General features: G+C 44.0%; 2 protein-coding genes across 3 annotated transcripts in view; both read right to left on the reverse strand.

The window, feature by feature from the left end:
* Positions 1-16,617: 16,617 nt before the first annotated feature.
* Positions 16,618-104,125, reverse strand: abhd3 (abhydrolase domain containing 3, phospholipase). Its single transcript, XM_041189278.1, has 9 exons — positions 103,964-104,125; positions 77,398-77,561; positions 76,568-76,750; positions 71,854-71,899; positions 67,834-67,946; positions 66,283-66,456; positions 57,040-57,088; positions 56,770-56,935; positions 16,618-16,796 (listed from the first exon to the last, which is right to left on the reverse strand). Exons 1-9 carry the CDS (start codon positions 104,123-104,125, stop codon positions 16,618-16,620), a joined length of 1,236 nt encoding a protein of 411 aa, XP_041045212.1.
* A 21,681-nt stretch (positions 104,126-125,806) lies between these two features.
* Positions 125,807-144,179, reverse strand: part of colec12 (collectin sub-family member 12) — a 239,021-nt gene continuing 220,648 nt past the window's right edge. For both annotated transcript variants that reach the window (XM_041190038.1, XM_041190037.1), the window contains 3 exons: positions 139,879-139,988; positions 133,218-133,360; positions 125,807-127,951 (listed from right to left, as the gene is read on the reverse strand). In XM_041190038.1, the coding sequence (XP_041045972.1) occupies positions 127,935-127,951; positions 133,218-133,360; positions 139,879-139,988 (270 nt within the window). In that variant the 3' untranslated portion in view covers positions 125,807-127,934. The remainder of the gene's footprint in view (positions 127,952-133,217; positions 133,361-139,878; positions 139,989-144,179) is intronic.

The raw sequence follows: 144,179 nt of genomic DNA on the forward strand, positions 1-144,179 counted from the left end.
TGGTATATCTGTTAGAGAGAGGGACGGCCACAGGGGACTGCTGCATTACTTGCCTTCCTCTACTCTGCCTGGTGGTCATCCATCCCCTTTCTATCTGTTCAGTCTTTACCTGTGGTGTGACCACCTCACTGAACATGCTGTCCACGGCAATCTCAGCATCATGGATGCTCCACAGTGAATACACCTGCAGCTCCAACTCCAAAATGTGGTTAGCCAGGAGATTCAGCTGGACACACTTCCTGCACACGTGGTCGTCAGGGGATGTTTTCTGCTTGGCTCTGACTCACACATTTTTAGTAAGTGCTGTCCTGTCTAGTAACTGTACTGCAAAATACTGTACCACTGTGGAATCCTGTAAATCACAGCAACCCACATGCGCATGGAGACTGCACATGCACAGTGAAGGGACTTTTGCAGTGCGCACTTTCTTCGAGGACAAGAGGACAAACAATGTTTTTTGCGGAATTTTATAAGATATAGTATGTTCTTTATTAACCTTTGTGCATGTGTGCTGTTTAAGTCCGGATTGTTACATTTCTAACCGTGGATGAGCGAGGCCTCGGGTGCAAACTGCGATTTGATACTCAAACAGTTTTCCGCGGTGTTATGATCCCAGCTGAGGTCACCACTGGACAAGCCGGCTCCCAGGGTGGAACCCTGTTTGATAGATCCTGACTTTTATTTGTTTGTTTAGATACCTGGAGAGTGGCTACTGACCAGAGTTAACCGAGTCAGCTGATGAGCTTTTAACAAAAGCATAAAACATTTATTGAACATGAAAACATTAACTATATTACATTGCTCCTTCACCCACAACTATACCTTTACAGAAAAATACAGATTTTTAAGGATAACACAAGTTATGAAAGTATCTGATACTCTAAAATTCACAGTAAGTACAGTCTATGTAAACAAATTGGCAATCTGTGGTCAGATACACCACACTCTGAAACCAAGTGACAGATGCCACCCCAGAGAGATGCTATGGATCTCTCCTCAACTCCCCCAGACGCTTGTTACACCGTGAGCCAACCAATCTCACTGAATTCTGTCTTTCACACAAGAGTTTCCAATCTCCACTCTCCAAGAACCCACCTTGAAATCTTCTCCCAAATTGACACTTTCTCCCAGACACATTCTACAAGGGTCCATCTGTGGGGTTTCAAACTCTCCTTCCAATGTTCCTCTCCTCTGAGTCACCACATGCATTCAAGCTGTCTTCCATGCACTCTCTCTCACTGACTCAGCTGTCAATAGTACACCACTGCTTCACATGCCCATAGCAAAGAGTTACAGACCTTCAGTTGCCTCTTTGGAACTTCTGACTTCTCACAAACCTTAATATCACTTTGACTCTGCTTTCCTGCAGCTTGGAAATTTAAACCTGAAGCTTGGAGCCTTTCTTTGTGCCCTTCACTCTTAACCTCACTTAACAGGAGCTTTTCCAGTTTCCTTTCCTTCCTTTGACTAGAAGGTTTGCTTGGGACTTTCTCCTTTAGCTTGGGACTGACTATCTGTGCCCTTTTCTCCAATCTTTCCCTAGCAGCTACTTTCAACCAACTTTAGGTTAGGACTGGCTACCTTCCCCTTCTAGGCTGCTTCTGCTTGGCAGCTGTCTTCAAAACTGAACTGGTGTTTCTAGTTTCTTCTCTGTGTGTCCGTAGGAGGGAACTGCCTCCCTGGACTCCTGTTGCTAGACAACAGTCCAATTTTTCTACTCTTGTGTTTGATTAACTTCTCTTACAGTCGTAAACTCTCATTAGAAATGCAGGCACCTTTTAAAGTGAAACTAAAACTCAACTTGACCTTTTCTTAACATGCAGATACAGAAATACAAATCATTAAAGCTAAAAGTCATTTCTAATACCCGCAAATACAAATATAATTTACTTAGACTATCTCTATTTCCTAACAGTGAGTAAATGAAATCGTGATGGGGGTTGTGAATGGTGGGAGTTTACTGTATAATACAAACAGAAAATGCTGGAAAAGTTCAGCAGGTCTGGCAGCATCTGTAGAGAGAAACCGAGTTAACGTTTCAAGTCTGATATGACTCTTCTCTGGAATTCCTGGGGCTTTCAATGGTGTCCAGAGCTTCCTTGGTGACAGTGTTCTCTATAGAGTACATCTCAAGGTCATGTTCCACCCACCCCTCCAACTGTAAATTGCAGTTGGTGATGACCTCCCTGGTACTACTAGAGAGGCTGGCTGTATTAATAAAGTTCTCATTCCCTTCTTAGCAGTATACTACAAATGAAATTGTCATGGAAACTGGCTAGAGAAGGTGAGAGAAACATTAAATTTCATTATTGAATAAAAAGGATAAGTGTACTCATGGATTGAAGTTTGTTCTTGCAGCAGGGAACCCACTGATGGTCCCAAACGTAGGGGGTGACCCCAATTTGGGGGCCTGTGGAGCCTACAGCTGCATTTTAAGAGCAGCAACCGGGACAGTTGTCACTATAAAGCATGACTGCCTGCCCCCAGGAGCTGCCAGCCAATCAGAGGGCCAGCAGCTCTGGAGTATCATTAGTGTCATTGGGAGTGGTGACCACTGTTCGGGCTACTGGCAGAAGAGGATGCCAGCGATGGCTAGTATCCTCCCAACCAGGGGCCTGGGGAAATGGGGCCAATCAGGCTGGCCCTTACAAGGGGGGAAATTTGGGGAGGACAGGTGAGGTCGGCGTGGGGGCCTGCCATTGCTGGCGGGCAGACCCCTCTGTGGACCAAAGAGTGCCCGAATTGGAGGGCTCCCTCCAAGCTTTCTGGGAGGCCACTGGCGTTTACCTGGCATTCTCCCCATGTGGTGCAGGACCCATCTGCCACTGGTAAAATGGTAGTGGCGGTGGGAAGATGTGGCAACTGAGTGGGAGGGCCGTCTGCCACCTTCCTCACTGTGGGCAAGATGTCATGGCAGCGGGACAATGATGGGCACTCTACCCAGGGCTAAACAAACTAGGCAGTTGCCTAAAGGAGCAAAATGTAGGGGTGGTGGGGGGCAGCAAAAAACTGAATGAACCATTGACAAAACTGCATAAGTAAACAAACAGACTTGAACAATGGGAATGAAAGGTCTAGACCTACTGATACAGATTTCCATGTATTTACATTGCAACCTTTCCCAAAATTTCATATTATATTCCTCATTCTGTTTATGTGGCAGTTTTACAAATTAGTATATCTATATGAGTATTCCAAAACTGAACCAGTAAATAAAACCAAAGAATGTGATTTAATCTAGCCCACTCCATCATAATGAATATTGATTGTGTAAATTGCACATGAAATCACCTAGTAACTGTTGCAGGAATGCTGTACGACATCATGTGAGCCATATTACACTTTAAATTGTGCATTTCTTCTAGTATATATCCTGTGAAAAATGTAAAACCATGTGGATGTACAATTAGTATTGTAATATTCTCTTCATATAAAATAAACCTGCAATCATAAGTGCAGAATTTTATTCATATTAATACAGAATATTCATTTTTGAAGATTAATTGTAAGCCTGAAGGTTCGTCCAGAGGACCTAACACTCTTGCACTGGCCCTGACTGCACCCCCCCCTCCCGCCCCACCTCCCCTTGCAATTTTACTACCCGCCTTCCCCCCTCATCCCCTGCCTCCCAGCCTGTCCCCAGAGGACTGGTAAAATTCAGCCCCGTGTATGTGAAATATATGTTAATATGAGGAAGTCATTTTCCAATTTTGTGCACCTGGTTGGGAGACCTGCTCACTGATAGTGTTGCACGTGATTTTCCAACCATTATTTGAAATGTCCATGCATAGCGCGTGCTGGATTTTCAATGTGTGTTCTTGGTAAGTAAGGATCCCACCAAGTCAAAAAATGATCCCTTTAATTCAACGATATTAAAAGTACTGCAGAATTAGGTGGAATGTATGCTTTTCTGAATAGGACAGTCACATGGATGGCTTATTTCTTTAGTCTCCCAGTCCCCTCACAAAACAAACTAGTTGTGTGACTGAGTTATGATTCACTCTAAGTTCCTACTTCTAAGATGTGATGACTGATGGACGAAAAAATGTGCTTTGAGGTCTCTGTAGCTGACACCCTTGAACAAGCCACTAGAAGGTGCACAACCATGAATGTCTCATCCGATGGCTCCCTCTTCTGTGTTTTGACTAAGGGTAGGAATTTGCCATGTATAACGTTGTCATATGCCCATTTTAAACTGCCTTCCATAGAGTCATAGAGGTCTACAGCACAGAAAAAGGCCCTTCAGCTCATCGAGTCTGCACCGATCAAACAAGCACCTAACTATTCTAATCCCATTTTCCAGTACTAGGCCCATAGCCTTGTATGCCATGGCATCGCAAGTGCACATCCAAATACTTCTTAAACGTTATGAGGATTTCTCCTCTACCACCCTTTCAGGCAGTGAGTTCCAGATCCCCACCACCCTTTGGGTGAAAAAATTCTTCCTCACATCCCCTCTAAACCTCCTGCCCCTTACCTTAAATCTATGCCCCCTGGTTATTTATCCCTCCACCAAGGGGAAAAGTTCCTTCCTGTCTACCCTATCTATGCCCCTCATAATTTTATACACCTCAATCATGTCCCCCCTCAATTTCCTCTGCTCCAGGGAAAATAGCCCCAGTCTCTCTCCTCATAACGAAAATCCTCCAGCCCAGGCAACACCCTGGTAAATTTCCTCTGCACTCTCTCTAGTGCATTCACATCCTTCCAGAACTGCACGCAATACTCTAGCTGTGGCCTAACCAGCATTTTATACAGTTCCAGCATAACTTCCCTGCTCTTATATTCTATGGGCTGAATTTTAACCCCGTCGGGAGGGTTGTGCGGGGGCCGGCGGGAGTGAATGCAAACCCGATTCAGGCCTGCCCAGTGTCCTGACGCTCATCTGGAAGCGCTGAGCCCTCCCTGTGCAGGCGGTGGGGGATTCCCTGAGTTGGGGTCTGTGCTCTTTCACGCATGTGCGTGAAAAAGTGCAGAAATCTCCCTGAGGCAACTCTGTCCCTCAGGGAGATTTGTTAAAGTTTTAAACATCAAAATAAAGAAATTAAAAACCTTTAAAACATGTCACCTCTTGTGACAGTGTCACATGAGCTGGGAACATGTCAATGACTTTTTTTGGGCAGGATTTGCCCCCGGCAGGGGCGAAGTTGAAGGGCGAGCATGCACATGCTTCCAATCGGCGCTCCTGATTGGGGCACGCACCATTTATTGTGGGCGGGCCAATTAAGGCCTGCCCAGCGTGACATCCGAACAGAAGCGCTATGTGCTCCCTGTGTGGTGGGGGGTCTCCCAAAATCGAGAGTGCGCTCTTTCGCGCATGTGCTTGAAAGAACGCATTCATCCCCCTGAGGCTAAGTGCAGCCTCAGGGAGATAGGCCCTAAATGTAAAAAAGTTAAAAATTGAATAATAAACTTTCCCTAACTTGTCCCTTCATGTGACACTGTCAAATGAGTTGGGACACGTCCATAAGTTTAGCAAAACTCTTCATTAAAATTTTTAAAAACCTACATGAAACCTCATCCCGCCCGTGGATAAGGTTTTGTGCTTTATCTAATTCCCGCCTGGGCTCCTGGCCTGCCCGTCAACCTTAAGGTTGGACGGGCAGGTCCACTGATTATTATCTATCAATGGCCTCAGCTGATTTTGCTGAGCCCCCGCCTACCAGAAAATTTAAATAGGGATCGGTGACATTGGGAGTTCTGCCCGACATCACCGCGCGTCATTTTACACGTTGGTGAGCAGGCCCTGCTCCCCACTCGCCGACGGGAAAACCCTGCCCTTTGAAACTGTTTATTGAATTTTTAAACACTTCATGAAACCTCATCCCACCCGTGGATGAGGTTTCATGAAAAATGCAAAGGCCTCCCGTTCATTTAACTATTTTAATTCGTTTTTAACAGGCCTTACTAGGCCTTTGACATTTCATTGGGCACACAGCTAAGTCGGCTGCGTGATGGCTGAACTGAAAATCTAAATGACGCGCAGTGACGTCAGGACACCTGCCCGATGTCACCGCGCGTAATTTTATGTGTCAGCGAGTGGGCCCCACCTCCGCTCGTCCACCAGAAAATTCTCCCCAATGCCTCGGCTAATAAAGGCAAGTATCCCATATACCTTCTTAACACCTTACCTACCTGTCCCGCTGCCTTAAGGGACCGGTGGACATGCACACCAAGTCCCTCTGATCCTTGGTACTTTTCAGGATCCTACTATTCATCATGCATTCCTGTGCCTTTTTTGTCTTGCCCAAGTGCATCACCTCGCCCTTATCTGGATTAAATTCCATTTGCCGCTGATCATCCCATCTGACCAGCCCGTCTATATCCTCCTGTAATCTAAGCCCCCTCACTATTTACCATCCCACCGATTTTCGTGTCATCCGCGAACTTACTGATCAACCCTCCTACATTTCAAGTCTAAAAACACAAACAGCAAGGGACCCAACGCTGATCCCTGTGGAATCCCACTGGACACTGGCCTCCAGTCACAAAAACACCCCTCGACTATCACCCTCTGCTTCCTGCACTCAGCCAATTCTGGATCCAATCTGCCAAATCGCCTTGGTTCCCATGGGCTCTTACCTTCGTTACCAGTCTCCCATGTGGGACCTTACCAAAAGCCTTGCTGAAGTTCAAGTAGACTATGTCAAATGCATTGCCCTCATCTACACACCTGGTCACCTCTTCAAAAAATTCAATCAAATTGGTCAGACATAAGCTGCCCTTAACAAAACCATGCTGCCTGTCCCTGATTAATCCCTGCCTCTCCAAGTGTAGATTAACTCTGTCCCTCAGAATTGCTTCCAATAGTTTCCCCACCACTGATGTTAGACTTACTGGCCTGTAGTTCCCTGGTTTATCCCTTCTTCCCTTCTTGATTAATGGTAGCACATTGGCTGTCTTCCAGTCCTCTGGTACCTCTCCTGTGGCCAGAGTGGTATTGAAAATTATCGCCAGCACCTTTGCTATCCCCTCCCTTGCCTCACTCAACAGCCTGGGATACATTTCATCTGCGCCTGGCGATTTATCTACTTTTAAGCCTGCCAGACCACTTAGAACCTCCTCCCTTTCTATGCTAATTTCTTTAATTATATCAGAGCCCTTCTGTGATTTCTATATCCAGGGAACCCTGGATGTTGAGGGATATACAGGATTGGATGAAGAGAAAAAGGGAGGCATATGGCAGATTCCGAGGGCTCAAAACAGCAGAAGCCCTAGAGGAGTATAGAATGTGTAGGGGGAACTTAAAAAGGAAATTTAAGTCCCTCTCACTTATGAACACCGACACAAAGTATTCATTTAGAACCTTACCTACATCTTCCGGCTCCACACACAAATTACCACTATAGTCCTTAATGGGCCCTACTCTTTCCCTAGCTATCCTCTTACTCTTAATGTACTTGTAAAATAACTTTGGATTTTCCTTTATTTTACCTGCCAATGTTTTTTCATGCCCCCTTTTTGCTTTCTTAATTTCCTTTTTAAGTTCCCCCTACACATTCTATACTCCTCTAGGGCTTCTGATGTTTTGAGCCCTCGGTATCTGCCTTGAGTCCCTTTTTCTCTTTATCCAATCCTGTATATCCCTCAACATTCAGGGTTCCCTGGATTTGTTGGTCCTACCCTTTATCCTTACTGGAATATGTTGACCCTGTACTCTCCCTATTTTCTTTCTCAATTTCCGATCCTTCTTTGTTGTGAAGGTATTGCTCACTGTTCAACATCTCCCTGAGGTGCTTTGGCTGAACTCGGGAATTCAGTGCATCGAGGACTCTGGATGCAAGTCTGCAACCTACCATGCTATAGCATAACATGTTGAGGTCCTGGTGCACTGTGCCAACTTGCTGCAGTCATTCTGATTACATTAGAGTGATAGAAATTTATAATAACAGAGGAAGATGAGGTGAATAATCATGGGGTTAAATTTTTGACCCTTAAGGCACTGTTAAAATCTGCCAGTTGAGGAAAATTTTGCTCACAGATTAAAACTACAAGAGGTCAATTGTTAAACTTCAAACATGAGACAAATGCAAATAACAGAGTTACATGAAGCCAAACACATGAATATGACCTATGAGCCATTACTGTTAGATTGGTTGGCTGCAGACATAACGGGTGATTCCATGTTCCTATGCTCGCAACAGAGAGCAGTGCTTGTAAGGATCACCAGTTGGTGAATCTGTGCTATTATGCTCTGGTTTCTCTCTGACCTACCTTCCCTGTACGTGTGACATATCCATTGGTGCAGGATCATGGAATGACCCCATAGTCTGCTATCAGAGGACTCATCTTCTGTTCTTGAAAATAAATCAATTATTTGAGCAAATAGCAAATTTAAGCTCATTTTCAGTCAAAATAATATCCCAGAGCAATGTTTATTTTGTGCAACATACATTTGTATGTGGAGGAGAGGAAGCAGAGGTCTTACAGTACACAAAATGTCTGTGAAATTTATAATGTATTATCCTGTTTATAATTACCTAATAAGACAGAAATACATATAACATTTGAAAAAATGTCAGAGCACCTCAGATGCTCTGTACCATCGTGAAAAGATAAATTTAATTTTTGATTTCTACAGTCAGTATGCTACCAATCTCAGCCATGTCATTCCAAGTAATTCCCTGTGGGGAGTGAGGATGAATTTCTTTTTACTCCTTCATTGCCACCACCCTGACAATGATATCATGCACACTTCCCAGTTCTGATAGTGCACCATAGCCAAAAGCCCAGGAGCTGTTGACCTATATGCCTGCCTTCATAGACAGGGATAACATGGGAAAAACAATGGTGAGAAGTTTTAAATAAAGGAACATATTTTATGTATTTTCCGATTCACCCTAACTTTGGCAATTTCGTTGCTTATTTTTCTGTTGATTATTCCGTTATGAGGCTCACGATAATTTTCCCCTTTAAAGCAGGATAAATCCAGTCTGACGAGGTGCAGCTTCATCAGTCTACTCTTAAACATCAGTTAAGTGATGGAAGGGTTTGTTGACAGTGTTATCAAGGAGCATTTACTTATCTATAACCTGTTCTCCAATGCTCAGTTTGAGTCCCATGAAGACCACTCAACTCCAAATCTCATTACAGCCTTAGCTCAAATATGAACCATGGAGCAGAATGCAAAAGGTGAAGTGAGAAAGACTGCCCTTAACATCAAGACAGCTTTTGACTGAGTGTAGCATCAAGGAGCGTTGATAATGTTGAAATCAATGGGAACTGATGGGGTGGGGGGTTGGGGGGAGCTCTTTACTGGTTGGACAAAAGATGGTTGTGGTTCTTGGAGTCTAGTCATCTCAGCCTAAGGAGTTCCTCAGGAAATGTCCTAGGCCGAACTATCTTCAGCTGTTTTATCAATGCCCTTCCCTCCATCATAAAGTCAGAAGTGGGGATGTTTGCTGACGATTGCACAGTGTTCAGTTCTCTGTGCAGCTCTTCAGAAAATGATGCAGTCCATGTCTGCATGCAGTAAGACACGAGCAGCATTCAGACTTAGACTTAAGCGGCAAGTAACATACATGCCACACAAGTGCCCGGCAATGATCATCTCCAAAAGGAGAGAATCTAGCCATCTCTCCTTGACATTCATTGGCATTAACATTGCCAACTCCCTATCAACATCCTGGAGGTCACCATTAATCATAAAATTAACTTGACCAGCCACATAAATACCGTGGCTACAAGAGCAAGGCAGAGGCTGGGAATTCTGCAGTAAGTAATTCACCTTCTGACTCCCAAAAGTTTGTCCATGATCTATAAGGCACAATTCAGGAGTATGATGGAATACCCCCACTGGACTAGATGAGTGAAATTTCAACAACACTCAAGAATTTCAACAACATCCAGGACAAAGCATCCCCCTTGATTGGCACACCATCCACCATATGAAACATTCACTCCCTCCATCATCAGTGCACAGTGGTTGCAGTGTGTACCACCTACAAAATGCACTGTAACAACTTGCCAAGAGTTCTTTCATAAATAGCATCTTCTGTGAATGGAAATATTTTACTTCAAACATATTTCTGCGATAAGGATGAGATGAACAATTAATTCATTAATGTCAAGAACTAGGTATTGGTAAAGTGTGGAGCCAAAAACACATCTTTAGCTTGGCATCCATATTGAAATCAGAACTTTGATTGCAAGCACTGCACTGCCAATGGACACAAACCTTTTTGTCATGTGTGATGGCATCAGGATCTGCAAACTCCTCATGAAAAGGGATTTAATTTCAGTACTTTATATTCAATCACTGCATAGGGAAATCTCCCATCAATTCAATCCACGATCATTTACAATGTCCATATTATTGGCAGTGACAAGTTTCTATTGGGCTGAACTCGAGTGGTTTATTACAGATTATTGCTCAAATGTATTACATTACTGTTCCAATATATTTCTGGTTTTCTATGTATCAATATTTCAGCCATTTTCCCTGTGTAAGCTGTTAGCAATCATCTCGTCCTTCAGAATGACTGGACCAGTGACATGCCCACAAGCTTCCCTGTGACTGCTATCAATCCCTTTTTGTGATCAGACAACCTGAGGTACAATTTGGCTAAAAATTGTTGGTTTCTTCATCATTTTATCAAGTAGTGTGAAATCCCAATTGAGCAGTGAAACCTCTGACTTTCTGGCCAGAAGGTAATTTTGGATATGACAGAAAGCACCTATTCAAAAGGGATGGGTTGCACTTCACAGTAGGACTGGGACCAACGTCTTCGCAGGAGAATATAATGAAGTCTAAATTAGGGTTAAAAACAAAAAAAAAAACTGTGGATGCTGGAAATCCAAAACAAAAACAGAATTACCTGGAAAAACTCAGCAGGTCTGGCAGCATCGGCGGAGAAGAAAAGAGTTGACGTTTCGAGTTCTCATGACCCTTCGACAGAACTTGCGTTCGAGTCCAAGAAAGCTTGGACTCGAACGCAAGTTCTGTCGAAGGGTCATGAGGACTCGAAACGTCAACTCTTTTCTAAATTAGGGTTATTGTGAATGTATGTAAATGCACAGAATGTGGAAAATGCACTTGGTGAGTTACAAACAGAAATTGTCATGTGGAAATATGTGTTGTGGCGATAACAGAAACCTAGCTCAAAGGGAAGGACTGACTATTAAATATTCCTGGATGCAAGGTGTTCAGGAAAGATAGGAAAGGAAGGAAAGGTGGAGGGGTAGCAGTTTTGATTAAGGATAACATTGCAGTGCTGGAGAGAGAGCATGTTTCATGAGCGGCCAAGGATATAATCTATTTGGTTAGAGCTAAGGGACAAAAAGTGTGCAATACATTGCTCAGTGTAGTCTACAGGCCATCAACTAATGAGAAAGATGTAGAAGAACAAATCTGCAAGTAAATTACAGAGAGGTGTCAAAATTATATTGTAGTTGTAATGGGGAAACATTAATTATGCAAATATGGACTGGGACAGTAGCAGTGTAAAGGACAGAGAGGGGAAAGAATTCCTAGGGTGTGTTCAGGAAAATCTTTTACAGCAGTATGTTTCCAGTCCAACAAGAAAGGAGGTACTGCCAGACCTGGTTCTTGGAAATGAGGTGGGCCAAATGGATCAAGTGTCAGTAGGACAACATTTAAGAGATAGGTTGACTATGGAAAAGGACAAAGAACAATCCAGAGTAAGAATAATTAATTGGGGGAAAGCCAATTTCAGTGGGGCGAGAATGGATATGGCCCAGATCGATTGGAGTTAAAAGTTGGCAGACAAAATGGTATCTAAACAATGGGTTGCCTACAAAGTGGAAAGGCAGGGCAAACAAATCCAGAGTTCCATGGACAACAAAAGAGATGGAGATTAAGACGAAGAAGAAAAATTGTCCTTATGACAGATGTCAGGTGGACAATACAACCGAAAACCAGACTGAATATAGAAGATTCAGAGGGGAAGTGAAAAGGTAGGTGAAAAGCAAAGAAAGAGTACGAAAAGAGACTAGCAGCCAAAATGAAAGGAAATCTTATAGTCATCTATCGGTATATAAATAGTAAAAGGATGATAAAAGGAAGAGTAGGGCTGATTAAGGACCAAAAAGGGGATTTATGCATAAAGGCTGGGGCATGGCTAAGTGTATTAAATGAATACTTTGCATGTCTTTTCCAAGGAAGAAGCTGCTGTGCACGTCATTATGAAAGAGGAGCTAATTCAGTCACCTGAAGGATTTAAAATTGATAAGGAGATATTGGCTAGGTTATCTGTAGTTAAAGTTGATAAGGCACCAGAGATGCATCCAAGGATACTGAGGAAAGTGTGAGTGGAAATTGCGGGGGCACTGGCCATAATTTTCCAGTCTTCTTTTGACTTAGGGGTGGTGCCAGAGGACTGGAGAGTTGCAAATGTTACACCCTTGTTCAAAAAAGGGTGCAATGATAAGTTCAATAACTACAGGCCAGTCAGTTTAACTTCGATGGTGGGGAAGCATCATAATTTGGGACAAAATTAATGGTCACTTGGATAAACATGGGTTAATTAAGGAAAGCCTGCATGGATTTATTAAGGTGAAATCGCATTTAACCAACTTGTCGGAATTTATGATGAGTTAACAGAGAAAGTTGATGAGGTTACTTTGATGTGGTGTACATGGTCTTCTAGAAGGAATTTAATAAAATGCTGCTCAACAGACTTATTGCCAAAGTTATAGCTCATGGAACAAAAGAGACAGTAGCACCACGTGCAGAATTTTTCCCTTGCCGTGTGGGCTCGGTAGGGGCGGTCGGGAAGCCAACCGCTGCCCGTGATCAGGCCCATAAGGCAATTTCAAGCCAATTAAGGCCCGCCCAGCGTGAAACATGAACGGCAGCGCTCAGCGCTGCCTGTGTGGGCAGTGGGGAGGAGGCAAACGGAGTGAGTGCGAACTTCGTGTATGCGTGTGAGTGTGGGCTACATGATCTCCCTGAGGCAGAGAGCTGCCTCAGAGATGAACTGATTTAAAAAAAATTAAAGATTTTAGAAATGTGATGAAACATGTCCCCTCATACGACTCTGTCACATGTTATTAATGAAAAAATAGTTTTTATTTGATTTTCATTTGTTTTTGTAAACCTCATCTCACCCGTGGATGAGGTTTCCAAAAATATGTAAAGGTCCATAAGGTTGGATGGGCAGTGAAAAATTTATTTAATTAACTTTTTAATGGCCTTAATAGTCCTTTTGTCAGTGGGCACGCAGCCAACTTGGCTTAACGCTCGGTCGGGTTGGGCGTGCGCCCACCGAGCTAAAAATTTTAACGTGGACGTGAATTGGCTGAGTGGCAGGAAACAGAGAGTAGTAGTTAATGGAATAAAAAGAGAAAATGCTGGTAAAACTCAGCAGGTATGGCAGCATCTGTGGAGAGAGAAACAGTTAAAATTTTGAGTCCGTATGACTCGATTAATGATTAATTGATGTATTTTGGACTGAAGGCTTGTAGTGGAGTTCCCCAGGACTCATTATTGGGGCCCTTATTCTTCGTGACTATTATTAATAACCTAAATCTTGATGTTCAGGATACAATTTCTAAGTTTGCGGATGATAGTGTAGAAATTCAAAAAGACACAGACAGGTTGATGGAAAGGCAGGACAAGTGTCAAATGAAATTTAATATAGAGAAGTGTGAAGTGATTCATTTTGGTCAGAAGAAAGCGGAGAAATAATATAAAGGGTATAATTCTAAATGGAGTGCAGGAGTAGAGGGACTTGGGGGTATATGTGCATAAATCATTGGAGATGGCAGGAGAGGTTGAGAGTGTGGTTAATAAAGCATACAATATCCTGGGCTTTATCAATAGGGGCATGGAGTATAAAAGCAAGGAAGTTATGTTCAACTTATATAGAGTACCAGTTTGGCCTCAACTAGAGTATTCCATCCATTTCTGGGTGCCACAGTTTAGGAATGTGAGGACATTGGAGCAGGTGCAGAAAAGATTCACGAGAATGGTCCTAGATATGAAAGCTTCAGTTATGTAGATAAATTGGAGAAGCTGGGAGTTTTCTTTGGAGAAGCTTAAGAGATTTGATAGAGGTATTAAAAATCATGAGGGGTCAGGACAGGATAGGTAGGGAGAAACTGTTCCCATTGGTGGAAGGATCAAGAACAAGAGGGCACAGATTTAAGGTAATTGACAAAATAAACAATAACATGGGGCAGGATCTTCCCCCCACTGGGGTTTTTTGCAGAAGCAGGTGTGAGCGGGCTGGTTCCTGAACGGTGCGTTGGGGGTGTGCTGCCATTTTACGTGGGCAGGCCAGTTAAGGCCTGCCCAGCGTGACGCCCGCCAGGAAGCGCTGTGTGCTCCCTGTGCGGATGGTGGGGGGGGTTGAAATTCCCTAAGTTGGGAGTGCGCTCTTCCACGCGATCAGCTCAGGTTTCAAACAGTTAATAAAGCTGAGAGAAAAAATTCCTGACGTGTCCCCTCATGGGCCATTGTCACATGAGCTGGGATGTCAATTTCTTTTATTTAAATATTTCATACACATTTTAATACCCTCATGAAACCTCATCCCACTGGTGGATGAGTTTTCATGTTCCTTCAGAAGCCCGCCTGGGCTCCCGGCCTGCCCACCAACTTTAAAGTTGGATGGGCAGGTCCATTGATTACTTTATTAATGGCCTTAAGTGGCCGTTGACAGGCCGGCGGGTGCGCAGCCCACTTGGCTCCATGTCCGCTGACCTGAAAATGTAAATGATGCGGGGTGACGTCGGGACGCCTGCCCGATGTCACCCTGCATCATTTTACAGGTCGGCAAGTGGGCCCCACCCACCCACTCGCCAAATGGAAGATGCAGCCAATGAGGAAAAACGTTTTTCACGCAGCGAGTGATTTGGACTGGAATGGGCTGCCTTAGAGTGTGGTGAAGTAGGTTTAACTGAGGTATTCAAGAGGGAATTGGATTGCTATTGGAAGAATGTGCAGAGCTATGTGGAAAAGGTGGGGGAGTGAGACTAGGTAAATTGCTCCTAAGGAGAGGCAGCATAGACATGATGGGCCAAATAGCCTCCTTCTGTACTGTAACAATCCTGTGATTCTGTGAGTATTGAATATATGGAAGACCTGCATTGGTTCTGCTATTGGTTAATTTATTATTTCACATTTGGCAATAATAATAGATACAATAAATTTTCAGACACTGGCATTAGGGAGATTGCCATGAGATTTCCATGAGGCAAGCACAGTGTCATCGCCATCTCATTGTTCAGGTCCTTCCACTTTTACTGCCAGCAGAGATTAATTGATATGAAAAGTAATTTCTGAAAGAACATTTGCTGAGCAGACATTGGTGTGACTTTCACTTGGATTCTTTTAAAAATTGGGCTGTATTCAAACTGCAAATCAAATGATAATTTCAAACAACCATAGGGAGTGAGAAAAAATACACACTTATGACATAGGTCACATTTCAATCTGCATATCTTGGCTGAAAGTTGGACAGCTGTATCATTGTAATCATTGGACCATTATCCAAAATATGAAATAGTTTATAAACTAAAAATTTATATTATTTGTATTAAATAAACAAACAATGTTCATTTTAGAAAATTTTATTTTTTTATATAGTAAATATCTTAAAATTTATCCCAGTTGTTTAAGAGTTTTCTCTGAACAAAATGTACTACATTTGTAACTCATATTGTCACATACAATCTGTTATTGTACTTGAAGTACTGGAAGATCCTAGTAAGTCCTGGACCCTCTGACAGGACAACTAAGTATGTTGAGTAACTCATGGCCAACTCAGTAGCACCGACTGTGTAAATACTATAGCCCAGGGTCAAACATATTGCATTCACAGTGACATCTCTTAAATACAGTTCAATTCAGAGTTAGTTGCTGTTAGTTTAAATGTGATATTGATTTTTATTGGTTTTCAAGCTTTTAAGGAATAGTCCTTGGCACAGTCAAGGTAGATTAATGGTTTGAAAAGAAATTAATCGAGCCCAAACTTAAAAGAAAATGCATCAGCAATACCTAGGCTTTGTTGCATTTCTTTTCAGTCATGAGTTTTTGTCCTAGCAGTATCTGTACTTCTTTATTAATTTATAATAGTTATTCATGTGTTATATCTTTACAGTAGCTTTAGTACAAGATGTAAAGCGCTACAAAGTATGTTATTTGGACAAATGTTAAACTGTGTACAAATGCATTCTCTTCTGAACAATTCAATCATGTTATGAATTCCAAATACATTGAAAAAGATTGAACCGGCCCTTAAGTTAAATAATAGCCCTGAGGATTTCAATCTACCATTGATAATGTATTGTACAGGTTCAGTGCCAACTGGGTATGCAAAAATGAACAACTGTGATAGAAGATGAAGTTAGAAAATGATATAAAACCATAACTTGAATATTTAAAATTAACAAAATAATAACCAATTCACATGAAAGAGAGAGACCCAAGTATAAATTGAGATTTAGTCTGAGTATAATAATCTTGACTCTTTGTCATTCACCCTATAATTAAATTCTGGACAAATCCAAGTTACAGCCAGCCCATTTTAAATTCACGATAGATACAAGTAAATATGTACTTTACAATGTGCCCAAATACCAATGTTGAGATTTTCAATAGTTTACTCAGTAAATTTAGGTTACCAAACAATTGGAATGGACGAATTTCAAGATTTATGTATTTTTCAGCTCATCTTTATGCTCAAAGACAGCTTGTGTAAATTGTTTGAAGACTCTGTCCATATAAGTGGCCCATCGAGGAAATATCCCTTCCAAGAAGCCGATGTGACCACCATGTGCAGTTAGTAGTAATGCAACCTTTGGGTTTTCTTTGGCAGACTGCAGAGGTATGGCTGAAAGAAATACAAATGTCAGAACAGTAATGCATGAATTTTTTGCAAGCCATTTAACAAATGAAAATTATTAACAGTAAAGTGCACTGTAAAGCAATGCTCATGGGATCAGCTTTAATTTAAGAAATAATTTCCACATACAATTCCACTTTAACTCACTGCACTGTAGTCTAGCATGAGTAAAATGGATCCCAAGATTAATATTTTCATTTACAAATTAAATACATAGTTGCAATTAAATTTGTTTCTCTTCTCAAAATAGCCTAGAACAAACCACTGAAATTCTGCAATGAGATAACAAGTATTTGGATGTTTGATACATTTTTAATCATTTTCCATCCTTGCTATTTGAGCTGGTGTTAACCTGTTTGAAATAAATGGGTGAACACTGCTGTTCTAAACAAAGAGACTTTGGAATTTCAGATGAATGTATTAACTGTTTCTGTAATAATACTTTTAAAGTGTAATTGCAGATCCTAATTAGCCCAAAGTCCATCTCCACAAGAACACAGCTGATGGCTGCTGGTCTGAACTCAATCTCCTATTGTCTTCCCCAGCAGAGAAAGGCAGCTTCTCTGTCAAAACAACTAGATTTTCCAAGGGCCTGACTGGTAAACTATACTTAGATGCCTGATTGGATTTCGTCGCTTGTCTGTTTTATGGTGACAGGGTCCAAAGAACAGTGACCTTCTGTCTGAAGTCTCCGAGCAGATGTTCAGGTGTACTCAATCATTTAGGGCCAATTTCCAGTACTATCCCAATATCACCCCTATCAGGAGGAACACACCTGCTCTACCTGGTTCCATAAAAGCATAAAAACCTTTAGTTACCTTTTCGTGATCCTAATTCTCATATTGAAGGGATCTAATTGCTGCCTCCTGGCCTAAGTGCCCTGAATAAATGGAAGGTGCTGGCTTTCAATCTGGCAGCCAATGCAGTTAATGGGGAAACATACACGAGATCAATTTCTGCTTTATCAACACTTCTGGAAAAGCAAAACATGTTTGCGATTGCTTTAATATTTAAACCAATGGAAGTGTTAAATGTTGGGTCAATTTTTAAAATGTTCCAACTGATGCAATTTTTTTGCGACATTGGGCAGGATTTTTCATCTGGCTGGCAGGCTCGGCGGGAGTGATGGGGGCGGGCACGGAGCTGATTGCTGCCCGCGATCTGCTCTGCGCTGCTATTTTACGCGGGCTGGCCAATTAAGGTCTGCCCAGCGTAATACAGGGCTGGTAGCGCTCAGCGTTACCTGTGCGGGCATTGGGAGGAGGGAGAGTCGGGGTCAAAGCTCTTTTGTGCTTGCATGGGGAAGTGTGCTTCAATCTCCCTGAGGCATGGAGCTGCCTCAGGGAGATTGAATCGATGTTCAAAAAATTAAATAAGAGGTTTATAAATTGATTTAAACATGTCCCCTCATGTGACTGTGTCACATGAGTTGGGACATGTCTTTACATTAATGAAATTTTTAAAGTTATTTAATAAAAGCTTTAGGAAACCTCATCCCACACATGGATGAGGTTTCCTAAAAAATGCAAAGGCCGCTTGGCCTTTTTGCCTGCCCGTTAACTGTAAGATTGGACGAGTAGCGTTTATATTAACCTTAATTAAATCCTTAATGGCCTTAATAGGCCATTTACATATCGGCGGGCGTGCAGCTGACCCGTCCGCTAACCAAAACATCGCTACTCAGCGCAATGAGTTGGGACGCACGTCCGACGTCATCGCGCATCATTTTACATGTCCACATGTCGGGCCCACCCCTGCACGACGACTGAAAAATTCTGCCCATTATTGAGGAAAATGTTCTGGCTCTGCACTCACGCACATTGGATTGTCTGGTGCAGAAAATAGCCAAAAAGCAAACCGGTTGGATCAAAGCAGTCAAACCTCTTTACAGGTATGTGCCCTTATGGCCCTCCTGATTTTCTGATATTTGCTGTAAAGTGTGGAAAGCAATAATAATTTGTCACCTTTTCTGTTTGAGGAGAACTTAATTCAAGGGTGAACCTTTTTCAATATTTAATTGTAGTCTACTTTTTTCTCTTCCTGCTCTGAGAGAATTATTCATTTTATTATAAGGGATAACACTGGTCTTTAGAGCCACAGCAGAGGCAGAGATGATTCTGTCAAACTATGTGGTAAATAGTCATGCCATATAATATTTACAGCACATAAACAGGGCATTTGGCCTAACACCTCAATGCTGCTGTTTGTACTCCAAATATGCCTCCTCCCACCTTACCTCATTTCACACTACCAGCATATCCATCAATTCCTTCCTCTATATCAGGTTTCTTCTTAAGTGCATTTATGTCATTCGCCTCAACTACTCAATGTGGTAACAAATTCCACCACTCCTAAATTCCTTTTATGACTACTAGGTTTAGATTCCCCTGGGAGACAAAAAGGCAATCACATGGCAGAAGAAGAAACCTAAGTTGTGAACCTGCTTGTTCGGAAGATAGCCTTGTGGGAGAACAAGCTGAGGGAAGAAGTCTACCTTGATTGGCTCCCTCTATCAACCTTGCCTAAAATAGTGTGTGGCTATCAATCTGTAGCCAGAGAGCCCTCATCTGAGTGTAACCTGTCTGCATTTGGCCCTGTAAAGCTGAGAGTTGGTGAGAACATCCAGGCATCCACCAAGACCCAGTCTTCAAATGAGAGAACTCCAGGTCGACAGCATTGAGACCCTGCAGACTTTATCCCTTATTTTATAACGTCCATCCTCCAAAGAGACACTATCTGTTTGTCCTTTGTTTGTGTGTTTGTGCTGGGGAATTCTTTAGGAAGAGATAGATAGTTATACTTCCCAATTACAATTGTGTGTTAACCAGCACTTGAAACTTGTTATAAGAAGTTTTGTTATAAAATAAATTAAGCATTCTGAGTTTTTGAAAGAAACCTGGTCAGAATCTCTTTTCTTCTGGGTACTAGAAGTATAGGTACACAATTGGCCATTTTGGTAAGAAAATTAAACAGTTAAATTAATGGTATGGCCTACAGAGTAGCGGGACTTGCTAATTCACGCACTCCTCCTATCACGGTTGTTAACAATATGTACAGGGGCAGCCTCGGTCATGTGGTTAGGAGTCAGCTGTTGTGTCTCTGTCAGAGGGGCCATAACCTGGAGGCACCTTAAGGGAATCACCCAATATCATCCCTTTCCACTCAGGGCTGATCTGGATCTCTTTGCTCACCAAGTGTGGATGAGCACTTGGCTGCATTTGAATGTAACATTCAGCCATCAAGGCAGCTATTTAACCAATCCTTTTAACAGTAGCTACCATTGTATGGAGGCTATTATTTTGTGCCTGCATCTACTGGTGGGTCAGCTGCATCTGACTCCATGTGAGGTTGGCTATTGTTTCAGTGGAGGTGGTCATGCACTCACATGCCAAAGACATTACAACACTCATGTCTGCGATTAATTCCTATCTTATCTGCAAGATACTACAATGCATTTGGGAATTCAGACAGATGATCACACATTTCCCTTTGCTTCCCTTCAAGTACCTGCTTAGTGTATGATCCCTGAGGTTCAGCATCTGTGTACAGCTGAGAATATTTTGATGCTTCCTCAGGCCTCCAATGGGGACTTTCTATAGCTGTCTTGGCCTCCAGCACCAGTTCCTCTTCATATGTGAAGTACTGCTCGCTTTGTACCACCCTTTCCATTTGTGTTGCTGGAGCCCCCAAGATAAATGTATCTGCACTGGTGGAAGGTGCACATATGTCATGTGATGGTGTATCCTCAGAGAGCTACTCCTCCTTTGAGGACTGAAATGCCTCCTCCCTCATCTCTCGCTGTGCCTGTGGCAATGTTCCTGCGGGAGAAGAAAGACAAGTGCCAGTCCTGCATGTAGGTGGCAGAGAGATCAAGTCCTTGCATTTTGCTGTGCATTACATTTTTCATATTGGCGAATAGGGTTTTACAAAAGCCACATGTCAGATCCAACTGCAAGGGCAGAATCTTCTGGCTGGTGTGTGGGTGGCAGAGCCCGCATGCCAGCGCTTAAAATGTCGCATGCTGACGTCACGCCAGCGTCCCGATGTCAGCGCGCGGCATCACAATATTTCGGTCTGCAGGTGCGCTACGCAGCAGGACACGTGCCCGCCATTAATTAAAGGCCTTGTTAAGGCCATTAACTCTCCAATCGACCAGGATTTTGAGGGGCCCGTGCGAACTTCGGATCGGCACAGGGGCCCAACGGGCAGACGGGTAAGTGATTTTTTTACAAACTTCATCCAGTGGCAGGATGAGGTTTGATATCAGGTTTAAAAACTTTCAATAAAGTGCTTGTGTTCTTCACTAACATGTCCCATCTCGTGTGACATTTTCACATGAGAGGGACATGTTAATGATTTTAAAATTTTTCTATTTTTGGACTTTCAGAGTTTCAGTGATCTTCCTGAGGAAGCACTTTGCCTCAGGGAGATGTGTGCTCTTATGCGCGAAAGAGTGCACTCTTGCAGTTGGGGAATTCCCCCCCGCCCGCACAGGAAGCGCATAGCGCTTTCCATCGGGCAACATGCTGGGCAGGCCTTAATTGGCCCACCAACTTAAAATGGCGGCGGGGCCCGTTTAGGCGGCAGCAATCGGCTGCCTACCCGCTGCTGAGTCAGTCGGCCCGCCCGCCCATCAAGGGCAAAATTCTGCCCCAAGTGTAATGGAATGTTTTCACCAAGCTGCTGTGGCACCTCCATCTCTCCATCGACGACAGCTTTCATTGAAGCCGATTTCTAGTCCATCCATCTCCTTTGAGGATGGCTAAGTATGCAACTCCAACCCGCTTCTGCACCTCTCCTGGGAGTTGTACGCTCTCATCTCTTGCAACGAGGAAACTTATGAGGCAGTCCTTGCTTAGGACATAAGGATGACATTTGAGGAAGATCATTGTGGGATGGGGAGCAGCAGGTCAGTACTTTGTGGGTTAGTATCATGCTTGTCTTGGAGAAGTTGGAGCCTGGGCTTGCTGACCTAGAAATTATCCCACCGCTCTAAAATCTAAGTCTGTAAGATTCCACCCTTTTTCCAAGGAGTAAGTGGCCTCCTTATTTCTCCTAATATAAGGTACCACCATGCATTTAATCCAAATTGAAATTAATTTTCCATTCAGACATCCATTGTGGAAGTTTGTTAATGTCTTCTTGTATTTTAGCACTCTATAAATTATATGACCCCATACCTCCCTCTCCCCACCCCCAATTTGGTGTCACCACAAATTTTGATACATTAAGTCCCTGTTTATCATTGTCCCATTTTACACTGTTTCACTTTAACATGAGTCAGTTAATGGGACTTGTATTTTTGTTTAGTGCTGCGAGTTTTGTTTTGAAGTTGTTTTAGGCCTGTCTGATGTGAGGCCGTGTGACCCAATTGGTGCCATTTTGGAGTGGCCTCTCCAGCTCCCTAACCCACCCTCTCACTGCCGACCCTCCAACGTGTGGCCGCTTCCAGCTCCCTAACTCACCCTTTCACCAATCTTTCAATTCACTAAACCTCCCGCTTCCCCCAAGCTGAAGCTGTTCCTCCTGCCTCTCAACTCTCATCTCCAAAGCCCTCACTCACAGCGAGGATTCAGGAATGGGAAGCTGTGAGCGAGCAAGTTGGGAGCAGGCGATTTGTTGAGAGGAAGGATGGGCGAGACAGTGAATTAGGGCACGGGAGAGGCCGCAAGTCAGAGGGTTGGGGAGAAGAAGGGTCTGCAGCAACCAGGAGGGTCGGAAAGCGGGATTTTGATGAGCGGGAGGTTTGGGAGGCAGGATCGGCTTTGAGCGGCAGATAAATACAAAATTACCATATTTCTTCTATATTTTTAAATTTATTTTATTTTAAAAGTTATTTCATTTACCAACATAGGAATTTAGCAATTTAAAGTATTTCAACTTACAGGGTATAATGTTTTAATGTTTTTTTCTGATGAAGATGCTCCTACTGAACCTAATTACAGCTTTTACATTGTTTTAAGGGAGAATGTGATTCGCTTAAAATCATTTCACAAACTCAGGATTTTCAGGAATGCAACTACAACTTGAAGTGAGGACTTACTGTGTTATGCTTCCTATATGTTTTCAGGTCCTAGCCAAAGAGCTTAGTCAAAATGTGAAAATGGCTTTTGTGGCTGCTTTGCAGATAACTGTTAATACAATATGCTTAAATTTACCCAGCAGGAGCCTTTACTTTCATGAAGATATTTCGGCATTCACAATAAGAACGACAGTTATATTCAGCTGATGAATTTACCAGCCTTTGCTTTTGAAACAACGCGCTGAATCTTCTGCGGAATCATCGCCGGATTGCCACTGCGCTCCTTTTTGCACTAAGCTGGAGCTCCGCATTTCTGACCTAAGCTTCCGAACCAGGTTCCTTCAGACGTACGGAGTGTACTTGTTCTCGGAGTCCTTCATCGTGGTGCACAATCGTCAGGGGAAGCCAAGCCACGCCCACTTTTACACTAGCTGCCGTATTTTGGTAAGTCTTCATTCACTTAAAAAATGAAAAGTTTTGGGGCATTTAAATAGCTTTTCACTGTGTTAGTGAAAAAGTGGGAGTGAGGTAATTGGGTAGGGTGGAAGGGTGGGTAGGATGACAAATTGGCAGGGTGTAAACGGTAGGGTGGGTGGTGTAGTGAGGTCGGTTTGGGGGGAGTGGGAGAGTCAGGGGGGTGTTGGAGGGTCACAGGGTCGGGGCGAGTCAGAGGGTTAGGGAGGTAGTTGGCGGGTTGGTGGGGTAATCAAAGGGTCAAGGGAGACTTGGGAGGTCACGTGGAGTTGGAGCGTCAGGAGAGTCGGAGTATCCTGGGGGTAGTCAGAGAGTTGGGGGTGGAGTCAGAAGGTCGGGGGAGAGCCCGAGGGTCAGGAGGGAATTGAGGAGTTGTCAGTTGTATAGTTACCCAGGAGTTAGACATGGTTTTCATCTGTCTAACATTCCCTGGGGAACTATTCAGGTAAGTGAGCCATAACCCTCCGACGTCTCCAATTCTAACTCAGAATTGGAGACATTTTCGGAGGGTGCAGGGGAGCAGGCGAATTGCCCATTGGAAGTTGAAACTTGCCAGGCAATTCCCATGGAGTCCTTGCATTGGGACTTCTGAGGGGTCCAGTAGCGCATCCAGTCTCCAATAATTTGGAGATGGGAAGACCTGGGCCAAGATTACTCAGTGCCCTGCTTTGCACAAAATACAAATGTTGTCTGGGTGTCCTGTAATGTAATTCTGACTATCAGGTAGCAGAGAACTCTGCACACATTTACTAACTAGAATCACCAATAGTTGACTTGTAGCAACACTGGAAATAGCAACATGGAGCTGAAGTCAAATAGAAAGATAAAGGGAGGGAAACGGAAAAAACAGAGGGGAGGCAAGCCAAGATACATTTAACTTTTACACATAAATAATACAAATTATCAGGTAACATCAAGTGCAGAATTTTGCCCTTGTTGGGCGAGCTTGGCGGGGGCAGAAGGGGGTTTGAGAAGCACAGAGCTGTCTCAGGGAGATGAACAGTTTTTAAAAATTAGAAATAAAAATTTTTAAAAATGTTGTAAAACATGTCCCCTCATGTGACTCTGTTGCATGAGTAGGGACATGTTATAAATGGTATTTTAAAAATTTTATTTCATTTTTATTTGATCTTGGAAACCTTATCCCACCTATGGATGAGGTTTGCAAAAGTCGCTTGACCTTTTTGCCTGCCCGCCAACCATAAGGTTGGATGGGCAGTGAAAAATTTGTTTCAATGACCTTGCTAATGGCGTAAATAGGCCTTTTGATTGTCGGTGGGTGAACTGCCGACTCCGGCATGCGTCCGCTGACCCAAATATTGCGCGACTGCACGTTGACGTTGGGATGCTTGCCCAACATCAACATGCGTCACTTTATGCTCGAGTGGGTTGGGCGCGTGCCCACCCGCTGAGGTAAAAATTCAGCCCCAAGCATTATTGAATCACTTAATTTTAAAGCACAGAAAAGGCCATTCAGCTCATTGCAATTATGGTGAATGTCTGGAAGAGTTGTCCACTTGGTAACTGTGTCCTTTTGCCACACACTTATAATGTTTTCTTTAAATATTTATACAATTACTTTTTAAAAGGGGTCAGATGGAAATTATTTCATTGATGCCATGCAAGAATCATCTGTGAAATGCAGCTGATTGGAGTTGAATAATATAATTGGAATATTAGACCTATATTTTGGAAATTTTGCCTAGTTAATTCAGGGGTGAGGGAGAAAATTTACAAGGATTTATTTTCTTAGAAATTCAGGAAGAAATTTTAACCCCCAAGAATGGCTGGGTTGGGGGCTGAAAGTAATTTAAAAATTCAAACCCACCCCAACCTACCCACTTCCGGTTTTAATGGAGACAGGTTGCTGGGTGGGACTGGAAGGGATCCAAACCCCTCTTAAAGGCAGGTCAGTCAGTAAAAGCTTTCAAGACAACTATGGCTTCCATTTTGAAGGATTTTAGTTTTTACCCATGGAGGGTGGGCTCAGGAAACCAAGCAGGTAAAGGGAGATAGGTAGACCCAGATCCATGAGGTTAGTGCTTGGTGTCCAAGAAGAGGAGGGCGAGCAGGAGTGTTTCCACAGGCCCAACAAGCTTAGTTCTTTACAGGCCCATGATTGGCCAATCCGCAATGATCTCCAACTCTCCCCATGATCGCCAACTCTCCCACCCTCCAATTCCCTTACCGACTTCCACAATCTACCCCCAATGATCTACCTCGCAATCTTCATCTGAAGAGCCTAATCTCAATTTCCTCACCCTCCCATGATCTTCACAAACTGCATCACGATCTTTCTCTCCTTCCCTCCTTCCTCTCTTTTCCCTGGCTGTGGTTTGGTGCTGCAGGTTTTCAATAACATCATCAACCAGGCTGGCAGTTGGGTGGGAAACCTACTGAAAGAAATGTAAGCACGACCTGCTATTAGCATCAGCAGTACATTCAGGAAACCCATGCTTCTAGGTTTCCCAACAGAAATATTCCCCCCCACTCTCTTCATGGCCAGAGGTAAATATCAGGAACTTAGATACCCAAGAGATGAGATACATTGGATGGAGTCTATGATAGGCCAAACTGAGTGGTTTGCAGAAAAAATGGATGAAACAATCTTGATCTAATTTTGATGCTATTATACAAATAGCTGTAATTTTGTTATTGTTCCAATCATCTGCAGTAGTAAGAGGTAAAATATAGTTAAATAAGAAAACTTTCTCCTGATAATGATAATATTGATAGTTAGGCCTTTTTAAGCCATTTTATTAAAGTAATGATTTATTCCAAACTATTTGTGAGCCCTTCTTATGGTGAACCATGGCATACCCCTGCCACTGGTTGTGCCATGTTTACAACTGCAGTGGCTGCCCAGTGCTACCCACTTTCTGACACTTTTTTTACTCACTCATGGAACGTGGTTGTTGCTGGCAAGACTAGCATTTATTGCCCATCCCTAATTGCCCTAGAGAAGATAGTGGTGAACAGCCTTCTTGAACCACTGAAGGGCAGGTTATGCAGGTGCACCAACAGTGCTATTAGGCAATGACCTCCAGGATTTTTATCCAGTGATGGTATTGGAATAGCGATATAATTCCAAGTCAGGATGGTGTGTGACTTGGAGGGGAACTTGGAGGTGATGTTGTTCCCATGTGCCTGCTGCTCATGTTCTTCTAGGTCATAGAGGTCATGGGTTTGAAAGTTCCTGTTGAAGGAGTCATGGTACTTGTGCTGCTGGTGTTCCTGTTGCTGCTTCTCTTGTTCCCCATCAGAGGTTCAAGGTTTAGCTGCATAAGTTGCTCCCATGATTATAGCATGCAAGTGCAGATCAAAATCAACAAAATCCAAGATATTTGAAATGATCTCCAAAATATTGGCAATCACCTGTACAGCCTTGGAATCTCGAAGGAGGTGTTTGTACGTGAGCTGGTAGAGGTCTGCATGAGTCATGTGATGGTGATTTCTCAAGAGCGCGTAGCCTTCTCTGAGGACTTCTACTGCTCCAGCTGCTTTGTCACGCTTGGGGAGGGAACAGGCGCAAGTGCGATTTGAAAATTGCGTTTGCTGCAGGAATGCAATCCGCAAATCGCGCTTGCACCCGTTCCCTCCCCACCAGCAATTGAAAATCCAGCCCCTGGTATTGTGCTTGCATGTATGTTTGGAACATCTAGTGTGTATGTGTTACGAGAGAAAATAAGGAACGGAATTTAATGGGTGGCAAGATTGCTCGCCCCGTCACTTGAACAGTGAGGAGCGCATCCCTGCCGATTACGGCAACCCCGCAGCCATTTAACACTCCTAGGTCTGATTAGGCTAATTTGTTGGGCCTCCATCACTCCCCATCCCTGAACTCCTCCCCCGGCCTCAAAATTGAAGCTGGGCGGGAAGATCAGCGTCAATTAAAGGGCCTCAATTTGGGTGAGGAAGGGCAGGCCACCGTAGGCCTTGCCCACCCCCCTAAAGTTGCAGAAATGTCAAGAAATCACCAGGAGGGCACTGGGAAGGCCACCTGGGTAATTTGATGGGCCCCTCCATCTGAAAACCTACCAGTGGGGGCCTGTAAAATTCTGCTCAAGAAAATGAGAAGGATAGTGCTAGGCAGGAGGTTAATGGAACAAATGCAGAAAATACTGGAAACAATTCAGCTCAATGGAGATTTCAAACTTTAAATTACTCCATTCCTGCCAATAATGCTTGGGATGGCCTCTTTGAAGGAACCCAGGGCTTAATGCTATGGGGGCCTGCCTGTCATGTGTGTCTGTTCCCATCTATGTTCCCACCTCTTTGTTTATAAACTGAGAAAAGGAGTTGAGAGTTTGAAACAGTCAAGATAACATTTACTAACACCCATTCGCCCATTCTGCAGACCATCATAACCGATTACGTGTACATACATTCATGTAATTTTATTTTAAAAGATTCTTTGGATGAAGAGTAATGGTTTGGCAAAAGTTATAGGTTTAAGTTGCAGCTTCGGAATGGGTGTGCATGGTAAGCATTCAAAGGACTGTAAGATAGTCTGAGTGGAAGGAAAGAATTTGTGACCAGCATATATTGTCCATCTCCTTTGTATATAATAATGGTGAGTAGTTTTACCTTGGTTGATTTGGTGCGATCTTTAAACATGTTATGAATTTGCTGCAGATCTATTGGATGTTATGCTGGAGTACCATTTATTTCGATATACCGTACGGTTCTCCTGTAGCAGAGTGCCCTAGAGAGTTAAATCAGGTAACCTTCCTCCAGCATATTCTGCTGTTGCATCTTCAAATCATTAGGCACATGCCTTAGATGCATTCTAACTATATCTCAATATGTCTTGAATTTGCTGACCTTAAAAACACAGCCCCCTTTAAGTTACTACTGCAGTTCTTTAAATCCCTGCATCAGCACTGAATAATCTGCTCCTAAAACAGCAAACTTCCTAATTACTGGTCTAATACATACCAGGAGCTCATTAAACATTGACAATGAGACCTGACCCTGGAAGATTAGGTGGGCTCAGACTCCACTGCATGAAAAACCCTCAGTGCAAGATTTCTGGTGTCTGCAGCTGATCAATGGAAAGTAGTCACTAAATTTCTTGCATTTTTTTTAATAACATGTACAAGTTGATGTACAATTTTAAACTACATAAATTATAAGGAAAGATCCTTTGACTTTTTGCACATTAATGTGTATGAGCAGATATTTGAAAAGCACAAGAAATACGTTAGCTCACTCCGTCATTTAACAGCTGGTCCAAAACAAAATCAATACAAAGCACTTTTCAAGGACAAAAGACAATAGACCAAGAGATCCACAATCTACTTGAACAAAGCTATTCCATTTGTTATGGAGTCAAGGCAAACAACTTAAATTTTGCTTTACGTCAGCGAGATTTTTAAGCCTTAGAATATCATGCCGCACTCTGTTACACCTAGATCGCTGCACTTTTTATTTTTAGGACTGGAAAATTTTCTAGATAAATTATTCAGAAATTTAGGTAACTAATACAGGCTTTCAAAAGCAGATAAAACTCTGAACAAAAAGTATAAAAGATAAAGAATTGCTGGAGATCACTGAAAGAGTTAATTATGTTAAGCAGTTGATGAAGTATACTGCATGAATATGTTCTGCATGATACAATAAGTACATAGAAAGTAAAAATATTGCACTATGAACTGATTTTTTTTCTTTTTATTTCTGAAACCATACTATAAACAAATAGACAAATTTTTATATCATAAATCTTTTCCACTTACCTAAGTCTTGCTTTCAAATGTTTACTCTGAAGCTCTCAGATTGCAATTCTCTTCATGTGTTTAAAAAAGTAAAAAGAATCAAAATTAGGAAAAAATGATAGGTTAGAAATTATGTGACTGCAGCAGTTTGGAACAGTCCTGGGAATCCTGCTGATGTGCCTCTGAAAAGTCCAACACAGACCTAAATCAACTGAGAATGGGAATAGGTCCCATTCTGGGCCAGTGAAAGCCACAACAATTTTGGAGATGATGTCCTCCACCTCTGCTCTGGCTGCAGGGGGTCCAGTAATCTCACCACTCCAGCTTGGGAGGCGGTAGCAGTGGTAGTTAATGCCAATGCTGCACAGAAGAGGTTGGCCATCCAGTACAGAAAGAGGATGAATGATCTCATCTGTGCTGCCAGAGTAAGACAACCATCTCATCACTCTAAACTCACACTCACAAGGCCATCACACATTCACAGGCATCTCACTCATTCAAACACACACCCTCACATCGCCATCTAGCCTCATCTCCTCTGGAGACTGCCTCCTCAGCCTGCATCATCTTGAGGCTACTTGCACAGATCAACATGTGCCCCCGTACACATACGCTCCTTCCCCAGTACAGCCCTCGCCCTGCAGCCTCTTCTCTTACCTGAGGCCTCTTTTCCCCCTTCTCCAAACAAGTCCTTGCCCTACAGCCATTAAAAAGCCACCCCCACCTTACGCTGGTCTGGTAGGTGGATACCTGCCCATAAGCCCCCCTAAAAGTGATCTGGCGCTGCCTGCGAAACCTGGCGTTGATGACCGCGAGTGCTGCCTGAAGCCAGGTAGACAAATGAACCTCAAAGTCCCAAGCGAAATGCAACTCACCAGGTGCAAGTTGCTTATGCACAGGTGTGAAACACATCGGCGTGCAATCACACTGACATGCCTGGATGATCCAGTGTGGGGGATGATTCCAGCAGGCAGGGCTTATAATGATATGCAGATGTATGAAAATGAATTTCCTGATGTACGGCGGTGGGAAATGAGGCCCACCATTGATGGGTGGAGCGAACAATTGCAAACTGGTTTTACAACAGCGTGAAACTGAATTTTGGCCTTTCTGCCATGTTGTCTGATCAAGCTGGCATGCCCCCCGACGCCAGTGGACATGGAAATCTCTGCTCTGTGACTGAAACTGGGGCTATACAGGAAGACTGGGATGCCTAGAAAATGAATAAGATGGTCTCTGTTGTATCTGCCATTTCATGTGTAATTTATAGTTTGTACCTACTGTAATTTGCCTACTACTTTACATTGATTCTGATTTGTGTTACATAAAAGTTACAAAACGTGAAATCTTGTTGGTAATTTCTTCATTGAGGTCATTTGGTAAATTTAGTTATTTTAGTTTATCGTTTCCGCATGGGGATTGTAACAGTTTTCTGTCCATTAGCTAACAATCTATGCTGACATATCAATTCCATGAGCCCTAATTTTGTGTAATAACCTCTCATGTGGCACCTTATTGAATGCCATTTAAAATTACATCCCCTGGTTCCTGCTTAGCCATCCTACTAGCTACATCCTCAAAAAGTTCTGACAGATTTGTCAAACACGAATTCCCTTTCATAAATCTGTGTTGGCTTTGCTTAGTCACATTATGACTTTCTGGGTGCCCTGTTACCAAGTCCCTAATAACAGATTTTTGCATCTTATTGACACTGATGTTAAGCTAACTGGCCTATATTCCCCATTTCTCTCTTCCTCATTTCATAAATAGCAGAGTTATGTTTGCTACCTTCCAATTCTTGGGAACTATTCTAAATTATAAGGAATCTTCAAAGATCAAAACCAATGCATCCACTATCTCCGTCAGTACCTCTTTTAAAACCCGAGGGCCAGAATTTTGACGTTGGTTCGTGGAGGTGGGCCCGACGCATAAAATGATGCATGGTGATGTCGAGCGTGCGTCCCGACTTCACCGCGCGGCATTGTGATATTTTGGTGGGCAGGCGCACTATGAGCTCTGATGCACGTCTGCCATTAATTAACAGGCCACTTAAGGCCCTTGAGGCATTAATAGACTGAGATTTTTCAGAGCCTGTGCGATCTGCAGAGTGTCACACGGGTGCAAAGGGCAGGCGGGTCAGCCACGTTTTTAGAAACCTCATCCATGGGCGGGATAAGTGGGGTGAGTGGGCTCGCGAGTGCTATTTGTTAGACTTTAACCTTTTAAGCTTACTGCTACTTGCTTGTGTGAACAGAACTTCAAATCTCTTCAGAGCTGCTTGTACAGGAATAACAGACTTCAGGTCAGGACTCTGGTGTAAACATCATTCTTAGGGCCTTGCAGGTTTCAGGCAGCCTTCCCCTTACCCTAGGAATGGGAGTTGTGCTCTCCACTGGAGGCATCTCCTTTGAGGAGGAAGAGAGGGCCAGAAGGGGGAGGAGACCAGGAGTGCACATTCAGCCTCCAGGGGAGCTACCTTTGGGAGGAGAGGCGGAGGCACAAGGGGCGCAGGGCCAACAGGAAGTGCAAGACGGAAGGGGTCGCAGAAGACGCCACTGTCCTGCTGCCAGGGTTTATAGCCGGCAAAGCAGCTACCTCAATATGTCTGAGGTACAGTGCCGAAGGAGGCTCCATCTCTCAAGGGAGACAGTGACCTCCATTTGTCAGATAATATGCCTTGAGATCAACTCCAACTATGTGGGTGGGCATCCCATGTCATTGGCGTTGAAGGTCACAGCTGCCCTCAACTTCCATGCCTCCAGCTCTTTCCAGGGCTCAGTGGGTGATCTTTGCAAAGTCTGCCAGTCAGCCATCCACACTTGTGTCAAGCAGGTGACAGATGCTCTGTTCAGGCGTGCATTGACTTTCATTCACGACAGCTGGGATGAGGCCAGCCAGACAGAGCGAGCCAGAGGCTTTGCAGCGATTTCTGGCTTCCCCCGTGTCCAGGGTGCAATAGACTGCACACATGTGGCCATCAAGGTGCCAGCAGGTGAGCCGGGTGCCTTCGTCAACAGGAAGGGCTTCTACTCCATGAACATGCAGATAGTGTGTGATCACAGGATGCTGATTTTACAAGTCTGTGCAAGGTACCCAGGCAGCTCTCATGATGTCACATCCTGAGACACTCCAGTTGCCGGGGCTCTTCAGTGCTCCAGCCCAGCTGGATGGATGGCTGTAGGATGACAAGGACTATCCCCTCAAAAGGTGACTCATGATGCCCCTCTGCCATCCAAGAACAGAGGCCGAGCAGCGGTACAATAGGAGCCACACCTCCACAAGGGCTGTGGTAGAGGGAACCATCGGTCTTTTCAAGATGCACTTCCAATGCCTGGACCACTCAGGGTGCACCGCAATAACCCCCAGATCATGTGTCACTGATAATGGTTGCATGCTGCACTCTGCACAATCTGACACTGGAAAGGGGGGACACAGTGGAGGAAGAAGATGTGGATACAGATGTTCTGGCTGCAGACAACGAGTTCAGTAGTGAGTCCAAGGATGAGCACACACAGGAGAACACTGAGGGGATAGACGCTGATCTGGGCAACCTCCAGGGAGACAGGCACACCCAGGAGGCTTTAAGCTAGCACACCACAGATGGACCTCCAACACAATCCAGGGCTGCAGGCTCCATACTCGATACATGAGAGCAACATCTGCCTTGTTAGGAACGTTAAGTATGTGCTTTGTCAATAAAGCTCAATGACAAACCAGTCACTCATAACATCATGGGTTCCCGTCCACCTGCAGAAGTAAGAGAACACCCTGAGCTTTGTTCAGGACTAAAGCATTTAATGCTTTCATGAAACAAAACATAAAAGAAACTTCATTCACAGGTGTTGAGCTGCACACCAATGAATAATCAACTAATACCGGGGCAACAGAAAACCGCCAGTGAGAAGCCCGTGGTATGCCTAAGGTGCCTTACACTTACTTTTTTGGATTTTACATCTAGGTGCTCCCCCCTCACTGGCACTGGCATCGAGACAGCCTGCTCACCCTGTTGTCCTGTTGTCCTTGATGACCTTGGGGGGTGTCCTCAGGCCCGTGGAGCCTGTGATGGCCCCGCCTGGGAGGGAGTAGCCAGTTCCAGGCTGGCAGCTCCCCAGTCGCTGCAGCCTTATCGGATCCCACGGTCACTGGCAGAGGAGCGGTAGAGCTGCTGCCCTCATCCGGAGCACCCTGAGAGGAGCCCACAGAGACAAGAGGCAGCTCGTGCGCCAACGTGAGGTCGCTTCGGACCTCCCTGCTCACCATTGATGGATGGGCACCTAGCTGGGATACTGGGTGCCCAATCCATCTTCCACACTGACACTGACCAGCTGAGGCCAATGCCACCGTGAGGCTTGCAGGTCTGAGTGCATCTGCAGGAAGCGCTGATTGTTCTCTTGGAGGAGCCTCTCCACGAGATTCACGACTCTCTCCACGGAGGAGGCCTTGTGCTCGGCCATGAGGGTAAATGTATTGCTGATGCTGGCATGGACTCCTCCATTACAGCACGCATTCCATCTCTGCCAGATCCTCCCGCACACCCTGCTGGACGTCCAGCATCTACTGCCTCAGGGACAACTCCAGAGGCGCATCATCAGCCACCAACTGAACATCTGCCTGGTCCCCTGCAATCCTCCGACTGCCGGCGTCCTGGGCACTCTCTGTCTTCGCCTGCACCTCAAGCGAGTGTGAAGTGCCCTCACCACTGTGTGCCAAGATACTAGCCAACAAGTTTATCCCCACCAAGCTGGTATCTGTGCTGGTGCCTGCCTGGCTGAGAGGGTGCTTGTAAATTTTCAGGGCCCTCAGGGGTCAGAGGCGGTCCCACTGCCTCCTGAGTCCAGGCGTGCTCCGGTGACACTGAAAGGGAGAACAAGGACATTTGATTAGTTGGAGGCTAATCACACTGTTAATGTGCATGCCTAGCCCCCAGATCAGTATGTGCTCCTCCTTCCATAATCAATGGGAAACCCATGTTGGATGCTGAATTCAATAAACAGTCAACAGTGGAATGGTTGCAAGGACAGATGTTGTGACTTCAGTGCATGGCACTCTTACCTCCCACTGGCACCCCAACCTCACTGTTACTGGTTGACCTGGGTACATGGCGCCTCTCCAGCTCAAGAGCCTCCTGCTCTAATCTGCTGAGAATGAGCAACTATGCCTGCCCTCCGCCAGTCCACATCCACTCTGCTTTATTGTGTGCAGTCTCCTCCTGAAAAGGAGAGAAGATCACTGATTAGTCCACCCTGTACCTGGATTGCCATCGCATCCCTGCCACCCCCACCTGAGTGAAACATTTCAGGGCTCATGTGAACCGTGGCCTGGAGCAGCCATACACTCACTCCAAGCAGCCAGGGCTGACCCCCTTGACCAGATGCTGGCTCCATCACATTTGCCACTCACACTGTATCAGCTTCCAAAGCAAGGAAGCACTAACATGTGGAATGCTAAGGGCAGCAGATGGATGGCTGCCCCACCACCTGGAAGTTGCCCTCCCAGTCAGTCAACATCCTGACTTTGAAATGTTTCGGCATTCCAGCACTGCGCCTAGGTCCTGATCCTTGAGGTCACTCCCAAAACAGTACTGTTGGTTTAAGTGCACCACATACAGCAGATACAGAAGTCAGCTCAGCACTGCCCTCTCAGGGTTAACTAGGCATGGGCAATAAATGCTGGCCCACCCAGTGAAGGCCACATGCCGTGAATGATTCAGTGCAGTAACTTTATTCAGAGTTTGGGGTTGGGGGGCGGTGGGGGGGGGGTGCAATCTAACTGCTGCGCTAAGTGACCTCTGCCAACATGGTGCTCACCCTTCCCGATTGCAATAGGTCATTGAAATGCTTGCGGCACTGAACCCAGGTGTGTCGCACCACATCGTGCGTGCTGACCCTTTCTGCCATCTCCTCCCAGGCACATTTTATCACGTAGGGGGGGGGCTCCTCCTCCTGTCCCTCGGCACGATGATTTCACGCCGTGCTGCCACCCCCTCGAGGAGTACAGCGAGGCACTCAGCTGAGATCGAGGTACACAGTGTCCCCACCTACCCTGCCCTCCTGACTGGCCTGCTCTCTGAGAGCACTCTTGGGAACTCTTCTGGTCGCCATCATTGCCAGCCTTTGGAAGGCTGCCTGCGCAGTTTTTAAACAGGCCACCAGGTCGCCATTGGATCCGGTGGTCATTGGAGTCCCGCCACTGCCCGCCCCCTCCTGCTGTCCTCGGGAGCCACGATTCACGCTGGGTGGGCCTTAATTGGCCTGCCCATGTAAAATAATGGCATGGAGCCAATCGCAGGTGGCAATCGGCTCCACACCCACCTGCGCCTGCTCCTGACATGCAGAAAATTCTCCCCTAGGATTCAGGGCATCAGTTCCAGGAGATTGGTTGAACATTGGTCCCATTATTTTCTCCAGTACTATTTCTTTATTGATACTGCTAATGTCCCAATTCAATCATTCATTGTTCTGAAAACTGGTGATACTTGAGAACATGTGGCCAAAGTTGTTTGGTGTTTCTGCCATTACTCCAGCAAGTTGGCACATAATTTTCCCAGGAGCCAAATACATAGAGTCCAGACCTACTCTGGAAGCTTGACCTGAGCCAAAACTCTGCTAGGCCAGTGATGTCAAAAAGGGCAGAGCCAGGCACTTGCAAACTAGGAGTTTTCTTGATCCTGGCCTGTTAAGGACTTAAGTGTGGAGGCTGGTACCTGAGATTAGGGGCTGGATATGTATATTAGGTTTGGGAAATGTTAGTCAGCCCATTTCTCAAGCTTGGAAACCTGAGCCCGCCACCTACACAGGAACATAGGACTTAAGAGCAGGAGAAGGCTATTCAGCCCTTTGAGCCTGCTCCGCCATTCAGTAAGATCATGGCTGATCTGGTCGTGGGCTCAACTCCATTTTCCTGCCTGCCCCCAGTAACCCTTGACTTCCTTTTGTATCAAAAGTCTATCTAACTCAGCCTCGAAGAAATTCAATGACCCAGCCACCAATGTTTTCTGGGAAAGAGAATTCCACATACTAATTACTTCTGAGAGAAAAATATTCTCCTTATCTCAGTCTTAAAAGGGAAGCTTTTTATTCTTAAACTGTGTCCCCTAGTCCTAGTCTCCTCCACAAGTGGAAACACCTCCTGGTATCCACACTATCAAGTTGGATAAATTTAAGGGACTAAAATGCGACAAATCGCTGGGGCCCACTGGCCTACACTCTAGTGTTCCGAGGAAGATAGCTGTAAAGATAATGGATGCGCTGGCTGTGATTTTCCGGAATTCACTGGTTTGTGAACGGTCCCATCAGATTGGAAGCTGGCAAATGTTACTCCGCTTTTCAAGAAAGCAGGGAGACAGAAGGGAAATACAGGTCAGTGAGCCTAACTTCAACTGTTGGGAAAATGCTGGAATTAATTATTATGGAAGCGTTAACAATGCAGTTAGAAAAGCATAGTATGATTAAAACAAGTCAACATGGTTTTACTAAAAAGAAATCCTGTTTTACAAATTTATTGGAGTTTTTGAGGATGTAACTCATTAGGTAGATAAAGGGGAACAACTAGAAGTAGTATACCTTAATTTCCAAAAGGCGTTTGATAACGTGCTGTACAAAAGATTAATAGGCAAGATAAGTGTGCATGGAATTGGAGGAAATATATAAGAATGGATAAAGGATTGGTTCACAGGCAGGAAGCAGAGAGTGGGCATAAATGGGACTTTTTCAGGTTGGCAGATAGTGAATAGTGGATTACCACAGGGTCAGTGCGGTGGCCTCAGCTACTTACAATCTGTATTAATGACTTAGATGAAGAGGCAGACAGTAATATATCTAAGTTTTCTGTTGTTACCAAGCTAGGTGGAAAGGTAAGTGGGGAGGACACAGAGAGGCCGCAAAGAGATTTGGACATATTAAGTGAGTGGGAAACAGGATGACAGATGGATTATAATATAGGGAATTGTGAAGTTAGTCACTTTGGTTGAAAGAATAGAAGAGCTGAATATTTTTCAAAAGGTGAGAAACTTGTAAATGTTGGCGTTCAAACAGACTTGCATGTGTTTGTACAAGGAACACAGAAAATTAACATACAGGTACAGCAAGCAATTAGGAAGGCAAATGACATGTTGGCCTTTATTGCAAGGGGATTGGAGTACAAGAATGAAGAAGTCTTGCTAGAGTTGTACAGAGTTTTGGTGAGACCACATCCGGAATACTGTGTTAAATTTTGGTCTTCACATTTAAGGGTCACTAAATTAGTCCCCTGGGACGTGGGGCTATCCTATGATGAGAGGCTAAGCAAATTGAGTCCATTTTCTTTGGAGTTGAGAAGAATGAGAGGCGATCCCATTGAAATGTATAAGATTCTGAAGGGGCTCGATAGGATAGGCGCTGAGATTGTTTCCGCTGGTCGAGGAATCTAAATTACGGGGGCACAGTCTCAGGGTAAAGGGCCCATCATTTAGGACTGAGATGAGGGCAAATTACTTCACTCAAAGGGTTGTGAATCTTTGGAATCCTCTGACCAAGAGGATTGTGGACCTCCATCACTGAATACAGTTAAGACGGGAATAGACAGATTTTTGGTCCCTCAGGGAATCAAGGGATATAGGGAACAGACAGGAAAGTGGAGTTGAAGCCCAAGATCAGCCATGATCATATTGAGTGGCAGAGCATATGGTTTACTCCTACTCCTATTTTTTGTGTTCTTGTGTCCCCCAGGATCTTATATATTTCAATAAGATTGCCTCTCATTCTTCTAAACACCAATGGGTATAGGCCCAACCTGTTCAACCTTTCTTCATAGGGTAAGCCTTTCATCCCAGGAGTGAGTTGAGTGAACCTTCTCTGTACTGGTTCTAATGCAACTATATCTTTTCAAGTAAGGAGACCAAAACCGGAGAGAGTATTTCAGATGTGGTCTCACCAAAGTCGTGTACAGCTGCAGTAAAACTTCCCTACTTTTATATTCCATTCCCCCTGCAGTAAAAGTCGACATTTCATTTGCCTTCCTAATCGCTTGATGTATCTGAAGGTTTACTTTTTGTGATTCATGTACCAGGACACCCAGATCCCTCTGTACCACCGAGTTCTACAAGCTCTCTCCATTTAAACAGTATACTGTTTTTTTATTCTTCCTGCCAAAGTGGACAAGTTCACACTTTCCCACATTATACACCATCCCCCAAATTTTTACCCATTCATTTAACCTGTCTTTGGGCTGAATATTATGGCATGGTTCGGTGGGCACCAGGTTCGGACCTGGAAAGGGGTGGATTGCCGACTCCTGCCCCTGCCATCTTCCATTGTATAATATGGCAGTCATTAAATTGATGGCCACAGGATGGGTTTTCAGTCTGTGACGTCAATGGATTGTCATTCCTTGCCCAATCCAAGATGGAGGGCGAGATGACCCGTGGCTGAATTCGTAGGCTGTGACCTGGAAGGAGGTCACGGTCACTAATTTAAAGGGGTACTTGGCACGGGACAATACCCTGCTATTTACTGCAGTTGAAAGCAAGAAGGAAGTTTTTGATTTCTGCAAGATAGTCAAGCATTGGCTGAAGTGAGTTTTATTAATTTGAATAATGGTTGAAATACTGCAGAGGTTTAGAATTAAGTGCTTCTGGCAAGGAACACATGGCATTTTGATCATGTACATAATGTTAAGATCTGAATATGAGCAGCTGAATTGTCCTAACATGTATTCCTCCATAGATGGCCAAGAGAAGGGAGAGGGCGGGAAGAAGGTCCCGATCAGCCCTGCATTCCCTCCTCCAGGCTGTGTCCATCAGGCATGAGGTTCTAATACCAACGTGTGAGACAGAGATGGCCACAGAGGGCAGCAGGTGTGGTGCCTCGAAGCTTGAGGCCATGCCAGAAGAGGCTAAATGACCTTTTGAGATCTGCATGGGTGAGTAAGTCTGCACTCAGCTATCAGTGTACATGGAAGGTACAGGAAAGGTTCGATAAGGCTTGAGCCTTGTGAGTACCTCAGAAGACTGAGGCAACATTATGCACAAATGACATTGCTTATGGCTCTAATGCCTCTGTGGGCATGTCGTTGTGGTTCTGGGCAGGGGGGGGGCGGCGGGAGGGGGCGGCGGTGGTGGTTGGCCTTAGACTTGAGGAAGGTACACAGTGTATTGGCTGTCAATCATTGTGCAGACAACACATTCCTCACAGAGCTTGGACACCTATTGAGTTTGATGTGCCTGAGAATAAACATCATAGCACTGTCACATCTCATTTCAGGAAAAGTGGGCCCAGAATGCCTGGGAGAGAAACAGGACTGGAGGTCCCCGATCAGACAATCCTCACACCAGCCATTTCTTTTAAGACCTGAGGATGCAGGCCATCTGGTCCTGGGGACTTGTCAGACTTTAGGTCTAATAGTTTTCCCAGCACCTTTACTCAAGTGATGGTGATTGATTTATGTTCTTCCCTCCCACTAAGCTTTTGATTTTCAAGTATCTTTGGGAAGTTTTTAAGGTGAAGACAGACACAAAATATCTGCTCAGCGCCTCTGCCATTTCCTTGTTTTCCATTATCCATGCCCCAGACTCACTCTCTAGGACCAACACTAGCTTTTCCTATTTAAATACTTGTAGAGACTCTTACTATCTGTTTTCGTATTACTAGCTAGCTTTCTCTCATACTCTACTTTCTCCTTCTTAATTCTTTTTTTAGTTATTCTTTTCTGGTTCTTAAAATCTGACCTATCTTCTGACTTACCACTAGTCTTTGTAGAGTTGTACAGTGTTTCTTTCAATTTGATACAATCTTTAACTTCTTTATTCAATTACAGATGATGCATCCTTCTCAAAGAGTCTTTCTTTGTTACTGGGATATATCTTTGCTGAGAGTTACTAAATATCTCCTTAAAATTCAGCCACTGCATCTCTAATGTCCTACCTTTTAACTTAGTTTCCCAATTCACTTTAGCTTGTTCTGCTTTCATACCTTTATTCAGGTTTTAAAACACTAGTTTTAGACCCACACTTTGGCCCTTCAAACTGAACATGAAATTCTATCATGTCTTGATCGCTGTCACCTAAAGGCTCCTTGACCATGAGGTTATTGATTAATCCCATCTGATTACACATTACCAGATGTTACGATCTCCAGCTGAGGTTACCACTGGACAAGCCTGATCCCAGGGTGGAACCCAGCTTGATAGATCCTAACTTTTATTTGTCTAGATATGTGGAGAGGGGCTACTGAACAGAGTCACCGAAGTCAGCTGATGAACTTTTAACAAGAAAAAATTATTCAACGAGATGAACTATATTATAATGCTCCTTCACCCACGACTATACCTTTACAGATATATACAAATTTGTACGGATTACACAGTTACAAAAGCTATCTTATACTCTAATGCGCACAGTCCATGTATACATATGTCACCCTGTGGTCAGACGCACCACACTCTGTACCAAATAACAGATGTCACCTCAACCAGATGCCATGGATCTCTCCTCAACTACCACCCCCTCCCGCCCAGATGCTTGTCACACCGTGAGCCAACCAGTCTCACTGAACTCCATCCTTCACACGAAGGTTTCCAGTCTTCACTCTCCAAGAACTCGCTTTGGAATCTTCTCCCAAACCAATGATTTCTCTCAGGTGCCTTCCGCAAGGGTTCACTTCCAGGGTTTTGAGCTCTCCTTCTGATGTTGCTCTTCCCTGACTCACCACATGCATTCAAGCTTTCGTCGGCACACTCTGTCTCACCAACTCAGCTGTCAACTGTACGCCATTGTTTCACATACCCATAGCAAAGAGTTATAGACCTTCAGCCATCTCTTTGGACTTTTTTTGCCTCTTGCAATTTGTTCTTGCCTTAAATTTGCTTTCTGCAGCTTTTGTCTCTTTAAATCTGAAGCTTGGAGCTTTTCTCTCTCTGCCTCTCACTCTTAACTTCACCTAACAGGAACTTTTCCAAGTTCCTATCCTTCCTTTGTCAAGAAGGTCTTCTTTTGACTTTCCCCTCTTCCACTCGCCTGGATTTTTGAGATTTTCCTTAGCTATCTAGGGACCTGCTATCTGTCCCCTTGGCTCTAGTCTCTCCTGGTAGCAACTTTAAAAAAACAACTGAACCCCACAGCTTCCAAATCAAAACTGCTGTTTCTCTTCTTCTGTGTGTGTGTCTATGGGAGGGACCTGCCTCTCTGGCCCCTTGTTGCTAGGCAACAGTTCAATTCTTCTATGCTCATTTGTTTAGCTTAGCTGCAACAGTCATAAAAAATCTCATTAGAAACGCAAGCACCCTTTTAAATTGAAACTAAATCTTCATTTGAACTTTCTTAACACACAGGCACAGAAATACTAAATCAAACTTAAACTTTAAAGCTAAAACTCATTCCTAACACCTACAAATACCAATATAACTTAGTTAAGCTATCTCTATTTCCTAACACAGGCCTGGAATAACCTGCTCCCTTGTTGGCTCTAGAATATACAGCTCTAGGAAATTGTCCCATACGCACTTTATGAACTCATACATGGACAGGGCCATGGAATGGTTGCCTCTGTCCATACCCACCATAGTTTTGTCCCCTGGAGACGTGGGCAGAAGATTTTGGGTTTTCCGGGTCCAGAGACACCATCAGAAGAGTTCAGGTGCCAAGGCAGGTTGGTTAGAAGGCCCACCTTGGTTTTCTGGGACCAGATCTCCAACTGTTATGATCTTGGAAGAGACTGATAAGTTTTAAAAAGAGATTCAAACTTCCAGTTACTGGCTGAAAGAATGACATGGCATGTTTTCATGTTTTAAAACTTTTACTGTAACAAATGATGAAAAACACTATTGACTAAACACTACTTTTTCTTTTTAAACTTTCCCCTTTTATACCTATCTTATGTTGCACTCCCCATGGAATTACAGCCCTTCTAGCAAACAGTTCACAGTTGCTCCCAGCTTCCAATGAGCTCTTATATTCCTGTTTCTAGGCAATTGCTTCAGTTTTCAGCAAGTTCCTTAAATCCACCGCCAGCCGTAATGCCGTTTCCTATGAATCTTCTTTCCCCCATGTCCCTGACCTTGCCAGGACGAACCTCCTCAAATCCTGAGAAGGCTGCAGGTGCATCTCCTCGACTAGAGACCATTTCCCTTCCACTTCTGATTATGGTAGCTAACACAGCCCAGCAGCCTGTTCTCCCTGCTGACCACACAAAACTGCTGTCTGTCTGTGATATTTATTGATTTGTAGAGAAGCCTGATCTCAAAAATAGTTTCCTCTGCCCTCTTCCTCATGGGAACATAAAACACATTAACCTTGCAGCCTGTCAAAGTCTGTCAATCATGGCCAGTGGAAGGGCTACCCAGAGCTCTGCTGGTGGAGCAGGCAGGCGGGAGGGTCGGGCAGGGGGGCACTGAGCCCCTTGTTTTTTAGACGATTGCCTTGCTGCCCTCCTCCAGGAGGTGGCAGCATGGTGGGAGGTCCCCAAGCCCCAGGACGGGAGGAGGAGGACCCCCACATGACCAAACGTGTCTGGGAGGAAGTGGCAGAGGTGGTGATGTGGTGCAGTGCACCTGGATCCAGTGCCACAAGCACTACAATGACCTCTTGCACTTAGGAAGGGTGAGGACAATGTTGGCATTGGTCACTTAACCCAGCACTTTCTCCGCCCCCCCCCCCCCCCCCCCCCCCCCCCCCCCCCCCCCACCCCCACCAAAAGCCTTAGTGCAGTGACTGCATTGAATCATTGACAGCATGTGTCCTTCGCTGGGTGAGCCAGCAGGTATTGCCCATGCTGAAGTCACCCTGAGAGGGTGGTGATGAGATGGGTTCTGCACCCACAGCATGTGGTACACTGAGACTCACATTACTGTTTTTGGGGCAACCTGAAGGAGCTGCACCCAGGCGCAGTGCAGGAACTCCAGGACATGTCAAAGTCAAGATAAGGACATGCCGGGAGGGGAGCTTCAAGGTGGCGAGGCACCGCTCGATCTGCTGTTCTCTGCACTCCACGAGTTTGTGCCTCCTTGCTATGGAAGGTTAGACCGCATGGTTCCTATGTAATGTAGGCAGCATTTGGTCAAGGGGATGGAGGGGTTGGGAACAGGCCTGGAATCTTTGTGTGAGTTTTCAGCAGCAGCGGGGTGAGGAGTCACTGCAGCCCTACAGTGTCCCACTCTGGTTGGGGTGGGCCGGCTGCGAAGAGAGTCCAGGTACAAGTAACACTAATCAATGCTCTTCTTCCCTTTTCAACAGAAGAATGTACATAATGCTGCTGAGCAGGTGAGGACTGGTGAAGGGCTGGCCCAGGTGGTGATGCTTAGCCGGTTTGACCTGGAGAGGCACCATGTGCCCAGGTACACCGATGTTGGTGAGGCTGGGGTGCCACAGGCTGGTATGTTTGCCCAGCACTCAAGTCACCATTGTTCTCCCAACAGCCATGGCAATGTTGAATGTTCAGTGATTGAAGTTTGCAACATGGCTTGACCATTGCTTATGGAAGGATGAGCGCATAATGATCCGGGGGACAGGGATGCACATTGACGTTGTCTCCACGTTAACTAATCAAATGTCCTTGTTCTTCCTTTCAGCATCAGCAGAGCAGGGCCGGGAGGAGGAGCAGCTTGGACCCCCTCTCATACCTGAGGGCCCTGAAGTCTCGGACTCACCAGCATAACACCATCTCTGCCAGGCAGGCACCAGCACAGATACTAGTACCTTGGTGGGAATCAGATCATCGGCTAGTGTCTCGGGCCACAGTGGTGAAGGCACTTCACAGTTGCTGCAGGAGCTGGCAGAGACATAGAGTGCCCATGGCACCAGCAGTTGGAAGACTGCAGGTGTCCAGGCACATGCTCAGTTGGTGGCTGACGATGTGCCTCTAGGGTCGTCCGCAATGCAGCAAGCGCAGGAAATGCGGCCGGGTGTGGGGGAGCATCTGGGGGAGATTCATGAGGCTATGCTTGGCTTGGTCTCCATGGTGGAGGAGTCCATGCGGACCATTGCCGATGCAATGAGCCTCATGGCTGAGTGCCATGCATCCTCCATGGAGACAGGGCGACTCTCGTGGAGAGGCTTCTCCAGAAGACCAATCAGGGCTTCCTGGGGATGTGCTTGGCCCAGCAAGCCCTCACATCAGCATTGACCTCAGCTGGTCAGTGCCAGTGTGGGAAATGGTCTGGGCACCAAGTTTCCCAGTTCTGTGCCCATCCACCTACGGTGAGCAGAGAGGTCTGAAGCGACCTCACATTGGCACAGCAGCTGCCTGTTGTTTCTGCGGGCTCCTCTCAGGGCGCTCCGGATTAGGGCAGCAGCTCCTCTGCCTCTCTGCCAGTGACTGTTGCATCCGATGAGACTGCGACGACTGGGGACATGCCAGCTGTGGAACTGGCAGCTCCCTCCCAGGCAGGGCCAGCACAGGCTCCATGGGCCAGAGGATAACCACCAAGGTCATCGAGGCCGACAGGACAGCAGAGTGAGCAGGCTGTCTCAGATGCCAGTCCCAGTGAGGGGGCAACACCAAGATGCAGCACCTGAAAACGTAAACATAAGGCACCTTAGGCACATCACGGGTTTATCACTGGTGCTTTTGTGTTGGTCTGCAGTGAGGCCTTTATGAGTTGGTGTGATGTTGAACACCTTTGTCATTTTATTCTCTTAAGTTCCTTTTATTATACCATTAAATTCAGACATGTCATCATGGCTGAGGGTGCCTTTTTTCTTCCATAGGTGGATGGTTACCAATAATGTTATGAGTGATTTTTGGGACATTCAGCTTTATTGACAAGGCCCTTAGTTAATGTTCCTAACCAGGCAGATTTTGCACTCAGGTATCGAGTATAGAGCCTGTAGCCCAGGCTTGCCCTGAAAGTCCATCTGTGGTGGGCTAGCTGAGGGTTCATTGGATTAAAGCCTCCTGGGTGTCCCTGCCTCCCTGGAGTATGCTCGGGTCAGTGTCTATCCCCTCAGCATTTCCCTGTGCGTGCTCATCCTCGGACTCACTGCTGGACTCATCATGTGCAGCCCCAGCAACTGCATCTACATGATCTTCGTCCACAGTGTCCCCCGTTTTCCAGGGCAAGATTGTGGCGACCACAGCATGCAACCACTATCACCAAGACATGATCTTGTACTTTCAATAGCAGAGCACATTTTTTTCAAAGCTAACATCTCTAGATATTTAAATCATAATCCAAAACATGACAGGAGTGTTTCCTAGCACATTTATTTCTAGAGTTTTGAATGCATTATGGCACTTTCTCTGTTGGAAAAGTACTATTATGCATAACTGTTATGATACCCAGCTGAGATTACCCTGGACAAGCCTGATCCCAGGGTGGAACCCAGCCTGATAGATGCTAACTTTTATTTGTTTGTTTAAATACATAGAGAGTAGCTAATGAACAGAGTCGCAGAAGCCAGCTGATGAACTTTTTACAAAGGAATAAAACATTTATTCAACAAGAAAAGATTAACTATATCACAATACTCCTTCACCCACAACTATTTGTTTACAGATATACAGATCTGTAAGAATACACAAGTTACAAAAGCTATCATATACTCTCATGTACACAGTAAGTATCCAGTCCATGTAAACCTATGGTACCCTGTGGTCAGACACACCACACTCTGACCTCAAGTGACAGATGCCACTTCAACCAGATGCTATGGATCCCGTCTCAAGGATCCCTAGATGCTTGTCACACCATGAGCCAACCAGTCTCGCTGAATTCCATCCTTCACATGAGGGTTTCCAATCTCCACTCTCCAAAACCTTGCCTTAGAATCTTCTCTAAAACTGATGTTTTCTCTCAGACATCTTCCACAAGAATTCACCTCCAGAGTTTCAAACTTTTCTTCTGATGTTTCTCTTCCCTGGGTCACCACGTGCATTCATACTGTCTTCCATGCATTCTCTCACCAACTCAGCCTGAACAGTACACCACTGTTTCAAATGCCCATAGCAAAGAATTACAGATCTTCAGTTGTCTCTTTGGACCTTCTTGCTTCTTGCAAGCTGTCTTCACTTTAAATCTGAAGCTTGGAGCCTCTCTCTCTGTCCCTCACTCTTAACTTCACTTAACAGGACCTTTCCCCAGGTTCCTGTCCTTCCTTTGACTAAAAGATCTCCTTTGGAGTTTCCCTTCTTCTACTCTCCTTGATTTCTGGGGCTTTTCTTGGCTTGGGACCTTTTTGTTCTTTTGGGAAATCTATAGTTCCCTCTCTGAGTGTCCAGTCTCTGTGGGGTCCTGGCTTCAACTGAACTTAAAACTACTGTTTCTTTAGTTCTGTGTGTATGTCTGTGGGAGGCATCTGCCTGTCTGCACCTTCCCCCCCCCCTCCCCACACCACCACCACCATTGCTAGGCAACAGTACTATTCTTTCTACTCTTGTGCATTCACTTTTACTTTATAAGGGTTGTAAACTTCTCATTAGAAATGCAAGCAACCTTTTAAAGTGAAACTAAAACTCCATTTGACCTTTCTTAACACGCAGATACAGAAATACAAATCAAACTTAAACTTTAAAACTAAAACTCATTCCTAACACCCACAAATTCAAATATAATTTATTTAAACTCTCTCTTTTTCCTAACAATAACATTTACACAATGAAGGTCATTGTAATGGTCAACTTACGTTTGCAGGACAGAGCTCTTTGATCAACAACTGCATTTAAAACATACCTACATTATAATGTAGCATATAACTGTGAAATTTGAAGGTGTCAATTAACACTTACCTGTCAGAAAGTTCCAAACTCTTCAATAGGCTTCCCCCACTGGTCATAAACTCTCAAGCCTGGCAAGCTTTTTTTTAAAAGAGCTTCCAAACCCACACCAGTGACCCCAACCTCAGAAGAACTGCATGTGGGGATCACACTCAAGGCCTTCCTGACCCAGGAAAAGGCCACACAAAAAGAGTGTGGGGTCAGGAAAGCACTGGAGCAGCTAAAAATCCTAATTTCTTAACTTTCACGACCCCATTCCCACCCCCATCGGGAGACAAACATCTGGCATGAGGTGTTCTATTCTTTGGTTGGATGCAAGAAAAACCCTGGAAGTTGGTGAGAGGAGGTCCAGAGCAGCAAAGAATACTGGATTTCAGCATTTTCAGCAACTGTAGTTCTCACACTGCACCTCAGGAGCACACCTGTGGCAAGATATGTAGCTTATGCTTGGGGCAGAGGAGATCAATACTTTGTCTTACCGGGGGGTTGGGGTTGAGGGCGGGGGGGGGGGTGCTCCTGTACAGCAGCCACCGCCACACACCGCCCCCACCCCCCACCCCACCACCACCCATGGCAACCAGGTGCCAGAGCTTTTGGCAGAAGGCGGCAGGCAGACAGCAGAAATGCATATTAAGTGGCATAACTGCTTGTCAACCTCATGTATAATTTTAGGTTCACTCCAATTTTTGCATTAGGTGTTACAGGAATCTGCAGATGCCTTTTGCTGTCTTTAGGCAAATCATCAGTAAAGAGTTGGGTTTTCACACAGTGTAGTAAAAACTCTGGAATGAACCATACCAGAGCAATAGTGCACAGTGGAACTTCCACTATTGTATGCTAATCATCCCAACTATAATTTTCAAATTGGTCTGTTATTATGTATGCAAGCTGAGCTCTTGTCGAATCACGTCTCTAGATGTTCCAAAGTTCAAAAGATTTTAGATGTATTGGATTTCTTGGCCACAGACTCATTCTGGCTAGTTTGCCACATTTGTAACAATTTGTAACAACATTTGTAATGATGTTTGTAACATTTCTTGCAGATGATTCAGCAGGTGATAAATGCTTTGTTCTTTCGGACAAGACAGTTCATCATCTTCCCTATGAGAGCGTGACATGAGGGGTTATTGGATTTTTTTAGAAGGTAACATGTTCAAAAAGAAGTTCAAAATGCTGAAGAAACACCCACATGTTGTCACTTGTGCTTCCTTACCAATTCTATTGCTTCCATGAAAGGGAATGGTTAGTACTTCATGAATATGCAGCAAGTCCTACCAACACAGCATCGTGCATTTCAATGCTTGTTTTCCTAGGAGCGGTCTACGTAGGATAAGGTGTTCAACAGGGTAAGGGTTAATGTGTGACTGGAGAACAGTACTGCCCAGATAGTGACTTAGAGACTCACATGATAGCAGACTGGGTGTAGTAGAGTCTGGAAGGAGCCAGCATGGAGACCACACCCATGCGTGGCAGTACCTAGGATCTGTACATAGTTATGGGTTAACAATAAACAGTTTATGTTTAACCGTACTAGCCTCCAGATCTCTGTGAAACACCAAACAACCTTTACAACAGTCTAGATTTTGTGATTTTACAGAATTCCACAGTGCTACCACTTTTCTAAGCCAAAGGCAAGAGCCCAGACACAGGCTATCACCTGCAGGCTTGGCTGATGACTCCATTGTTCCCTAGGGCACCAGAAAAGCTACAATAAATAAGGCCCATTCTGTCACCATGATTGTATTAGAGCACATGATTCGGATAATTAAAACAAAAATTAAAAAAAACTCAGCAGGTCAGACAGCATCTGCGGAGAAGAACACAGTTAATGTTTTGAGTCCGTATGACTCTTCAACAGAACTAAGGACAAATAGAAGAAAGGTGAAATATAAGCTGGTTTAAAGAGGGGTGGGACAGGTAGAGCTGGATAGAGGGCCAGTGTTAGGTGGAGATAGCCAAAAGATGTCATAGACAAAAGGACAAAGAGTTGTTGATGTTGGTGATATTATCTAAGGAATGTGCTGATAGGTGACATTAAGGGTAGAAAGCAGGATGAGCAAGGTACAGATAGCCCTAGTGGGGATGGGGTGGGGGGAAGGGATCGAAATAGGCTAAAAGGTTGAGATAAACAATGGATGGAAATATATTTAAAAATAATGGAAATAGGTGGGAAAAGAAAAATCTATATAAATTATTAGAAAAAAGGGGTATCGGAAAGGGGGTGGGGATGGAGGAGACAGTTCATGATCTAAAATTGTTGAACTCAATATTCAGTCCAGAAGGCTGTAAAGTGCCTAGTTGGAAGATGAGGTGCTGTTCCTCCAATTTGCGTTGAGCTTCACTGGAACATTGCAGCAGGCCAAGGACAGCCATGTGGGCATGAGCACGGGGTGGAGTGTTGGATAATTAAGTCAGGTTTTGCAGGCTCTGCTAAATTTGGTGGGCTTTGCTGTATGTTCCAGCAGGAGTGCCAGGGTAAATAGTGGTCTGTTGCATGCTGTAAGTGGCTGCTAACAGGACAATCTTAGATAGAAACAGAGTAGCCTATAGATTGAAAGTGCAGTGCATTTCTGCAGGTTCTTACCAGCCTCTGCTGATGGTACTTTCCCAATCGGTTATTGCTTTGATCATTCTCCATATGCTCACCATACTGCTCCTCAAAATACATAGAGTGATAGCTAGTGGAAAGGGTATTGCTAAGGGTGGAGCAATATCTGCCGGAATGCAGGGACAGTTTAGCAAAGATGGTGCTTCAACAAAATTCATGTCAAGTTCAGCAATTTTTAACCAAGAACTTGCATGACAAACAAATAAATTAAGCCAAAGCAGTCCAGAAAGGCTATAAGCAGCACTTTTAGTTTGCTACCACGTCCAGCAAGTTGCAACCTCACTGCTATTTATTTTTGGGGTGACAACCCAATGCTGAGGGATGCAAACTAAATGTTGTCAATTGCCCAAATTCATTCTGTGCATTTGTGATTACTTCATGTGCTGTCAAACCCAATCCTCCTCGTAAGCATCTCTTTCTCTTTCTGCCTATCTCTTGTCAGGTCTGGCTCCAACTCTGGACTTTTACAGTATCTGAAGTATTGCTACAAAATGGAAATCCTGAAATAATTTCAAACAGCTTCCAGCTAATCTTAATCATTTCGAGCAGAATCATCCCAGAGTTGCACTAAATGTGGCAGCGGGCGTGAAAAACGACCTTTTATCTGCCGACCACAATAAATTACGCAGTCACAGGAAATACACTGTTGTGCTGGCAGACAGCCTCTGATTTGCCCACCATGCTGTTACCTCGCCGCTTCCACACTCCGGGCGTCATATTTAAACTGCAGCCATGCTCACAGTTCTCAATACTTCCAGCCCAGGAGTGCTCTGGCAAAGACATGACCCCAAAAGCCAAGAAGAATACAGACCCCGATTCAATGATGCATCTCTGCAACACCTTTTGGACACCGTGGAGGCCTTCCATAATGTCCTCTACTTCGGCTCGGGCTGCAGGAGGCCCATCAGTCTCACTACTCCAGCTTGGGAGGCGGTCAGTGTCAATGCTACACACGAGGGGTCAGCCATCCTGTGCAAAAAACAGATGAATGATCTCATCTGTGCTGCCAGGGTGAGTGAACCATCTAATCACTCTCAACTCACTCACTCACAAGCCCATCACACATTCACTGGCATCTCATTCACTGTCAGCACAAGGGACATCACCACTCACTCTCTCACACACAAACCCTCACATCTCCATCTGGCCTCATCTCCTCTGGAAATCGCCTCCTCATCCCGTCCATGGTTCCACTCAGCACACATGCTTGCCTGCCATTCTTCTCATTTGGCCTGACATGCACCCTACTCTTACTCTCTCCATCTGTCTTTATGCAGGACAAGATCGCACACAATCAACAGGAGAGGTCTCAGACCAGGGGTGGACTGCTGGACTTCAAGGTCCTTACTCCATTCAAGAGTCGCATGTTGAGCTGGCCGGAGAGGATGTCAACTGTTCCTGTGGCGACGGTGAGGTCAGCAGCAAACACCCACATGAGGATCATCCCTCTGTCAATGCTACTGAGTCCACTCTATCTGTAATGCGGTTGCCAGGCACTAATAATCTGTTTTCTCTCCTGGGCACATCTGCCACGTCACCCTCAGGCATCCTTGACTCCGACTCCAGCGCCAAGAGCACCTCGGATGAGGACCCTGAGGGCAGCACCATTGAAGACCCATCATGGCGCTCACCCACACCCTCCACCAGTACAGCAAGAAACATCTCAGTGGGACCTAGATATAGAGCAGACTCAGGATCGCAATCTGGTGACCACAGCACACAATCTGTTCCACATCAGGTGGAAGCCAGGACATCAGAGGTCATTGGCACTCGGAGGACTGCTGGAGGCAAGGAATCTGCTGAGTCTGAGTCAAATGATGAGCCTCAGGACTTAGTCCTCAATCAATTTGTGGAGCTGCCAAGACAATCATGGGGACATCAGGAATGGATGTCTGGTGCACTCCGCAGATTGCAAGGGATGATGGATGAGTCCGTCCATCTTATGTCCGAGGGGTTGGCGTAGTCATGCTGGTGCACCAAGGTCAACACTGGCAGGATGGCAGCCGCCATAGAGACTTTGATCCAGGACACTGGAGTTCATCCCGCACAGCAGTGCAGGACCATCGCTGATACCAAAGTTGGCCTCCAACAGTACCAATGCGAGGGGGTCATGGGGCATCTCAATCTCACTCCAGGTTCCCCTTCTCCTCAAGGATTCAGCCAGGGGCTGTCAGGCACCTATTGGGAGGGCCACCAGCAGCTCAACACGCTGGGGCCATCCACCCTGGGAATGTTCTGCCGATCCAAAACCCCTCTTCCTTTTGCCCATCATCTCAAACTCCACAGGCCGAGGAGAATGCACGTGGCCATCAGCAGGATACTCAAAGCAGCCTGGGGCCCTTCAGTTCTTGGCCCCCCAGCAGACGCTTGTCAAGGTGTAGCAGTCAGCAGGCGGCCTCCACTTCCACCATGGAGGTCAGGAAGTCACTAAGACATTGCAGCAGGGTTAGGAAAACCAGAGACCTGTGCAAATCCCAGCGCTCTTGCTTCCTGGCTTTCCTGATCCTGGATGAAACACGCAAAGTTCTGTGCCTTCATGAAAATGGTATCCATGATGTCCTGGATGCACCTGTGGGCGGAGGTTTGCAAGAGCACCTGAGGAGCCCTGGAACGAGCTACTGGTGTAAAAATCATGTGCCGTGGCCACTTTCATGGCCACTGGCAGTGGCTGCCCTTCAAGTCCCCGTGGTGCCAAATCCTGCAGCAGGTGGCATATGTGACTGATCAGTTCCCTAGACATGTATAGTCTTCAGCGACACTGGTTCTCAGTCATCTGCAGGAATGCCAAGCGCCATCTATAGACTCTGGGTTCAGCGAGGTGCCTACGAGAAACAGCTCTCTGTGGATCTTCAGCTGTGTGTGCAGCAGGCCCTGCCATGCCTTCACCTTCAGAGTGGTGCTCCTCCCTTTGACGAGCAGGCACCTCTGTCACTCTCTTTTCCTTCACCTCTGGTCTCTAAGCCATGAGGCGTACCACAAAGTCACCAGCCTCCATGATCCTGATGTTCTCCTCCGGCAGGATCAAAGAGAGGAATGAGTGGGTTAGCATATGTGTATTAAGGACCCCCTTGGTTAAATCTCCAGCTCTGGCTGCATCTCAGTGCCCTTATACACACGCCAGAGAGTACTGGCCACCACTTGGATGGCCAGTGTATTCCACGCTTCATGGCTGGCCATAATCCCACCCATCTCTGCTCCACTCCACTTCGGTGGCAGCTTCGGCCACTGGACTGCATGCTGTGCTCTCAGTTCAGGCACAGGCATTCTCCTAACCTGCGCTGCAAGGCTGCGCTGTTAGTTTGAACCATGGGGGAGACTGGTCTAAACCCAAATAAAGACACTGCAAGCGGCTCTGAGTGCTTCCACCAGTGACTTCTTAAAGGCCACCTTTTGTAAGGGGATTCTAAAACTTGCCTAGTTGTCCAATTGTTCTGTTGCCCCCTAAAACACACATTAATTTGCAGTCTGTGGCCGAGGGGTGAAAAATTCTGGAGCATTTGGTGGCACTTTCATGCTCTTACATTGTTTGAGTGGGCAGAAAAGCTTCAGAGGCCCAACTCCAATCATGTCAATGGAACTACCGCTGAACGGTCTCAGCTATGGAAGAATGCTCACTTTTGACAAGCTTTTTTAAGTGTGTGGTCGCTTCCCTCACCCCCTCCCCCAGCCAGCATATATGTCAGTTGGTGCTGCCTTGCCCTACCCGCACTGGAAGCTAGCTGAAAAACAGCAACTTACCTGTTTCCTTCCCGAATGTGCGGCGCCTCTTCCTTGATGTCCTATGAGCGATCCTCGTGAGCTCTGCACAATGTTTTGTGCACTCACCTTTGAGTTCCCCTCGAAGTTCAGCTTGCCAGGTGCACACCAGGAAACATGGCCTGCCACTGACATGCAGAGCGGACGATCGCAAACTGGTTTAACAACATCGTAAAACTGATTTTTGGCCTTTTCACCATATTCTCCACTCACGCCTCCAGAAACGTCCGCCACGAACTGGAGCAGAAAATTCTGCCCTACTATTTATCAATCTTGCCTTAAACTTTACCTATCATAATTGCGATACAGTATAATGCTTGCACTTTAAGTGTACGATGTCAAGAACTTTTTTTAATTTATTGATTTTTGTTCCAAGTTTCTTTTTCAGCTTCCTTGCCAGGGTGGTGGTTCATGCTGAAACACAGATACATAGGTGCCAGTTTCTTTCCAGTACTTCACTCATCTGTGAGCTGTAGAAGTGACTGTTGGCGGCTACATGACTACTGGGGTATCACATCCAATTCCGATCCTGTCCTAGCCCAATATCCACACCAAGTCACTTTCAATAGCAGTCACCAAAGAGTGATCAAAAGTAGCAATTTAGGCTGTTTTTTTTAATGATCTTTTCCTTAGACTGGGACACTGTGACCAACTATAACACATTGCATCACAGCCCAACAGAAGCCAACTAACTCAGCAGCTGGTCAGTGATGAAATCTGGGACCTTCCCAGTCTACAGCTCAATGCCGAACCAGACAGTGCACTTGCCCAATGCAGAGATTAGATTTGGAAAAGACAATAGGTAATATTTATTATATCAGGTCAGTCACATACTTGAAAATTTGGAATGAATCCAGAGTTCTAACAAAATCATAGAGCAACAACAACTTGCATTTATATTGCACCTCTCACAAGCAACTTCAAAGGCATTTCACAGGAATGCTATGAAGCAAAATTTGGCTCAAAGGTGCATCATGAGAAATTAGGGCACATGATCAAAAGCTTGGTCAAAGAGATAGGCTTTAATGAGCATGTTAAAAGCAGAAAGCGATGTAGAAAGTTGGGGAAGTTTGGGAAGGAATTTCACAATGTAGAGTTTCAGCTGTCCGCGAGACACCCTATTAGAGGAGCACAGATAGCTTGGAGAGTTGCAACGTTCTCTTTAATTCATATATGCTATGTGCAGCCAGTTTATTGCACTGCGTGGTCCCTTTAAAATTGGCCTGTGGCTATACGCACATATATCTTAAAGGGAATGTTGTTTGTGCGCTACCTCTTTGTTCCCTGCAGGTACATTCCTGACTCCTGCATGGCTACAGACCTGTGCAGCTTAGAGGGAACATTGGTTGTGGGGCTGGAGGAACTTACAGAGATAGTATGGGGCAAGGCCATGGGAGTTTTTGAAAACGTGGATGAGAATTTTAATATCATGGTGTTGCTTAACCGGGATCCAGCGTAGGTCAGTGAGGGTGATGGGTGATTGAAACATGGTGTGATTAGGATATAGGAGCAGAGGTTTGGAAGAGTTCAAGAGTGGAAGATGAGGGCCTGGCCAGTTGCGTGTTTAATAGCCAAGTCTAGAGGTAACAAAGGCATGAGTGAGCATTGCTGTCTTTTCTTGTTCAAGATAATTTACTCCCCTAACATCTCCTTTAACACTGTTAATTGTATTGTATGGTTGACTTTTCTGGAGCATATTTTGATTGAGACCTCTTTCTCTGTCATTTGCCACTTTCCTCTCTCTCCTTCACAAACACCTAGAATATGAATGTCCCAAATACCATCTTTGGGCCACACGTGGCCACAAAACAAAGGCTACACTATTTTACTTGCTGGTTTGTCCTGTTAGGATATTTTGGGCTTAAAGATTTGGGGATGGCTGCTTTTAGCATTGCCTCATTGGTGGACAAATTCTAAACCCGAACAACAATTGCACAGAATTCTATGGAATATATAGCACAAAAAAAGGTAATTTGGCCCAATTACTTCATGTTTGCATTTATGCACCACTAGATCTTCTCCTATGCTTCCTTACCTAACTCTTATAAACAGAATTCTCTATTCCCTCTTTAATCATATGCCCATCTGGCTTCCCCTTAAATATGTCTGTGCTGTTCACCTCAATGACTCCCTGTGGTTCCACATTCTCAACACTCTCTGGCTAAAGAAGTTTCTTCTAAATTCCCAAATTGATTTCTTGGTGACTGTCCTATATTAGTGACCTCTAGTTTTGATTTTCCTCACAAGTGGAAATATTCTCTCAGTGTTGACTCTTTCAAAAAATTTCATGATTTTAAAGACCCTCTCAAGAGAAAAGATATCCAGCCAAGCCTCATCATTCATTGTTGGTTGAGAGGCCAGAGATCCATTATCCTGTTCAAACAACTGAACCCCTGGGAAAACATCGCTTGATTGACACCTCTGGCTGTCTGATCTATGCTGTCAATTTCACAAATTGTTTAATTACGCAAAGTGAAGAGGTTTGAAGTGCCTGCAGTTTCAGCTATTGATACCTTAAGGGGTCAGGATTATTGACACTTTTATTGGGCTGTAGTAAAACAGAGTATTTTTATTTAAAGGAAGTGAAAATTATTGTTGAATGACTTTTTTTTAAAACATAAACATATCTGACTGTCACTATAGTATTCATTGTCTCTGTACAGTGTATACAGTATGGAAATACCATAGCTTGGCATGGGGGTGTATGAGGGGGCCATAGATGTTTTTTGGGGGTGTACCTTGGCATGAAAGTATGAAGGGCCATAGGGGTGGGTGGTGGAATGAATTGGCATGGATGGGGCTGGGGGTGGGGGTGGTTTTTGGGGGTGAGGTGTGTGAGGGCTGAGGGCTAGAGGATCTCTCTGTTTTTATTATAACTGAGACAAAGTCCCACAGCACCAATGTAGGCCTTTTAAACAGCCTGTCTTTGCACCTAGCAGCTCCTGTGGTTGCCTCCGAACTTTTTCCTAGGTCAGCTGGCCCAACTGCAGTCTATGCCCACCGATCCCACAATTAAAATTCCATCCTTTTGGGCACTTTCTCTTGAGGCGGGAGGGCTGAGTTGGGTATTTTCCCAACTCCCGCTACCCACCTGGAGGATGAAAACCCAACCTGTCATTTCTCATCTCATCTTCCAAGGGTATGTCCATCTGATCCATCTCCATGGTAAATCCTGAAGCAAAATAATTCCTCAATATTTCTTCTATCAGTGCCTGTGATTTTATCATGCCCATCTCTTAGGGGCATTATTACTATCCCAAATAACCTTTCTTTAGCTATATATCTGTAGAATATTTTCCTTTTTTATCTTGCAAGATCTGTTTGCATCAACAATTTGGGATGAATGCAAGTTAATGATAACTTAAATTTTAATTTTATACATCAAATTCTGTGCATGAGGCTCCCGCTATAAAATGTCACAAAACAGAATTTTCTGCTGATTAATTTTGATCTCATATCCAGCAAAGCCATTTGCCCTTACATGTGACCACCCCCCCCAACCCACTCAACAACCTGCTCATTCCCAAGGCTCCATAGTATGCAGCTAAGCACCCCGCAAAGATAAAAAGTTTGCACATTCTTGATCAGGAAAACCTGTGTGTGAAAATAAGTGGACAATGAATTTTGAACTCTGATCTCCTAACTGCCAGCCTAAAACTTTAGATTTAAATGTTCAAGAGCCTCCAAATATAAAATATAAACTTACCATGACCTGGTGAGAAGACATCATCTAAAGCATTCAGGCATAAGATAGGAATTTCGATGGACTTTAGTTTGTGGTAAGGACTGGCATCTCTGTAGTAATCAACAATTGTTTTGTAACCAAACATCACTGATGTAAACCGTTCATCAAATTCTCGGATAGTTTTGGCCTATATTGAAATAAGTCAAGCAAGCATCAAATGAAAGCAAAACACATTTACTGTATTCAAACTTATTTCCAAAATGAACAGAAAGTAATGAAGGAACTATTTACCTTCAGGATGTAATCAATGTCAAATAATTTTTCCAAGACATGTCTGTGCCTATAATGCAAAAAGAAACTATAGGGATTTCTGAAACACAAGATTTCAAAGTACACATAAAAAACCTGAAGTAAAAGTTTAGTAATTAAGGAATTGTGTATTGGGGTAGGTGGGGAAGTGGGAGAAAGCAGTATAATTGGCCTTAACTTTTCTCAGCTAAGATGGGGAAAAGATGATCAGCAAGGGTTCCAGCTCCTGAGCTTTGCTATAATGTATGCGGTTGGAAGTCAGGTAAGATCAGGATTTGGATGTAATCTCCCTCCAGTCAAGTAGCTCATTGCCACTCACCATCATGATGAATGGATAGTTGGACAAAGTACCAGAAGGTGGCCAGTACCATTGAACCATATTTCAGCACAAGCCATCGCTTTTAAGGAGAGAAGGAGTAAAGAAGAAAAGAATGTTAAAAATTGTTTAGGGATTGAAGATTATGAAGCAGTTTGTGAGCAGCTGAGTTATTTGAGTATATTTAAATAGTAACAATTATTTGTTGGAAGAGCAAAGGCAATTACCAACCTCTTTGCTGATTAGAAAGAATGACACTTTGGACCCACACGTACAGATGTGGGCAAAAAACAAATTAAACACAGGCACTCACTTTGCACAGGAACTACCTGCGTCTTCCAAATGCTGATACCAAGGGCAATTTCTTTTCTTTAATCAGGGGCTTTGAATACAAATTCAGCTGCTCCTTTAGGCGATATACTCTCATTAACTATTCTATCCAATGCACAGAAAATTTGAGCACCTATACATTAAAATCCGAATGTTATTTCATTATTATAAGCGTATTATTAGAAATCATAAATTGGTTACAGCACCATTAAGCCTGTCGTATCCATGCTAGGTTCCTGCAGGAGCAACTCACCAACTCCCACACCCCTGCCTTTTCCCTGTCATCCTGCAATTTTTTTTTCTCTTCAGGTAATTACCTAATTCCCTTTTGAAAGTTGTTATTGAATCTGCTTCCACCACACTGTCAGGGTAGTTATTCTAGATCCTAAGCACTTATAAAAACATGAGAAGTAAAAGCAGTAGGCCATATGGTAAATCAAGCCTGTTCTGCCATTCAATATGATCATGGCTGATCTTTGGCTTCAACTCCACATTCCTCCAGCCTGTTCCCCATATCCCTTAATTCTCTGAGAGACCAAAAATCTGTCTATTTCAGCCTTAAATTCAACATTGAAGCATCTGCACCCTCTGGGGTAGAGAATTCCAAAGATTCACAATCCTTTGAGTGAAGAAATATTTCCTCATCTCAGTTCTAAATGATCAATCTCTTATCCTCAGACTGTGCCCCTGTGTTCTAGATTAGCCACTGGGGAAACAACCTTTCAGTGTCTAAGCTATCAGGCTCCTTCAGAATCTTGCAGGTTTCAATGAGATCACGTCTCATTCTTCTAGACTCCAGAGAGTAAAGACCCTATTTACTTAGCCTCTTATCATCAGGCAACCCTCTCAACCAAGGGATTAACCAAGTGATTTAGCAAAAACAAAAAATGTTGGAAAAACTCAGCATGTCTGACAGCATCTGTAGAGAGAAAGACAGAGTCAACGTTTCAAGTCCATATGACTTCTTCAGAGCTAAAGGTAGTAGAAATGTGGTGAAATATCTACTGTTTAAGGGGGATGGAATCGGTGAAGCTGTGTAGAAGGCCAACGATAGGTGGAGATAAAGGAGAGATTGAGAGAGATGTCATAAACAGAAGGTCAAAGGGTTGTGAATAGTGGTGATGCTGGCTAAAGGAGGTGCTAATGGTGACATCAAAAGTGGAAAGCAGAATGTGATAATGACAGGACCAGGGGAAGCATTCTAGAAAGTGACAGATGGTCCTAGTGGAGGTGGGGTGGAGGGGAGGGGACGGTGGTGGGAATAAAGATTGAAAATAGGCTAAAAGCTTAGAATAAACCAACGAATAAAAATGGAAATAAATTTTTAAAATAACAATAATGAAAATAAGTGGAAAGTCAATTTAAAAATAAAAATGAATATACATAAAAAGGGGGATCAAAAAGGGGCGGGGATGGAGGAGAATGTTCATGGTCTGTAGTTGTTGAACTCAATGTTAAGTCCAGGAGGCTGTAAGATGCCTAATTGGAAGATGAGTTATTGTTTCTACCATTTGTGCTGAGCTTCAAGCAGGCCAAGGACAGATGTGTGGGCATGAGAGCAGGATGGATGTGTTGAAATGGCAAGCGACAGGGAGGTCTGGGTCATGCTTGTGGACAGACCAAAGGTGTTCCGCAAAGCGCTCACCCAGTCTGCGTTTGGTCTCTCCAATGTAGAGGAGACTACATTGGGAGCAGTGAATGCAGTAGACCAAATTGAGGGAAGTGCAAGTGAAGTGCTGCTTCACTTGAAAGGAGTGTTTGAGCCCTTGGATGGTGAGGACGTGGAAGTAAAGGGCCAGGAGTTGCACCTTCTGTGATTGAATGGGAAGGTACAGTGGGGGGGATTGAGGTATTGGGGGTGATGGAGGAGTGGACCAAGGTGTCACAGGTCCCAATGGAATGCCGACAGGGGGATGAAGGGAAGATGCGTTTGGTGGTGGCATCATGCTGGAGTTGGCAGAAATGGTGGAGGATGATCCTTTGAATGAATAAACTGGGGGGTGAAAAGTGAGGATAAGGGGGACCCTATCATAGTCTGGGAGGGAGAGGAAGGTGTGAGGGCAGAGGCGCGGGAGATGGGTCAGGCACGGTTGAGGGCCCTGTCAACCACCGTGGGTGGGAAACCTCAGTTAAGGAAGAAGGAAGCACTGTTTTGGAAAGTGGCATCATGGAAACAGATATGACGGAGGCGAAGGAACTGAGAGAATGGGATGGAGTCCTTACAGGAAGCAGGGTGTGAGGAACTCTAGTTGAGGTAGCTGTAGGAGTTAGTAGGCTTGTAATGAATATTGGTGGACAGTCTATCACCAGAAATTGAGACAGAGAGGTCAAGGAAGGAAAGGGTTGGAGATGGACCATATGAATGTGATGGAAGTGTGGAAATTGGAAGCAAAATTGATAAATTTTTCCAGGTCCAGACCAGAGCATGAAGCGGCACCAAAACAGTCATTGATGTACCGGAGAAAGAGTTGTAGGAGGGTGCCTGAGTAGGACTGGAACAAAGAATGTTCCACGTACCCCATAAAGAGACAGGCATAACTGGGTCCCATGCGGGTACCCATAGCCACACCTTTTATTTGGAGGAAGTGAGACAAGTTTAAGGAGAAATTATTCAGTGAGAGAGCAAGTTCAGCCAGACAGAGGAGAGTGGCGATGGATGGGGATTGTTTGGGTCTTTTTCCAGCAATTTTTGTTTTTGTTTCAGATTATTCACATTTTTTTGTCTTTATCTCAGCGATTTAGCAGTTGCCGGCAACATTCCAGAAGTGGGCATTTCAGAGCTTCTGCGATTTTCATGAAGGTGGCTGTGTTTTGGAAGTCTCACTTGCAGAGTGGAGAAATAAACCGTGAAGTGGAGGTGGGAAGAGTATAAAAGTTGTGTAAAAATGGTGTTGCCTCCCTTACAGTTCAACATGAAATGCTATAGCCTGAGTTATATCAGAGTTTGCTAAAGTGATCAATGACAGTGCTGTGTTTGGAAAAGGTAAGTGATCATTAAATAATTTGGCTGCTGCATTACTTCTGACAACTGCAAGCCTCATTCATTCATGGGATGTGGGCATTTATTGCCCATCCTTAGTTGTCCTTGAGGTGGTGGTGAGCTGCTTTCTTGAACTGCTGCAGTCCATGTGGAGAAACGGCGATATATTTCCAAGTCAGGATGGCGAGTGACTTGGAGGGGAACTTCCAGGTGGTGGTGTTCCCATCTATCTCCTGCCCTTGTCCTTCTAGATGGTAGTGGCTGTGAGTTTGGAAGATGTTGCTGAAGGAACCTTGGTGAATTCCTGCAGTGCATCTTGTAGATGGTACACACTGCTACAACTGTGTGTCGGTGGTGGAGGCAGTGAATGTTTGTTGATGTGGTGCCAATCAAGCAGGCTGCTTTGTCCTGGAAGGTGTCAAGCTTCTTGAGTGCTGTGGGAGCTGCAGTCATCCAGGCAAGTGGTAAGTATTCCATCACACTCCTGACTTGTGCCTTGTAGATGGTAGACAGGCTTTGGGGAGTCAGAAGGTGAGTTACTCATCGCAGGATCCCTAGCCTCTGTAGCCACAGTATTTATATGGCTAGTCCAGTTCAGTTTCTGGTCAATAACATACTGGGGGTTACTGAGAGTGGGGGATTCAGTGATGGTAATGCCATTGAACGTCAAGGGGCGATGATTAGATCCTCTCTTGTTGGAGAGAGTCATTGCCTGGCACTCGTGTGGCGCAAATGTTACTTGCCACTTGTCAACCCAAGCCTGGATATTGTCCAGGTCTTGCTGAATTCAACCATGGACTGCTTCATTATCTGAGGAGTTGCAAATGGTGAACATTGTGCAATCATTAGCGAACATCCCCACTTCTGACCTTATGATGGAAGGACCGTCATTGATGAAGCAGCTGAAGATGGTTGGGCTGAGGACACTGCCCTGAGGAACTCCTGAAGTGATGTCCTGGCACTGAGATGACTGACCTCCAACAACCACAACCATCTTCCTTTGTACTAAGTATGACTCCAACCAGTGGAGAGCTTTCCCCCGATTCCCATTGACTCCAGGTTTGCTAGGGCTCCTTACAGATTGGGTTTGAGTACAATTCTGCTGCTGCTGCTGATGGCCCACCTCATGGATGGCCAGTCTTGAGTTGCTAGATCTGTTCAAAATTTATCCCATTTAACACAGTGATAGTGCCACACAACGCGATGGAGGGTATCCTAACGTGAAGGCAGGATTTCGTCTCCTCAGCGACTGTGCTGTGGTCTCTCCTACCAACACTGTCATAGCAGATGCATCTGCGGCAGGCAGGTTGGTGAGGATGAGGTCAAGTATGTTTTTCCCTCTTGTTGGTTCCCTGACCGCCTACTGCAGACTCAGTCTAGCAGTTTTGTCCTTTAGGACTCGGTCGCCTCAGTCAGTAGTGGTGCTACCGAGCCACTCTTGGTGATAGACGAAGTGGAGGAGCCACCCTCAGTGAGGTTCAACGTGGAGGAGCACTGATTCATCAGCTGAGGGAGGGCAGTGTGTGGTAATCAGCAGAATGTTTCCTTGCCCATGTTTGACCTGATGCCATGAGACATCATGGGATCTGGAATCGATGTTGAGGACTCCCAGGGCAACTCCCTTCTGACTGTATACCACTGTGCTGCCACCTCTGCTGGGATGGTGATGATGATGTCTGGGACATTATCTGTAAGGTATAATTCTGTGAGGATGACTATGTCAGGCTTTGCTTGACTAGTCTGTGAGACAGCTCCTCCAATTTTGGCACTAGGCCCCAGATATTAGTAAGGAGGACTTTGCTGGGTTGACAGCGCTGAGATCGCCATTGTCATTTCCGGTTCATAGGTCAATGCCGGGTGGTCCATCCAGTTTCATTTCTTTGAGGCTTTGCAGCAGTTTGTTACAACTGAGTGGCTTGTTAGGCCATTTCGGAGTGCATTTAAGACATTGCTGTTGGTTTGCAGTCACATGTAGGCCAGACCAGGTAATGACGGCAGGTTTCCTTCCCTAAAAGGCATTAGTGGACCAGATGGGTTTTTACAACATTCGGCAATGGTTTCATGGTCATCATTAGACTTTTAATTCCAGATTTTTATTGAATTCAAATTTCACTATCTGCCGCGGTGGGATTCAAACCTGGGTCCCTAGAGCATTACACTGGGTCTTTGGATTACTAGTCCAGCGACAATACCACTATGCCATCACCTCCCCTGGGAGAACAGCACTGCTGCAAATGCTGTTTTGTCTTCAGGTGCATTAGAATATATTATCCACTGGATTAAGTGCTATTCTGCTTTGTGCAATATTGAAAGGCTAGCCCAGTGTGAGTTCCAGAACTGATTGTTTAAACTCCTCCTATTGCTTTCATTCATTCTTTGCAGATCAGCTTAGCTACCTGTTTGGCTATTTAAAAGCTTTGACTGACGTAGAAGCTTTTGACTGTCTTCAAAACAACTAATGGATTCTGTACTGCAGAAAATGTGTCAAACAGGAATACCACGATGCCTTTGCACTGATGGCCATTTTCATGGCTATGAAGGTAGAAGAAGGATTCAGCAGCAAGGTGGCCCCAGTCAATGTGGCTTAATGCGCTACTGAAATCTGACCACCAACCTGTCATGGACATGTGGACAATGACAGCACCCCAATGCCCCCACATTAAACAAAGACATGTGCAGGCTTCTACCAGGGTCCAGTTGCCAAGTCCAGTGGTGATAGAGAATTGGAAACGGTGACAGGACTGTGAACCTGGGAGTCCCTAGTCTGCACACAGGTGACAGGAGATTATTGGACACCTGTGTAGGGACCGAGGTGTCTTTGGGCAGCAGCTTCTGTGACTGAGCAGTCCTCTTCAGGATACCCTCCTGCTCACCCCAAATGGGGAGGGGGTAGAAAAGGTGCCCTAAAAATAGGCTTTCCTACTTGCTCCCAGCTGGGGAACCACACTCTGTGGGGTCTCCATCTTGGTGGTCAAAAAAAAAATTACAACTTGGAATGTTAGAACACCTCATGGATAATCTCATGAGTTACCGTCCAGAAAGAAGAACGCGTTTGTATCATGTGAGCTATCAGGACTCCAAACTGACATCGCCACCCTCACTGAGACCTGCCTTCTCAAGGAGGAGCAGCTGAAGGAACGAGCAGGGGATACATCTTCTATTGGAAAGAAAAGACTGACAGCAGCCCTCACCTCCACAGAGTTGGTTTTGCCATTCGGAATAGGATCATGGATGCGCTGCCAGAACTCCCCAATTTTAGAAATGAAGGCCTCATGACACTTCACCTACACGTCAGCTGTAATCAATATGACACCATCATCACTGCTTATGTCTAACCCTTGACTCCAGTGAAGATGTTAAGGAAAAGTTCCATTCTGACCTTGATGAAGTCCTCACTACCATCCCAAAAGAAGAAATGATCATCCTTCCGGGGGACTTTAATGTAAAGGTTGACTGTGATTCTGATGTCTGGAGAGGAACCATTGGGATAAATGGGGTGGGAAAAGCCAATACAGATGGTGTTCTCCTGTTGACAAAGTGCACTTAGCACGGCCTCAATATAACAAACACATTCTTCTGCTAGAAGACAAATACAAAAACACATGGAGGCATCCCAGATTAAAGAACTGGCACATCCTGGATCATGCCATTCTTCAGCAGTGTGGCTTCACAGCCTCAGGTTAGGTGTATCATCTATGTGATTCCATTGTGGGTATCTCTGGCAGCTAGGTGAGCGGTGTAGAGATCTCGGCTACATCTGGCTCCTCCTTTTCCTGCTGCTCCACCTGTTTCTCCTTCCTTCTCCTGTAGCTGCAATCCTCTTTGCTGTGCTTTATGGCACAAAGTGCAACAAATCACTACCTCGTTGGTTCATACTGAAGGACACACCTTGTTCAGTCCAGTGACAATATAAAGAGACACTTATTGACACTGGTTATGTAGTAAATTTAAGAGTTACTTGCCTGTACTGTTTCACTTTGTGAATAAATCTAAAACTGAGTAAATATTAACTTCTGGTTTCCTACTTCATCAATTGGCGACTTGGAATTTAACACGGAGTAGAGCTGCAAAAGTTGCTGAGAGGGGTTAACAGGAGGGAAGTGTAGATTAAAGTCAAAAAGTCCAAGGAAGTAGAAATCAGTTCCAAAAGAAGGGAAAGCTCAACATCATAACAAATCCTTTCAGCAAAAGCCCTTCAATTCGCCAAGGTACAGCTGCCATAGGCTTTTTAGCCTGTCAAGTTCACAACCTGATCAATCCCCACTGTGCTCTCGCCTTCTTCATATTGGCAAGTTTCAGACAATTCCGGGATCCATGCTCTGGCAGTTAAAGCCAGGATACAGAGTTAAATTTTCAATCAGCTGCCACTTTGCATATGATAATTGCTAACCTGTTTCCATTGGGGTTTCCCAAGCACCTTGAAATATATACCAATTAAATCCTGAAGCCAGTGAGGTCATGTCGGGCTTCCAGCACACTTTTTTTTTTCCTTCTTTAACCCCTTTCTTAGGCTGACCCTCGGTTTTGGGGATGACTTGCTTCCACACTAAAAATGAGTTCTCAGGTGACTGAAGAGTCCAATGCACGACCTACAGTCTCTGTCACAGGTGGGGCAGATGGTGATAGGGAGAACAGGTGGGTGGGGTGCCATCCGTTCCCCCCACCACCCCCTTTAACCCCCCACCCCCAACTGCAGACATCACCACCCACACCACATGCAGATTAAAATTCTCCCCCATGGAAATTCTTTAAACCTGTCTAATTACATATTTGCCTTCCCATTGCTTAAAATATTATGTGTGGCCAAAAATCTGTTATCATCACTAATCCCTTCCTGAGGATTAATGACTTTGCAGGAGAAATTAATGTAGTGATCACTTGACACATACTGAAATAAAGTGCTTAAAGTACATGGAGAACTATTGAATATAATAGTGTAAATCAAAGTGACGGGCTGCATAACCTCTGTACTAAAGGAATTCACAGTGAAATAGCAACTGTACTTATCTGAAAGGTCATCGGAGCAAACCTGTGTATAAAATTCAGCCTCGTTTCACTACAAGAGGAGGCAGAAATCACTGCTGGCAATGTTATTGTAGAAAAGCTAACATGATTGTGACAGGTTGTCCTCTCCGATATTTTGAAAGAAACATCGACAGCCTTCATTAAAATACGGGAGAGCAGCATTTGATACAGGTACATCAGATACATTAAACTTTCATATTGCCAACAGAAATTTCTGCCCTTTGTCCTCTAAGGTGTCGCTAAACAACTGGCCAGCAGGAAGGATACCATATCATCAAGATATCATAGGCTCTCTTGGTTTCATTGACAAATTAAAATATAAAGATGACCTACTTTTAGACCAGAGGAAAATGTTTCATGAACAGGACCCCTGTGTAATTCACCCAAAATGATCATCCATTAACAATGGATTTATATCCAATTCTAACAGTTCCCCATGGCATTATTTTAAATTTAAAATTTTTATTGCATAATGATAGCAAGAAAAGCAAACCCACTCCAATAATGATTACAGGAAATGCCATTGTTATCAGTCATAGTGACACCAAGCTTTCCCTGTTCCTTAGATACCAACCTGTTGACGGAAGCTTGTAGACAATTGGTTAAGTAGTAATTAAACAATATCCAGTTAAGTGGTTTTTCAAGGGAAGCCGTGCACTCAAATACATCCCAGCCAATGGAGAAGACTACCGCTGCCTTCAGTGGGGTCTGCTGGCCAGTCTTACCCAGGTAATTCAACAGGAGCATTCTGTATCAGGCACGAAATGAAGATGTGCTTATTAAGTTGGCTTAACAATTCACTTTGCTACCTAAGCGTTAAGTAACACACTGGATTCCTATTTGCATTAGACTAGAACAGTAAAATGAATTGTTTAAGGTGACCCTGGTTGCAAGTGTACTCATGTGCTCTACATGGATTGGTAAGAGCCAGCTTCTTCATCAAATTACTTCAAATGATGAGTTCTCAAACTCATCTGAAAGTGTTTCATGAATCACTTTCCCTGATTGAGTGAAAATCTGAGGATAAGGTAACACCAGCTGACTTTCTCCACATCTTAGCAGCTATTTCAATGTAGTGTTATCGGAAGGCTAGGAACAGATTTTGTATCTGTGTTCCTTCCACACCTATATAAGAATATGTATGAAGGAGTGAGGGTGTTGGAACCTACTGACACTTCCAGGAGACAATAGCACAATAGAAAAAATGTTGCATACAATTAGATGTACATGCAACATCACTTGATTTACCAGAAATGACTGAGCCAGGAATAGACTAATTTGTGACACAAAAAAACAAAAAACCCTGGAAAAACTCAGCAGGTCTGACAAAGGCCTTAGCCTTTTAGCCTATTTTGATCCCTTCCCCCCACCCCACCCCCACTAGGGCTATCTGTACCTTTTTTATCATATTCCTTAGATAATATCACCAGCTTCAACACCTCTTTGTCCTTTTGTCTATGACATCTTTTGGTTATGTCCACCTATCACTGGCCCTCTATCCAGCTCTACCTGTCCCACCCCCCTTAAATCAGCTTATATTTCACCTCTTTTCTATTTTTCCTTAGTTCTGATGAAGAGTCATACGGACTTGAAACGTTAACTGTGTTCCTCTCTGCAGATGCTGTCAGAACTGCTGAGTTTTTCCAGGTATTTTTGTTTTTGTTTTGGATTTCCAGCAACCGCAGTTTTTTGCTTTTAGACTAATTTGTGTCCCAGTCTAAATATTTGCAGATGGATTTTATTGCTGGCTACATTTAAACTGCTGGCATTCTTTCACAAGCCTGGCAATACTGTCCTTCGTTCATTGCATTGACTTTTGTGGGCCTTAATGTGTGTGAAGTGACTGCTGCCTTTTGCTTAGATGACAAAATTAATGCTCTTCAAAATAATTCATTACATTAAATACTTTGTGATGCCTCAAGTTACATGATAAGGTCTCAATGGTTTCCTTCTCTATTTTTGCTGCTTCATGTTCTAATATACAAGATGTTTTTTAATCTACATTAAAATCCATCTGCAATTCCTTAAATTTTCTGCTTCAATCTTATAAACTTTGAATTTCACCCACAGATTATGATGCAATTGTCTACTTGTTGCATTCTCATATTGAGGATGAAGGACTCACCCGCCCATAGAGACACCTGCAGCCATCAGTGGAGCTTCCGCAAATGTTTTTTGCACATGTGAAATGACTGTTTCTAAATCTTCTGTGTTGGCTGCACAGTATGTTCTGGGAGTCTAGAACCAGTCATACAAAGTGGCACAGTAAGTAATATGGGCGACTCCAATGCAGAAAGCAAAATTAATTGTTACCAGGTCTAAGATGTCAAATTTAGCAAGTTCAGGATTATCTGTACAATTGTAAGCTGGAAAGATGAGATAGGTATTTAAAAATTAAATCCTCTAGTGAGAAAAATTACAATTTTCAAATTAATTGTTGGGATTGTCCTCCCGATTCAGGATGGCTTTCCATGTTACATTTGCACATCAGTGACTGAAATAAAGTTTTATATTTTGTGGTTTTGGCATTATTGTGGTGTACTGGGTATTATGTTAGTGCTGTAATTAGAAGTTTTAAGGTTTTAATTCTAGGCCTATTTGGCTTAGAAATTCAATGACGCTGCACACATTTTACAGTGCTAAATGAACCTTCAATTTGGACAGCAGCATGTGGACAATTATAATGAGCCGCATGAGTACCGCTGGCTACAATAGTGTAGGCAAAAAATAGGTGGCCAGAGCCTGTTTCTGAAAATGGTGCCAGGATCTTCACATTTTCAATTAAAGAACCTAACATTTGTTTGAGGTCCCCCCTGTAATATTAGTTTGCCCTGAGGCAGCCAGGGCTGACTACATTCGTGAAAATCAGGTTTACATTGCAGCCTAACATGCATTCCTAAAGGATCCTTTGTAGTCTGTTACAAAAAAGGTTAGTTTGCTCAATATACTTATCTGAATGTGGAGCCAGGAGGAGCACCCAGGAACTCACTTTAAGAGCTGCTTTATCAATTTAAATTGGCCTTAGTAAGGCCACTGGAAATTGTGCAGAGAAGATGGACAATTGCCACTTCCCAAGGCAACATGATGGGTTGGACATTCTGCCAATCATTAAAATGAGGCCCAGGAATTAAAATCGCTCAAGCCTCACTTTTGGCAACATCATTGGGGGCTTGTTGGTTGCACTGCGCCCTTCCCACTCGATTCCCTCATGCTTAAGTTAAGGCTTTTAGTGTCTCAAAATTGTGCTTTATACACACTGAATGAACTATTATTTTTCAGGGAAATAAATAACTTTAATTTACAAAACAAAGAGTACAGCTCAAAAACTGAATTAGTTGTTCAAGCAAAAACACTATACAAGGTTGAAGTTGGATATAGATTACCATGCAATAGAAAATCACTTCAGAATTTTGTGACAATTGATACAGGCTGAGGACATAGTTTATAATTTATTGAAGGCATTCCAAAAGCAGTGCATTCTAATGGCATTCATAATAAAAACCACAACTGAGCATGATGTTGAACTATAGGGAATAGTTTTCTGGAATAGTACCAGTACTAAATGAAAACAAAATTCTAATTTCCTTTTCTCATTTTCTTTTGTACTGCGCAGAACTACACAGAATGCACAGCTCAGAAACAGACCATTTGGCCCGACTGATCTAAGCTGGTTTATATTCCAAATTTGCCTCTTCATTCAACCCTGTTGGGATGTTGACTAAGCTGGTTCAATGGATACCAGCTACTTTCCTCAACTATTGACTTATCACATGTAAGCCCTCTGTGTTCCACAGCTGTGCTGTGGCAAGGTGATCTCAACACACTTCAGGGATTGAACCTAGATGCAGTTCACACAATTTACCAACTCAGTGACTGGGGAGTGTTCAACTTACATTTTAAATCTGTTGATCTATTTCAGCTCTTTCTATTATCAAAGTTAAGAACTATTAGCTTTTAAACACCAAAAAATTATTTTCAATGTTCCAAGTGGCAGTTACAAACAATCCATATGTTATATTCACTATAGGGACTTGCCTCATAATAATTAAAGGCCTGTCGGCTAAAAAGTTAAAGTGGGTGAGCTGGCCAACCAGAGGCGGGGTCACCCCTGACATTTCTGCTGGTGTGCGGGCAGCCCACCTTCAGGGCTGAATCTTCTGGCTGGCGTGTGGGTGGCGGAGCCCACACGTCAGCACTTAAAATATTGCGCGCTGACATCACGCAAGCGTCCTGACGTCAGTGTGCAGCATCACGATGTTTTGGTCGGCGGGCGCGCTATGCTGCGCGATGTACGCCCATCATTAATTAAAGGCCTCATTAAGGCCATTAAGTGACCAATTGACCAGGATTTTGAGGGGTCCGTGCGAACTTCGAGCCGCGCATGGGCCCAATGGGCAGGCGGGTAAGTGATTTTTTCACAAACCTCATCCAGTGGCAAGATGAGGTTTGATTTTGGTTTTAAAAAAGTTTACTGAAGTGTTTGAGTACTTTGTTAACATGTCCCATCTCGTGTGACATTTTCACATGAGGGGGACATGTTAATGATTTTTAATTTTTCTATTTTTAATGTCTCGCAGACTTTCAGCGATCTCCCTGAGGCAGCGCTTTGCCTCAGGGAGATGAGCGTTCTTTTGTGCACGTGCATGAAAGAGCGCACTCTTGCAGTTGGGGAATCCTCCCACCCCCCCCGCACAGGAAGAGCATAGCGCTTCCTGTCGGCCGGCCCGCTGGGGGGGCCTTAATTGGCCCACCCACGTAAAATAGCAGCGGGGCCCGTTTCGGCAGCAGCGATCGGCTGCCCGCCCGCGGCCGAGTTGGTTGGGCCCACCCACCCATCAAGTGCAAAATTCTGCCCTTAGTGTTTAATCCAGCCCTTATGTTTGAAGAAAGAGTGAGTGGATTTTTAATTTAATTTGGTAACATGTTTTCAAGTGTGCTGCATGCCTGAAACACAAAAGGTATTTGCAGACTGTATTATTTTCCATATATTTTCTGTTTCTCCCCTCTGTATTTTTTCTTGTTTTTAATCCCAGGAGATTACATGACTTTTGGCAAATAGGAAGTGTCTGATCATGATGGTCCTGGCAGTAGAAATCTGTAGCAGGCTAGATGGATCAACTGTCATTGCCTGTCATTTTACTGATGTAAAATATACTGTTACTTTAGAACTCTTTGGGGTGAATTTTACAGCCCCTCACTGACATATTTGAAGGTGTGAGGGGTACATAAAATAAAGTGGATGGCCAGCCCACCCCTGACCTGCCCCCCATACTGTGGAAGGTGGATAAAGTGTCAGGCAGCCTGCCCATCCTTAGGCCTATTGACATGCTTATGAGGTGAATTAGTGACCACTTAACGACCTCATTCTACCTCCACTACAATAATACAGGCAGCTGGGGAAGGCCGGGGAACGCTGAGTAGCCTGACATGTTCTGCTGCATCGGCTAAAGGAAGGCTGGAAAATGGGGTCCTTCCTTTGAGGGATCCCCCATGCCCATTGGTGCATCCTCATTTGTGCATCCCCCTGGCCTCTAGAACCCAACTGCAGCCCCTCCCTCTTCACTGGGTTCACAAAAATGCCCCTGTACAAAATGTCCAGACTTCCTTGAAGTCCATCTTCAGTTCTTCTCGCGACTGTTTGTAATCCCAGTAGTGGCCACTGCTGTGTTCTGACGCTGCTGGGACGACAGAGCTGCTGGCCAATCAGATTGACTGGCAGCTCTTGAGGGTGGCACTTCCTGTCCCCGAGGGGCAGAAGTCCTACTCCTAACTCAGTAAGACTGTCCCCGGCATATTATTGCTGTGTGGCAGCCAGGTTTAAAGTTAGTGTCGTCCCGACTGGCTTTTCACCCGGGGCTGGATGGTGATGGGTGGATGAGCAATACATCCCCCGTAAAATTCACCCTTTTATATTGGCAATAGAAAAGTTACTGTTTCACTCTACAGGACAACCTACTTATCATGTGTGTTGGAGAGGGGAGAGTGGAACAAACTATTTTAATTTTCCACAGTTTGTGCTTTAATTTCCAATATACACTCCTGCCAGGGGAAGCTCCTTTCTAATACTGTGGACCCTCCCCATAAGCTTCAGATATGCATTAATAAGCAGCTCTCACAGTATTTATGCATTTAAAAAACAACTTACCAAAAGGCTCTCTCCAGAAACTCCTCTGTTGTTGAAAACAACACACCTAAGAGAAATCCAAAAATATTTTTCAGCATGTTCCACCAATATTTAATTTCGATTCTAAAAATACTAGAATATCTCCTAGGGCAAGGCTTATGTGGAGTCAACAGTTGCAACGATGCAAGAAAAAGTTGCTGGGGAAGTGCATGGAAGTCCCTTGAAAGTGTTTGGAAAGAAGTTTTGATTTTTTTTAGAGACAGTGAAGTGGTTTTTGATAGGCTCCTAGAAACTGAATGGTTTGTCCTTGCTGACTTTACTGGTGGAGCTTCTTCAGGAGGTTGTAAACATATCTTTTCTTTTCAGTTACCTCAGAAAAATGTTGAAAAGCTAATTGGTGTAAACTTTCAACTTTGGCAGCGGTTTCATTGGAAAGGAAAATTAAGTGGGGTGTATACTAGGAAGCTGATCCGCTAGCACCCTCTACACCTCCAAATTTGAAATTTCCACCCAATGTTTTCCTTTGTCTCAGATGCTACATCTAAAAAAAAAATTCAATTGATCTCAACTGCTTCTAATAAATCTTTTCATCTGCAGTGATTTTCTATTGATACAGGAATGTGTAGAAGGGTTAGAGCTCCAAACAGCTCTATGAATGGCTAACCTTGCTGTCAATAATAAAGATAATTGGTCTAGGAACCCACATAAACTCAAGGCTTAGAGTTTTTGCAAAGGCACAGGATGCTGGTGGAAAACGTGTTTAAAAGCATCCCAAACAGAGATGGATAGACTTCCTGACCATTTCAGAGCAGAAATAAAAACAAAAAACAAAAAAACTGCGGATGCTGGAAATACAAAACAAAAACAGAATTACCTGGAAAAACTCAGCAGGTCTGGCAGCATCGGCGGAGAAGAAAAGAGTTGACGTTTCGAGTCCTCATGACCCTTCCTAGTTCTGTCGAAGTGTCATGAGGACTCGAAACGTCAACTCTTTTCTTCTCCGCCGATGCTGCCAGACCTGCTGAGTTTTTCCAGGTAATTCTGTTTTTGTTTTCAGAGCAGAAGCCATTTCTGCCAGTTTTCCACCATAAATAAATTTGTTTTTATACAACTTACATTTCAATACCAGCTAAAGAACCTCAAGAGGAATGGGCCTGCCCATCACTACTAATAATGAAAAGTAATCCTTTAACTGGCATTAGACCCTTCATTTGCAAATTCAAGAGGCCTAGTTTATATTAGTGAGCTTCCAGGACATGATATTGGAACAGATATCTCAAAAGCAAACAGAAGCAGTAACCCTGTTGATAGTAGCTCCCCTAATCTATGGACACAGAGGCCAACTGTGGCACGCTTATCACTGGTTCCAGCTTAGATCATGAAACTCAAGAGTTTGGAAATGGAATCTGACATTTTCCAGGTTTTATTGTTCAGTTGCTCATTAGATGACACTAATCAGGACAACAGATTCGATGATGGTTTTACTGTAAGTTGGTAATGATACAGGAGATGGAATGTAAATACCGGAAGCAGCATGAACTCTTCTTGATGTTGCTGTTTGTTATTTTTACTTATCTGCTTTATGCCCATGATAAAAAGGACCACAGATGCAGCAAAAACATCAGTGATGTGTTTTCCTGCAAGTGTAACAGCATCTGACTAAAAACACCTTTATAGCAGTTGTAGAGATAGACAATATGTCACAATAAGATATATCACACAACGTCACAGGTGAGGCTGTGCAACAAAGCTGTGAATCAGCCTCTTTAATTATATTTGTAAAAAATCTTAATACCAGTCACAATATCTATAATTTTTGAACTTTTAGATGTATTTGTGTTTTTGGGGTCAAGGTGAATGAATGTATAGCAAAAAAAAAAAATCAGTGTGTTTCAATTACTGATACTCACTTCAGGCATTTTCTGAAGATGTTATTAGTTGCATCATGTCATGTGCATTCCATCGAGTATATGACATGAATAATAATAATGCACAGGGTTCATTCTTTTAAGTCTAAATCAGTAAAATTACATAAGAGTGACATCTTATCTACTGCACCCACGTGTAAAATCCGAGGCCGAACCTGTCTCCAGTTGGCTGACTGCCATTAATTGGCTTGAGGTGGGACTTCCATTTCTCAGAAACAGGAAGGCCTGTCTCAGAGAGCTGTCAGCTAATCAGAGGACGGCAGCTCTCCAGTACTGGCAGCACCATTGGGATTGGAGGCCACTGCTAGTATTGCAGCAAAGTCTGTGGTGGAGCCAGGACTGGAGATAAGCCTCGGGTCTCACTGGGGCCAGGCTGGCAGATTCTGGCAAGCTACCACATTAAGGAAGCAGCCCTCTTGCCTGCCATCAGCCTACGTGGAAAAAATTGGTATGGGCCTCTCCTACCACTGGTTAAAACCCAGTGGCAGTGGGATGAGGCCCCTTAAGTGGACATTAATTGGCCACTTAAGGCCCTCAATTTGCCCAATGTTTCCCTACCACTGGTAAAATTGGGGTGGGGGAAGGGACAGGTGGGTAAATTTTCTTTGCTTTCAACTGTTCTATACTTTTCACAAAATAAAAATTACTTGCAACATGTCTGCTTTAAGGTGCCATTCTCCTTAAAAGAGAGTAATGTCTATAACCATGCAAAATTATCATATCTTCTAAGACAAGAAACATCTTTCACATTCCATTGAGAACCTGGGTTGGATATTCACTCTGGAGGTGGATAGATCAAGTTAGGAAATTTCCAAGCTTGGTGCACCCACCTCGGGTGCAGAATGGAGCCATCCCCTTCATCCATGGATGCAGATTGGAGGCACACACAGGAGCTGTCGAGTGCCGAGGCAGACTGTTTGAAAGGCCCCATCAACACCCCTTCGACCTTTTGTTTATGACACCTTTTGCAATCTCTCCTTTGCCTCCACCTATTACTGGCCTTCTATCCAGCTTCATCTGTTCCACCCGCACACCCTCCCCTTAAATAATATATATTTCACCACATTTCTACTCTTTTGTTCTGAAGAAGAGTCATCTGGACTCAAAACGTTAACTCTGTCTTTCTCTCCACAGATGATGTCAGACCTGCTGAGTTTTTCCAGCAATTTTTGTTTTTGTTTCAGATTTCCAGCATCTGCAGTATTTTGCTTTTATCTTAGTGTTTAAAAGGCCCACCTCACTGCATTAGGACTTCATCCCAGTTTTTTTCTTAAATATTAGGCCCTCTAGCTTTCACCCCTCACACTCCATCACCACTCCACTCACTCCCCCTGCCCAATGCATGTCAACTCATGCCCCCTACCCACCCCTCCAGGGGCTTTCATAACCTCCATGCCAACTCATACCCCTCCACCCAACCCCTTATAGTGTCCATGCCAACTTAATGCAAACTTATGCCCCCCATCCACCACCCTTTGCCCTTACACACCATCCATGCCAACTAATCCAGTATCCACCATGGATAGACCTCAGGAGCCATGTTGAGATGGAATAAAATAAAGATTTAAATATCTATCACAGTTTTCACCATAAACAAACATTGCCATTCATAAAAGCCAATTTAAAACTTTAAAAGCCCCTCAAATACTTAATCCCTTTTCAAAATAAATAAACTTGTATTAATCACCCCACCTCAAAGACAGCTAATCCTTTAACAACCTCTTTGAGCTGTCAATCAAACTGTGATCTTACAAACTCCCTGCTGGATAATTGTAGGTTGTGGAAAGCATATATATTGATAGCTCTTGGGATAATGTCAACAAAGAGCTATTGTAACTGCTAGAATAGATCTTCTTCAACTTTTACTGACACAAGCAGCTTTTTTTAAAAAAAAGTTGAGGATTTAAATAACCTGACAATTTGACAGTTCTACAAACCTTATCTACCCTTCACAAGCATTTACATTCCTTCCATAAATTTATGACTCCAACACTTGAGGAAAATGGGGCCTGTTTGAATTCAGCACTGCATTCAAATGATTCTGTTGAATTGTGGTTTCCCTCATATGTGGGTAATGCCTCACCCTCATTCTCCTACCAGTGAAAATGGGTCTGTCTGAAATGGGGCAGGACTTCCGGAACAATAATTTTAAAATATCTGCAGAGTGTCCACAGCTTCGTGAAAATCTGGCTTGGAGAGTATGAGGTGCAATCTATAGGTTGCCATTTACAGATCTATCAGAATAATGATCATGTGACAATAATGACAGATCAAGTTGGCTGACGTTTCTTATACACTGTCTTTGGGATGTTTAATTATGAACTGTTTTCCATAATTATTCATGTTCAGTGCTGAGATCTAACCTGGTTTGAAGTAGCCATGGGCCTTAATGGATATTGTACCTGTAAGCATGTATATATAAGTACTTGCTGTAGGTTTTCTGTAGGTATTAATAAAACCATCCTTTTGATTTATTTGATTTGAATGAGTGTAATTTGGCTTAACCTACTTGGCTGATCTAACAAGTATCATACTACTGCTTTGGGGAATAACCTTCCAAGATTGGTGCCAAGACATGTGCTGGAAGACAGCAAAGGGAGCTGTAACCTGAATTTGACCATGCTCTACCTAACCTTGGAGTGCTAAAAATGGATACTAGTTCCAATTCCCAGTATTAATGTCTTTTATCTTTAGAGATATTGGCAGAAGTATAGGAGATGGGTGCTTGCTCTCCCCACTGACTGGAAATGATGGCATGGATTCTAAACAAAAAAACAAAAACAGCAATCAACAAAAGTAACTCTTGCCTATATCCAAGTATTTCACTCTGTTTAATCATGTGCACTATATAGGATTCCTTGCTCGTTCCTGTAAGTCCGGGTAAGATAAGGATAGTAGGTCTTGTAGCAGAAACAGGGTATAGGACATTGTCATCATGATCATTCCAATCCAAGGAAATATGTCCACCATCTGCTGTCTTAATGAGCTCACTGTAATGCAGAGACAATAATCAAAATGAAACAAGATTAATTCTAAGACATACTTTTACACAGCACCTTTTTTTTGATAATATCATTAATTTATATAGTCATTATTTCCTGGATACTGTAAAACAAAATTCATCATCTTGATGATTATTATTACTGTTTTGAGCAAATAATGCAGTTGAATGCCTCCCAACAGAGTCAATGCTGTTGGACTTGGATTTTGCTCAGATCAGGATTTCCTAAAACTATAGATAAAAAAACACTAATTTTACAAATTGTTTCCACTCACCACCATTTAATAATTTGTTCAACAATTTAATCCGAAAGAAAATTTTAAAACCACTTTAGTTGTAAAATTTGACACAAATACCTGTTAAAGTATAACCCATGCCACTATTTCATGTGCTGAGCATGAAAAAGCAGAAAATCTTAGTGACTGAATCAGAGTCCTGTGTTTAAATATTTTGGCTGAAATGTATATTTCTGTAATGCCAGTGATCTAAATGATTATTGAAATCTGAATTATATGTAACTGAAAAAGAATGATTGAGAGTAATTTCCTATGTGAAAGAATATGGTTGATTAATGAATAAGCATCAATTCAGGACAATGCTAACAGTACAATAAACAGAAAAAAAAGTGAAGCATACTTTCTGTATTCCACCCAAGGTTTGGCTGTGATGAATGGCCTGAGCAGTGTCTGGATTCTTGCTTCCCAGCACCAAAAGGTCGGATAATAAGTCTCTGTTACCACAGGACAATACCTCTGTAGAAACTGAGATAGTGTTGCTGCCCCTGTGATAAGCTGCGGCTTCTGCAATAAATCAAGCTCACAGTTACAGTGTGACAGCAAATTTATGACACTTACTGGAGTTAAAAGCAAGAAAGATGACAACTACTAGAAATCTACAATAAAAACAAAAAAAGGGAAGAAAAAATAGATTACGCTCCTGGGCTCCTCAGAACTGAGCTTCCAACATTTCCTGCTTTTGTTTTATATTTGCCCTTGTGCTGCTGCGTACAATATCATCACTTTGTGACTACTGAGTTATATTTTGAAAACCCAACCCGTTTTACTGATTTTAAAAAATATAAATTAAGACATATTCCACGGTTGAAGCTTTAAGGGCCAATTTCTCCAATCCTGATTTATACAGTACTGCTGGATTACATTGTGTGGGCCATTGCATGGTGGAGCAGGGAAGAGTTAATGAGTAGCAATAAGCTGCAGCACTGGTGCCTTGTACAGAGAGTGTGAGCATGTGCAGTCAGGAAAACAAGAGAAGTTAAATTAAAAGCAAAGCAGTTGAGAGAAGTATAACTATGATTGGTGCAAAGAAGTGTGTTGCTGTGGGATATTGAACAAAAAGAATGATGCAAAAATTGTCTGTTGATCAAAAAGCTTAAGGGAAGGGCTATGGCTTTAGGGAGAAAGATGCAGAAAAGTGGAAGAGATAGAGGTGAGAGGATTATTGAGAAAGTATGAAGTTCAGTGAATCATCATAGCTCAGTTAAATGGCTGGACTTGCATTAGAATCTAGAGTAAATCATTAGGACTTTGAGTTTAACTTCAGTATAATTCTGGACAAGCTTGTCATGAAACAAATTTTGAGGAAATTACAGAAAAGAGGATGCTGCAAGGTCAGAAAAGTAGGAATTTTAATTTTAAGTCCTCTTTCACTTTTCAACCTGGAACAGTTAGAATGTGGCCCGGTGTACTTAAGAGGGCAGAGAGTTAAAATACTCCAGAAACTCAGGCAAGTGGGAGTGGTTTGTATTTTCCCTGGTGCCCCACTCCCCAAAACCTGTTCAGGGTCAAAATTGACCCCGATGTTTCTGAGTGTACCTACATCCTAATTACCAATGCATGAGTTAAAGAATATTGCTGATGTTCAAAGGGATTCACTTCTGAAAGTTACTTTCAACTTATCGCCATATTGATGTCACTTGGGGAATCTTGGGCCTCATTCTTAAATATCATAAATACCTTTTACTTTACAAACTGGTGTACTTCACAGGGGAATAGCATAGCACAGTGGTTTCTCAAATTTAAGATGTAGTTTCAGAATTGTGAAAGATAAGACTGATTGAAAACCTTGGTGAAAGGATAAAGATCAAGGTGTAGGGCACCACCAACAGTTTGTCAGGACAGATAATTAGATGCAGTGGCTGAGTTTAATAGATTCTACTTTTAAAGAGAAAGTAAAGACTGATGGAGCTCAGGTGTTCTTAAGTTCTGAGAAAGAATGGGTCAATGTTGGAGATGATGTGCCGAGTCTTGAGTTGAAAAAGGATGGAGGGAGGAGGAAGGATATGCAGGACAAGCTGATTTGGAGTTTAGAAGAAACAAGGGAAGAAAGTTCTCATTCATTCACACCAATCTAGAAAACAAATGAAAACTAGGGCAAAATTCTGGGTCAGGGCAGCGATGCCAGGGTCAAATAGGGGTCACGACCCTTCACTGTTTGGGACACAGTCACCCGGCAATGAATTTTATCGAGCTGACCAATTAATTAGTGGCCAGAGGAAAGTTTTGCCGTCCAATCAAGGATGGTTAGCGGTTTCTCTAGGCTGGAAGGCCAATAGGAGGCTCTCCAATATGATAGAAGCAGTAGCTTGGGGTTGTGGGGGCATTTAATCATTTTTTGTATTTATTTCTCCCGTTAGCAGTAGATAATAGGTTACCGAGTGAGAGAAGTTTTATTTTTTTCAAATTACTCAATACAAAATAAGGGATTCAAACCCAGGCTCTTTATCTATACATATATTTCATTCAGGGCTGCAAATTTAGAATTATGTCCACTGCAGTCCTTCCAAATGTCACACCATGGTTGCCATCCCCTCTCCCCAAACTTTCCACCGGCCCCACCACCACCTTAACTGGTGGTGCATTTCAAGAGGGAAATGGACAATGCTCCCCAGAAATTTTGACATTAAAAATTGTATGTCCTGATTAGTTAAGTCTTCAGCATTTCTTCCTGATGGAAACACTGCTTCTCTAGCGTGCAGCAGCTTTCAATGACTTACCCCAGAGGAGGACTGAGGATGAAGGAACCTGCTCTGCACTGATCTCTATCTGTGAGTGTGGTTAATGCTGAGTCAAATATTGGTATGTATGATGAGCGTGGAAATATAAATGAAAATAGAGACATGAATGCAGTGGAAAAAGAGGAAGTTTAAAGTGTATAGGTGTGAGGAGAAAGATCTTCAATATAACATGCTGCTGACTGCTTTTCATAGATATCAGCTATTGAGTATCACTTCGTAAAATTGCAGTACTGAAAAGCTCAATGATGGTGGTATAATACGTATATCATCACACATCACGTATTGCACTGACATGGCAAAAGAGGATTAAAATGGAATAAACCAACCCATGGAACTTCATACCTTGTATATAAGTATAATGGATATATGTACTGGAGTGATTTCAGATGATTTCCTCTCATTTTGTGATTCAGATTAATTATTGGCCATCTTGATTGCAGTCTCGCAATATATAACTCACTTACTACTTTATAATCATTCCTCAGAAAGCTACTGGAAAAATATTTCAATGTACCCCACTATGGTAAATCACCATTAGTTAATCGTACATAGACTATAGCACATATATGCTTGGTTGAATTATATCATGATTTTGGTTTAGGATTTTAGATTTTGATCGCATCAGGAAACTGAAGAATAGCTGGAAAAACTCCTTTAACTTCACTTAACAAGGCATAGAGCCTGATTAGCTGCTTGCTTTGTGGGGACAGACAGCCCTGCCAGCCCCAAATCCACCTCCGCAAAAATGGCAGATGCCGGGAATGGGGTCAGGAAAATGGCTTGCCATATTGCTGGACCTCATAACATTCAAGGCTATGGGCCAAGTGCTGGTAAATGGGATTAGGTTGGTAAATCAGGTGTTTCTTACGTGTCGATGCAGACTCGATGGGCTGAAGGGCCTCTTCTGCACTGTGTGATTCTGGTATTTTTGGGCCCCATCTGCCTCCATTCCTGCTCTCAGTGGGGCCTGAATATTCAGCCCATATTGTAAAACATAACTGTGGTACAAACATCATAATGAAAAAGATGTTGCTGTCAAGATTGTGTCCCAAGATGGCGACACATCTCAGCTTTGTGGTGATCTTAATAATTCCTGGTCTAATGTCTCATCGCTGACTGCTTGCTATTTGCGAACCATATGTGACATTTGTCTGTGCCCCATCACTCAGTCACATGATAAAAACTATGTCATGTGTCCACCATTCATTATAACCTCATAATTAATCACCACAGCTACCATCCTATTATGGCATCATAATCATCCACTTTTCAGGCAAAACTATAATGCAATGAATACAATAAAATGCAGCATGTGGCAATAAATTCAATTTATTAAGAGTGGACTAGGCAACAGCTCATTGAACCTGGAGCTTTTAGTTCTCCATGGTTCAGCAAAGGTGATGCTTTTATACACAACCACTGTGAGCTACCATATTAGAATTAATACAAAACCAAACTGTAAATTGGCTAATTATGAAAGATATTCATTTCGTTACTGAAACAGCATAGAAAATATTAATTAGTATACTGAAAATATAAAATGATATTCATACCAGATCAGATCCTAATTAAAATAATCTAAGCGAATACCTTCTAAGACTAAGTGTGCAAAGTCACAATTGTATTTAATTTTTTAACGCATCTTATAGACACTCGTTATATATAAAGTACATATTGTACAGTTTTGGAATATAAATTACTATCAGGAAATAAATGACAAAATAAAGTACTTAAGTATTACATAAAATCTATTAAATAGCAGGTGATAAATCTTCTTACCCTCGATATTGTGCACAAATAAATATAGATGTAGACAGCAGTGCACCCTAAAGCAAAAAGTAAACTTGTCCTGGTATCAAATAGATTGATATCTAAATATACTGATAGTTTTCTGATCAATTCATTCATGTTACATATTACGTTAGTGATTATTGTAAGAATGTTCGCATTTTGTTAAATGAAAGGCTGGCTACTAGCACCTTGTAGCAGAGGCTCAGGAGGCTGTAACATGAGATGCCGGCAACATTCAGTTCAACTCAGATTCTGGCATAATAATTTTTTTCTTTGCCCTATTCATGACATCGTTACAGGAAGCTGGGACAAGCATTGGGGTTAGAGGTCAAAGATTGTTGTGTAATGAAGAGTCACTTGATGTGTCTATGTAATCTGGAGAGTCACCGACTGGATGTGAGGTTTAAAGTTTAGTTCGGGGTTGAACAAATGCTGAGGCTAGACACCACCTAGGCTCAGGGAGAGACTTTGACAGAGTCAGGACCGGAGGCTCATGGGTGCTAGCTAGAGCGGAATGAGATTGCTTTGTTAAGCTGTAGTAAGTTTCAGCTCATCCAGCACTTGATGTTGGACAGATGGCCAGACCACTGGATCATTTTGCTGGGAGGGAAAGAGAAACTAATTGGATGAGATGCAGTGACACCGAGGAATAATGGATTGTGCTAGCCATGAGCTGGCACTGAAACAATAGGAGAGACTTGGGACTGGAAATTCACGTGTCTTGATATCTAGGGGCAATGGCTACAATTGACATCATGCCCATGCACATTTAAATCAAGGTGGGTAAGACAGAAAATTGGTCGATTATTCCAGCGCCATTTGAAAGATTAAAGAATAATTAAAAATGATAGATCAGAGAAATACACTTTTGTGAGCAAAAGTACCAACTGCATGGGGAAACTGCTCCCTAGTGAGAATGTTGACACTCACCTGATGATCCATCTCTGACTCATTCTGACTACCTGGCATGATGTGTAGTCTGGGACCCCAGGTGTGTCCATCACTCTTTGTGAAGGGGAAATTTAGGAGAGAAAGTGGATGAGCTTTATGCTCTAAACTGCTGATGTGCAGTCACTAGGGAAAGGGCTGTAAAGTAAATTTGGTTGGAATGTGACGTCTGCACCAGCTCATGTCATATTGAACTTGTTGATTGGTTGGTCACATGCTCAAATGAGTCAGGAGAAAGGCTGGTCCCTCTTTATGCAGATGAGAGGCTTGGCCTGAATAGCCAAGTGGTTATGGTACTGGGTTTGTAACCCCAAGATCAAGTGTTCAAATTTAAAAGATTTAAAAGATTATCAAGTGTTCAAATCTCACAATGGCAAACTATGAAACAATTTATGCAGATAAGCCCCCTTTGGGGTAGAGGGGCAAAGATTCAAAACAGCTGTTCCTCATAAGAATCGGGATATCTCCTAATAGATGAATGTTTTTAGCTTAGAAATAACTGTTTGCAATATTAATGTTCAAGTGTTTAATTTGTTTGTGTGCTCTCATCATGATACGGTACAGGAGTACAGGATCATGATGCAAGTACACAGCGGCATGGAACCAACTCTGCTCATTTAATGACTAAGTGGATTAGGAGCTTAATTTGACAGCAGCTCATGTGATCCATTAAATTGTTTCACTGCTGCTGGCAGTGGATAGCTTGGCATTTTACATCAGAGTACCATTGATAATGGGTGTACCTTACACCTGTTTTTGATAGCAATCTCTCAGTATAAAGTTCCCTATAGTTAGGAATAATTTTTGTGATAGTTCTACATCTCAAAGCACAGAGTTTTTAGCTACAACTCAGCCTAACCTTGAGGCAAAATCTCTCATACATGCAGAAAAACAAGTTAGCTGAATGGAGCATTTGGATAGTGGGAAGAGGAGCAGCAGTGCGTCTCAGGAGACAATCTTGCATTTGAAACATCAGTATAGTGCTGTCTATACACTTTTCCATTTTTATAATAATTTTCCTTCTTCAACTGACTGAATTATGCCATATTAATGTTTGATTACTCGTGTCCCACTACTTAAGTGTTCTTGAATTATTTACTGCAACAAATTGATTCAAATTGAGATAGCACATAATATTTTTCAAAAGACATTTGTATAGAGCTGCATTCAAAGCACTGTAAGAAAGATAATGGTACACAGCTATAATATCCGCAGTATACAGCCCTTAGACCATCATGACCAGCATATACTTCACAAAGGTAAAATATTACAGATGTTGGGAATCTGAAATTAGAAGGAAAATGCTGGAAATACTTAGCAAGTCTGTCATTGTCTCTGGAGGGAGAAATAGAGTTAACAGGGTGAATTTTCCAGCACCCCGCTGGGTGTGTTTTTGGTGGGGAAGGGGGTACGTAAAATATGACTGGTGAATAGCCCACTGCCTTCCTGCCCACCCCGACCCATTCCTCATAATATGGTGGGTGGATAAGGTTCTCGCTAACCTGTCTGCCTTTAGGCCTAGTGAGGCCCTTAACCACCCTATTAAGGGGCAGTTAAAGGCCTAATTCTGCCTGCACTGCAATAATTTGGTTGCGATGGAAGGCAGACTGCTTTCTGGTGAAAAGCGGGAAGAAGGGGGATACTCTCCTTTGAGAGGTGCTCTGTGGACATCCCCCCACCCCGCCCCCCACCCCCCCACCACCACCCTGTCAAGATGTTACCACACGTTTTGTGCCTCATCCCCGGCTTCCAAAACCCAAGGCCCCCACCCACCTTCTACTCCTCTTCAGGGTGCCAAATCCATCCCTGCCCAAAAATCCCGGACTCACCTGGGTCTGGAATCCATGCTATCTTCGGCGTGGGCCTGCTTGCAGTCCCCAATACTTAGTTCTGGCACTGCTGGGACTGCAGGAACTGCTGGTCAATCAGATAAGCTGACTGTTCTCGAGGATAGGATTTGCTTCCACTGAGGGGTGGAAGTACCAGGCTGAGCTGGTTAAGGCTGCCTCCCCAGCATATTATCACTGCGGGGCAGCCTTTTTTAAAGTAGGGAGTTTGCGATCGACTTTTTTGGGGGTGGTGAGCAATACTCCCACCTGCCTCCCCACCCCGCCCCATAAAATTTACTCCAGCGTTTCAGATCGATGACCTTTCATTAGAACTGAGATGTGGAGCAATCTTCCCAGAGGATCCTCCGAATTGCCGCCCCCCTGCATTCACCATCCTATTTGAGAACAGCATGGCCCAATGAGAAGGCTAGCAGCTCTGCAGCCTTGGCAACCCCATCGGGAGAGGTGGACACTGCTGGTGCAAGTCAGGGACAGCAAGAGTGTCTCAACCTCAAGGCACCTTGACTGGCTTGCAGACCAATTAATATATAACTGGATCTAGGTCAGCGGGTCAAGCGAGATAGAGGGGAAACTGTTCTGCTAGACTAGTCTCAGCCATGATTGCAGTCTATAATGAATGCTGCCTTCCCTTTGCAGCATGGAGCCTCTGGCTGCGAGGGACTCCCCTACACCTGCACAGGGAGACTTTCTCCAAGGAATTGGCAGCCTAGGCATGGGCAGGGGCTGCTTCACTTGTGGCAAAATGCTATTGAGACTGCAAAATTATAATGAGTAATGCTAACTAGCTGCCTGGCTCTCTGGACCAATCCAATGGGAAAGCTCCTAGGTAGCATGAATAGGTATCAGGCAGCTGTCCCAGCCTGGTTTTCCCCCAATTATTTTCCTGGCACCTGGAGGAGAATTTTCCCTCACCGGGGGGTTTGTGCGAGGGTGGGCGTGAACCTGACCGGCGCCCCAGATTGGGTCCGCACCGCCATTTCACTTGGGCTGGCCAATTAAGGCCCACTCAGTGTAACACATGCCTGGAAATGCTGAGCTGTGCGAGTGGGGGGTGGGGTGGACTCCCTGAGTCGGGCCCTGTGCTCTTTCATGCATGCGCGTGAAAGAGTGCAGAAACCTCCCTAAGGCACCCCAGGGAGATTAGCTTAAGTTTTAAAAAGCTGAATAAAGGAAAGAAAAAGGTTTTAGACATGTCCCCTCATGTGATAGTGGGCAGAATTTTCTGCCTGTCGGGCGGGCGGGCCATACCCAATCTCCGGTGGGCAGGGAGCTGATCCCTGCCGAAGAAGCGGGCTGCACTGCCATTGTATGTGGGCGGGCCAATTAAGGCCCACCCAGCGTGACGTCCAGCGAGAAACACTATGCACTTCCTTTCCGGGGTGGGGGGTGGGGGGGCGGCGGTGGGTGGGGGTGGGGGTGGGGGTATGATTCCCCAAAAGCAAGAGTGCACTCTTTTGGACATGCACACATCTCCCTGAGGCTAAATGCGGCCTCAGGGAGATCGCTGACACCTTTAAAAATATTAAAAATAGAAAAAAAAATTCCCTAACATGTCCCCCTCATGTGACAATGTCATATGAGATCGGACATGTTCATAATTTACATTATAACTTAATTAAAATGTTTATAACCCTGCATGAAACCACCGCCTGTGGATGAGGTTTCATGTTTTCTCTATTTCCAGCCGGGGCTCCTGGCCGACTCACTAACCTTAAGATTGGACGGGCAGGTCCTTTCATTGTTTAAATGATCCTGTCAATGGACTCAATTGGCTGATTTTGCTGAGCCCTCGGCTTCCTGAAAATTTAAATGGGGAGGGATGATGTCAGGGGTTCCGCCCAACGTCATCCCGCGTCATTTTACACGTCGGCGAGCAGGCCCCGCCCCCTGCTCACCGACAGCAAAATTCTGTCACATGAGCTGGGACATGTCAGTGAAATTTTTAAAAAAATTTTATTCAATTTATAAACACTTCATGAAACCTCATCCCGCCCATGGATGAGGTTTCATGAAAAATGCAAAGGCTGCCTGGTCTCTTCGCCTGCCCGCCAACCTTAAGGTTGGATGGGCAGCATTCTTAATGGCTTTAATTGATTTCTTAATGGCCTTTATTGGCTGTTGTCTGTTCTGTGGGTGTGTAGCCGACTCCAGCAAGCACCCGCCGAACGAAATATCACGATGACTTCAGGATGCACGCCCGATGTCATCGCGCGTCATTTTACTTGTCAGCGAGCAGGCCCTGCCCCCGCGCACCAACCCAAAAATTCTGCCCCTGAACTCCAAGGCTCTTATCATGGGGCTGGGAAAGTTCAGCCCATTAATTTTATTTCTCCCTCAAAGGATGCTCACACACCTGCTGAGTATTTCCAGTGTTTTCTGTTTATATATACTTCAGCACTTTATGAATGCGTTTTGCTCTCTGTTTACTGAAGTATTTTCTTTTTAATAATCACTTGAACAGTTCAAAACTCTATCAAGGGAAAAATAAGAATGAGAGGGCTGAAAATTTGAAATATAATAGGAAATGCTGGAAATGCTCAGAGAATAAGTCAGTGGAGACAGTATTTCCAACTCATGATTTTCTGTCCATCTAAATGAAGGCATAGCAAACTGAGGGCTGTGTGTAAAAGGCACCCTGGTGAACACTTCTGGTGGGTGAGGTTCCAAATTAGGAGACAGCAATCAGAACATTTACAGTTCTAATGGAAAGTTTGAACAAAAAAGTTCACCTGTCTTTCTCTTTAAGGTAGTGACCAATGCATTTCATGTTTTAATTTCAAAATTTTGTTCACTGTGTAATTTACTGTTGCAGTGTATCTTAAAACTACTACATAAACCAGACCTGCTATTTAGTAATTGCTACATTTCACTACTGAACAAGGCAGCAACAACGAAGATAATATGAGTAGAAATTGCTTTGGGTGATAATAGTGGCTAAATGTTTAATACTTTCAAATGATATTTCTCTGTCCATTAATTTTAAAGATGTTAACCCACTTAAAATCAACTGTTAAAGGAAAGTCATAGAAGCAAATAAAATGATTATCCTAATTATAATGTTTAATGTTTGATTTATTTGTGACATTTCATTATATTATGATATAATTTTATGGAAGTCTAGATTATGGCCAGATTGTATAAAGTTTCTATTAAACTTTAGAATGGAGTCTACTGCAAAAGCACAGTGTTTCCATTTCCTAAAGCAGCCACCTTTTCGGCCAGTCTGAGCATGCTGGTTTGCTCCAACGTATGGGCTGTTGGCACTGTGAACTCCTTCCAGTTGAGATTGAAGCCTTGCAAACTCATTGCATGAAGCTACCAGAGAGAAGGGTCTCTGATTCTATCGCTCTGGACTGAATTGTACCTCAGGAACCACCAGAAACAGACTGAAACTAACTTTCTGCTTCAGCCAATTCTGCTCCCCGATTTTGAAGGGTTTTTCCCCCTTTGCACATGTTAAGCAGTTGGAGAATATCATTCCTGAACTAACAGGGATTTACGTTTTTTCCCCCCATTTTGATGAATTCATAGTGACCACTAATATTAATATGAACTGTAAGGTGAGGAAGTATGGGGTGGAATCTTCTGCTCCTGCCAGAGGTGAGGAAGGAGGTGGGGGGGCCTGAAAATGTGGTAAGTTGGTGTCAGGACTGATACCCAACACCTTCCTGCCTGCAACAGAAGTAAGTTCTGGGTGGAAGGCCCATTGTCAACCTTCCCAACCTGCCTCCACCTGAGACCCTTAAATGGCCAATTAACGATGACTGAAGGGCCTCTTTCCACCTCCACTGCAATTTTCTCAGCTCCTACTAGGCCTGCCGACATGCAGCTTGCACAACTGGTTAAAATGTGCGGGCTGCATTTCAGCTGGAGGAGTGGGGCGGGGGGGGTGTGGGGGTGTCCCTTGATCTGCATTAATCTGTGCATGATTGAGGGGATGGACATGGGGTAGAAGGGTGGCCATTCAGCCAGCCCCCCGCCTCACTCTCCCTATGACGCCCACCTTGAGAAACACCAACCCCACCCCCCATTTACTCATCTTTCTCCTGGGTCCTGGGATTCCGGGGATGGGGAGGGGTTGCTGTTCCAATAGCAGCCACATCCTCCTCCATACCACTGTCAATCACAAGAGCTGCTGACTTCCGATTTGTTGATGGTACCTGGCAGGTGGGACTTCCACCTCAGCAGGGGCTAGATTCTGGAGGAAGGCCTGCTGGTGTCCCCAGGTCTGCCTGATTAGCATAAGGTCTGGCGGGCCTTCCAAAGAAGAGGCAGCAAAGATCTCTTGCCAGCTCTCTAGCCGGCCGGCAAGACCCTCACTCCCACCAGAAGATACTGCCCACGGTGTGGGACTTGGGACTTCGAATTTTTTCTGAGGAAGCACCTTCGTTCTGGTCACCAACCCTAACTGGTGTGAGTATGTTAAATTCAGTGTTTGGAGGTGAGGCTCACAATGAGAACCCAGACCATATCACTCCATAGATTTCTTGGTTGTATCACAACCCTTTGAATTAAATAATAATTTCAAATGATTCATGTGTAATCATAATGTAATATCATATACGTGGTATTCTGCCATACAATTCAGTCAGGCTAGAGTTGCATTCCACCAAAGGAAGCAGTTGCCAAGTGAAACTAGTAGATTACATTTTTGAATTAAAGAAACACTCTCATCACTGTGGGTATGGTGCAAACTTAGAAATCAACCTTAGGGCCACATTCATAGGAGGTCGAAAGCACAATGAAACCCAGACCAGGCATTGAGCAAAGGCAACAAGCTGCTTTGCAAGGAGATCGGCAATGAGTCCATCACCATGGAAATGACAATGGCAGTTTGTTATCAAGTGCTCAATTGCCCTTGAAATGCCTGGACCCCACACTGCAGATTGGGCCCGTGCCTTACATTTGGTAATACTCATGTGTCCCTGTTGTATATTTTGGAGGATCTCCAGCTGAAGGGAGTCTGGAATGATCAGCCGCTTGTTGTATGCCAGTTGATCGTCGATAACAGCAAAGTGCTTCTGTTGTTAAACTAAGTCTTTATGGTACTACTGCTCTGCGGTGGCCATTTTTGTTGAAAGTAAAGGCAAATGTGGGCACATTCCTCATTTTGCATTTGTTCTGATGCATTTGCTGGAGTTTTCCTGTGGTAGCCGGCAGTTGTCTCCTTACCAATTGGGAGTACAATTCGAGCTCCACAATCAGGTTGACATGTTTCATTGGAAGGTCCACTGTGGCCTTGAAAAATGTGTCCTCCATTGTTTGTTTCTTTTAATTGAACATATAGCATCTCGTAGAGGTCTTGAAGAATTTGCATTTCTCATTCAGTGTCAGCCCTGCTTATTGCAAGTGTTCTAGGACCACTGTGAGTCTCTTGTCATATTCTTCCACTGTTGTGCCATGGACCAAAACATCATCCATGTGGCAGATGACACCCTCTAGGCCTTTCAAAATGGCCGACATCATGCGTTGTAAGATTTCCAGTGCAGTGGTGACTCCGAATGGTAAGTGGTTGAAGCAGAGTCCGCCAAAGCGGGTGATGAATATTGTCAGCAATCTGGACTTTTCATCCAAAGCAATTTTCCAAAAGCTACTGTTTGCACCAATCTTTGAAAACACTGCTTTTGGAGAGTTTGATCAGGCTGTTGTCCAACGAGGACATCAGGTGGACTCTCTCGCCATGGCTTTATTGAACTGTGTCAAGTCAACACAGATACAGATAGACCCATTTGGTTTTGGAACTGGGACCATCCAGAACACCATTTTTGTCATCTCATCCAGCTTGCTTCATGAGTGGATGGGCTATTATTCATGGTGTGAACAGGCACACGGGCTTAGCATCCTCCTTCAGTGTAATCCTGTTTATGGCTTTCCATCACCCCAATCCAGTAAACAGTTTAGGGTACTCAGTTTCATTTGCAACCAAGCCCTTGTGGTTGACCTTGTCAATTTTCTGTAGGGGGTTGAGATCAACACAGGCTTTTTTGCTTAAAAGGGAACATTCTTGGTTGTGGATGATGAACAGTGTCTCTTGTATTCTTGTCTTTGCACTCAAGTGTCACCTGCAGAGTATCTTTCACTGGGAGTTTGATGCCGCCTGCTCTGTACAGTTGTGTTGTGGATGGCATCAGCCGCTGGGTCGCCAGCCATCATTCCTTGTCCAAGAAGACCCTAAACCTGGCCCCTGTGTCCAATTTAAAGTTTGTAAGATGACCATTAACTGAAACGTCCGCGTTCCAGAACAAAAATCCAAGATCTTTGACCTCACCCAAAAACATGGTTGTGTGTCCTCTTGGTGTGGTACCTCAACCTCGTGAATCATCTTAGGATCCTCTGTGCATCTGATTGTGTTAGCTTTGTGTGGCTTTTTGAAATGTCCTACACAGTTGCAATTAAAACACTATGCTGAGACTGTCAGTCATTGATCATGCCTGTGGGGACACTTGGCTTCACAGTGCTGGCATGGTTGCCCACGTTCTCGTGATCAGTGGGGGTATTGCTCCCTTGGCCTGGAGTGTCCTTGCCTCTCTGCTATTTTACTGGCTGGACAGTGGGGATTGCTCTGTACCATGGCTTGCTTTTGCTCCTTAAGATGGATCTGTGCTGTAAATGGATTTCGGATTGCCTGATGATTTGAATGGCCTTTTCAAGGGTCAGATCTTCCTTAGTTTGAAACACGTCTGAGAGTGCATTGTCTGCCACTCTGACAATTCTGCCCCTGATTAGCTCTGATTTCAGGTCACCATAGTCATTGCCATCAGCCACTGTGTACAGCTCATTAATGAAAGGGTCAACAGGTTCTCCTGGCTGTTGGACACGGTTCTTAAAATTTACTCTTTCAAGGATCTTGTTACTACTCAGATTAAAGTATCTGTCAGATGATTTTAAACTTCATCAAATTTTCCTGAGGATTTATTGATTCCTTGTGCAGCTATTATATCATCGGCTATTGGATCTATGAAATAAAGCAGTATGCTAACCTGTTCAGCCTATGACTTTTTGTCTAGACCAGAAGCAATCATGTTTCTCCAAAATCCTGAATTTTATGACCAGTCTGGGCCCCGGATGAGTCAAAACTGGTCTGGTAAGGTAGATTTTTAACCCTGGTCATCTAAAACTAAAAGTTTGTACAGGTTTAAAGACTGTAAGAAAATCCAAGATGGCACTGCAGTACACTTCTTCTCAGAGGTTTCTCATGCTTGCCGGTTTTGATAGGCTGCTGTATTAACGGCAGTCATGATTTCTTTATTTTAAATATTCAGCAGTGATTCCCTGAATCGACCTTTGAGTCTTCCCCACATTATCTAAATGTTTTTGGGTTGATTCCTAGCTTTTGCTGGGTTTTTTAGCTGCTGATTAGTTGCCATTTATTTATTTATCGATCAGAGCCAGCTTGGCTGCCACGTGTTCAGGCGCCAACCCATGGCTGTTCACAGTGCATTTTAAAATGGAAATTCCTCGCAAAGGCTGAGCGCCAACTCACAGACACTTCCTCCTACCTCCCCCTGGACCATGACTCCACCACTGAACATCAAGCCATTGCTTCCAGGACTGTCACTGACCTCATCTCCTCTGGAGATCTTTCCTCCACAGCTTGCAAGCTCAGTCTCCTAACCTCAGCCAGCCCACTTCTACCTCCTACCCAAAATCCACAAACAGGACTGGCTCGGGTAGACTGACAGTGTCAGCCTGTTCCTGCCCCACGGAACTCATTTCTTTCTATCTTGACTCCATTCTCTCTCCCCTTGTCCGGTCTCTTCCCACCTACATCCGCGATTTCTCTGATGCCCTACATCATATCAACAATTTCCAGTTCCCTGGGTCTAACCGCCTCCTCTTCACCCTGAACACCCAATCTGTCTATACCACCATCCCCCCACCGGGATGGTCTGAGGGCACTCCGCTTCTTCCTTGAGCAGAGGCCCAAACAATCCCCATCCACTGCCACTCCTCCATCTGGCTGAACTTGTTCTCTCACCGAACAATTTCTCTTTAAACTCCTCTCACTTCCTCCAAATAAAAGATGTGGCTATGGGTACGCGAATGGGCCGCAGTTATGCCTGTCTCTTTATGGGGTATGTCGAACATTCCTTGTTCCAGTCCTACTCAGGCCCCCTCTTACAACTCTTTCTCCAGGACATCAATGACTTTTTTGGTGCCGCTTCATGCTCTGGTCTGGACCTGGAAAAATTTATCAATTTTGCTTCCAATTTCCAACATCCATCACTTTCATATGGTCCATCTCCAACCCTTCCCTTCCTTTCCTTGACCTCTCTGTTTCAATTTCTGGTGATAAACTGTCCACCAATATTCATTAAAAACCCACCAACTCCCAGAGCTACCTCGACTACAGCTCCTCACATCCCGCTTTCTGTAAGGACTCCATCCCATTCTCTCAGTTCCTTCGCCTCCATTGCATCTGTTTCCATGATGCCACTTTCCAAAACAGTGGTTCCTTCTTCCTTAACTGAGGTTTCCCAACCACGGTGGTTGAAAGGGCCCTCAATCGTGTCCGAGCCATCTCCGGCGCCTCTGCCCTCCCAGACCCATGATAGGGTCCCCCTTGTCCTTACTTTTAACCCCACCAGCCTCCGCATTCAAAGGATCATCCTCTGCCATTTCCACCAACTCCAGCATGATGCCACCACCAAACACATCTTCCTTTCACCACCCCCCACTTTGTCGGAATTCCATAGGGACCTGTGACACCCTGGTCCACTCCACCATCACCCCCAACACCTTACCCCCTCCCACTGCACCTTCCCATGTAATCGCAGAAGGTGCAACACCTGCCCCTTTACTTCCACCTCCTCACCGTCCAAGGGCCTAAACACTCCTTTTAAATGAAGCAGCATTTCACTTGCACTTCCCTCAATTTAGTCTACTGCATTCGCTGCTCCGAATGCAGTTTCCTCTACATTGGAGAGACCAAACACAGACTGGGTGACCGTTTTGCAGAACATCATCGGTCTGTCCGCAAGCATGACCCAGACCTCCCTGTCGCTTGCCATTTCAACACTCCATCCTGTTCACATGCCCACATGTCCATCCTTGGCTTGCTGCATTGTTCCAGTGAAGCTCAACGCAAACTGGAGGAACAGCACCTCATCTTCCGGATAGGCACTTTACAGCCTTCCGGATTTAACACTGAGTTCAACAACTTCAGATCATGAACTCTCTCCTGCACCTTTTTGATCCCCCCACTTTTTTCTTATATTCATTTTTATATTTTTATTTTTATTTATTACTCCATTTGTTTTCCTGCTCAATTTCATTATTATTTTCAAAATTTATTTCCATTTTTATTCATTCTTATATCCCTAGCTTTTAGCCTTTTCGATCTTTTTTCTCACCACCGAATAATGCTCCCTGAAGACCCTTTGTGGGTATGAACTTCTATGAAGAGCCCTCCTTCTCCCCCCTCCTCACAGAGCTTTCCCTCTCTGCCTTCTCCTTCCCATGTCCTGCTCATGTTGCAGAGCAAATGCTACTGCAACAATAGCAGCTATGCAAGGCACAAGTCTTTCCCCCCTTCCTGTGGTCAGCAAAAACCTCAAATTCTGCTCTGCCAACTTATCAGCTTCCACAAACTTTGCCTCAGCAAAATTAAGTCCAAAGTACCCCAGCTGCAACTAGTTGAGTCACTATTTCAATATGCCCAGAACAGTATCAATCTTGCTTTGTAACACTTTTACTTCATGAGTGATTAATAAAGACACTGCCCGCACTTGTGATGACCATATTCGGTATCCTGATATAGCATCAGCCCGTTTGGGTCACCTATATCATGATAGTGTCTATTTAAGGTCTTTGGGTACAGGAGGTGGACACAGCTGCAAGTACCACTCTACTAATGCCAGGGGCCATGCAGGAAGTAGCCAGGGCACACCAAGCTCATGGAAATCTCTGGTAGGCCTCCATGCGCTCCAAGTGTCCCGCATGTCAGAACAGCAGAAACTAGCCTAACCTCCCAAACTGATGTGTAAGTGAGATGACTGTTTCAGGCAGGTTGTCCTCTCCCTGCAAGTTTTACCATCAGGTGGCAGACATCAGAAAATCTTGCCTACAATTTGGAATTTACATTCCGTCAAGATACACACGAAGGAATTTGAAACAATTATTGAGTTAATTCTGCTTTGTGTGCAAGATTTTTTAAAAAAGGTAACAATTATTGAAAGGGCATCTTTCTTTCTTACCAATAAACTGCCAGTGTAAATGGCCTGGTTTAATAAAATAATCTTTAACTATTCATGCAGAACAAAATACACATGGAGGTGTTCAATGTCCTTTGTACATCAATAAGCCACTTAAAAGTGAACTCAGTGTTGAATGCCCTTTAGTATTTGATCAGATTTCATATCTTTTATTTCAGACCATCATGTCCAACTATTTACTCAAGCACGTAAGAGACATGTTTTTATCTTGCTAATATTTCTTGCATATCCTTTTTCTAAGTTTGTAAATCACGTAAAAGAATTTTCAATGTACAGAATTACTGTATACTTCCGCTGTTTTGAATACTTGTGCTTTTTATTTTTTTTAATGGATCAGATTAAAGAACAGCATGTACGCAATTCTGCTGCTAACAACTTTGCCCAATAAGAATCATCAGCATAAAAGAAAAGCAACCAATTAAGAAGCATCTGTTCACAGTTCACAAATCTGTAAGAAAGCAATTAACAGGAAAGACTAATGAACATTTCTGTAATCCTGCTGTGGAGCCTCTAAATCTTTGCATGATGGTTTCAACAGATTTAGAAAATGTTAATTCATCTGCAAGTCTCTTTCGTGCTGGGAAAAGAAGTATTGCATATAAAAATGGCTACATTCTTGCAGTTTGAAATTATATTTTATAATTATACTCCATTTTTCAATCGCACAACTCTCAACAGACTCAATATGGCATATATTGTAGCTGCTTAATAATTCTAAATCTACAGCCATAAGTGTCACTTGCTTGCCACTAATTGATTGACAGCATTGTGACCCATGTATTGATACAGTAGATTATCAACAGTATAGTAGTGTTTAACAGTAACAAAACATTAACAATTTATAATTGTCTAGGTCTTTAATGTAGTAGAGTGCCCCATGGTATTTCACAGAGTAAAAATTGGTATCAGTCACTAATGGAAGATTTAAAATGGTGATCGAATGGATGTTTAAAAAGAAGTTTTAAGAGGAGTTTTGAAAGCAAAGAAACGAGTGCAAGGGAGGATTTCGAGAGAATAAGGCTGAGATAGCTGCAGGCTCTGCCACTGATAGTGATTGAGTGGATGCTAGGATGCACAGAAGGCCAGAGTTGGAGAACTGAGGGGTGCATACTGGGGCAAGGCTGGAGAAATGATGGAGATAAGATGGGGCAAAGCTAGAGAGGAATTTGTAAATGAAGATAATTGTTTGGAACTCAATATTTTGTGGAATAGGTAGTTGCTGATGGCAAGAGTGTTGGGTGAGGTGTTCCTCCAATAGAAATTTCCATTGGGAGGAGAATTCTTCTGATCTATATCCATTTGCAAGGCTTCTCTGGGGTTACTGCCAAAATGGCAGGAAAGCAAAGGAAACTATTTTCCTTGTTGTGGAACAGAATGCAATTGGCAGAGCCTTGGATGAGTAGGAGTTTATGTAGGTTGGTGATTGTGAGGCCAGTGAGATGGATATCTTTCTAGAGGCAATGATGAATAAGGGCTTCAGCTGCATGTGGGTGAGCTAGAAGTGGAGGTGCATAATGTTGCAAAAATGGAATTAAGCATTTATGGATAGGGTATTGGGTTAGAAATTCAGCTAGAACACAACCCTGGGGGTGCAAACCATCTGGTTCAGCCTGAGCCAGGAAAGGGGATGGAATCAAGGGCAAAAGCATGAGTGCTGTTTGTCATTGGGAGCCAAATGAGATAACTAAAATCTTTCTGATATTCAGTTGAAGGCTGTACTGTCTTATCCACAATTTAATGTTGTCCACAAGACATTAGATCACACAGGATGATTATGGAGTCCAGAGTGGTGGCAGAACAATAGAGCTGAGTATCATCAGTAAGTATGTGTAAAGTTATCCTGTGCTTAAGGAGGAATCTTGCGATACTTCAGAGGTGTCTGTGCACAGATATGAAGAGCACTATTTTTGGAAATGCATTGGTTACCTTGGAACTGATATGGGTAGAATTGAAGACAAACATTAGCAAACTATCCCCTTCTAGGCAGCCTTCTCAGGCTGGACCAGGCAGTTTTCAACCTCTGTGATCTATCTGACCATGAACTAAGTGAACTACAGAATGAGGTGCCAGAAGAAGAGAGAATATGGAATTGTATTGGAGGGCTTAAGGAGGGTAAATTGTTATTACTGGGTGAGGAGGAATGAGCTGGCTCCCCTAACTTCCAACCTCTTCGCTTGGTCACAACAAAGGGGAGGTGGTGGTGTAATGGTATTGACACTGGGCTGGTAATTCAGTGTCCTCGGATGATGGTCCAGGGACCTGGGTTTGAATCCCACCACAGCAGATTTTGGTATTTGAATTCAATACAAATCTGGAATTAAAAATTTAATAATGACCATGAAACATTTGTCAATTGTCATAAAAACCCATCTGGTTCACCAATGTCCTTTATGGAAGGAAATCTGCTGTCCTCACCTGGTCTGGCCTACATGTGACTCCAGATCAGCAGTAATGTGGTTGACTCTTAAATTTCCTTTGAAATGGCCTAGCAAGCCACTCAGATGTATCAAACCATTAACAAGTCAATAAAAAGGAATGAAACCGGATGGACCACCCGGCATTGACCTAGGCACCAGAAACAACAATGGCAAAGTCATCCTCACTAACATCTGTGAGCTTGTGCCAAAATTGGGAGAGATGTCTCACAGACTAGCCAAGCAGCAGTGTCTCATAATCATCCTCACGGAATCATATCTTACAAATCATGTCCCAGACACCATCATCACCATCCCTGAGTATGTGCTGTCCCACCAACAGGACAGACCCAGCAGTGGTGGTGGCACAATGATGTACAACCAGGAGGGAGTTGCCCTGAGAGATCTCAACATTGGCCCTAGTTCCCATGAAGTCTCATGGCAGCAGTTCATACATGGGCAAGGAAATCTCCTGCTGATTACTATGTACTGTACACCCCTCAGCTGATGAATCGATACTGTTGAACGCCACTTGGAGGAAGTGTTGAGGGTGGCAAGGGTGTAGTGGTGGGGAACTTCAGTGTCCATCACCAAGAGCGGCTCAGTGGCACCACCACAGACCAAGCTGGCCAAGTCCTAAAGGACATAGCTGCTAGACTTGGCCTGCGGCAGGTGGTGAGGGAAAAACATACTTGACCTCATTGTCACCAACCTGCCTGCTGCAGATGTATCTGTCCATGGCAGTATTGGTCGGAGTGACCACCGCACATTGAGAATGCCCTCCATCATGTTGTGTGGCATGACCACCATGCCAAATGGGATAGATTTCGAACAGATCTTGTAACTCAAAACTGGGCATCCATGATGTCCTGTGGGTCAATAGCAGCAGCAGATTGTACTTGGCCACAATCTGTAACCTCACGGCCTGTCATATCTCCCACTGTACCATTGCCATCATGCCAAGGGATCAACCCTGGTCCAATGAATGGCTAGGAGGGTGTGCCAGGAGGAGTACTAGGCATGCCTAAAAATGAGGTGTCAACCTAGTGAAGCTACAACACAGGACTACTTGCATGCCAAATGGCATAAGCAGTGAGTGAAAGACAGAGCTAAGCGATTCCACAACCAACGGATCTGATCTAAATTCTGCAATCCTGCCACATCCAGTTGTGAATAATGGTGGACAATTAAACAACTTACTGGAGGAGGAGGCTTCACAAATATCCCCATCCTCAATGATGGAGGAGCCCAGCATATCAGTGCAAAAGATAAGGCTGAAGCATTGGCAACAACCTTCAGCCAGAAGTGCCAAGTGGATGATCCATCTTGGCCTCCTCTGGAGGTCTCTAGCATCACAGATGCCAGTCTTCAGCCAATTTGATTCATTCCACATGATATAAAGACATAACAAAAGGCACTGGATACTGCAAAGGCTATGGGCCCTGACAATATTCTGACAATGGTACTGAAGAATTTGCCACACCCCTAGCCAAGCTGTTCCAGTACAGCTACAGCACTGGCATCTACCCGGCTATGTGAAAAATCATCCAGGCATGTCCTGTCGACAAAAAGCAGGACAGATCCAACCTGGACAATAACTGCCTCATCAGTTTACTCTCGATCATCAGTAAAATGATGGAAGGGGTCGTCAACAGTGCTATCAAGCTCCACTTGCTTAGCAATAATCTGCTCATTGATGCTTAATTTGGATTCTGCCAGAGTCACTCAGCTCCTGATCTCATTACAGCCTTGGTTCAATCATGGACAAAAGAGCTGAACTCCCCAGCTAAGGTGAGAGTGACTGCCCTTGACATCAAGGCAGCATTTGTCCTAACAAAACTGGGGTCAATGGGAATCTGGGGGAAAACTTTCCATTGGTTGGAGTCATACTTAGCACAAAGGAAGATGCTTGTGGTTGTTGAAGATCAATCAACTCAGCTCCAGGGCATCGCTGCAGGAGTTCCTCAGGGTTGTCTCCTCAGTCTAACCATCTTCAGCTGCTTCATCAATGACCCTCCTTCCATCATAAGGTCAGAAGTGGGGATGTTCGCTGATGATTGCACAATATTCAGCACCATTCATGACTTCTCACGTACTGAAGCAATCCATGTCCAAATGCAGCAAGATTTGGACAATATCTAGGCTTGGGCTGACAAGTAGCAAGTAACATTCACTCCACACAAGTGCCAGACAATGAACATCTCCAACAAGAGAGAATCTAACCATCAGCCCTTGACATTCAATAGCATTACCATCACTGAATCCCCCACTATCAACATCCTGGGGGTTACCATTGACCAGAAACTGAACTGGACAAGCCATATAAATACTGTGGCTACAAGAACAGTTCAGACTCTAGGAATCCTGTGGTGAGTAACTCACCTCCTGACTCCCCAAATCTTGCCCACCATCTACAAGGCACAAGTCAGGAGTGTGATGGAATACTCTCCAATTGACTGAATGAGTGCAGCCCCAACAACACTTAAGAAGCTTGACACCATAAAGAACAGTCTGTTTTGCAGCAATGATGACCCTGTCCATTTGGTAATTTTGGCAAACATTGTTCCCTTGGTAATGTGTATTTGAAGGAAAATGGTGTTTAATTTAGTTAAGAATGTTTCCACTAAAGGAAGAAAATCCTTGGAATCTTGAATAAAACATTTAAGTCTCAGTTGTAGTACAAAACTTAGTTGTCATATGTCATGAATATATTAATGTATATGATGTTGGAATTTTTTTTAAATAGAGGGTTAGTCTGTGTGTGTGTCTTAATTGGATTAAAGACAGCTAGCCTGGGTGCTTTAATGTGTACTCATTTTGAGATGGAAGAGAGGTAGTGAACATTTGCATTTTGTTGAAAACAGCATTCAAGAAGGGGAGTGAAATCTGGCACCTAGCTAGCAGAGACCAAGCAATGTTTATATTACTAATACAACTGGTACTATGAAAGGGGTTTTATTGTTTGAAGAGGTGGAGTTCAAAGGGGCTGGTGATACAATCAATGAAATGTGCTAGGTATAACAGAAAGCAGTTTCGTGTGTGCAGGGCAGAGGCAATGTAAGGTCAAAGCCTACCACTGTCTGCAAAGGAACCAAAGTGAAAGGAACCTCATTTTGAATTTGTAAGGTGAAAATGCTTTGCCTGGCCTCTGCTTAAAATCTATAGGTTGTTGTTGCCTTAATGGAGATTAGTTAAGTTATGATAGTTGTAATTTGTAGCCATGTGTATATATTTAACTTGTGTAAATTAATAAATGTCTCATGTAATTTGATATAAAAATGTCTCGAGAACTAGTGGTCTGATTCCTGAATTTAGAGTTGCATCTCAAACATAACACATTAAAATTATAGGTTATGACAGTTGTTTAAAGTTCCCGTCTGGGATTTTTAAATAACTCAGCTTTACCAACTGCTGGGTCATAACATCATATCAATTATTCCAATAAATAGATAATGATAACAAAAAAAATGTGAAAATCTATGGACCTTGAATTCTATCTGCCAGAAGTCTCTACAGCTGATTGATTGACCTACCAGCCTTTAGGAGGACATATCTAATTTTGCATTCTAACAGAGGGCACCTGTACCCCAACAGGCTGACCTTGAGTGTTTGCACCAGTCTCAGAGACCACAATATGGAGTATACTGTTTTTGGTCCGGCTTTGTCAATACCACATCACCAACTGCATACCCCATCCCCACCACCACTACCCCCCGAAAAGAGGGAATATGTAAAGCGAGCCGCTTTGCAATTTAAAACTAAATCCATCACTCCTATAAATTAAATGAAGTAATTGGAATGGAAAGAGGCTTATGTGGAGAATAAACAGTGGCATAAGGCCGAATGGCAGGATTATTTCCTGTAAATTAGGCAAAATCTTCCCGCCATTTTACGTGGACAGGCCAATTAAGACCCACCAAGTGTGACATTCGCCAGGAAGTGCTATGCATGCGCATGAAAGAGCGCACAGATCTCCCTGAGGCAAAGTGCTGCCTCAGGGAGATCGGCTGATTTTCAACTTATAATGAAGGAGTTTAAAAATTTTCCCTGCCATGTCCCCTCATGTGACACTGTCACATGAGTTGGGCCATGCCCATAATTTTTATTTAAGCCTTTCATTAAAATTTAAATACCCTTATGAAACCTTATCCCACCAGTGGATGAGGTTTCATGTTTGTTTCACAAGCCCGCCCGAGCTCCTGGCCTGCCCGCCAACTTTAAAGTTGGACGGGCAGGTCCATCAATGAGCTGAATTCGTTTTCTAATGGCCTTAATAGGCTGTTGACAGTTCGGCAGGCGTGCTTCTGACTCAGCTGCACCCCCGCCGACCTGAAAATGGAAATGACGTGGGGTGACGTCGGGTGTTCCATCCGATGTCACCCCGCATCATTTTACGCGTCGGTGAGCAGGCCCCGCATCCACTCACTGACCGGAAGATCCTGCCCTATATGTATTTCTAAGTATCATATCTATTTCTGGGGTTCAGTCCATGAACCTAACATTGACCACCAGCTGTGATCCTATAGACATTTATGCAAGTTTAAAAATATATTTAATTTAATATTGGTGCAAAATGTATACTGCAGTGAGTTAATTGCAACTTGTAAAAATTGGAATAAAACATAACTTATTGTAGTAATTGAAAGATGAATAAACTTCTATCTATTCTAGAATTATGTCTAAATATGTTTTTTTTCAAAATTATAGAGAGAAAGAAGGAACTTCCATTTATATAATGCCATTTATAATTACATTCAAAGCCAAAAACATGCTTTTGAAGTGTGGTCACTGTTGCAATGTAGGAAATGCAGCAGCAAATATACATATAGCAAAGTTACACAAACAGCAATGAGGTAATGACCAGATAACCTGTTTTAGTGATGTTGGTTGACTGATAAGAACACTGCAATAACTTCTCTGTTTTATCAAAATAGGGCCATGGGATCTTTTGCGTTCACCTGAAAGAGCAGACTGCATATTGGTTTAACATCTCGGCTGAGGGACAGCACCTACCATAGTGCCATACTCTCTTAGTACTGCACTGGAATGTCAAGCTAGATTTTTATAATCAGGTCCCTGGAATGGCTTTGAACCCACAATCTTCTGACTTATAGAGAGGAGATTGCCAAACACTAAGCTACAGCTTATAATTACTCACCTAGGTGCAGTTGTCTTACTGGAAATAAAATTGACTGAATGAAATGAATAGAGACTGAACCATCTGCACCAACTGAGAACCACCTACTTGCAATGGATGGGTCAGCACTTACAAACTTAACTTTGTGCATGATTGTCCAATTGTACAGAAGGCTATGGAAAGCGCTTCTAATCTTGTAAAGAACCAACCATGTATGAGAGATGGGAAGGTGGTAGTGTAGTGATATTGTTGCTGGATTAATAATCCAAAGAGCTAGGATAATTCTCTGGGGGCCCAGGTTCAAATCCCACCACAGCAGATGGTGGAATTTGAATTCAATAAAAATCTGGAATTAAAGTCTAATAATGACTGTGAAACCATTGCTGTAAAAACCCATCTGGTTCACTAATGTTCCTTAGGGAAAGAAATCTGCTGGCCTACATGTGACTCCAGACCCACAGCAATGTGGTTGACTCTCTGAACAAGGGTAATTAAGGATGGGCAATAAATGCTGTCCTAGCCAGCAATGGCCACATCCAATGAATAAAAAACCCCCTCACTTTTTTGTAAATTATGTTTCATCCTTTGGAGTTATAGAATGGATTTTGTAATTCTGTGCTTCCGCAGGCAAAACTCCTTACTGGGAAAACAAATTTGGAAAACTACCTTTTATGTCACCAACATATGCTGACTTTAATCACAGGGCAGAAACTATAACACAAGAGTTACTTAATTGCATCTAAAACCAGCTCTACGTAAAAGAGAGTCAATGTGTTTTGTACTGTGGATTTGAGACAAAGGTTTATTAATTGTTTGTCATTTATTGCTGGTCACACATAGCAGTTATTCATATACTATTGAATCACTTAATTTAAATGAGGATCACAGTTACTAGTATATTGCTATCCATAGGTCTGCATGCAAGTTAATCTTTCAATTTTCCCTTGATCCTCTTTGAGAGAACCTCAACAGTCATTAATAAAGAATAGTTGTGCGAGACACATCGTAGTATGAGTAGCAATAAAAACAAAAAAATTCATTAATACATTCTGAGTGGTGATCACCTACCTATTCACATTTACCTTGTCATTAAAAAGCCATGCAGAAGAAAGACGCAGCCAGAGATTTGTTCAAAACTTCTCAATGCAATAACTGCCAGTGCTAAATTTCTTGCTGACCTGAAACTAAATCAGCTAGAAATTTCTCTGTATGACGATGGTGCCTATCTTACTGTATATAAAACAGTTGTGTGTTTGGAAAATGCAATTAAAGTAAGGCTAATAATAATGAGAGGAAAGAAAATTACAAAATAAAATCAGACATCAGTACTTAAAGATTGAGATTAAGAGAGTACAACAGAAGACACATGGTTTGTCTGGGTGGCCTGGGACTTCTGACATATTGGGGTGAGAAAGTAGAAGAATGAAATGGACAGAATAATACACAGGGGCAAGTAAAGCATGAGAAGGTGTAGACCTTAGTAGAGATGTGCATTATGCAGATATAAGTGACAACTCTTGACCATTCAATGCAGTGGTAGAAACTTGTGATGGAGATTTTCCAATAAAACCAAAACAGTTGTGCCTACACCAATGTCTGCAGCAGAGATTTAATCGCTTAATCTTATCCCATACAGGAATCGACTTAGCTGCAAACCTCTTCCTGGCAAAGTAGCAGACACAGCTTAAAATGTGAATAATGAGAAAACAAGCAACATCAAATGATTTACAGTAACATTTGTTGGCTTTTGGGACCTGACATCAGGCAGATTTTAATTAAACTGGTAAATAAAATGCAATAAACCTCTTCCTTACCTTTGCAACTGAGCTCAGGTAATAACAGATGTAAGCAGCACCGAATCCTAAAACAAAAGACAAACCTACCCCTGAACCTGACAGATTGATTTTGACCTGATTTTCTAAGTACACTGTCAGATCTCTGGTCAATGTGTTCACATTCCATATCAAATCAATCATGCTGTGCTACTGGTAAAAAATAAGGACCGGTTACCAGCACTTTGCACCAGAAACAGAGAAGCTGTAATGCCAGATTCTTGCGTCCTTCAGCCCAACCCTCATACACTAGCACAATCCTTTTCAGCTTCTATTTATAGGTTTAAGGCTTTACTCAGGCATTTAAATGCCACCTACTGGAGAGATAGCATCACACTAACTACACATTTTTTCCTCACTTTTCCAAAGTACTCTTAAATGGGCTATTTTATTCCCAGTTTGAAGACAACATTAGTTTTACTACTAAAGAGTGATTAAAACAAGAGATAAGTTTTTTTCTTTCAGAAAATTTTCTAAACTACATCATACAACATACAGTAAATAAATGTATTATTTTTCAAACAAGGCAGCTTTGTACCTTACCCTATATAGCCAGCTACTCTGAAAACTATTAAAAAGCCTTGAGGGGATCTGTCTTTCAATTTCCCTCATGCTTAAGTGCAGAGATAATGTTATAGTTTAGACTGAGAACTTACCTTTAAGACACCATAGAGACATGATCCAGCACAAAGCAACGCATCATTCTCACGCTCATATGTAACCTCGGCGAATCTCTTCGGCATGTTGTTTATGGGAAGGCCATCAGATGCTGCATTGACTTGAAAACGCAAATCATGCCACACACATTGCCATCCAATAAAGTTGGACCTCTAACACACCAGCACATTGTTGCCTCCACAAGTCCCTCAAAAGCCTCAACACAGGAGTTCTCCTTTCGGGCTGCAGAAGGTCTTCTTGCGCCTTCCATTGTGTTTTCTTTTCTGGGTGAGGGACGTTTCCTATCTGGATCACCCTGCTTATCTCTCCAATGCTCTTGGGAATAGTTTGGAAAGGGTCTGCTTGAGTTTCCAGGTCTATGGGTGAGATCATAGTTTTCTGCTGTGACGGCTGCATTCCTGGCTGTGAGGATTCTCTGCTCCTCCTAGTATATTTGCAGGTTGGAGAGTAAGCAATTTCTGAACTCCTCCAAAACTACCAAATCAAGCAAACCCTCATAGGTGCATGGCATTCTTAGGGATCTTACCCATCGGTCAAACATGATTTGCTTCAGCCGTTTGAACTTGATATAGGTTGTGTGGAATTCTCAAGCATTCCGGAATTGCTGGTGAAATGCCGCCGGGACTAAATCGTAGGCACTTAGAATGGCAGCCTTAGTCTGCTCGTGATTCATGGACACATCAGGGGTCAGCATGGAGTAGACCTCTTGGACTGTCCCTGACAGCTGCCCTTGAATTAAAAATGTCCAGATATCTGATGGCCGTTTTAGCTGTCAAAAATTTTCTCAAATATTTTCTCAAAAGCGGCAAAAATTGACTCCACATTACTTTCTTCAAATTTAGGAATGAATCTGGCACACTTGAAGGCCTTAGAGAGTAGTTACAGCGTAGGGCGAAAGGGGGCACTATCAGGTAGGGAGAGATTTTCCCTTGCAGCTTCCAATTGTCTGGTCTCTCTCTCCCTTTGAGCTGCTAGTTCCATTTCCAATTCTTGGAGCTAGAATTCTTCTCTCTTTCACCTATTCCCTTGCTTGTGCTTCTTTTTCCCACTCCTGAAATTCTAGTTGCAATGTGAGCTTTTCCAATTCAATTTTAGCTAGGGGAAGGGATTCGGAGTCATGGGTGGGCTCTACATTTAACTGCCCTATAAGTAAGGCGGGATCCAAATGTCCTACCAACAACTGGATCAGTTCACTTCTCCTCACTTTACAGGGCAATTTTAACTGTACCTCCCTAGCTACAGCTTTCAAATGTTCGGTGCTAAGGGCAGCTAAAGTTCCACCATTCACATTCTCTTGCTGAAGAAACATTTGCGCATCAAAAGTTGTTATTTTCTTCGTGTTAGGGAAAAGGAATTTGCTGTGGTAAGTCACTGTTTTAAAATTTGTATCAGCCACCGAGTTTCCCTTTCGCCTTCCAACTGACATTTTTATCTTAGGTTTGGCTCATGTCTTAACTTGGACTCTCACCAAATTCAGATGGGTTTTCCCAGATTTGAGCTCCCAATTTCTGTTACAGACAGGAGGGTGATTAATTTAAACAGCCCTGATTTCTCCTGTGATCACCTGTCTGTAAACAGAAAGGTGTTTTGATTTGCTTCCCCCTTTATAAGTGGTGGTGTGTTTCACAACCCCTCCATTTTGGTGTGATCCAATTTTCTATTAATAACCCCACAGCAAAAGCAAGATAGGATGAATTCAGAGGTGTAGTTTATTTGCACACACTCAAAATGCGGGAGGGGGTTGCTAAGTAGCCCCCTGTGCACTCATACAGTAAAAGAGGGATACAGAAAGATTTATAGGGCAAAGACCACCGGGAAAAGAATTATTGTTTCAAGTGTGTCCAGAATTTACAATCAAAATCCAATGGGGTCTTCCTTCATAGAGGTTGGCAGGCTGAAAACTGTTGCTGGATAACTCACTTTTCCAGTTGTCGATAGGCATGCAGAGATAAATCAGTCTTGTAGGCAATGGTACAGAAGTTCCAGCAGAAACAGTGTAGATGTGGCCAGGTATTTAGCCTGGGAAGAGGCCCTTTTCTGTGCTGCTGCTTGGTAGATGGAAAGATGGCAGATTAAGCTTTGCAGCTCCATAAGACAATATTACTAGTTTCACAAGCTAGAGTTTCATGTCACATGACTCCCATCTCTCCACTTTGTCTTTGACAAAGGGTGTGTATGCCCTGTCTGGGTTCCTGAGATGGTTAAGTGTCCCAGCCTTTGTCCTAGCAGATGGATAGGCTCCACTTGACCAGGCCTGGCTTACAAAATGCAGATGGCCTTTATGTGGTTCTCTTTGAATTCGGTCTTTGCAGCCCACAGGGGTCATTAGGGTTCATTCAGAGATAGCGAGGTGCAAGCTTCTTCAATACTTTCCCTCATAGCTCCTATTTATTTGGGGTCACAAATCCAGCGTGACACTCCAGAGTGTCCCCTGACACTCACTCTTGACCCTCCTCCTTCACCCTAGACCTTCATGCCATCATCCTGGAGCCTGCCTCCATCATCCTAGACCCGTCTTTGCTATTCTTCAATCCTCCCTCAGATACCATTGACCTGCCCTCTCTTGAGCTGGACCTGCCCTCAAGCTTGATAACCCTTCCTTGACCCGCCATATTGGTTCAGCTGCCTTGGACACACAGGACCAGCCTGCATCAACAACACACCCTGCCCTATAGGCCCAGAGCCTGGACCCCATGCCTGCACCTTGTTGCTGCTTGAGGCCCTGGCAACCACCACCCTCTCCCCTCCACATTGTCCTTGCTGCTACTGGACCATCCAGCTTCTCCAGCTTTGCTGTCCTGTGCCACTGAGTTAGACAAAGACAAGGCCTCCCCTCAGATCCAAAGATTGAACAACCTCATCTGGTGAACAACACCTTTAAGCTAAAAGCAAAATACTGCAGATGCTGGAAATCTGAAACAAAAACAAAAATTGCTGGAAGAACTCAACAGTTCTGACAGCATCTGTGGAGAGGAAAACATATTAACGTTTCGAGTCCGTATGACTCTTCATCAGAACTAAAGAGAAATAGAAATGAGGTGAAATATAAGCTGTTTGAGGGAGGTGGGACAGGTGGAGCTGGTTAGAGGGCCAGTGAAAGGTGGAGGCAAAGGAGAAATTGCAAAAGATGTCATAAACAAAAGGATAAAGGGGTGTTGACGGTGGTGATATTAGCTAAGGAATGTGCTAATGGTGACATTAAGGGTAGAAAGCAGGATGAGCAAATGACAGGTGGCCCTAGTGGGGGTGGGGAATGGGGGAGGGGATCAAAATAGGCTAAAAGGTGGAGATAAAACAATGGATAGAAATAAATTTTTAAAATAATAATAGAAATAGGTGGGAAAAGAAAAAAATATATATAAAAATATATTAAAAATATATCATAATTATTAGAAAAAAGGGGATCAAAAAAGGGTGAGGATGGAGGAGAGAGTTCCTGGTCTGAAGTTGTTGAACTCAATGTTAAGTCCAGAAGGCTGTAAAGTGCCTAATCGGAAGATGAGGTGCTGTTCCTCCAGTTTGCGTTGACCTTTAAACTGTTGGGAAGCAGGAGGTAAGATTTCCTATGCCCTGCTAACTTAATGTTGAAGGTAGGGCTTAAATTGGTGAAGTTCCAACTTAATGAGTATTCATGGTATGCAAATGCATGGCAGATTGGTTCCCACCACTGGGTGGTGTGATGCCCACTCCGCTGCTGACAATTTCTCACACTCAAACCATTGTCGGGAAAGCAAGATTTCAGTTCCCACCAGATTACGTTCCTCTGCCCGCCTTGTTTCCTGCTCTTACAAACCCCATTAAATGGCTAGGTAATCCTAAAATGATAGGGAAATTATTTAAAGTTTTCTTCAAACGATGTGCCGAACTCTTATAATGTATAATTATAAATCATATTTGAATCATGCATACCAGTAGCAAAGAATGTAGCTTGTTGATAGACTGCCAGCTTTGCACATGATGCAAAATACATAGAGAACAGGACAAAATGCAACACGACTTAATTAAGCACACAACGCAGATTTATTTTCTATCAATGGAAAAATCACGTGTTCTTTTGCTGCAAAAATTCTAACATGAGGTAGGATTAACAGATTTAGGATCTACTTACTGACTCCCAAAGGATTGTGTAACCAACCAGAAATTACAACTTGTTCTCACCTGGGTTTTATTCTCAATTAAATTTCCACCTCCTGAAAAATGTCTTCATAAACAGTCTTTAAAGCAATTTTTTCCTCCAAACATAATCCTCTTATCTGAGAAAGAGTTATTTGGTTTAGGTGGAAAGGAATTGCTGTTTCAGCATTTGACTAAGGGCAGTAGTATTAACCTTTGTAGCAAGACCCCATTGTAAACATAAATTATAAGGTGTGATACTCCGGGACTTCAGCAGTGCTCCCAAGAGTCCCAACATGTTTTATCAGGATGAATGGTCAATTTTAATGATAAAGTAGACATGAGTAAACAAGTGAGCAAGATTTATGGTTACTAATGTAGTCTGAGTCTTGCTTACATCCACTGATGAGAGAAAGAAACTGATTATTTAAAAACACTTAATTTGTTAAGCACTTGTAACTAGTTTTGAGTCTGCCTTCGATTTTCTAAAGGGTACAGTGGTGCTGGCCACTCTTGCAAATGTCTGTGTGTTTTAAGCCCAAGGAGTGTGGCTACTGTCCAAAACTATGTGAATGATTCCTATGTAATTCAAACTGGAAATTGTGTCCTTCACACATGCCCTCACAGGGGCTTCCCCCTGGCAGATACCTGCTTAAGTGTACTGAGAGCGAGCTTCCAGGATTCTAATGAATCCTATTCATTATGGGCTTTGAATGCACATAGTGCCCAACATTAATGCTGTTGAGTGAATAGTATTGAATCAATCTCAGATAGGTCACATTTTAGCATCCAAGCCAGCAAAATTTTGTTTCCTGCTCTTTTAAGAGCAGTCTCCACAGTTCAGGTGTGCTGATGTAAATAATGTAAATTAACTGTCAGCTATTTTAACACCAGCTGGTGCATGGATTCAGTGCAATCTTCATTAAAACCCTGTGGGACTGTATTCAGTCTGCATCATCATAAAGTGAATCTGAGTGAATAGGGGGACAGAGGCAGCTTCTGAACTGAATATTGAGAATTTCCTGCGAAAAAATAATCTTCTCACCTGAGAAAGAGTCACATGGTTTAGACAGAAAAGAATTGCATTTCATCATGTGACTGAGGGCAGTAATATTGTAGCGAGGTTCCACTTGAAAAAGATAAGAGAAGGTGGTGGGATACTCTGGGACTCCTGCAGTGCTCCCAAGAGTTCCAAAGCATGATGTCTTATCAGGATCCATCAATATTTGATTTGAATCTTCTTCATTGTGATAGAACCAAAAGAAAATAATGACAATTTTCTCTCAGCATTGAAACTGGACTCAAAATTATGTTTTTGACGAAGATAGCTATGTTAGGGAGAATGAGGGAACAGCTATACACGCTACAGAACTAGCATATAATTAGGTGAGGTATGGTGGGGGTGGGGGTGGGAGGTGGGAGGTGAGATGAAGAAGTTTCTTTCCCCCAGAGGGCCATTGACTTTGGAATAGGTTGGGTGCTGTGCAGTGGACACAGGTTCACTGCAAACATTCGCAAGGGACCTGATCAATTTCCTGGTGGAGGCTGATATTGCTGCCTACAAAAGGTGGAATAATATAATAATGAACATTGCTTTTGATCAACATCCCCAAAGTAATTATTTTTTTTGCTTTTTAGGATCAGGCCTAGGAAATGTTTAAATTTTTTTTGCCTCTTCTAGTAGGCAATCTAAATGGCTACTGGTGAGTGCTCATAATTCTGGGACAACTGAATAGGATAGATTTGATGTCTTTCTTTTTTGTATGTTTGCAAATAAGAGAAAAGGCTAGGGAATTTGCATAATGTAAAATAATGGCTGGGATTTTCCGTGCTCACTGTTGTTGGGCATGTTTGGTGGCATGAGCAGACAATATAGCGTGATCGGTTTCACAACGCCGTGAAACCAGTTTGGGATCTTCTGCTCAGCTCGCCAATGGTGGGCTGCATTTCCTGCCATTGGAACCTCATTGTAATAAATCAGCATATCGTTATTAGGTCTGTCTACTGGAATCATCTCCCCCCACTCGCCGGATCGTCCACTCATGTCGGCAGGAAAGCACGCTGATGTGTTTCACAGTAGCATATAAAAGGTGTGTACTTGGAGGGCTGCACTTTGAGGGGAACTCGGAGGTGAGTACATGATTTTATTTAGTGTAATGTACCTTTAAGAATAATACCTGTTAAGGCAGATCACATGATCTGTAGTTAGCAATAGGAGTGTAGAGTGGACTACCTCAGCAGACAGTGTAGAGATAGAGTTAGAGTTGAAAGCACCCTTGCAGTTGCTGCTAAGTATCTTTTCTTCTCCGCCGATGCTGCCAGACCTGCTGAGTTTTTCCAGGTAATTCTGTTTTTGTTTTGGATTTCCAGCATCCGCAGTTTTTTTGTTTTTATCTCTGTAAATTATCTTAATGTTTCTACACAAGAAGTGTCTGCAGCTCAACTCTATCATTAATAGCTCAACTTGGCTACCCTATGACAAACTATGAAGGTAAAATAGGATTGAACAGAAGAAATCAAGTTAGAAGGAAATCACCACTGTTCCCTCCCAGTGATTGGAGGTTGCAAACTCTGTTAGAATTGAAGTAGTTAGCCTCTCTCAAAATGCCACAATTTTGAAGAATTGATCCTTTTGAACATGCCACAGATGACCGGTCTCAATACATAAAGCGTATCATTCTTTTTTCAAGCGAGCGAGATTACCGGGGAAGAGAAGAAACGAGCGATCCTCTTGAGCACTTGTGGGAGCAATACCTACAGTCTGATTCCAAGTTTGATGGCATGCAGTGCTGATTCGAAGAATTTCAATGAATTGGTGGACCTCGTGAAAGGCCACTTTCAAACAAAGCCCTCAGTCACGATGCAGAGGTTCAGAGTTAATTTGCAAAATAGAGCCTTGGGTGAGACAATTGCATGCTACATGGCAAATTTGAAGCAGCTAAAGGAACATTATGAGTTCTGCACAACTCTGAACAACATGCTCAGAGATCATTTAGTGTGCGTTGTGAAAGGGGACACTATTCAGAAAAGATTATTGGATTTCGAGAAGGAACTAGAGAAAGCACTGGCCATGGAAAGTACAGTAAGAACTCAAAAGCAATACAGGGTGTGCAAAATGGCCCCCTCCTCCACATTGGGCTGGAAACCTTAGTTGAAAGAGGTGTAAAGTGAGACTCCAAGAAGCGGGAAAGAGCCCTCACTAGCCGAAGAATATAGAAAAATAACTTAGCAGAAAAATTGAAGAATAATTTTAATATAGGCGGAAACAATCAGTCTTTTAGCGATTGGCAATTTAAAAAAATCAAATGCTACTATTGTTACAGAAATGGACATATAATGAGGCAGTGCAAGGAAAGATTCAAGCAGGCTTGTAAACAAAAGAAGCTCAATAAAATCTACAATGTAGAAGAGCTTGAAACAACATATTCAGAGATTTATTCGTTGTTTAATCTGAAAGTTGGAAAGACAGAACCAATATTTGTCACAGTGAAAGTAAATGGCAAACCTGTTAGAATGGAAGTGGACACAGGAGCTTCCACTACTGTAATTGGGGAACATACCTTCGGATATTTGAACAATGGAGAACATCAATTAAATTTAGAGGAAACAGATGCCAAGCTAAAAAATATATACAGGTGAAGACATTCAAGTGAAAGGCACAAGCAGAGTAACTGTCCATTATGGAAGCCAATTGGCAAAGCTACCCTTATTGGTGGCAGGAGGTGAAGGGCTAAGCATCCTGGAGTGAAATTGATTAAAGAAGATTAAGTTAGAATGGTCTGAGGTCTTCCTGTTGAGAGCAAGTAAGCTACCAGAGTTACTTAGAAAGTTACTTAGAAAGACAGCCACCATCTTTAAGGACGAACTGGGGAAAATCCAGGACCTGCAGGCCAAGATTCATGTGGATCAGAAAGCAACGCCCCACTTCATGAAGGCGAGACTGGTGCCATATGCCCTGTGAGAAAAGGTAAATATTGAACTTAACACAGAGAAACTGGGCTTTATACAATCTGTTCAGTTCTCAGAATGGGCAGCAACCATAGTCCCTCCACTTAAGCCTGACCAAAGCTTCCGAATTTGTGGACACTACAAACTGACAGTTAATAAAGTAACTAAGCTAGACAGGCACCCCATTCCAAGAATCAAAGACCTATATGCTAAGCTGGCAGGAGGGACAATGTACACAAAGCTTGATGTGAGTCCTGTTTATCAACAATTAGAGTTGGATAATGCCTCTCAGGAGTTTGTCACAATTAATACCCATGAAGGGTTGTACCAATATACATGATTGTCTTTCGGTGTCTCCTCCGTTGTGCCATCTTTCAGAGAACAATGGAAAGCTTACTGCAGGGACTCCCCAGTTTGTAGTCATTTAGTTGATGTATTGGTGACAGGATTCACTGAAAAAGAACATTTGACGAACTTAGAAGAAGTCTTAAAATGTTTCTTGCAAGCTGGAGTGCATTTTTAAAAAAGTCCACATTCAAGTGAAGCAAGTAATCTATGTGGGTCACTGGGTAGGCTCACAGGGCCTCCACCAGGTTGAGGAGAAAGAGAGAGCCATAAGAGAGGAATCTGCGCCAAAGAATGCCTCAGAGCTCAAATCATTCTTAGGAATGATCAGCTATTTTGGGCAGTTCTTACCCAATTTGTCTACAGTGCTGGCCTCCCTGCATTCTCTACTCAAAAAGAACCAACGTTGGTCTTGGGAGGCGCCCCAGAAAGAAGCGTTCATAAAGGTGAAGCAATTGTTGCACTCATCCAATCTATTCGTGCATTATGACCAGACAAAGTAATTGGTGGTGACACGTGACGGATCTCCCTACACAGTGGGAGCAGTGCTCTCTCATCGGATGGGCAACAGCACGAAATGGCCAATAGGTTATGTATCAAGAACGCGCACCACAGCAGAAAAGAAATACTCGCAGATAGAAAAAGAAGGCCTGTCCATCACCTTTGGTGTCAAGAAATTTCACCAGTACGTACACAGCTGCCATTTTACAATTGTCTCAGACCATAAACCATTGCTATTGTTGTTTAGTGAGTTCAAGGCTATACCACCCATAGCCTCAGCAAGAATACAATGATGGGTCTTAATTCTGGCAGCATATGAATACACTTTTGTACATAGGCCTGGAAATCAAATCACAAACAGTCATTTGCCTTTACAAGAAAATAATGAGCACGTCCCAGTTCCACAGGAACTTGTTTTACTGTTAAATTTCTTAGATTTCTTGCTGGTATATACTCAACAGATCAGAAACTGGACAAGTTGGGACCCAGTTCTCTCACAAGTACGAGAACAAGTGCTACATAGTTGGTCATAGGAGCCCATATCTGACGAAATGAAACCGTACTTCAACAGAAGACATGAAATAACCAGCCAGGATGGCATCTTATTGTGGGGAACACAAGTGGTAGTTTCTCCAAAGGGAAGGGAGCCACTCTTAATTGAACTACAGAGTTCCCATCCAGGAATTTCCCGAATGAAGACCAGTGCAGCTAACTATGGTGGCCTGGGATGGATGGCAAAATAGAGAATTTAGTGAAGCACTGTGTGCAATGTCAGCTTTGTTACACCCATGGGAGTGGCCAGGTGGACCCTGGGTGCAGTTACACATTGACGTTGGACTTTTCCTGGGACCAATGTCTCTGCTCATAGTCGATGTCCATTCAAATTAGTTGGACGTATATGAGGTGAAGTCATACAATTGAGAAACTGTGTCAGAGTTTTGTCATTCTCAGGTTACCAGAAGTAGTTGTTTCCAATAACAGCACGGCATTTACAAGTGCTGAGTTCCTATGGTTTATCAGCCTCAACAGTATCACTTGTGAAAACTGCACCTTACCACCCTTCCTCAAACAGGCTGGCCAAAAGGGCGGTTCAAACATTCAAGGAAGGCATGAAAAAGCTAACTGAGGATTCCTTGGCAACCAAGCTAGCATGCTTTCTTTTTTATTACAGGACTACCCCTCATACAACAACAGGTGTCACACCTGCGGAGTTAATGTTGAAACACCGACTCAGGATGAGATTGAGCTTAATAATGACAAATTTAGAGGGGAATGTGGAAAGGAGTCAGAGAAGCCAGAAAACTAGATGTGACTGGCATAGCTGTGACAGGAAATTTACCGTGGGAGAGCCAGTATACGCGAAAGATTTTGGGGAAGGACCAAATGGTTACCAGGTGAAATAAGTGCAGTGACTGGATCTCTATCTTACCACATGGAGGTGGAAGACTGGATCACCCATAAACATGTGGACCATTTAAGGAAAAGGGAGACAAATCATCAAGATTTGGTCCCACCAGTGACCATGACTGGGTCTGTATTTCCTGTTGAGGATACTCAACCCAAGACAGACATGTCTGATGTTCCTGTAAGAGTTGAGGATACAGAACTGCAAGTGCCCACTGAAGCACCTGATGTTCAGGCAACTCTGGAAAAGGAGGTTCCTGACAAAAAATCTGAATTTGTGGAGCTGCGACATTCCACACGTACCAGGAAACCACCTGAAAGACTGAACTTGTAAATTCCTTACCCACTGTAAATATTATCTTGTCTTGAAAAATATGCACTTGTAAACATAATATGTATAGCCAAGTTAAAGGGGGAGGAATGTAATATTTATGGTTTTATTTAGTGTGAAGATCATATTATCTGTAGTAACCAATAGGCAAGTAGTGCAGGCTACCTCAACAGTCAGTGTGGACAGAGTTGGAGTTGAAAGCACACTTGTGTTTGCTGCTGTGTATATTGTAAATAAACTTAATGTTTCCACTTCAAAAGTGTCTGCAGGTTAACTCTATCACTAATAGTACAACTTGGCCACCCTACAACAGTACACAGTAACATTGTGCAGCACTCACCAGGGTTGCCTGTTGGACTTCAAGCTTGTGGTGTGTTGGGGGCGGGGCGGGCAAGGTCTGCCCTGCAATTGAGGTAACTTGGGGGGTCTAGGGCTGCCCTGTGATTGAATATAGCACACAAGCATTCGGGGACGGGGGTAAGGTGGGCAAGGGAAATGCCCACGCATTAGAGCCACCTTATATAAAGTTAACATTCATCTGCACTTGAGGCAATTCAAGTGCAGCCTTTGATATGATTGTAGTCGAGCCTCTAGCTTATCTGCCTACTCCAGCCATGCAGAGGCATCAAAGTGCCACCAAGTGCTCCAGATCTTTTCACTCCTTGGGCACAGACTGCAAACTAATGAGTGTTTTAGTGGACTGCAGAACAGTTAGATGACTGGGCATGTTGTACAATCTCCTTGCTAAAGCTGGCCATGGAGCAGTCACTGGTGGAGGTGCTCAGAGCCCCTTGCAATGTCAGCAACCCGGTTGGGCCAGTTTCCCCCCATGGTTCAAGCTAACAGTGCAGCCTTGCAGTGCAGGTAAGGAGAATGCCTGTGCCTGAGCTGACAGCACAGCATGCTGTCCAATGGGCAAAGCTGCTGCCAATTGGTCAGGTGGAATGGGGCAGAGGAAGGTGGGGTTTTGGACAGCCATGCAGCGCACTAATCTCTGGCCATCCAAGTGGTGGCCAGCACTCTCTGGGATGCATTAAGGGGCCTTCAGGTTCTTAGCACACCCATGCTAACCCATGTGTCACTCTCTTTCATCCTGCAGGAGGAGTACATCAGGATCGTGGAGCCTGGTGACCGAGCTGTACGCCTCGTACAGAGAGCAAAGACAATGGAGAAAAGAGTGACTGAGGTACCTGGCTGTGCAGAGGGAGCAGCAGCACCCTCAGGAAGAAGGAGCAACTGGGGTTCCCGCACAGATGATAAATATGTCTGACATGTGTGGGTGATGAGTGGTCCCATGGATGAGATAAGGACAATGAAGTTGTGTACAAGAGAGTGAATGGTGATGTCCCTTGAATTGGCAGTGAGTGAGGGCCCTGTGAATGTGTGATGGGTTTGTGAGAAGAGTGACTTACCCTGGTGCAACTGAGGAGATTGTTCATCCTCTTGTGGCACTGGGTGGCTGTCCTCTTTTGAAGGGTGTTGATGCTGACCACCACTGCCACCGCCTCCCAAACCTGGTTGGTCACACCACTGCCCATTCTGTGGCCAGAGCCGGGGTAGAGGATATCATGGCTGGCCTCCACTGCATCCAAAAGGCGCCCCGGTGACATGTTGCTGAACTTGGGGGCTGCAGTCTTTTTGCCTTTTGTGGACATCTTCCCTGTAGCAGTTTTGTGCTGGAAGCACTGACATGTTTGCGTGTGGCTGGACTTTAAAAATGGCACCCAGCGCGATGATGCGGTAAGGTGATGGCGTGGCGGGCATATGAGAGCCCACCCACCATGGAAACGGTATGTTTCCCAGGAATGCATAAGTAATGCAGTGGGTCTGGGACAACACAGTGGGTAGAATACCGTTCTACCCGCCCACTACCACACTCATTGCAAATCTGGGACAATTCCGCTCAATATGTATTGTAACGTGAAGATAAAATATGTGTAATGTGAATGGATCTAGCAAAGACAAAAATGTGATAATTTGAGTATCATTATAAAAGCTTCATTAAAATATTCAGGACCCAATTCTTGTCATCCTGCAGCCATATCTCCTTAATTGCTATCAGATCATATTTATTTACTTCAATATGTGCTATCAATTAATTTACTTTCTTATAAGTGCTATGCACATTCACATACAGAGCTTTTAGTTTTGTCTTTTTGTTCTTTGTAACATTTAGTCTTCACTATTGGTGTATTTTTAGGTTTTATCTCTCTGTCCCTTTCTGCTATTTTCTGACCCTCATTTCCCATATTACTATTATGGTCTCCTGCATTGAAGTTACCCCTTGACTTGCCACATCTACCCGTGCTTGACCCCTCACCCCCTTGTTTAGTTTAAAGCCCTCTCTACTGCCCTAGTTATGCAAGAACACTTGTCCCAACACTGTTCAGAGTAGACTGTCCCAACAGTATAGCCCCCCTTTCCCCAGTACTGGTACCAGTGCCCCACGAACTGGAATTCACTTCTCCCACACCAGTCTTTGAGCCACGTATTCATTTCTCTAATCTTATTTGCCATATGCCAATTTGCATGCGGCTCAGGTAATAATTCAGAGCTTATCACATTTGAGACTCTGCTTCTTAATTTGGTACCTGGCTTCTCATATTGACTATACAGAATGTTTTTTTTTTGTCCTGCCTATGTCGTTGGTACTTACATGGACCACGGCAACTGGATTGTCCCTCTCCCGCTTAAAGTTCCTCTCCAGACCTGAGCAAATGTCTCAACCCCTGGCACCAGGCAGGCAACACAGCCTTCTGGACTCTTGCTCATTGCTGCAGAAAACAGTGTCAATCCCCCCTCACTATACTGCCCCCTCCTTCCACTACATTCTTGATTTCTCCCTCTGCTTAAATGGCTTCCTGTACCATGGTGCCATGGCCAGCCTGCTCATCTATCTTGCAGACCACACTTTTGTCCATTTAGGTTATGAGTACCTCAAACCTGTTTGTCAATTGCAAAGCCTGAGTCTCCTTCACCACTGTCTGCTCAGTCCCATTATCTCCCTCACTCACAGTCACATCCTCCTGTTCCTCACCACTGACCAAAACAGGTGGCCCTATTCTAAGAGGTGTGACCATCTTCTGGAACAAAGTGTCCAGGCATTTCTCCCCCTCCCTTATGTTGTGCAGTGTCTGCAGTTCGGCTTCCAGATCAATAATTCTGATCCGGAATTCCTCTAGCTGCTTACACTTTCTGCAGATGTGTTTGTCATGGATCACCTTGGTGTCCCAAAGCTCCCATATCCACAGCCGCAACTCAAGTAACAATGACAGGACAGGTGTTATGTTATTTAATTAACTTAATTTAATTATTCACTTAATTAACTTGGAATAATTCCAATCAATACCACACCTCATTCCCATGTGAACCTAATTCACTACTCAACTGGTCTTGGTCTCCATCTCACTCCAGCGTCTCCTTGCGTGTCCCATACTGATCGTGCAGTTTGAAAAGCCTGTCTCTTTTATAGACCCTCTGATGAGTCACTATCTAGTTTAACTTCCTGCTACAGTAATTAACATCAATTGAACCAACTGCTTTCAGGTGATTGGCAGATAACTCTCACTCCAGGCAGTTCTCTACTTAACAAACTAGCCTAACTTACTTGAAGGTTAGTACTATGTCAGATCTTGATTCTTAATCTATAGTTAAACCTGAAAAGGACTTAGCAGAATTTACCACATGAACCAATTTCCTACTTACTTGGTCTCTGTCTCACTCCGGTGTAGTCACCTGTCTCTTCACGCACCCTTTACCAGATGTTTATCTCAGCATCCTATCCTATCTATTGTTTTGCTTATGGTCTTACTCTCCATTCGTCGGCTTTCTTCATATCTCTCATCCTCTATTCATCTTTCAGTAAAGTTGCTGAATCAGAATCTCCAGATTTCCTTCTTGGCCTTAACAATTTTTATAAAAAATGTTCTTTCTGTTACTTGATTTCTCTTACATACCAAACTGATTAACATCACCTCATCTTTTTGCTGGTTCCATACCTACTCCTTTATCTACTAATGTTCTTGACCTCAATTGGAATGTCCACATTTCCTGCATTGAGAAAACTTTCTCCAAGATCAGATGCCCCCTTACAGTCAAACATTTCTTTCTCCTTGACAACTCCTAGCACATGTCTCTCCAAGGCTAATATACAGGTTTCATATTTGGGCAAGTTTTTGACACTTTCCATGTATAGCTGCAGTGCCATAGGAGAGAGCAGAGCAGTGCAATTATTTTTCAATTGCTCCAGCAAAGTGCTAGCAGAAATATGATGGGATGAAAAATCTCCTTCTATGATGTAAACTTCTATGGTTTGATGATTCCACTTTTACAAAAAATTCATTGTCTGATTATCAATCCATCTCTCTCTTCCAGCATCCAACCCTCTGATTTCTAACAAATTTTCTTTTCCCTTTCTATTTGACTAGTTCTATTTTGGTCAGTGCCCTATTAAATTCAAAATGCACCATCCTATATGCCCTTCCTCCTTCTTTTATCTTTATTGTGATGAAATCGAGATTCATTGCACCATCTGCTCTGTCTCTTTCCTAGACATCAAGATAGCGGAACTCATGTAGACCTCTATGACTCTATATGCAAATAAGGAGACTATGTCCCATTTGATGCCCCAACTCCAAGAGTGGATTTTCCTGAAGTCCCTGACTCCCAAACCCTCACTCCTAATCCCCCAGCCCCCAACTTTCGATTTCTCTCCATCACCCGATCACTGTTTTCCCCAACGCCTATAACCTGAACTTAGATCTTACCTGCGCCCCCACCCACCACACCCAGTCTCCATTCTCCCTTCTGGCCTCTAATTCCCCACCCTCCTGTCCTCGGCTTCCAATTTCCCTCGCCAGCCTCCAGTTCGTATTCGCCCCAGTTTGATGGAAATGAGGCCTGTGCCCAGGAGTCTCAGGCCTCACTATCCGGCTGCAGGGACTGTGCCCTCTATGGGTGAGCCTGAATTTCTACCACTTAAGTTTTCACCTTACAGGTGCAAACTTCTGCTAGAGTCACGGGTCCTGACAGCAGGACTGGAAGTGCACGGCACTTTTGCTTGTATGTGGGACGGCTGGTTACACATAATTGCACGGCACCCAGCCAATTAGATATGCAGAGGTGAGAGCTCCAGCCATTCAAGCAGCAGAGATGGTCCCACCGTTACCTCATGGGTCAGAGATTTGGCAGCCATATTTAAATGGAACCTGGACAGACATTCACTCCCTGCCATTCAGTAGCATCAGTGTTGCTGCTTGTGAGTAGGCAGCGATTTTGGAAACTGCTGCCCCAATTCCCCTCCACTCTGATCTGTCATTCCCATTCACCCACCCCACCACCCCGCCCCTGGATCCATGGAACTGCTGCTACCCCACCACCAATTGATATCCGTCACCCGCCATGTCTCAGCTCAGAAAATGAGTAGCCCCATGGTTTAGCGATGCCACCCTGCAACTTCTCCGCCAGGCTGTCTGGGAATGGCGGAGCGCCAGTTTCCAGTGATTGCACTAGAAGTCTCTCCTACCTGACCATGCAACCTAGACAGAGGTGGTAGCGGAGGTTAGCAGCTATGGAGTCCAAAGTGTGACTGGGTCCAGTACCACAAAAGGGTGAATGACCTCCCGTGCTCCTCAAGGGTAAGTGGCACTGTGTAGTCGCTACAAAGTGACACTCATAAAGTCATCAAGCAATGTAAATGTGCGAGTGGAGAGTGTTCCGGTCAAGAGTTTGGGTTGCAGACCTCAGTATCAGATGGAACATGTGGACTGAATGTGTGGGAGCTAGTTCATGCTATGAAAGTTGTACCAGTTGCAGGACGGTGGGGGTGTGGAACACTTACCACACAGGATGGAACAGAAGCTGTCATAAGAGTAGGATGACACTCAATCCTTCAGTGTGCCGGCAGGACAAATGAGCACATAATGTAATGGAGCTCTCCAAAACACCTGCATACTGACTCCTGCTGAAGAGGAGGCAGCTGAATTAACCAGTGAGCAAGTTGGATTCTCATGTGCAGACAGAGAGGCCAGGATTTCAAAGATCCCAGTGAGGATACCTCCAAACTGGTCTTAACAATTGGGCATATAGGAGATATACTTGATACATTGATGGGAATAGGGATTTTGTTTAACTGTGAACTAATTATTTGCTCTCCACTGCAGATCCTCACAACAAGGTGAAACACCCGAGCCAGCCTGCACCAAGCTTGACCTCCACGCCTGAGGATGATGACACTGAACGCTCAGAGGATGCACTGTCACATCATTCCCACACACCCTCCACCAGCATAGAGACAGTCATTTCAGTGGTTACGCATTTACGATTAGGCTCAAGATCACAATCTGGTGAGCAGATCTGAGACAAATCACCCACAGCTGACGGAGACCCCTGACAGTCAGGGGACTGCTGGAGACCAGGCCCATGCTGAGCCTCATGCTGATGGTGTACGTCTAGAAACAGCCATAAGAAACCTGATGGAGATGCAGAGACTTCTAGTGGAGATGCCCGAGGCTTTGAGCGAAAGGTGGAGGAATCTGTCTAAGTTCTTAGAGCTGTCATGGCTCCTACATGGGAGACCTTGACTTCCTCCATGGGGATGGTGGCAACCGCCATGGAGAGCCAGTTCCAGCAGAACACTCTGTGGCTGCTGGATATGTGGTTGGACCTGTATTCCGTCACTATGGCCATGAGCTCTATAAAGCAATGGTTAGGTGAGAGGGGGATGAGGCACCTTTATCTCCCTCCAGGTAACCCTTCTCCTCCTCAATTCAGGGAGATGCCATCGCGCGTTGTCAGAGAGAAGTGCCTGCAAGTCACCTTGGGGGCCTCATCTCCAGACACTCCAAGGGTGCACTGGCGCTCCCCACTGACTCTGCCAGTGACTCCAGTGCCTCCAGAGGTGTGCCTGAAGAGGCTGCACCTGCACCTGTGCAGGAGACCCTCAACAGTCTGGAGGCCTCTTGGCCTTGGACTATCAGAAGACTGCTGCTAGGGTCATCATAGGTAATTGGGCATAGCACTCAGCAGGTCGCTGGCACCTCAGCTGAGGATGTTGGGATAGCACCAAGGCATAGTGTTAGAAAATATAAACTTCAAAAATTACAATAACATAAAGGTGGCATGGGCATCCAATCATTTCATGGATTTGTTCAGTTACATTTAAGTACATAGTTTGAAGCACTTTATTCATATCTGTTGAATGTTAATGATTTTTGGAGCTTTGCTAACTGATGGGACCTTTAAGGGGGTGGCACCTCATTGACTATCAATGATGGGCGATGTGGGCCTATGGAAACACCATTTATTTTGGGGCCTCAAAAGTAATGGCATATTTGATACTCTTGATACGTACAATTTTCTATGTTTGTCACCCCATGTTGCTTTGGGGGTTTAGAACCTGAATGGTAAGCAAGCATGTGGTGTTCACCTCCTTATCATCCATCACAGACTTGTCTCATCATCACCTGTAGTTAAAGCATTCCACATATTGCAGATGATGGTACTTGCAACTTGTTAAAAGAAGTTTTGATTTAAAATAAATGAATCATTCTGAATTTTTTTGAAAGCAGCATGGTCTGTCTCTTTTCTTCTGGGCATTAGAGGTATCAGTACACAACTGACCATTTCAGTGAGAAAATTAAACATTTAACATGGTACGGCCCGTGGAGTAGTGGAGCTTGATAATTTGCAAACTCCTCCCATGTCGGTTGTAACATTACACAGCTACATTTCATGAGGGGATCTAGAGATCTTGCAGGGACCTCACTCTGGCTGGAATCTGGATGCAATCTGGGTCACAGATCTGTCCGGCATGTCAATTCATTGCCCTGGTATCTGCTGCTGCAGCTGCACCATCCACTCCCTCATGAACATCGGTTTCTTCCACTTTTTCCTTGCCTGAGTAGGCACCCAGCTCCTCCACCTCTCCGTCTGAAAATTGCTCATCCCTTTACTGTGCGCTCAGTAGGTCACAGTGATGCTGGAGACTCTCTGTGGCGCATACTGCAGCATTCCACCTGAGTGATTCAGGCGGCAGAATGTCACCTTCAGCAGTCCGATAGTCTATTCTATTGTTGCCCTTGATGGGGTACGGGTGACACTGGGCCTCTCTGCTGGGATTTGTGGGTTCCGCAGAAGTGTCATGAGCTAGGTCTTCTGTGGATATCTCCTGTCACCCAGGAGCCACCCCTGCAGTTGCTGAAGGGGAGCAAACAGCTGTGGCGCCTGACATTGACTGACTGAGGATGTAACAGTCATGAGATCTCCCTGGGAAGTGAGCACACATCTGAAGAATTCGTTTGTGGTGGTCACACACCAGCTGCACATTGAGAGGTTGAAAACCCTTTCGCTTTATGAAGGCCACTGGCTGCTCCCAGGGAGCTCTCAGCGCCACGTGTGTACAACCAATTTCTCCTTGTATCTGCAAACGCAGCAATGGCACAGCATCCCACAGTTCTGGCTGCCTGGCTCTCTGGGTCTGTGGTGAATTGCACAAAGTCATTGGCTCTTGTGAACAGGGCATTGGTGACTTCCCTGATGCATTTGTGAGTGGCTGACTGCAAGGTGCCACACGTCTCCTTCGGTGCCCTGGAAAGACATGGAAATTCACTACCACTGTGGCTTTTAAAGCTACTGGCATTGAATTGCCTCCCAATCCTTGAGGATGTAGGTCTTCCTGAAGGAGCTGACATAGGTGAGTGATAGAAACCCATGACATCCGCAGTCTTCTCTGACAGTTACACTGCCTACAATCTTTCTATTATGTGCCAATGTTCGACATGCCGCTGATCACTGGTTGCCAGCATCCTGAGCTGCCCTGCCCTCTGCTGGTGCTCCTTCTTGATGTCCTGGTCATTGCTGTGCTTAGCCCTGGACCACCCTCAGCTGGATCCTCCCCAGTTGTGCCAGTGCTAGCAGAAACAATAAGTGCACTTGACCCATCTTGTCTGCCTGAGGAGAACTGCAAAAAGGCAGGCAAAGATCTGGTCAGCACTGTCTTTAAGACCCTCCCTTCTGACCGGAGAACCATTGACCAATGGGAGCCCTATACTTCGCAGGGCCACATCCTTGTCTTCATCCATCCCATTGTGGACAACCTTATCCTCAACCTGTACTCCAGAGAACTCTTTGTGTTGTCATGGCCATAAACACTCACACAGTGACCCTGGAACAGGAAGGCATCACCCTGCACACTCCCACAGTCACCTTTGAACTTCCCTCCATCACCCTCGACCCTCACTCCAACACCTTTGCCCTGTCTTTGGTGACTCTTGACCCACCACCCTTAACCAACAATCATTCACTGTAGAGCTCCCCCCTTTGCAATCAGTCAGCCCCTCAGCACACTGAACCTGCTCCCATTACCCTCGAGTTGCCATTCATCATCCACAACCTTCTCTCTATTACCCTTGATGCTGGGATTTCAATATTGACAATTACTCTATAACCCTTGATCTCTCCACAACCATGCTTGACCTACTGTCTGTAGACATTAACCTTCCTGTACAGTCCAGCTTCCTCCCTCTGTCTCCAATGAGCTGGACCCTATCTCCAATAGGGCTGCCACTTCCCTCCCTCGGTCAGCCATGCCCCCTTCCCCTTTCACAGCCGTCTCCTTCCTTCCCTCCCTCGCTCAGACAGTCATGCCCCCTTCCCCTTTCACAGCCGTCTCCTTCCTTTTCTCCTTCCCTCAGCCAGTCATGCCCCCTTCCCCTTTCACAGCCTTCTCCCTCCCTCAGTCAGCCATGCCTCATTTCTCTTTCATAGTCGTCTCCCTCCCTCCCTCAGTCAGCCATGCCCCATTCTCCTTTCATAGCCATCACCTGAACTCGATGCATAAATGCCTCCTTTCTCCTGGTTCAACAAAGCTCCCATTCATGAAAAGCAGCTCCTACTCAGTCCAAGTTCACCAGTAAGACCACCTCACTTGCTGCAAGCCGCCTTTAACCAGTCATGAATCTGAAGGCACGTTTTTCCTGTATGCTGCACAAATCCCAAAGGTACAATTTAATATGGTGAAGTTGTGGTTTAAAGAGCATGCATAACATGCTAAAGTAAAGAGGTTCCTGTCGTTTACCATCGGGAAGCACAATCTTCCCTCAACCTGCTGCCAACCTAAAACCCAATTTTCATTCTGCCGTTGAAAAGCATACATTTTGCCTCCCACTTAGTTAGATTCCCCTGCCTACCTCGTTTCCTGCTCCCAGGAGCTTTACTTTATTTCTTGCCTATAAGCACTCTAGAATATGGCATAGTTTTCTCCTACACCAAAATATCAATAGTTATAAAAACCTATTCTGTTTGAAAGTACAATGCATAGTAATTTATAAAATGAGGCAATACTGATGTTTAGATGGGGAGAAATGATGTAAGCTGCAGGTGGCTTGGGTGGAGCATAAACACCAGCAAGGACCTTCTGAGCCGAATTGTCTGCTTTGGTGCTATAAAATTCTATCCACTTCTATGCAGAAGCCTATAAAGACTTGGAGCAATCAATGCACACCTTGTTTAAATAAAATTATTTTTATTTCACAATTTCATGTGGGCTTGTTTTGGATTTAGTCATTACAGATGTATTCGACAATAATGTAATACATACCAATTTATTGAGCCCATTGAAACTATCCATAACAGTAAAAATTGACTATGGTGCATGGCTTTGTTTGACTCTGTCGAAGGAATGTTTCAAAAAGTTGTCACATGAAAGAGCACTTGCATTTAATTCCACTTCTTACCCAATTTTGTTAAATTTGGTTTATTTTACTTAAGGATACAGCAGTAAAATTTCATTACTTCAGCAATGATGTAACAAAGATGGCTTTTTCTTTAATTTTATGTTTGATTTTCCTTTTTCACATACTTTCTTCAGCTAAGTGAATGGACTTGCAATTACCTCCTAAGTCTGAACCAGAGCTGCTCTGTAGCCAGTTACTACAGCTGTATGAGTGTGGACTAGGATAACCAAATCAATGGTATTACCTCCCCTCTTTGTGGAAAATGCCTGTGTTCTGCTTGGTAGCTTCCTACCATGGCAAGTTTAAGATCAGAAAATTGAAGGTGCAAAGCTTTGTTGTCCACGGCTCTGTAGTGTGACTTGTTTATCATCCCAATTCACTCTGTCTCAGTGTTCTTTTGAAATCCATTTGTAATCAAGTAATCTTAATTTCAATAAAATCTGCTCTGGGAACGTTTATTTTTCCTGCAATCAAATCTGAATAGGTACAAAATAAATTTATCAAGTGAATGTTGGATCAGAATTCTAATTAAAACTTCTATGGAATGGGGATGAATGGGAATAACATTTTGAAATTCAGTGTTAAGTAAATTTATCTAGGCTCCTTTGTGTAAGAGTAATTTAAAAAACAAGGTTAGTACAGAGCCTATGTTCAATTACTATCCTCATAAAGCTTTTGCAAATGTGAATTAAAGGAGTTTTGTATGTTGCCATCGGCAATTGATGGCTGAACACAAGTGTTTTGCAAATATTGATTAATTAAATGTGCTGAAGGTTTAATTTGCAGTTGTGATGGACTCTTAATTAGGGTGTTAATTGTTAACAGTAAAGCCTTAGTTGAGTTTAAAATGGAATAGTTCAGAATCATAAAAATTTGTACTTCATTAAAGGCAAAAAGTTTCAAATAGGTGGCATTTCTGATCTTAAGATTGGATCGTAACGGAGTTCCATTATCCTTTCAGCCTCTTTTGCTTCTGGAGGGCAGTAGCTTACATAGTTAGATGGTTTCTTTGATTTCAATTATTTTGTTTGATTATAAAGGAAGTGGTCCTTACTTGAGTTACCTTGTGAGATGTGCATGAAACTTATTGCTGATGTCAAAACGTTCCTTCATGGTCTGAAAGCAGTTTAGCTGCTTTCCCTTTTGAATTGTAACCTTTGTATTTGCAAGCATTCTCTTAACAAGCTCTGCTTCTGGGTGAAATTAGTCTGGTGGATATGAGGGTATTGGCAGAAGGCAGTGTGACTGCCTATTTGATTAGATAATGCAATGCTCTCTTCTTATTTGTTCTAATAAAGTATAAAATAGATCATCCTTATAGCAGTTGGAAGGTAACAAAATAAGATCCAATTCCAACCCCTCGCCTACATCTTATATTTGCTATTTTATTTGATGATATAACAGGGGAATAATTATTGTTTGATTTCACTGTAAATCAGACACGGAAGGTTCAGTCGAAACATTCCTGAAAACTGGAAAACTTTGTAAGGCTGTTACTATGCAGAATGGTAAATATTTCTAAACACAAGTGTTAACATATAGATTTTCTTATACTGACATAGGTATTTATGGAAAATAAAATCAAAAATTGGGCTCATATGGATTTTGTAATATATTTTCTTGCTTATTTCACTTTAATAAACAATAATTGTTATCAAATAATAGATATTCTTTAAAGAATAAAGTCTTGGGCTAACTTCAAATTAAAAGTTAATGAGGGTCAAAGATTTAAGTTCCGATGCCCAGCACGAAGAAACGATGTCTCGGAAGTTAGGTTAACAGTTGTCACCTAATGCAGATCAGAAGCTTCCCTTGGTAATCGGGGAGCTGAAACTGAAGACCACCTCCGCCATTGGTCCGGAACTGTCTCTGGACATGTTCTTTAGGTTTATCAGGACGATCACCCTGAAAGTTGATCTGTAATGTGAAAAGACCAATAGTATGAATACATCTAGCTGCAGGAAAATGCTCAGTAAACCACAGTGGCAGCATTATAGGTAGAGTTTTAACTCAACATTTCTGCCTTGCACAAACAACGAAATAGCAGATTGTGTTTATTCTGATCCAAATTCTGCTTCCTAATACATGCTGTGCAGGGATTAGTGAGCCAAGGTTTAATAATTAATTTCTGATTGCAATATATAGTTACTGATTACCTGAGATACCTGCCATGTTCTCCTTTCTCAAGAGGCATAAAATACTTTGCTGTAAGGCCAACAAATAAAGATACAAACTACTAGACAGGTCTATTTACAGCTTCATAAAGAAATAGAAGATAAATAATTCAGTAAAGTAGTGAATCAGCACAAGGATGAAAACAATTAGAATCAGTCCATAATAGGAAATCACATAATGCCCTGGATTATGTGTTACAGTGCGGTGAGGGAGGAGTAATAGGTTAATGGGTATGTTAATGAGACCATGATGATCTCAATGGTGTAATTATAACATCAGTAATCAGGTGACCAAGAGTCTCCAAGAGAGCTGGGAGCAGAACAGTCTGTCTCCTGATTACCACGTGCTTACTCTGAGGACTTTGTAAATAGTTCTTAAAGGAAGGTCAAACCATACCAACTACTGCAAGTATGTCGAAGGGAAGCAAAGCCTTAACAAGGTTGGATATGCTAAGAAAGCATGGTATTACTGAAACCTCACTAATGCTCAGTAACAATGGGCGGAATCGTCCCAGGTTTGCACAAATTGCAGTAGCTGGCCGCAATCAGGAGTTTTAGCAACGTATCGTCCCAATTCCGCCTCATTAATCATGCATTCCCAGGAAATATGCACTTTTGCTGACGGGTGGCCTCTGATTCTCCCGTTACACCATTCTCAGCCCTCACCCTCTTGAGGCCACTTACACAGATCAACACGTGTTCCCCAGTAATGCTCTAGCTCTGCAGCCTCTTCCTTTGTCTGAGGGCATGTCTCCCCCTCCCCCAAGGAAGCCCTAGCTCTGCAGCCGTTGAAAAGTCACCCCCACCTTACAACTGGTCTGGTAGGTAGAGACCTGCGTGTGATCCCCCTAAAAGTGATATGGTGCAGTCTGCGAAGCCTGGCGATGATGACTGCGAGTGCTGCCTGAAGCAAGGCAGGCAAACAAACCTCGAAGTACTGAGTGAAGTGCAGCTTGCCAGGTGCATGTCGCTTATGTTCTGTTGTGAAACGTGTCAGCGTGCAATCATGTCGACGTGTCTGGATCCAGCATGTGGGGATACTTCCAGCGAAGAGCGCTTGTAATGATATGCAGTTGTATTAAAATGGTGCTCCCAATGTCCAGCGACGGAAAATGCAAAACTGTGGCCACAGATAGTGATCCACGAGTGATGGAGGAAGAAAACTGACTTCATAGGGACGAAGATTGACACAAAAAGTACCGCAATGAAGGGACAGTGAAAGATATACAATGTTGCTAGCAACTGAGCAGCCACTAACCCTTCCACAGCCTTTCCAACACATCGAAGGTCCACAGTAGGGACAAAGATGGGATCTCTTGAAGAGACAGTTTGAAAGGTACCGAATGGCTTCAGGGTTGCAGGGGAACCCTCAGAAAAAGCAGGTCCATACACTTTTATATGCTGTCAAACCATAGTTGATGATGTTCTTGTGCAGCAAGGCATTGAGGAAACTGTGGCATCATACAAAGAGGTGATGGGGGCCTTTGAGAAATAAACCAGCTCCAAAAAGAGGTTTGTTATAGACAGAGCAAAATTTAATCTAAGGACACAAAGGCCAGAGGAGTCCATCAATTCCTTCCTTAATGACCTATATTAGTTAGCAAGTACTTACGGTTACGGAGCTTTAAAACACAAATTGATTAGATGCTGGATTGTAGTTGGCTCATCGATGATGCGTTGTCCGACTTTTTACAACTAAAGAGGATCTGACCCCAGAGAAGGCCGAATGGATCACTAGGCAAGTTGAGTTGAGGCTCCAAACCAGGGTGCAATTTGAGGCGATGTTAAAGCTTAGGAGGGGCCAGCTCCAGTACGTAGGCCCAAGGTCAGGGGCTCTACCCACCAAAAAGTCAGCCAAAACCAATGAGGGGGCAGGGCAAATTCTTCCATCAGCAGTTAGGTGCTCCAGGTATAGCGCGAATAGACAGCACCACCATGAAGACTGCCCAGCAGGGGGAGCTGAGTGTTTTCTCTGTGGCAGGACTGATCATTTTTAGCAATTTTGTAAATCAACAACAACCTTCAGGGGAAGAAAACTAGAATGTATTCCCAGATAGTTTGAAGTCCAAGAAATAGGTGATATACTTTTCCAGCCAGATGATTTCATGGGAGAGATCAAAGAAGCTGATAAACAGTTCTGATCTGTGGAATTGGAAGCTCAAAACTACAGAATGAAATTTAAACTCAGTACCGGAACAAAAGTCTTTATCTTATCGGACAGATTGGACTGGTTTCAGAACTGGCTAAAGGAATAAAAATCCAACCTTCTGAATTAAAGCTACACAGGCCTGAAGGCACAAACCTCCTAGTGAAGGGTCAGTTCAACACCACTCTTTTCCATGAAGAAAAAGAAATGAATGAAACGCTTTACATTTTACAGGATCAGCCAATTTCCCTGCTCAACAGGTCAGCGTATCTAAGACTTGGGCTGGGATTTTCCAACCCCGCTGTGGCAGAACCTGCCGCAGGCGATGTGGCGGCCCAACCAAAAGCCCGCTGACTGTTGGCAGGACCGGACGATCGCAGTGGTGGGCGGGGCCGGAAAATCTCACCCTTGGTCTTATACAGAAGCTCGATAAGGTCTCAGTTCAGACAGCAAGGTACCATTCAAGGAGGAATTTCCCAAGCTGGTTGAAGAACTGTCAGATTTTGATTCAGCAGCAACATGTGAAGTTCAGTCATTGCACAGTCATTCTTTATTATAGAAGCAACATGCACTGGACCCCAGGAGGAGACTGCAGATCTCACAATTATTTCCAGAGACGGTCAAAAAGGCATGGAAATAGAAGGCACTGAAGAGGACAGTGACCATCGCTAGAGGAGCTTCTAGACCTAGGTTGGCTGTTCCCTGACAAAGGTCATGCATGACAAGGTGGTTATTGCTGCAAGGGCAGATCAGTTGCAAGATGAGGCCTAGAGATTGCTACACTTTTGGGCCCCATTGCCAAACTATATGAAGCCTCTGTTGTCTTTTTTGAGCAGTCATCTGTGTTTGTTGCAGAAGAGCTGAATTCGTACATTCGTCTCACTGAACCTACCAATGGGATGCATTGTATATCACTGTCTGACCACAGTAAACTGTCCAGGGAGAAAGAAAAGTTTGATTCCAAGTTGGATCAAACTGCTGGAGAAAATGTAGAGCCTATTAGTTTGTGTGAAAGTAAGCTGAAGACCACACTTCAATCTCACTGGCAAGTCACCCTCAAACTTAAGTTGTCCTTCAGTGCAGAATCAGAGGCCAAAGTTACAGAGCTTCTACAGCTGAAGAGTCCTATGCAGGAATTTCATCTAGATTCAGTTCCGGAGATTCATTCCATTGTTGAAGATGGTGTAGCCTAACCTACCTCTGTTGACACCATTATCCCATTGCCTACAGCAGTGCAGCCATATGCTGAAGCAAGCATGGCAATATCACCACTAACTACAGAAAGTGGTACCCTCAGTACAGCAGGGAAGTCACATTTTCTTCATGTCTTGCAGTGTTTGCTGCAGAAGAGAAGATTTTCATCATTCTTCTTGTCTTCAATTTCAAATCTCAGATATTGATCCATGTAGCAGTGAATGATACAGCTGTGAAATTCTTTGTTGAAGTTGCAAATGCTTCATCTTCTCAGGCCTTTTCCCAGTGTGCAAAGAGGGAGCAGAAGATTCCAGAGAGAATGTTAGTTTGTCCTCTTCCTGTTCAAGAGAATGCGAATGCCCATGTCCTGATGGCTTCTCTCTTGCATCAGTCTCTCATTGAAAAGGTTTCACAACCCTTACAGTTCAGTCATTGCAGAGATCACAGTCCATTTTCCAGCTGTTGTGGAAAGCTGCTGTCACACTTCGACAATGTGTTTGTCTTCCAGGAAAAAGACAAGCGCCACATATGTCCACACTGTCCTCCAAAAGAACCGAGAACACTGTTGCAGATTGAAGCCATTTATGACAGTGACTTGGAGCGGGGGAGAGAGTAGAAGTAGGATAGAATCTGTAACAGTACAGCTGGTTTATAGACGTTGGAAGATGTAATGTAAATAGTTTTACATTAGAATATAGCAGTTTGAGATTATACTTGTGAGGAGGTGTAGAGTAATAGGTTAATGAATATGTTAATGAGACCATGATGATATAAATTATGTAACTATGACATCAATAGTCAAATGACTGAGAGGCTCCAAGAGAGCTGGGAGCAGAACAGTCCGTCTCCTGATTATCATGCGCTTACCCTGAGGTCTTTGTAAATAGTTCTTAATAAAAAGTTTGAAGTTAAACCATACTGACTATCTCAAGTCTGTCGAAGGGAAGCAAAGCCTCATCAAGCTTAGGTAAGTCAATGGTATTAGTGAAACTTCACTAACACTCAGCAACAACATCAAAAGACATTGAAACCAAATCAAGCATTGCACGGCCACTTAGTGGCTGCCCAGCCTGAAGGCAGCCAATTAGCAATGCGAAGGGGGCTCTGTGGCAAATCGAGAGCCTAGGCTGGGATGTGAGGTGGCAGAGGGGTCACGCTGTTTACAGGAAGTTGGTCATGGCTACAAATTTGAAGGCCCCCTGCTTTTTCAATCTTTCTTGATTTGTTATGGCAGGCTCCAAAAAGCTTTAAAATAAGAGTTAAAAACACATGCTGACACTGCCTCCTTCACCAGTACCATCTGCTGTTACGTTCATCCACAGGCCTGGTAGCAGGCCTTTTCTTTTGCCCTTGTGTCACCTCATCATAGCTGCTGTAAAACACTCCCTAACTTTTCCACATCCGATGCCCAGAAAATGCAGTGGGCAATGCAAAGTGAAATGGTGAAATACTGAAGACCAGTCTAACTTAAAAGGTTACTAAAATAAGGACAATACTTCTGTTTCAGCATAGCATGAAAACCAAACCTTCAGCCTATCACACTGCGGCACCAAGTGAAACACTGCCATCTAGAGAATAAACTGCAGAGCATTGTGACTTGGGGAAGTGTTTGTTTCATTTAACAACAGAACCAAAACTTTTAAGACAGAAATTCCAACATCACATTCACCTTTGTCAACATTCTTTTCACAAATCAAGCCATTGAGGTCTGTGCAGAAGAAGTCGTTCCACAATGCACCACCAGCAAGCCCAGCACAATCTTCTGATGCCCCTTCATGCTGCCAGTTATCAGGCTGCCCAGGCCTCCAGTTTCTGGAATAAAATAGCAACACAAATGAACACATAAGGCAAACAGAAAGTTAATGGTTCCAACATATGTCAGCTGGAATTAATATAGTTATAATTTCTGTCTAGGTGAGATGTTGATTTAACAAAAATGAATCTGAAATGTTTGGGACAGTTGACTTAAACTGCACTCCTTTGAAATGAAATTTTAAATTCGCGCAAAACCTATTCATTTACACAGAGGTAAAATCAGGCCCTAAATGTGAAAATTTAGGCACTGCAGTTTTTGGGCACTGCCGATATTGGGAGCAGGGATAGATGTGGACCGAAAATTACATGGCCTGTCAGTGTGCTGGCTTCGCAGCTCCATTCCTGGTGTCAGCCATTTTGCAGCCAGGTTCTTCTCTGAAGCTGGGTGACCTCTGATTGGCTCTCCAACTTTGAGGGCCTGCCTGTTTTCATTGATTCAGTCACTGCAACTCCTGCTGCCACCAAACAAGAACGGGAAATCTAGAAGTTAGCTCCCACTATAACCGCCTGCGCATGAGTGGTTTCTCCAACGGCTTACATCACCATTCTGCATCCTGAAACCACTGCTCCCTCCTAACCGCTACCGACTCCTTCGTGCTTGCTTGCTGGCTCCCGCTCCTTCCTCTTGCCGCTTCTCCTCACATCACCCTGCTCCCCCCTGCTACCCCCCATGACACCGCAGCCCTTCACCACTCCCCCCCTGCTACGCCCCATGGCACTGCAGCCCTTCACCACTCCCCCCTGCTACCCCCCATGGCACTGCAGCCCTTCACCACTCCCCCCTGCTACCCCCCATGGCACTGCAGCCCTTCACCACTCCCCCCGCTACCCCCCATGGCACTGCAGCCCTTCACCACTCCCCCCTGCTACCCCCCATGGCACTGCAGCCCTTCACCACTCCCCCCTGCTACCCCCCATGGCACCGCAGCCCTTCACCACTCCCCCCTGCTACCCCCCATGGCACTGCAGCCCTTCACCACTCCCCCCTGCTACCCCCCATGGCACTGCAGCCCTTTGCCACTCCCCCCTGCTTCCCCCCATGGCACTGCAGCCATTCGCCACTCCCCCCTGCTACCCCCCATGGCACTGCAGCCCTTTGCCACTCCCCCCTGCTTGCCCCCATGGCACTGCAGCCCTTCACCACTCCCCCCTGCTACCCCCCATGGCACTGCAGCCCTTTGCCGCTCCCCTCTGCTTCCCCCACGGCACTGCAGCCCTTTGCCGCTCCCCCCTGCTTCCCCCATGGCACTGCAGCCCTTTGCTGCTCCCCCTATGGCACCGCAGCTCCTCACCGCTCCCCCTGCTTCCCCCATGGCACTGCTGCCCTTTGCTGCTTCCTTTGCCACAAGCTTGCTTCCCCCACTCCCTCCCACTTCCTCCCATTCCCTTCGCTGCTTCTCTTCCTCACCCCCTCCCATGGCCCTTCACCATTTTCTTTGCTTCTCCCTCCACTCTTCACCATTTGTTTTGGAAAAGAGCCAGCAGCGGAGGGGCTAAGGTGAGAACAGGAGAGAGCAGTTGATGTGATGAGAAGCGACAAAGGGCTGAAGGTGGATGCAAGGAAGTGGCGAGGGGCTGCAGGGGGTTTGGCCGGGGGGGGGGGGGGTGCGGAAAGTGGCAAGGGGCCACGAGGAGGAACCAGAACAGTGTTGGATCCTCTTTACTATCTTTACTCATTTTCGAGCAGGCAGCAATCTGCAAAGCAAAAGTTTCATTCCCTATACCTTTATGAGAAGAATGCATAAAGAAAACTTGTAAAGGTGTTTTGAATGAGAAAGCTGCTATTGGTACTAGCCTGTCTATGTCAAGCTTTGCAATGACCCAGTCACTGGCAATGCATCTGCACAAGTGCAGGAAGTGCTCCCTCTAGTACTGTGGCACAAATAAACGCAGCCTCATTGGAATGGGAACTTGTCTCCAGGCCACTTAAGGGGGCTCACAGACAAGAATTTTAACTTCAATCAGTTTCCTATCTAAAGTGGGTTCGGGACCCGAAAACTGTTCAGACTCCTGTTTTCCACCTCCATGGGGAAAATTCAGTCCCAGGTGTAAATGGCCAGAACTCTGTTCATGATTGCATAAAAACATCCACAGAAATTTCACAAGTTGTGGCTGCTAAGCGACAATGCAATTGCCACCTGCAAGCTGGAGACAACAATCCCGGCACTTATGGGGAGGAAGGGAAGTGGGGAATGGGGGAAATTTTCGCAACCAGAAAACACAGAAACACAAAAATTTGGAGGTCCTGCCAAACTTATCGGCACGACCCCATTTGAATTTTTTTCTCTATTGCCTGGCAGCCAACCAGATTGAGAGGCTGGTTAGCTGTTGGGTAGTAAACCACAGTCAAGGATTGGAGAGGAGGAGGGAGGGATGGAGAGATTGCAGATGAGGAAAGAAATCCGATCACCGGCTTGGATAATCGATTGCAGCTGACGGAAAGTTGGGTAGCAAGTTACAGGTATTGGTCATTCTCCAGGGAGGGTGACAGATCTGGACAGGTAAACATGTGGGGCCAAAGGGAGCACTCCTGCTCCTCCTGGTCCACGAGCAGTGCTGGAAAAGCAGTTATCTGCTGGATTCAGCAGCTTTCATTTCCCTTTCTGAGGCACGCAGCCTCATTTAAATATTATAATTCCACACCCACCTCCTGAGTGTAGGTTAGTCGCCCAATCCCCAAACTGTCATGGTTAAACTGGAAATGGACGTGTCTGTGATGGGTTGGGGGTCAGGTTTCCCTTTTTTTTTTAGGAATTAAATCATCCCCCTCCCCCAGCCAATCCATCCTGTGTTGGTTAGCTCACTATAATTCTGAAAGTTCCTCCTATAGTAATCTTAAATATGGTACAATGCTCCTTTCAAAAATAAGCTTTAATTGTTTGCAAAACACAAACTTGGACATGCAAAATATCTCAGTGCCATGGCCAGTGGTACTTACAATCCTAATTCCATCATTGGAAATATGGGTGGAAAGTCTGAATCAAGGAATCACTTTACAAGAAGCAATTATGTTCAGTTTGAAAGCTTGATACAGATAGACAGTAGCAGCTTTCTCATTCACATTGCCTTTACAAGTTTTCTTTATGTATTCTCCTCATAAAGTTATGGAGAGTGAAGCTTTTGTTTTGCTCCCAAATTTCACTCCTCTCTTAAAGTCATGAACTCATAGAGGTAATAGTTGCAATGGACTAGCAATCTTTCTGTATATTACTGTTCACAAAACAGTCAGTCTAAACATCCAAACAACTTCTTTTGCTTTGTGCCCAGGTTTTCTTATTTCCCTGGTGCAAAACAAAGGAACATGGAGTAGAGACCAATGATGCCAGGTTTTCACCTTGCTTTCATGTAAATGATTTGTTAATTTTAAAAAATTCATTCACAGGGTGTGGGCTTCACTGGCTGGGCCAGCATTTATTGCCCATCCCTAGTTGCCCTTGAGAAGGTGATGGTGAGCTGCCTTCTTGAACCGCTGCAGTTCATGTGGTGTAGGAACACCCACAGTGCTGTTAAGGAGAGAATTCCAGGATTTTGACCTAGCAACACTGAAGGAACAGCGATATATTTCCAAGTCAGGATGGTGAGTGACTTGGAGGGGGAATTTCCAGCTGGTGGTATTCCCGTCTGTCTGCTGTTCTTGTCCTTCTATATGGTAGTGGTTGTGGGTTTGGAAGGTGCTGTCTAAGGAGCCTTGGTGAATTCCTGCAGTGCATCTTGTAGATGGTACACACTGCTGCTACTGTGCGTCAGTGGTTGACGGTGTGAATGTTTGTGGATGCAGTGCCAATCAAGTGGGCTGCTTTGTCCTAGACGATGTCAAGCTTCTTGAGTGTTGTGGGAACTGCACTCATCCAGGCAAGTGGGGAGTATTCCATTACACTCCTGACCTGTGCCTTGTAGATAGTGGACAGGCTTTGGGGAGTCAGGAGGTGAGTTACTCATCACAGGATTCCTAGCCACCGACCTGCTCTAGTAGCGCCAGTATGTAGATGGTTAGTCCATTTCAGTTTCTGGTCAATGGTAACCCCCAGGATGTTGATAGTGGGGGATTCAGTGATGATAATGTCGTTGAATGTCAAGGGGCGATGGTTAGATTCTCTCTTGTTGGAGGTGGTCATTGCCCAGCACTTGTGTGGCGTGAATGTTACTTGGCACTTGGCAGCCCAAGCCTGGATATTGTCCAGGTCTTGCTGCACTTGGACGTGGACTACTCCAGTGTCTGAGGAGTCGCGAATGGTGCTGAACATTATGCATCAGTGAACATCTCCACTTCTGACCTTATGATGGAAGGAAGGTCATTGATGAAACAGCTGAAGATGGTTGGGCTGAGGAACTCCTGCAGTGATGTCCTGGAGCTGAGATGACCGACTCCAACAACCACAACCATCTTCCTTTGTGCTAAGTATGACTCCTACCAGTGGAGAGTTTTCCCCCTGATTCCCATTGAGTCCAGTTTTGCCTGGGCTGCTTGGTGCCACACTCAGTCAAATGTGGCCTTGATTTCAAGGACAGTCCCTCTCATCTCACCTCGGGAGCTCAGCTTTTGTGTCCATGTTTGATCCAAGGCTGTAATGAGGTCAGGAGCTGAGTGGCACTGACGCCAAACTGGGCGTCTGTGAGTAGGTTATTGCTAAGCAAATGCCCCTTGATAGCACTGTCAATGACCCCTTCCGTTACTTTACTAATGATCGAGAGTAGGCTGATGGGGTGGTAATTGGCCGGGTTGGATTGTCCTGCTTTTTGCGTACAGGACATACCTGGGCAATTTTCCACATAGCCGGGTAGTTGCCAGTGTTGTAGCTGTACTGGAACAGCTTGGCTAGGGGCTTGGCAAGTTTTGGAGCACAAGTCTTCAGTACTATTGCCGGAATATTGTCAGGGCCCATAACCTTTTCAGTATCCAGTGCCTTCAGCCGTTTCTTGATATCATGTGAAGTAAATTGATTTGGCAGAATGTGGTGGGAGTGATGTCAACATGTCTCATTTGGCTGAGTTTCAGCTGGTGATGGCCAGATTGCAAAGACAAGTATCCACAGAAAGTCGGCCGCAGCCCCCCTCAGAAAATGAGATCCAAAAATAGACAAGGAATGAATCCTGGCAGGCTTTGAAAATGCAGGGCCACCAGCTTCAGTATCAGGTCTTTGCACCATAGTCAGAGGACCCAATCAAGGCTTTTGGCTGTTGCAAATGATGCAGTCCACTCAGGCAATTTCTAGCAAGTGAAGATATCGCACTGAGAGCACTTTGGATTCACTCAGGCAGGGATGAGGACGAGAAACAACTGATCCACTAGTGTCAACATGTTACCCAACCATGAAGGGACAACAAACCATTGCTCAATCTTATCCTTATTTGATAAATGAAGCAGCTGATCTCTGTCCCAGGGATACTTGGGGTCAATTGCAATGCCTCACCATCATCATTCCCTCTAAGACGTCGTGTGGATGCTCACAAGTTGTCCCATTTAAAGTAATGTGGTTGTGCAAAAATTTAAAGCATTATGCATTGAAAAGAACAGGCAGTGTGACAAAAACATTTGATGGAACATTGCTCATCACTAGTCTGATTGAAACAAACTAAACATTGCAGATAAAGGGTTGAATCTGGAGCTTCCCTCTCTGTATGTCTTAATACTACACAACACAGGGCATTCACCCATTGAAGTTTTCTATCTGCCTGAGGGTGGATTTTTATCCCGCTTCCATAGGTGAAAGAACAGTACTATAAGATTCAGCCAATATTTAATTGAATGGTAGAGCAGGCTCGAAGGTTTGAATGGCCTACTCCTGCTCCTAAGCCCTACATATGCTCTACATCAGGGCCTCACTTGGTGTGGGGGCATGAAGGTCAACCATGGGCCTTCCTGCCAAGAACTTAATTCTGGTGGTGGCAGAAAAGAGGCAAGGTTCAGGTATGCCGCCATCCCGCCTAAGTAAATGCCCCCTGCGCTTCCAACCCACCACCAGCAAGAGCAGAAGATTCCACCCATCATGACCAAAGCTAATCCTGTCCTCAGTTGGCAACATTAATTTCCAGTGGGGGTCAATGGTTAGAGATCAACAGCAGAAATAATCCTACTCGGGGCACTGAAGCCAATTATAGCATTGCTACTACAAGTTAGCAAAGATCAGCAAATATCAGAGAACAAACCTTCCTGTTGTTATAGAATAAATCTTGCAGGACTTGTGCTACTAGTGAGATCTTGCTGCACCCAGCACTTAATAAGAAATTGTGCTTACCATGACTTTCTGATATGCACTGGCTGCATGTGAGATCCTGCCAGTGGCAGGCATCTTATAAAAGTTATACTTTTGGCTCAGCTACTCACTGGATAAACATGCTGAGTCATTCATTTATTTTTACTATCACTTGAGCAGAATTGGGGTACAAAGTATGAATGTCATAAGCCACAGCATACTTAACTTTAGAACAAATTGTTAATTAGATTTACATGAATAACTGATAATTCTTACTTAACCTTTAGCACTATTAAATGTTATAGTAGAATGTACACGTACGTGTATTCTGCAATGGTTCCATCCACCCATTTCCATACATTGTGCTCCTCAGTGTCTGACAAGCCAATCCAAAAGTAATTTATTCCATTTATTTGCTTTCTCACCCATTGCTGTAATGCCAATACACAACTTATTAGCACTGTAAATAAATATGTTATGTAGAACATCAAACAATTACTTAGCATTTTCAATATTTTGCACAATATTTCTTAAGACTCTGCCAGAAATATTTTATTACATTAAAGTTGTGCTTTGGTTAGCTGATATTTGCTTGTGTTTTTACCTTGGAGGAGTGCAGGTGAGTGATGTGTCACATTGTTAGTTGTGCTTGTAAACACAAACAAGTTGACATGCAAAAATCCTATTCTAACCCATAAAATTGTGGATTTATCAACCTGCTTTTGGATTAAATACCTCCTTTCACGGCAAGCCAGTCATACACTAACATTGTGGTCAGAATGATTGGACCAATTAGGCCAGTGGGTTGAGTAATGGTTTATAATTGGAAAAGGAAATGTGAAACATATCCATGATGAATGGAATCCATCAGCAAAGGCAGAAAAAGAAAAAGGCTTTGGTTGGAATATTTATCATGCATTAAATTGAACATGAAGTTGAAGCAACAAAGGTAGCCGTGTACTTGTAAAAGCAATAGCTGAAAATAACTTATTCTAACCTTGTATTAATTATTGGAAAGGCTACTGATTTATGGGCTGGAACAGGACAATTTTGGCCGGTTTCCAAATTTTCCCGTCCTGCCCATGACGATGCCCACCACTGGCGGAACCAGAAAATCCCGCCCATGATTTCCCACAAAAAAATGGAGAATATTACGCAATGTGACTCCTTAACTTATTTCAAATTTTATAATCATGTATAAGAAAAACAGAATACGAGTTATCTAGTCATCATAAACCAATGGATTTTGCCAAAAAAGGTCAGAACTCTGAAATATGAATAAATATGAATTCCAGAACACTGATAAAAATTATGGTACCCCATGTTATAAACTGAGAAGTTGACTCAGTCAGTCGCCACCAAATGGTGACCTTGACCAAGGTGGAAGCCACCTTTGGAGACATGCCAACTTTCACGAGCTTGTTGCGAGAGACGTGACTTTGAAGTAAAATTGGGCCACGCTCGTGATTTCATGAGAGGGCCCTGAAATGTCAAGATTTTTGCTATGATACCGAAGGCTGTTTTCTGATATTATAACTACTTAAATTATCAATGGTGGCCTGCATACCCAAAATGCCCTGCGCTCCAGAAGTTGTTGCATCCCTGACAAGCACCCTGCTACACCCTGTGCATTTCTGAAGCCCAGCCCCCTCCCTGGTTGCTCTGCTCCATGCATATTCTGGGTGGTTTGGAGTGTTGCAGACATATGCTTTCATTGTGCTTGTGCTCCTGTGGTTGCCTGGTTACCACATGCGGGCCACTTGGGGTAAAGTCAGGATTACTGGCCGAAAGCAAGTTTTTGGAGATGGGATTGAGAAAACCTGAACTCTTAATTCTTTCTCTGAATGTATCTAACCTGAGGGAGTGTCTGCAAGGTAAAAAGCAGAAAAAAAGGCCAAGCAATGTAGCCACAGACTTAAATACCTCACCAGAGCTCTGCACTTCACTTATCTTTCACTTAGGTTTTGTTGATATAAAAATATTGTTTACTGGCTGTAAAAAAGATCTGTCTTCTGTCAGCATACTAATGCAAATTAATGTTTTTTTTCCCATCACTAGCCCTTCTGTTGCACTTTCAGCTGAACAGCAACATTAAAAAAAATTAAGGTATATTGAAGGCTAAGGACAGGGCAAGAAAAGCACCTGCTGAAAACCCCAGCACTTCATATAGGCCTCCAAGGAGTAAGCGAATGAGTTAAAAAAGCATCCTCAACCTGAAAGAGTTGCGATTTGCAAAAAATGTTTATCCTTTTATGAAAGCAGGCTGTTTTTTTTTGTCTGATTATTAATCCATTCCACCTTTTCTTTCTCTGAACATTGAATATTTTTTCTATACCCATTTTTAGTATCAGGCCAGGTTACCTAGAGTAGAGGTTATGGTCCCCACCAGAGAGTTTGCGGGTTAGGGATGGGGGGTGTGGGGGCATTAAGCTTCCCAGGTAGTCATCTGGCTATCCTCCTACCTTCCCTCAACCTGTCTGCAATTTTACATGGGCGGCTAAGCGCTAGAGTGGCCTCACCCCAAGAAAGGCCCTTATGTTGCCAATTATTGGCCACTTAAGAGCCGCTTCCACCCCAGCCTCAATTTTGAGGCTGGTGGGAGGAGTTCAGGGGCAGGGAGGAAGGGCAGAAGGTCATCCTGCTCAGGCCTCAGGTGGGAAAGTGGCAGTGCCTCACTCAAGGGCCCCCTTTCCACATTGGATACAACCCCCAATGTCTGTCCCATGTGGGTGCTCACTTCCCCAGCCTCTCTATCAAGACCCCAACCACTTCTCCTCAACCTCTGGGTCTCACACCCTCTCCTCGCTGTGAGACCCCCTGCACTTACCTGGTCCTGACTCCGGGTTCTAGAATCTGGGGACTGCTTGTAGTCCCAGTCCTGGCCACTGCTGCCATTGGAGCTGCTGGGACTGCAGAGCTGCCGGCCAATTAGATTGACTGGCAGCTTTCTGAGGCAGGACTTCTGCCTGAGTGAGGGGCGGAAGTCCAGTTTCCAACCAATTCATGCTCCTTGGGGTGTTAAATGGCTGTAGGGCTACTGTGATCAGCTGCTCTGATACAGCTCCACAACCTTTGGAGATATCTGCGTTCTTCTAATTTGACCTTTTGCACCTCCCCAATTTGAAACTCTCCACCACTGGTGGTTGTGCCTTCAGCTGCCAAAGCCCTAAGCTCTGGAATTCCCTACCTAAACATTGATGGCTCTCTACCTCATCTTTCCTCCTTTAAGGCACTAGTCAAAACTCGCCCCTTTGACCAAGTCTTTGGTCACCTGACCTGCTATCTCCTTATGTGGCTTGGTGTCAAATTCTGTCTAATATCGCTCCTGTGAAGCATCTTGTCTATACTACTATATTTAAAGGCTCTATATAAATGCAAGTTGGCACCGGTGCTGCAATTTCAGATCTGGGTTAGGTTTGTGGTAAGGATACCAGAATCATAAGTACTTAAGAAATAGGAGCAGGAGTAGACCATATGGCCTATAGAGCCTACTCCACCATTCAATACGATCATGGCTGACCTTTTCCCTCAAATCCAGTTTCTGACCCATTTCCCTTATCCAGTGATTCCCTGAGATCAAAAATCTATCTATCTCGGCTTAAATACATTCAATGAGGGAGCATGCAAAACCCTCTTGGGAAGAGAATTCCAAAGATTCACAACCTTTGAGTGAAGAAATTTCTCCACACCTCAGTCCCTATAATAAGACTGTGCCCCTGTGCTCTAGATTCCCCAGCGAGGGTAAACAACCTCTCAAAGTTTAAGGCCATGAAGGAGAATTTTCTCCCCATCAGGGGGTGTTGAGTGGGAGCGGGCATGGGCAGACGTGCAGCCGATCGCTGCCCATGATTGGCTATGCACCACCATTTTACGGGAGGGGGGGCAATTAAGCACGCGAAAGAGCACAGAAATCTCCCTGAGGCACAGAGCTGCCTCAGGGAGGTTAGTTTGATTATGAAAAGTTGAAATAAAGAAAAAAAATATTCAGACATGTCCCCGCATGTGACAGTGTCACATGAGCTAGGGCATGTCAATGAATTCTAATAAAAATTTTTATTCAATTTATAAAAACTTCATGGAACCTCATCCTGCTCATGGATGAGGTTTCATGATAGATGTGAAGGCCACCTGGGCTCTTCGTCTGCCCGCCAGCTTTAAAGTTGGACAGGCAGCCTAGACAACCAGCTTAATTAGCTTATTAATGGCCTTAATAGTCCTTTGACAGTTTGGCGGGCGTGCAGCCAACTCAGGTGTATGCCCGCCGAACTGAAGATTTGAATGACGTGCAGTGATGACAGGACGCACGCCCGATGTCACCGCGCGTCATTTTATGTGTCGGCCAGCAGGTCCCGCCCAGAAGATTCAGGCCAGGAAGTCCCTTCAGAATCTTGTATATTTCAATTAGATCACTTCTCATTCTTCTAAATTCCAGAGACTATAGACCCAATTTTATCAGTCTCTTATCACAGGACAGTCCTCTGAAATTAAAACCGCTAAGGTTTCTAGTCCCAGTTACTAACTGAGGACTCACGCAGGAAGTGGTTGTGTGTGGATGCTCTGTCAGGGTACAGCTTGGAATCCACCTGCTCTGTGTATGAGGCTAAGTAATTGTTTTTTGCAAA

Source organism: Carcharodon carcharias, chromosome 6 (assembly GCF_017639515.1).
Source record: "Carcharodon carcharias isolate sCarCar2 chromosome 6, sCarCar2.pri, whole genome shotgun sequence".
NCBI lineage: Eukaryota > Metazoa > Chordata > Chondrichthyes > Lamniformes > Lamnidae > Carcharodon > Carcharodon carcharias.

Bases quoted from the DNA above. Each gene is read 5' to 3' on its own strand.
- abhd3 (XM_041189278.1), bottom strand. From the start codon at position 104,125: ATGATTGATTTGATATGGAATGTGAACACATTGACCAGAGATCTGACA. The intron at 77,562-103,963 runs GTAAGGAAGAGG...GATTTATTGCAG, and splicing joins ACCTGAGCTCAGTTGCAAAG to AAGCCGCAGCTTATCACAGG. The intron at 71,900-76,567 runs GCAAGAGTTACT...GATTTCTCTTAG, and splicing joins AGTGAAATACTTGGATATAG to GTGTGTTGTTTTCAACAACA.